This window comes from Muscardinus avellanarius, assembly GCF_963383645.1.
Source record: "Muscardinus avellanarius genome assembly, chromosome: 10".
In the NCBI taxonomy this organism is placed as follows: Eukaryota; Metazoa; Chordata; class Mammalia; order Rodentia; family Gliridae; genus Muscardinus; species Muscardinus avellanarius.
In genome coordinates, this window is record NC_137796.1 from 47,868,180 (window position 1) to 48,009,286 (window position 141,107).

Here is a 141,107-nt window from a genome sequence, read left to right on the forward strand (position 1 = left end):
ACCCCAGGTGCCAGCCCCACGCACCCACCCACTGAGCGTGTCTGCCTGCCTCCCAGCCCAGTGCCACTGGACCGCAGGTTAGAAGGTTAACCGTAGGAAGTTGGCCAAGGAGGACCTGCTATCTTCAATGATCATTTACTCACTTCAACTTTTAATTCCATTTATTTTGACAGTACAGTTCATGCACATGGTAAAAGGAAAGTGTCCAACAATATAAAAAGTCCATTTTTCACGGGAGAAGTAAAGCTCCCATTTAAAACAAATTCTCAGGTGAAAAAAGAAACAAGCAGTTTGCGGAACAGGGTATTATTTCAGCAAACTTTTTGTGTGTGTGTGGTACTGGGGGTTGGAACCCAGGGCATTCTACCTCCGAGCTAAACCCCCAGTTCCTATTTTACAGTATTTTGAAACAGGGCCTCACTAAGTAGCTGAGGCTCACTGCGAACTTGGATCCTTGTGTCTCAGCCTCCAAGTACTGGGATTACAATGTGCACCACCACGCCCAGCTTCAACTTTGAAAAGCACGCATCTACACGAGCTAGACGTTTAGTGCGGGGGTGGTGTGCACAAACATACCTAGTGGGTACCTGCAGGAGGTCTGGAATAGAAGCGGGACCAGGTGGAGGAGGAGAGGGCACGAAGCCGGGGAAAGAAAAGAAAGTCTCCCTCCCATCGCTGCCCCAGTCCCCTCCTGAGGACAACAGCTGTGGCCCATTCCTTACTGCCCTTCAGGAGGGCATCTGGATAGACCAGCCACCCAGCGCATAGTCCAACGTTAACAGGAAAATAATAGGCAGTTAGAAGCGTGGGTGTGGGGGGGTTGAGGCCAGCTCGGTGCCTAGAGCCTTGCTTGCCCTCCTTCTTCCAATCTGTTTTTGCCTCTGTAAAATGGGGCTTACAGCTGGGGATTACGAACTCCTGTGTGCAGCATTTAATGTATAAGATGTTTCATGTCTGACAGCTGTTGGGTGTTGCCACTGTCAACGTTAGTGCCAGGGTGCAGACCTGAGAGCCCTGCCACACACAAGGACCTCTCCTCCATAGGATCCATCCACACTGGCTGGTGTTAAGGACATTCAGCTCAATGGTGGGCAGCCTTGTTCCCCCCAAATGTACCTCTCCTGAAGAAAATTCCACTGCTTCCTGCACCATTATATGGCCATCTTATTCCCCTCCCCCATCACTTTTAGCAGACAGCTTTGGCTCAGGTGATGGCTGTTAGTCCATTTTACAGATCCAGGAGGGAACCCCAAGGGCTGCCACTAAGTTTGCATTAACCCACTGAAATGGACCACATGCTATCCTGAGAGCCTATCACCTGGCTGAGGCTTTTCCTGCTACTTCTGCTAACCTCTACCGCAGCCCCACCTGACCCATCGGGAAGCAGCAGCAGCTGTGCCTGCTAATTACATGGGGAACCACCTGAGCTAATGAAGGGGCTTCTCCCCGTGGGGCTGAGCATGCTGCTTCTGAGCCAAGCTGGAGGCACAAGGTGTCTCCCTGAACATGTGTAGTCTCAAGGAGGAAGTGACTTCCTGGGGCCCAGTAGACTGCTCCTGGATGGGCTGCCAGGACCCAGCTTCCTGCCAGGGGGAGGAAGCAAGCAAGGACTTGCCCTTGGGCTGTCTAACTCAGCCTGGCAGGCAGGGCACAAATGGGTGTGGCCAGAGTCGGAGGTATTTTGCTAGTTGGTCAAGGCCGACAGGCAAACTCCTGGGGCCCGGTGTGCCTCCCTCCGTGGCTACTGCCTCTACCCTGAAGATGACCCAGTGGGGAGCCCAGCGGCCGTGGAGGAAGTTCCGGCATGGGCTCCCCAGGATGACTCACTGTTTGAGAGCAGGGAGTTGGCTGCCCAAGGGGAAGCTTGTTTCCAGCTTATAGGGACGGTGGCAGGCCCAGCTCTAAGTCTTCATCTAAAGGGGTGGCTTTGCTCGCTGTCACCTGTAAGCACATAAGTAGATGTTCACATCTTTCAGTGAGGTGGCTGGAAAGTTGAAATCTCACATAAAACTTCTTGATTGTTAAATGTTGGCAACAGTTACATCAGATGAGAAATATTGGCCTGCCAAATTGGAGATGTGGGGTGCCAGTGTACAGTGTACTGCCTCCTTCCCCATTCTGAAAGCTCCATGAAGAATCACTAAGGAGATAGGAACTCAGCAACGCTGATGTCCACTAGTCTCGGGCACTGCAGAAATGGGACAGGGCGGTGGGGGGGGGGCATGTCTTTAGAACTCCATCACAGTATAAGGCAGCATGGGTTCTGGCCACTTTCTCATGCAAACTGTGCCCTCCCAGTGTACGCAGCCGGCAAAGCAGCGACCTCAGGCGTCCCAAGCATCTACGCCCCCAGCACCTACGCCCACCTCTCCCCTGCCAAGACTCCACCCCCACCACCAGCCATGATATCAATGGGCCCTGTGTACAATGGGTATCCTGGAGGGTACACTGGAGACTTCGAGAGGAATAGCTCAGGTGAGACCTGGAGGGAGCGGGCAGCAGTGGACACAAAGGAGGCTGGGGCTGGAAGAGTGGGTGGGGGTGCTGTAAATGCAAGGCTTCGCTCTGGGTGGGCAGCCACTGACAGCCAGTCTCCTCCAGTCGGTGGCCACAGTGCTCAGGTACCCCTGCTTCGAGACACGGACAGCAGCGTGACCTCTGGTAAGAACCCAAGTTGGACATATTTATAAAAGGGAGGGTTGGGCCACATTGGACCTCCCAAACCAGTCACCTTCACCTGTCCCTAGAAGTCCGCAGTGGCTACAGGATCCAGGCCAGCCAGCAGGATGACTCCATGCGGGTCCTGTACTACATGGAAAAGGAGCTGGCCAACTTTGACCCCTCTCGACCTGGACCCCCCAATGGCCGTGTGGAACGGGGTGAGCAGGAGCCCTGGGCCCTGAGGGCTCTGGAAGGGGAGAGGGAAGCATGTCTCCTCGATACCTACCCTGTTGGCCATAGTCCCTCCTTTACTACTGTGGCCCCTAGGGAGTGTACTAGCCAAGAGGTGATATTAATGACCCCTTATTCTGGGCGTTGAGTCCTGGCCGCCTCCCAGGATCAGTGACAACCCCCTTCCCCACAGCCATGAGTGAAGTCACCTCACTCCATGAAGATGACTGGCGAACCCGGCCTTCCAGGGCTCCTGCCCTCACCCCCATCCGTGATGGGGATGAGGAATGGGGCCGCCACTCCCCTCGGAGCCCCAGGAGATGGGAGCAGGAGCCCCCAGCAGAGCGGCGAGGAGGAGACTGGGGGGCCAGGCGGCCCCGGGCCCATTCCGTAGATGCTCTGGATGACCTGACCCGGCCGAGCTCTGCTGAATACAGGAGGTCTCCCCCAGGTGGTGGGCGGCGAGGGCTTGCCTATGCACCTCCTAGAAGCCGCAGCCGCGATGACCTCTATGACCAAGATTCCCGAGATCCTCACTACGATGACTTCAGGTCCAGGGACCACCCATCCGCTTACCCCAGATCCCGGAACCACCGGTCCCGCGATCCTCGAGATGATGGCTCCAGGTCAGGGGACCCCCAATATGATGGGCGTCTACTAGAAGAGGCCTTGAGGAAAAAGGATCCACGGGAGAGGAGAAAACCTTACAGAGAGGAAGAGGAAGAGGAGGAGGCCTCCTACCCTCCCCCGCCGCCCCCATACTCTGAGACTGACTCCCAGGCCTCCCGAGAGAGGAGGCTTAAGAAGGTGAGCTGCAGTTCTCCGGGGAGCAGACCCTGCAGGGCCCCCTCCTCCTCCGTCCCCACCCAGCTCACGCCCTCCTCTTTTTTCTTCTTTGCAGAACTTGGCCCTGAGTCGGGAAAGTTTAGTCGTCTGATCTCACGTTTTGTAGGTAGCTTTTGTACTTCACTTTTTTAACTTGGACTATTGATGGAGATCTTCCTCTTCTAAATTCAATAAAATTGGTAATCACAAGGTGAAGTCTTGAGAAGCAGTGGTTGAGCTGCACGAGCCCCTCGGGCAGCTGCGGCGTGCGTCTGAGAACCGCCGGGACTGGTTTTCTCCCGGAGCTGGAGTGCGGGGTCCGGAAGGGACGGGGTCCCTCGCCCGGGACGGGAGTACGTGCCCCGCCCGGCCTGCGTGCGCGCCCCGGCCCCGCCCCGGCTGCGCATGCGCCTCCACCCTCGCGCGCGGCCGCCGGGAGCGCGCGCCCCCTCCCTTCCCCCTCTCCCCGACCTACTTTGCCGTCTCGCAACCCCGGCGGCCTGCGCGGCCCCGCGCGGCGGAGCCCGCCTCGGCGTCCCGGGAGTTCCATCCGGGCCGCGTTCCATCCGGCGGCGCCGGCCTCGCCCTCCGGCCCGGGCCGCGCGCGCCCGCCGCCACCCAGACAGACAGCGCGCGCGCGCCCGGCCGCCCTCCCCCCGCGCGCGTCCGCCCCGGGCTCGCGCTGCCGCCGCCGCGCGCCGCAGCTCAAGTAAAGAAGGAAAAAAGGGGGAAAAATAGAAAGCGGCGGCGGCGGCTGCAGCGATCCGCCGCCGGACGGGCCCGGGCGGGCGCGCGAGCCGGCGAGCCGGGGCGGAGGCGGCGGCCCCCGGGCGGGCGGGCGGGCGGGGGGCCGGCCCCGAGCCGCGGCGGCGGCGGCGGCGGCGCTCGGAGGGAGGCAGGCGGGCCGCGTGCGGCGGGCAGGCGCCGGGCCGCGGCGGCGGAGGCGGAGGCGGCGGCGGCGGCTGCAGGAGCGGCGCGGCGGCGGCGGCTCCTCCTCACATGACCCCACTGTTTGTCCCCGTGATCAGCGCGAGCGGCTCCCGTGTCTCCTCCGTCCCCTCCTGCCGCGCGGCGTGAGCGCCGGGCCGGGCCCCCCCGGCCGCCCCCCCCTCCCCCGCCCCCGCCCCCCATGGACATGCTGGACCCGGGCCTGGATCCCGCTGCCTCGGCCACCGCCGCCGCCGCCGCCAGGTAAGCCCGCCGCCCGCGCCCGGCCCGGCCCTCCGGCCTGCCGGCCGGGCCGCCATGATCCCGAGCGCCGCGGCCCGGCGCAAAATGGAGGCCGCGAGGGAGGGGGCGCCCGCGCCCGGGACCCCGCCCCGGCGCGACCCCGGCCCGCGCTGCGGGGCGGCGCGGGCGGCCCCGGCCCTGACCCTCTCCTCCCGCCCCCGCCGCAGCCACGACAAGGGACCCGAGGCAGAGGAGGCCGTCGAGCTGCAGGAAGGTGAGTGCTGGCGGTCACGGGGCGGCGGCCCCCGCCCAGGGAGGGGCCGGGGCGCCGTGACCCCGACCGCCGACCCTTCCCCCCACCCTCCTCCGACCGCAGGCGGGGACGGCCCTGGGGCGGAGGAGCAGACGGCGGTGGCCATCGCCAGCGTCCAGCAGGCGGCGTTCGGCGACCACAACATCCAGTACCAGTTCCGCACAGAGAATAATGGAGGACAGGTGAGGCTGCGGGGCCGGAGCCCGCGGCCACGGAGGGCGGCGCGGGCGGGCTGAGAAAGGCTCGGACCTGGCCCCAGCGCCGGTCTCGTCGCTCTGCCGCCCCCTGCAGGTGACATACCGCGTAGTCCAGGTGACTGATGGTCAGCTGGACGGCCAGGGCGACACAGCTGGCGCCGTCAGCGTCGTGTCCACGGCTGCCTTCGCGGGGGGGCAGCAGGCTGTGACCCAGGTGGGTGTGGACGGGGCAGCCCAGCGCCCGGGCCCTGCCACAGCCTCTGTGCCCCCAGGTCCCGCAGCACCCTTCCCACTGGTAGGTGCCCAGCCACTCCTGGGGGTATAGAGAGGGAACACCTACTAGCTCTGGCCCTGGGGAGCCTCAGGGGGTGGGGCAGTGGCACACAGCTGTTATCTAACAGCCTGCAGGCTGCGGGGTCAGATTCTGTGTATAGAGAATCTTTAGGTCTCTCGGGATGCACTTTTCTTCTTCTTGCAAAATGGAGCTGCTGTCTAAAAGAGCAAAACCTTTTAGGTTAAAAAGTGGACAGGCTAAGCAAGTAAGTGCTGCCAAGATCCAGGGCTTGTCCCAAACACAGGACAGCATGGTACACACAGGGCTCCCCATCTCCACAGAGAATGCATGAAACGTCAAAGGTAGCATCAGGAGGATGGAATAGAGGGACAGGGGTGACTAAGGGTGGCCGCTGTCCTACTTTCCAGGCTGTTATCCAAAATCCCTTCAGCAATGGTGGCAGCCCTGCAGCGGAGGCTGTCAGTGGGGAGGCACGATTTGCCTATTTCCCGGCGTCCAGTGTGGGAGATACCACAGCTGTGTCTGTACAGACCACAGACCAGAGCTTGCAGGCTGGAGGTAAGCCGAGAAAGGGGCCCGAGTACAAGGCAGGGGAGGCAGCGGGCCTAGGCAGGGAAGCCCCCAACCAATTCCAGCTCTGCCCCATCTTGGCGCTAACCCCTGCTTTCCCTGCAGGCCAGTTCTATGTCATGATGACACCCCAGGACGTGCTTCAGACAGGAACACAGAGGACGATTGCACCCCGGACACACCCCTACTCTCCGTAGGTGCAGGAGTCTGTCCCAGGAGCAGGGGCCACTGGGAGGGCCTGGTATATAGACCAAAGGAAGGGAGGGAGGGTTTTCAGCTAGGAGCTGGAGATGGGTGAGTCCACACGTAGCAGGCGCCGGGTGCATTTTTTAGCTTGCTTTTTCTTCTGAAGTACAAGTAAAGAAAGGACCGGATTTTTTCCCCCCTCTCTGTGTACAGGTTTACCTTGCAAACACACTTATCAACTCTGGCTGCTTTATAAGTGTTTGGGCAAAAGGGCTTGAGATAATACATGCCCATTTTCCCCCCTTTCCTTTTCTAGAAAAATTGATGGAACTAGAACACCCCGGGATGAGAGAAGGAGAGCTCAGCACAATGAAGGTGAGGGCAGGTGGAGCTCCTGGGCCAGCCCAGCCTGCAGCCTCCCTAGCACCGTCAGCCCTGGCTTAGCATCGCAGACTGGGAGGCAGCTGGAGTCTCCTACTGGTTGCATTCCAAGTGCCGGACTGGGGCTTGTTGCACGTAGGACGGGTCAAGATAGAGTGGTGAAGGAAACAGGAACAGGTAGATGTTTTTGCCATGCCCACCTGGTGATTTAGCATTAACGCCAACAGCTAAAACAGCAGAGTTGACGTTCACCCACGTGGATTTCCTGTTTCTCTGGAGGAGTTAGGTTGATCTGGCTCTTCTGGGCCAAGCCTTCCACAGAGCAGCTGTTGGGTCCTCGCCCCTTATTCCTGTGTGTGCCTTCCCTGAGGCAGCAGCTCTAGTCCCCTGGGGTGCACGTGGGAGCTGGGAGCTACAGGAAGCTGCATCCCTGACTGGCCAAGGCCAGAGCATCCTGCTTTTCTCAGAGACCACATCCCACCCCGAGGTCTTTAGTTCCTCAGTGGTGTTCCCCTAGTCTTCCCACCTTAACTGTCGCCACTGTGGGGGACGTAGCAGCCTGTGGGTGACATCAAAAAGCCACCACTCAGCAAATATTTACTGACCCTGGGTCCAGGCTTGGAGTCTGGCCCAGAGTGTCGGATACTCAATGGAGGGAGGGCTGTGGCTGAGAAAACACTGGAGGGCAGTGAGGTGAGGCTTCCCTGAGAAGCCTTTGGGAGTGCCGATCCAGTGGGGGAGCACAAGGTAGAGGGGTTCTGGTCGCTTCCAGGCTGCTGGTGTGGTCGTGGCAGAGGTTCCACATGGCTGCCTTGGATCCAGGAGGGTCACGGAAGGCCTTGGATGCCAGGGCGAGGCCCCAAGTCCTGAAGGTGCTAGATGCAGGGTGGGGGTCGCTGGCCTGTGTAGTTCCATCCTGAACACTCACTGCATTCATGCTGTTAGCCAACACATGGCTACCCTGTGCCAGCCACATTTTAGGCCGTCAGGGATGGTGGGTAATAGACCAGACGAAATCTTGCCTCTCGTGATGGTCGTTAGTGGTAGAAACAGAAGCTACACAAAGCTATGACATGGCATCTGGTGGCACAATAGTGTACCTGCTGAAAGACAAAGCAGGGTGAGGAGATGGAGGAAAACGGTGGCTGTGTGCTGCAGTGGCCTCTCAAGAGGTGACATTTGAGCACTGGCCTGACGCGCCGTAGCGAGCAGACCACTCAGATTTGGGGATGCACAAAGACCCTGAGCTGCCGCATTCAGCCCAGCTCCCCGCTTCCCAGCTGCAGGGCCTCCCTCAGGCCGGTGTTGAACACTCACCTGTGTTGTCCTCTGGGGAGTAGCACTAACACTCCCTACGACTCCCAGCAAGGACACAGCGAGCCGAGATGAGGCAGGCCCAGAGCAAGTGGTGTGCCGCGTGGGGAGGCGGAAGCCCGTTTCTTGGGGTGACCTCCAGCCCCACTCTCATCGCGCTTGCTCGGCCTCCCTGGATCCGTCCACCTCCAACCAGTCTTGGGTAGTTCTCTTCCTTCAGAAAGCAGGCTTCTAAGCTGGCCCTCCCACTCCTAGCCTGCACAGCTGACCTCCACCTGCCTGTTCCCTCTGCTCCCTTGGCAGTCTGGCCCTACTAGTCTGGCTCCACTGAAGGTCACCCATGACGACCTCATTGCCAAATGTACTGGCTTCCTCACCTGTTAGCTCCAAGCATCGAACCATGCTTGTCCCCCTGCTTCTTGGTAATGTTCCTTCCGACTTTGTCCTCACGGATTGTCCTATGCCCTTTGCCTTTCCCAACTTTTCCTGGGAGGCATGTTAACGAGATGTCTGGGGCTCTCCCCAGAGGTTCCAAGTGACTCATCCGAGGGGAGGCTGCGGAGCGTGTGCTTCCAACCTGTCTTGGGTGCTTCTTCACATCAGGCAAGGCCTGGTGTTGCCTTCTGTCTCAGAAGTACAGCCCATGAGGCCAGGAATGGCCCTGCAGCTCTGTCCCTAGTTGTAGGTATTCATCATTCCTATTTTTCCAGAAGAGTCTTTGGCTATAGCAAGATGAGAACTGCTTCTCACATCTTCCTAGGGTTTTACCACCTGGATCCTGGTGATGCACAAGCTGTTTACTCCATTCTTTCTTCTATGACTCCAGACCCATGTTTGAAAGTGCCATTAAAAAAATCTTTATCGCTTGTAATCCCAAGACTTGGGAGGCTCCGGAGGAGGATTGCAGGTTCGTGGCCAGCCTTAGCTACTTAGGCCCTTTATAACTCAATGAGACCCTGTTTCAAAATAGAGAATAAAAACTAGGGCTGGAGGGTATAGCTCAGAGATAGAATGCCCCTGGGTTCCATCCCCAGTACTGAAAGAGAAAAAAAAATTCATCTCTGGCTGTCCTGGAGACACCTCAAAGTTTGTCTCCCTTCCCTTTCCAGAAGGTTCTCATGCAGTGTTACTCCTTCCAGAGCAGTCAGGACAGCCCTGCTGCTGGCACCCAAGCCAGAAAAAAAGACCAGGGCCACTTTCTACTCTGCTGTCTTTTTACCCCACGTCCACAGACTTCAAGATTCTATGCTAAAGTGGATTTCACATCAGCTTTTTCCCTGCATATGTGTGTGTCTGTGTGTATGTGCGTGATAGTTCCTAGGGATGGACCCGGGGTGTTCTACTTCTGAGCTATACCTGCAGCCTTCGCTCTCCCCCACCCCATCTCCATTTTTTATTTTGAAATGGTCTTGCTAAGTTGCAGAGACAGGTCTCAAACCTGCAATCCTGTCTCAGCCTCCCAAGTACTGGGATTATAGGCATGTGCCACCCAGCACCGTTTTTCCCACCTTCTTGATTCTGTAAGGAGCCTGTCCCAAAGATGCCTGCAGGAGCCTGAGGGAGTATAGGACCCTTGGTGTGTCACAGAGAAGGCATGGGGTGGGGGTGGTGTGGGGGGAGCTGAACTGGAACATTGCTGCCAGAAATTCAGTTATTCATAAGTTGCTTTTTCTATTTCATTGATTTTCACTTTTACTAACTCCTTCCTTCTTTCTTTCTATTTGTGGGATTATATTTTTTTGTTGTTTGTTTCTACCCCTCCTCACTTGTTAAGATGATTTCAAATCTTTGTCCCTAATCCGCCTTCATATAGTTGCAAATTTCTAACACTCTTGTTACCTGCATTCCACCTAGATATATTGCGTTTTCATTATAATTCATTGTAATGAATATAATTTCATTATATTCAGCTCAAAATATTTTCCAGCTTTCCTTGTGATTTCTTGGGTCAAAGAAGGGCATGTGTGCCGCCTCCCAGGTGTGTGTCTACTGTGGGTGGAAACTCCTGCTGTCAAGCAGGCCATGTTGGCACAATGTTCACATTTACTGACCTGATTTTTTGTCTGCTCCTCTCTCCAGTTGAGAGGAATGTTGATGCATCCAACTAGATTTGTGGATTTGTCTGTTTCTCTCTTCAGTTCTAGCAGATTTTGTTGCTAACGTGTTTTTAAGTGAATGTGGTGTAATTGGGGTTCTGTGGAGTGGCCATGATCTTGGGTTCCTCCATTTCAGATGTCTCGTAGTGGTCTTCCCAGGCTGTGGTCCTGCCCGAGTCACCACCTGCCAAGTGGCAGGCCCTGAACAAAAGGGGCTAGCCCTCAAGAGGAGGAGACGAGGTTCACCCTGCGAATGGGACAGGCAAGCCCTGGACCATTTGTACAGCCTCTTTCCTCCCACTCCACACACCCCATGTGTTGTCATGTCACCATTTCTGAGATGTCTGATGTCCCTTCTCTCAGGAACCAGCCCAAATGTTAAGTCTTCCTCAGAAGATTCATCCCACCCCCAGTTCCATGAAGGCAGTGTTGCGCCACCCAGGCTTTCCCGGGGCACTGTATGCAGTCCTCACTAACACGTGTGTTATGGGGTCAGTGTTAACCTGTGCTCATGCACTTTACAGCAGGGCAGAACCAGGGCTTGATTCCACCCTGGACTCCAGCCTTGTGGAGGGCCCTGTGAGCTACTGGACAGGCAGTAAGCTTTTCAGAAGTCAATTCAAACAGGAGATGTGCCACACACGCAGACCCATCCCTGCCCCGATGGCTCAGAATGAGGCCAGTGAGCCTGGCTGCAGCTAGCAAGCCTGGCTTGAGGCTAGAGAAAAGCCAGCTGCTGCCGAAACTGTGGCGACAGACAGTACTGCAGGAGACACGGTGGACAGTGCCACCAGGCCTGTGCGGGGCTCGGCTTTTCCTGCTGCATTGGCCACAGAGCCCCCGTGAGAGATGGCTGCCCTCGGTGACAGGATTCCTTAGTCTAGCAGCGATTCATCCTGGCCCCGACAGCACAAGAGTAGGCCCCGTTTTCAGAGGATACTGGTAGATTTCTGAGGAAGAGAGCAGAGGAGGAGGGGCTGGGGAAGAGTGGCCAGAGAGGGAGGAGAAGAGGCGCCTTAGAGCAGGGTATGGCCGGAGGGACAGCACATGCCATGACTGCAGCTGCCACTCAACTAACAGTGTGAGTGAGATCGTGCCGTGTATGAAGTAAAATCTAAGTCTGGGCTTTTCAAGTGATCTTAGTTTGCCATCCTTAGCCTTCAAGGTGTGGAGTTCATGTTCCTGGGGGAACCAATGCCCAAGGCCAGGTCAGCCACGGGTGCCAGTCTGGATTTTAAGCAGGAGCAAGACATGACTGGGTTTTATTTATTTATTTTGTGGTACTAGGGATTGAACCCAAGAGCATTTGTTTTACCTTAGAGCTATACCCTCAGCCCTATTTTGGTTTTTATTTTGAAACAAGGTCTCACTAAGTTGCAGAGGACTTGAGTTGTTGAGGCTGGCTGCAAGCCTGTGATCCTATCTGAGCCTCCCAAATACTGGAATTACAGGCATGTGCTAGCATGCTTGGCTGCTTTTTATTTAAAGTTGCGGGGAAAGCCCGGCGTGGTGGCGCACGCTTGTAATCCCAGCATTCGGGAGGCTGAGACCTGGAGGATCACGGTTCGCGGACAGCCTCAGCTACTTATTGAGGCACTCTGCAACTCAGTGAGACCCGGTTTCAAAATAAAGAATAAAAAATAGGGCAGCGGATGTAGCTTGGAGGTCAAATGCCCCTGGGTTCCATCCCCAGATCCACAAAAAAATAAATAAGTAAATAAATAAAGTTGCGGGGGAAAGCAATATCACGGGGCCCAAAGTTTCTGGGGAGATAGAATCAAATGTAGGGGTTGTAGGAGATGGCAGGTCACTGGGTCCTGTGTAAAGGGACTCTTGCCCCCAAGAATAAAAGACCCTGTGCTGAGAGTTCCTGTTTTTCAAAAGAAGTCAAAGATGCAGATTAGATGAGAGAGAGAGAGAGAGAGAGAGAGAGAGAGAGAGAGAGTGTGTGTGTGTGTGTGTGTGTGTGTGTGTGTGTGTGTGAGAGAGAGAGAGAGAGAGAGAGAGAGAGAGAGAGAGAGAGAGATGTGTGTGTGTGTGTGTGTGTGTGTGTGTGTTACTGGCTTTGGAACCCAGGGGCCTTCTATCTACAGGCTATTCCCCAGACCTGTTTTGTTATTTGGAAACAGGGTTTTGCTAATTTGCTGAGAACTACACTAAGTTTCTGAGGATGGCTTCTAGCCTGTGATCCTGTCTCAGCCTCCCAAGCACTGGAATTAGAAGTGTGTGCCACCATAGTGGCTGAAAGTTTCTAGATTTTAAATGTTGGCTGAAATTCTTACAAGTTTGCTGGATAGGCTGACAAACTCGGACACACAAACCCACCTTTGATTTCTGCCAGAGGGTAAAAGTGCCTTGCACTTATACCGGGTTAGGATTTAGCTCTTCCTCCTGAGAAGTGGTGTGGCTACACCGAGGCGGGCTGCCTTCTCGCCTCCACACTCACAGCCGGGATCTTAGGAGCGCTTGTGCTGTGCCTCTGTGGCGGGGTGACAGTGCCTGCCCTGCGCAGTGACCTGTGTTGGTATCCCCTGCGTCGCCACCATTATCACTGTGTTTCCTACAGTGGAGCGGAGGCGGAGGGACAAGATCAACAACTGGATCGTCCAACTTTCAAAAATCATTCCAGATTGTAACGCAGACAATAGCAAGACGGGAGCGGTGAGTGTTTCTACCCTCTGTGCAGGAAGCCACTCGACCTTCCTTTACTGCATGTGGGGAAGCCTGGCTGGCACCAGTGCAGGAGTCGTCCTGGGATGGGCCTGTGGGCAGTGCTTCCTCTGATGCTCTTGCTCACCCCCCGCCCCAGAGTAAAGGGGGGATCCTGTCGAAGGCCTGCGATTACATCCGGGAGCTGCGCCAGACCAACCAGCGCATGCAGGAGACCTTCAAAGAGGCCGAACGGCTGCAAATGGACAACGAGCTCCTCAGGCAACAGGTGGGGCTGGGGCCTAGAGCTGGGCGGGGGTCCCAGGAACCTCATAGTTCCGGGAGCCAGCCCCTGGCTCGCCTGTCCCCATTGCTCCTGCAGATCGAGGAGCTGAAGAATGAGAACGCCCTGCTTCGAGCCCAGCTGCAGCAGCACAACCTGGAGCTGGTGGGCGAGAGCACCCGGCAGTGACGCCTGCCCTGCAGCCTCTGGCCTCTGCTGCCCCCTCCCCCAGCCCTTAGCACAGAGAGGGACAGATGCCCCTCCCCCAGCTGCGTTTTTTATAGTAGATTTTTAACAAAAACGGGGAGAAATAATGCATTTCTGTGGATACATTGCCCACCGCCCTCAACTTGGAAACGATAGCCCTCCCCGTCTGTCTGTCAGCCTCCCTTCTGGCCCTCACCGAGCCCCCAGCACTTGTAGTGGTCTCACCTGGAGGCCCTGCCGTTTCCCGCTGCCTCCTCTGTCTCTGGATCTACTGAGACAGGGTGCTTATGGGAAGGAGGGAGCTTGGGGAGGGGGGCATTCCTGGGGCCTGGACCTAAGCAGGGAGGCCATGTCCTACCCCACCTCTTGTTTCTGGATCCCTGCCCCACTTTGGGTGTGTGTGTGTGTGTGTGTGTGTGTATGTATGCGTGCGTGTGAGTGTGCACGTGTGTGTATGCGTGTGTGTATGCGTGTGTGAATTTTCTTTATGGAAAAATGGACAAAAAAATAGAGAGAGAGAGGTATTTAACTGCAATAAACTGGCCCCATGTGGCCCCCGCCTTGTCTGTCTGTGTCTGTCCATCTCGGGCATCCGGTGGACCAGGATCTATGTAGAGCTCCCTAAGGCCAGAGCTTCAGCTGTGGCAGTGTGCCAGTCCCTGCTGTCCTCTGGTACCTGGTACCTGGTACCCAGTCCACTGATTGGATGGATGGGGGAATTAAGGACTGATATCCTCTTTGAGGCATGCCGGTGTGGGGCAGGGGTTGGGAGAACTTGGGTCAAGGACATGTCCCTTGTTTTTGAAGAGGCTGGGGTCTCCCAGGTCAATAGTTCTGAAAACAAGACTGGCTCCAGGCCCTGCTCTGGTCCGAAGCCCTCCCCTCTGCACCAGCCAATGATGGAGCCTGGCCTTGAGTCCCCCCACCCCCAGAGAGGGCAAATGGCCAGGAAGCCAGGCTTGGCCCGTCAACCTGTCGCCTCATGTTGTGGCTCTGGCGCCAGTGCTGTGACCCCTGCCCCTGGCCGATGATGAAACTTGGGCTGTGATGCGGTGATACCTGGTAGAGCCGGGGATGCCGCTGATCCCCCTGAGGGTCCCTCCTGCATGCAGGCTGCTCGCAGGACCTAGGCCTGCCAGTGGGCTGCTTGCTGAGCTGCCCCCCCCACACCCCGTCTACTCTTCCCTTCAAGAGCTCTGTCTCTGTTTCCCAGCCATTCTCTCGAAACCATCTTTGAGAGCAGCATGAGGAGCTACCAGATGGGGTGGGCAAGGAGGCCATGGCAGGGAGCAGCCCTCACTCCCCTAGTGCCTGTCTGCTTTGGTGGTCTCAAATGGGTGTTGGCAGTTCAATGGCCAGGAAGAAACATTCTCTCCTTTGCAGCATCCTTCCCCAGCCTCCAGTGGCTGGTTGACACGGGGTTTCCCTGGGTTGGGTCACAAAGTGGCCAAGGGCCCATCTCTGGAATTGAGATTTGTGGGCCACATGAACCGTGAAGTGTTCCAGGTGGTGGGTAGGATGAAGGCACCACCACTGGCTTCAGTTCACCCCTGTGCAGTGGTATTTGCGATTAGTGTGTATAAAGACTACCGTTGATGGTTTCCAGGTACCAACAGGATACCACCAAATGCAGACTTGGCATGAGTCCTCTGCTGAGCCAGGCCTAGCACACCACTGTGCCCTGCCATGTTGAGTACAGGCCCTGGGTCAGGAAGGTTAGGCACCTGGGCTCACTGGTGGAGAAGGCAGCCAAGACCCCAGATTCTGAACAGAGCCCAGGATGGGGCAGGCCAGGGCTGCTCAGGGGACAGGTGGCCCCAGTTGACACAAGTGACTTACTACATGCACTGGAATAGAAGATACAGTCAAACAATGCGGGCTACTGCCATCTTCCTTGGCCAAAAGTGCCCTCAAGAGCTGGATGTGATGGCACATGCCTATGATCCCAGTACTTGGGAGGCTGAGACAGGAGGGTTACAGGTTCAAGGTTAGCCTCAGCAATTCAGTAAAGCCCTGGGCAACTAGTGAGACCCTGTTTCAAAATAAGTGAATGCTAGCCAGGAGTGGTGGCGCATGCTTGCACTCCCAGCACTTGAGAGACTAAGACAAGATCGTGAAGGTTCGAAGCCAGCCTTAGCTACTTAGTGAGGCTCTCAACAACTTAGTGGGACCCTGTTTCCAAATAAAATAGAAAATAGGTCTGGGAGTGTAGCCCGGAGGTAGAAAGCCCCTGGGTTCCATCCCTAGTATCAAAAAAAAAAAAAAGTAAATACCAGGCATAGTGGCATATCCCTATAATCCCAGTAATTCAGTAATTGGGAAGCTGAGACAGGAGAATCACAGGTTTGGAGACAGCCTCAGCAAGTAGTGAACTCTCAGCCTAGCGAGATGGACCCTGTTTCAAAATAAAAATAAGGCTGGGAATGTACCCCAGGTAAAATGCTCTCAGGTTCAATCCCCAATAACATACAAATTTCCAATAACAAACACACATAGGGCTAGGGGTATCACCGGCCTCAATCCTCAGTACCAAAAATAATGCACTTGAACCTTTCCAGTCACTAAAGCCACATCAGAGGTTCTGAACAGCTGGAAAACACGTGTATTAGGGGGTCAGGGGCTCAGGCAGGAACTCCCCGGGCTGTGGCTATCTGGTATCCTTCCCAGAACCTGTGCACGTGTGAAGAAAATGGCATGTCCCCCAACCATGCTGGGCCCTTGTGAGAGGCCCAATAAGTGATGTCCATATTCCTATAAATGAGGGTGTCAGGGAGTAGCAGGGACTCTGCTTCCCACAAAACCTTAACTTCTGGAACCCACAAAACCTTAACTAATGGGACAAAAAGGGGGATTTTTTCTGAGTTCAACAGGGTGACATCACATTGAGGGAAAAGGTTCCCTAGGTGGCTAGCCAAAGGCAAGCATCTGTGGCCCTGTCTGCCCCACCCCCTGGACACACCTCTGCAGACTGAGGGTGACACAACCCTGTCCCTGTCACTCTGTTCCCGCTTATCTCTCCCGCCTTTTTGGCGCCACCACCTTCTTGGAAATGAGTGGCGGAAGGGGTGGGGGCGCAGGCTGCCGCCTCCAGCAGGCCCCATAAAAGCGACTGTCTTTGAGCCCCAGGCACCAGAGCAAGTTCTGGGCTCCACAGCAGCCAGCCGACAGCACCACCGCTCTGACCACTGACCATGCAGATCCGAGCTGCCTGCCTCCTGCTCCTCCTCCTCGCTGGCCTGACCAGCGCCTCCATCCTCTCGAAACAGGTGAGAGCCTCTGGGGTCTGGAGCCTAGCAAGATGGCTAGGACTGGAGATCAGTCACCACCCCACCATGGGGGGTTGCTGAGGGCTGCTGGAGACCCCCCATCATTGAGTAGAGTACAGGGCAACTTAGTGACCAGCAGCTGCTAAGAAAATAGGGATGGAGGACTTCGTAGTAGACACCGGGCCCCACAGGTACCACTGAGTGCCAACTCAGGCGGCTTGTAGATAGATAGTAGCGAGGAAGCACTGAACAGCCAGAGGACAGACACAATTTTTGCTATTCATAAATAACATGATGGTGATGGTGGTGAAAGGACCAGAGGTGGGTTCAGGCAGCTGTCCTGCAAGGAAGAGAGTTTGGAGAGCAAATGTTCATTGACCAGGAGGGGCAGCAGACACTCACTGAGGTGAGGGCAACAGCCCTATGCCTGTAGATTGGATAATTTGATACCTGAAGATGGTGCTGGGAGATGAGGTCAGGTTTAGGCAGGATACGGAGCATGCCACCTTCATAGGCAACGGTGCAGACAACGATTTATAATCAAGTGCCAGGAAAGCCTTGTGGACTAATATGAGCAAAGCCATTGCCTGGCACCTTTCAAAGTCACTTAGCGACACGGTGACTGGATCATAAGGGGCAGGGTGATAGCCCAAAGAATAGCGGCTGAGGAGAGAGAACAGGACATATCTGGGATCTTTTTAAAAAGGAGAGCTGATGGAGGTGGGGCGGGGTAGGGAGGAGGGTGAGAAAAGCCCAAAGGCAAGGTCCTTCCCCAGGAGTCTGGCCAAGCGGAGGGCAGGTTGGCATGCCCGAGAGCTCTGCTGGACCTCCGTCATCCTTGGTACCCCTTCTCTTTCAGAGAGAGCCGCTGGCAGACCCCCAGCTTCCAGACACAGCTGCAGCTGAGGCTGACTCCACAGTGAGTGTGACCACACCTTCCTCCTCCCTCCCCAGCCCCCATGCCCTTCCCATCCCAGACCCAGGCCCCAGCCCGCCACTAACTGTCCCTTCTTTCCTGCAGCGTGTGCTCCAGAGGCCTAGGCGGGACCACCACTTCCCCATCTGCCTTTTCTGCTGCAACTGTTGTACTGACAAGTGTGGGATCTGCTGCAAGACATAGTGCCTGTCTCCCCTGAGCACTAGGCCTCCCCACTCTCTTATTTATTCCTGTTCTGGACAAGGATCTTGGAATAAAATTGCTAGTTCTTTTATTTTCCAAACCAGAGTGTCTGTGTTCTTTCTTCCCGCCATGGGTCTATGCCTAGTTCTGGCTTCATATTGCAAGGGCCAGCGCTTGCTGGGCTGTGTCCCTGGAAAGCTTGGTGAAGCAAATTTATTTTCTGTTCTTCTTTCTGCACTTCAAAAGACCTGTAATTTATGTTACAACAGCAAGAAATCAAAGTTATAGTTGCCTCCCCTTGGATTTTTTTTTTTTTTTTTTTTTGTAGTACTAGAGACTGCACCTAGGGGCACTCTACCACTGAGCTAACCGCCCAATGCTTTTTTTTTCTTTATTTTAACTTATTTTTATTTTGAGGCAGGGTCTCACTAAATTGCCCAGGGTCATCTAGATTTGGGATCCTCTTTGCCTCAGCCTTCTGAGTGGCTGGGATTATAGGCCTATACCACCATGCCCAGGTCCTCAAAGTCTTCCTAAAAAATCAGGGATCACAAACTGATGCCTAAAAAAGTTTCTCAGAGCATGTTCTGTATGTTCTCAGAGTATGTCCTCAGTATGTTCTAGGCATTCTTTCTAGGGCTCCACAAGGTGGAAAGAACTAAGATGTTATTTGCCATTTTACTCTCATATGTGTACAGTGAAGTTTTTTCAAGGCTCTGTGACATGGTGATATCATTATTCTGATGGCTGATGGATTGTGTCCTTATGTATCTGATGCTTTAAAATTACCCAGTTTCGCTGGGTGTGGTGGCGCACGCTTGTAATCCCAGCATTCAGGAGCCTGAGACCTGGAGGATCGCGGTTCGCGGACAGCCTCAGCTACTTAGTGAGGCCCTTTGCAACTCAGTGAGACCTGGTTTCAAAATAAAGAATAAAAAATAGGGCAGGGGGTGTAGCTCAGAGGTCGAATGCCCCAGGTTCCATCCCCAGACCCGCAAAAAAATAAATAAATAAAATTACCCATTTTTATATCTAATACATTAAGCAACTATGGATGGAACCTACAAAAACTTAAAAACTCTTTGAAAAGACTGTAATACTAGCCACGCACAGTGGCACATGCCTGTAATCCCAGTACTTAGGAGAGTGAGACAAGAAGATTGCAGGTTTAAGGCCAGTCTCAGCAATTTAGCATGACCCTCAGCAACTTTGTGAGACCCTGTTTCAAAATAAAAAATAAAAAGGGTTGGGGAGTGTAGCTTAGAGGTTCAATCCACAGTTAAAAAAAAAAAAAGCAAGCTAAGTATGGTAGTGAATGCCTATAGTCCCAGTACTTGGGAGGCTGAAACAGGAGAATCACAGGTTTGAGGATAGCCTCAGCAAGTAGTGAGACTCTGTTTCTAAATAAACTAGTGGGGGTATAGTTTGGAGGCAGAATGCTCCTGAAGTAGAATTCCCAGTGCCAAAAAAAAAAAAAAAACCCACATACTTTTAATTATTATTATAATTTTTTGCGATACTGGGGATTGAACCTAGGGCATTCTACCTCTGAGCTACACCTCCAATCCTTTTTTTTTTTAATTCTTTATTTTGAAACAGGGTCTCACTAAATTGCAGAGGGCCTCAATAAGTAGCTAAGGCTGGCCATGGACCTATGATCCTCCTTTCTCAGCCTCCCAAGTATTGGAATTACAAACATGCACTACTGTGCCCAGCTTCCAACTATTTTTTAAAATCCACATTCTATGAACCAAATTAAAACCAAGTAGGAGCCAGGTTAGGCCTGTATACCACCAGCTTTTGCCTTCTGCCTTAGAAACCACGGGAGTCTCGTCTAAGAGGCGGTGAAGGGATAATGGACCCCCCTGAAAGCCTAAGGTCTTGTAATTTCCAGCCCCCAGCAGAAAATAGGACACTTCCAGAAAGTGTAAGAATGTACAATAACCTCCACCCCATGGCCTACTTCTTCCCCCTCCCCTCCAGAGTTCTCTTCTCCACCTTGTCAAGGCTGTGGCAGGATACCCCAGAAGGAGAGTAGAAATAGAAAAGAGCATCTTCCTCCCCTGGAGGGTCCAACGTCATAGCAGTCAACAACTCCATGTCCTTGGGGAGCGTGCGACCTTTTGGTCCCCATATCGCCTGGTTTCCTGATTTGCTCAACTCAGTAAAAGATCCTTTCTTTTTTACTCAAACCCCTCTCTGGGAGTTTCTATTGGCCTATGTTGGAGACAAAGACCCAGACCCCTGGGTCAAACAAAGAGAGGACCTTGCAGGGAGGGCTTGGCTGGCTGTTAGCTGCAGACACGGCCAACTTCACCCCTCGTAGACTCTGGTACATCTGGCTGTCGAGCTACTCAGCCAAGGCAAGGGGTGTGGAATTATTTTTAAACTGTCCACTCCTCCTAATGACAAGAGAGAGTAGGAAGCCTGACATTATTCATTCCATGGATTGACCTCATACGCTTTCATTTTACAACTTAATTCTCCGAGGCGCTCTTAGCGATGTGGAAGATGTGAAGCAGAGGCATTCAAGCTTCAGCATGCATCGAGGGATGTTCTGAATCAGCCCTGGAGTTCCTCATTCAGCAGCTGTGGGCTGGGTCCCCGCCCCTAGAACTTGCATTACTAACAAGCTCCCAGGCAAGCGATGGTGCTGGCCCAAGGTCATACCTTGGTGCAAAGTTTCCAGCCCTGACTGACAGCAGCAGGTGCCTCTGGGTTGGACGGAGCCCTGGCCCCCACTCATGAGAACATTAAGGGAAGGGGGTGCCTAAGAGCTTCGTTTTGTCTGAAAATAAATTTTCCTTAGTCTGCATTCTACTTTAGAAAAAACACTAGGTAATAACTAAAAATCAGGATATTTCACACACATAAATATAATCCTATTATGCACTGAACTGTGTTTCCTGCCAACATTTATATACTGAAGTCCTAACCTCTAGCACTTCAGAATATGACAAGGTGACCTTAGTTGAAATTAGGGTGTTTTTGTTTGTTGTGGTGGTGAGTTTTTTTTTGTTTTTGTTTTTGTTTTGTTTGTTTGGTTTTTTTTTTTTTTTTTTTTTTTTTTTTGGTGGTACTGGGGTTCCTGGAAGCCCTTCTATCTCCGGGCTACACTCCCAGACCTATTTTTACATTTTTATTTGGAAACAGGGTCTCCTAAGCCAGCGCACGCGGCTGGCTTCGAACCTGCGCGATCCTCCTGTCTCTGCCTCCCAAGCGCAGGGATTACAAGTGTGCGCCACCACGCCTGGCTTGTTTTGTTTTTTATATTGGGGATTGAACCAGAGGTATTCTACCTCCTAGTTTAACCTCCATTTCCTTTTATTTTTTGTTTTAAAGCAGGATCTCACTATGTTATTGTGAGTCTCACTACATTGCTGAAGCTGTCCTCAAATCTGTGATCCTCCTGTCTCAGACTCCCAAATACTGGTATTACAGGTATGCGCCGCCATGCCCAGCCTGAAGGTAGGGTCTCTGCTAGGGTAATCAAATTAAAGTGAGATTATGGTGGCTCCTAATACAATAGAACTGGTGTTCTTATAGAAAGGGGAAATTTTGACAAATACAAATAGGATGTCTAAGGACAGGGGCCCAGAACAGGTAGGTTCTTTCCTCCTAGCCCTCAAAAGGAGCCAACCGGCCAACATCTTGACTTTGGAATCTAAACCTCCAAAACTTAAAATCCAGAATATGAGACAATACATTCTGGGTTTTTTATTGTATTATTATTATTATTTTTATTTGTGTGTGTGTGTGTGTGTGTGTGTGTGTGTGTGTGTGTGTGTGGTGTACTGGGGGTAGAACCCAGAGGCCTTCTGCCTCCAGGCTATACTCCCATACCTATTTTTTTCTATTTTATTTGGAAACAGGGTCTCACTAAGTTGCTGAGAGCCTCACTAAGTAACTGAGGCTGGCTTCGAACCTGCGCGGTCCTCCTGTCTCAGCCTCCCAAGCGCAGGGATTATAAGCGTGCGCCATCACGCCCGGCCATTCTGGGTTTTTTTTAAACAACTCTGTGATAGTTTGTTACAGCAGCCCAAGCAAACTAATACACCTGCTTTCTCAAAATCTCAGCTGGCTTGGCAGCACTGGCAGTTGGAAGAACTTATTCTCTGGTTCCGGGCCCCCTCTCCCAGCCCCTCACTCTCAATGACTCCACCTGCATCCTCTGGATCTGCAGTGCAGTTAGCAGGCTGTTGGTGAGAAGCACAAGCCCCTGCATTCTTTCCCTAGGAACAATTCTCAGTGTCTGCTCAGAGAGGATATGGAGTTCCAGCCACACAGGCCCCAGCCCCAACCTGGCTACTGCTGATGGAAGGCAGGCAGTGACGGAGGAGTGCCCCAGGCTCTTAGTGTTCTCCCCCAAAGCCCAGGCACCAGGCCCTTCTCTTCTCCAGGACCCAGGAGTTCAAGCCCCACCTCACTTTCAATGGGCCATTGTCCCCAGCTGGGAAAGGCACGGGCAGAGTCTTACATCATGAAGCCCGAGGTGGGGGTGGGACTCCTCCAGCCTTCCCCAACTCCTCACTCTGCTCCCAGTCAGGGATTTCCCCTGGGAAAAAGGGAGAAAGGACCCTTCCCCACTCCCCAGTGCTTTGGCCACCACCGGGGAATAGAACTGCTGGAGTCCAGCCACCGCCACACTTAATCACACTACCTCCAGCATGGCTGCCCACCTATCCAAGAAGGTCATGACCAAAGGGAGGGACTGAGGATCCATGCCAGGATACTCATGAGCTCAGAGAGCCAGCACAGCCTCTGTGCACCGGACAGGCAGGTTCCCACCCAAACCCTTCCCTTTGAGAGCTCCGGGCTCAGTGGGTAGCCCAGAATGAGGCTGCACATCTGCATCCCCTGAAGGTGCTGAGCCCCACGGAAGGAAAGGACAGCAATTACTAGAGGGGAAAGCCAGGGGCGTGGCAGGCAGCTATAACCCCAATACTTGGGAGGCCGAAACGCGAGGATCCCAGATTCGAGACTAGCCTCGGCAACTTTGAAAGACTTCAGCAACGTAGTGAGACCCTGTTTCAAAACAAAAACTAAAGCTGGTGTGGTGGCACACACCTGTAATCCTAGTATTTGGGAAGGGGGAGATATGGAAACAGAAAGATCGCAGGTTCAAAGCCAGCCTCAGCAATTTAGTGAGACCCTATTTCAAACTAAAAAATAAAATAGGGCTGGGGGCGTAAACCAGAGGTAGAACGCCTCAAGTTCAATTCTCAGTAACACATGTGCACATGTGTGTGCACACACATACACACACACACACACACACACAGAAAAAGAGCTGGAGATGTAGTTTGGAGGTAGAATGCCCCTGGGTTAAATCCCCAGTACAAAAAAAAAAAAAAAAAAAAAAAAAAAAAAGGCAGGTAGGTGGATAGATGGGGACAGCTTTCCAGGAAGATGGAACAACAAACGGAAAGGCACTGAGGGCACAGGGGCCACGGCGTATTTGAGGAACACATTTGTCCACCCACTCTTTAATGGCAAGCAGGGACAGATTCAGAACAGTGCAGCACCCTTGTCCTGCAGCTCTCGATCCCATGAGAGGAGGCAGGTGATGCATAAGGCCATTTCCGACAGCAAGAGGAGCCGAGAAGCAGCGGGGCATGGTGGCACATGCCTGGAATCCCAGCACTTGGGAGGCTGAGGCGGGAGGAGCGCAGGTTCACTGCCGGCCTCAGCAACTTAGTGAAACTCTATTTCAAACTAAAAATAAAAAAGGCTGGGGATGTAACTCAGAAGTAGAATGCCCCTGGCTTCAGTTCTCTCTCTCTCTCTCTCTCTCTCTCTCTCTCTCTCTCTCTCTCTCTCTCACACACACACACACACACACACACACACGAGCACACGAGCACACACACATGAAGAAGAAATGGACCAAGAGAAATGAGGGAGGTGACCAGTCAAGCAAGGCCTCCTCTGCTGTCCAGGGTCACACCTACTGTTGCCATCAACTTGCAGAGGACAATGCTTTCTGCTCCTCAGCCTGTGACTTCCAGAGGTTAGCCCCCCCCCCAGAGACCCAGAATTGGGGTGCACAGTGATGGAGGGAGGAGGAGCAAGGCAGCCCCCATCCCCTTGGGGAAGGAGCTAGTAGAACCCAGGCGTCAGGCTGCCCAGTCCCAGCCCTGTGGTGACAAGGGCCCCTTTGTGCCCCTCCCCCGGGGGCAGGGAGGAGCTGGGCCCTGGAGGCAGGCGGCCCCTGGCACCCAGGGGGAGGGAGGGGCTGGCAAGTGGGGGCCTAGACCCTGGGAGGCCAGGGGCCTGCAGGAGCTGGGCCGGCGGAGCAGAGGGCGCAGGAGTCAGAGCATCCAAGTGAGTGCGGTGGTGGAGAGGCCGGGGCTGGGGAGGTGGAGAGGACCAGCCGGGAGGGCCTGAGCATGTGCAAGACGAGGGCCGTGCCAACTGCCACCATTAAGGACAGGGCCGGAGTTGCCTGCTTTGGGAATGGGGCTGGGGCCAGGGCTGTGGTAGGACAGTGACGGGCTCCTCAGCCTGCCTCCTGGCTGCAAGTTCTAGGGTAGCAACTTCCCTGGGGCTCCCAGGTTTGCAACAGATGAGGCTGCAGTGAGCTGGGGCTGACAAAGAACGGAAGGACGACACCTGCAAGTGGTAATAGTCTGGGCAGGGGTGAGGGCAGCGGGCTGGGAAAGAGCCGGGTCTCCTGCTCAGCTGCGCAGCAGGTGTGTGTGGTGTGTGGGTGAGGGCGCGTATGAACACCCTGTGTACCGGTTTATATCGGTGCTTCCCCAAGGTTTCCATTACACCCCCTCCCAAACTGCTTGTGTATTTTTTCCTGTGCCTACTCCTCCCTTGGAAATTTAGTACTAAGTATACGCTATCTATATGTTAATGTGATGTGGCTATTTATTTATTTATTTATTTTGTGGTACTTGGGGTTGAACCTAGGCGCATTCAACCTCTGAGCTACATCCCAGTCCCCCGTTTTAGCCTTTTGTTTTAAAACAAGGTCTCACTAGGTTGCTGACAGTCTCGCTGAATTGCTGACGCAATTCAAACCTGTGCTCCTCCTGTCTCAGCCTCCCAAGTACTGGAATCTGCAGGTGTCTCTCTACCACCAAGCCCGGATGCTGTCCTTTAGAGATCTAATATTGTTTGGGTTCCTACCACAAGATCAGTGCCTGCTCCCATTGTAAATGCACGGTGTACTTGCTAACCTGGCACGTCTGCCCTGGCTGTGTGGCTGGTCCTTACCCGGGCCTGTCTCCTGTACCTTCTTGTCACAGGTCCAAAGGCCACAGCTGCCACACGCCCTCTGGCATGTGTGTGGGTGCACCATCCATCCTTACACCTCGGTGTACATGTGCAGGTCCTGCAAGGTGTGTGTGTGTCTGAACGCCATGGCCACATCTGCCTGGGTGTGCAGGCAATGCGCGGAAGGCAGGTGGCCCAGGGAGCTGGGAGACGGTGTGAGCACCGCCACATCTGTGCGGACACGGAGGCTCTAAGCACTTCATGTCCTCCGGAGTCTCTATCGTCCGAGGCTGCTCCTTCCGCTGTCACATTTCAAACCAGCATTCACATGTGTCTGTGTCCGTGGGAAGAGGGCAGCACGGGCTAGGAAAAGCAGCCACTTAGAAATCCTGGCTCCCACCCCGAGGCGACCCACAGAGCAGCTGGGTGCCAGGGCCCACTTCTCCTGGGACCTCCGGGCCCTGCTTGGAGCCCAGTGAGGGCAGCGGGACTCCTCTGACTCCCCACCTACCCCAGGACACCCGGGAGGAGGCGACCGTATGCAGGGAACAGGGCTCTTTTGTACTGGGCCCTGGCCTCTGATGAGGGTGGGGACAGCAGGGCCCGCCACGGGGTGGGAGAGGGCGGCAGGAATTCACGTGGCATGTTGGGAATGCTGATGGTGTGAAACACGGTCATTGATGGGCTGGGTCACCGACTGCCACCCTCAGGCCTCAGCAGTGGGACATCTGCTCCTGTGCCCCACTCACACACCCCTGCCGCTCCCCACTCTCCCCACAGTTCTCCCACAGCCGGATGGGGGACGCCTGGGAGCAGCCTTGAGGCTGGTGGGACGGTCTGAGCGTTCACAGGCAGAAGAGATCACGTGAGTGACACGCTGCGGGGAGCGGCGGGTCCTCCGGCCCACCCCAGCACCTGTTGGTTCTCGTTCCAGGTTGCTGACTGGCAGATCCAAGTGGAACCAGGAGATATTCCCAACTCAGGGAGGCTGAGGTAAGGGCCCCTGGTCCTGCCCTGGCGCTGTGGTGGCTTCTGGGATGGTGCTGAAGATCACTGACAGCCCATCACTACCACTCAGAGACAGGGGCAGCTTGGCCACTAAGACTACAGACTAGTGTTGTGTCCGCAGGCCAGTTACTTACTATCTCTGGACTTCAGCTATAAAATGAGGATAACAATTCACCCATCCCAGTCAGGAGCTTATATAGAGGAAGGCACTGAGGCCTGCAGTGTGGCTGGTGTCATGCAAGTGTCTGTCATTACAAATAGCAGCAGCAGCTCCCCTCCGAAGGGCCTGAGGCTTTCTGGACCCTCCACCTTTCTCTGGCCTGTAACCTCCCCTCCCTCCGCAGCTCTGGCTGGCTCATTCACCTCACAAGATGATATTCCTCACGGCGCTGCCCCTGTTCTGGATTATGATTTCCGGTAAAGGTTGGGGAAGGGGTGCCAGGGATCCTGAGCCCGGATTCCGGGTCCTCCAGGCCGGTGGCAGGAGGCGGCAGCTGGCGGGGTTGGTGGGTGGGAGGTGTCCCTGAGTCTCGGTGCCCCCCACAGCCTCTCGCGGGGGTCACTGGAGCGCCTGGATGCCGTCTTCCATCTCTGCCTTCGAGGGCACATGCGTCTCCATCCCCTGCCGCTTCGACTTCCCGGATGAGCTGCGGCCCGCGGTGGTGCATGGCGTCTGGTACTTCAATAGCCCCTACCCCAAGAACTACCCGCCAGTGGTCTTCAAGTCCCGCACCCAGGTCGTCCACGAGAGCTTCCAGGGCCGCAGCCGCCTGCTGGGAGACCTGGGCCTGCGCAACTGCACGCTGCTGCTCAGCACCCTCAGCCCCGAGCTGGGCGGCAAGTACTACTTCCGCGGGGATCTGGGCGGCTACAACCAGTACACCTTCTCAGAGCACAGCGTGCTGGACGTTATCAGTGAGTCCCACCCCTTTCACCTCACCCCTCTCACCGGGTCTGGGTGGCAGATCCCGGGGAGGCCCCCTTAGCTGGGGGTGCAAGCCTCGGTGTCCACGCGGACTGCACAGGTGACAGAAATGAGAAAAGCAGGGCCCTGCATGGTCTGGCTGCTCTCAGAGGAAAATGATTGTTTTTACTCTTCTAGAAACATCTGGAGCTAAAGGCAGCGGTGTGTGTGTGGGGGGCAGGGACAAGGTGTCTGGGTCCTGGGCTTTTGCTGGGTGGTCTTGGGCGAGTTGTTTAACCTCCCTGGGCCTCTCCTTTTCTGTAAAATGGACACACAGAGGTGGTGGCAGCTCTTCCAACCGTCGAGTGAAGAGCTAGGGAGAGTTCCAAGCTCCACCTGGTACATGGCACCCAGCTCTAGCAAGGAGATGCAGGGCCATTGCTGCCAGACCTTTTGAATTTTCAAGAGAAATCAGAATTGTGGATTTGTCTCTGTAATCTCCAAATTCTTAAGTATTGGCTGCTGATTTGAATACTGGACTAGGGTTGCAGCTCAGTGGTAGAGCACTTGCCTAGCATGTGTGAGGCCCTAGGTTCAATCCTTAGAACCACAAAATATTAATAACAATGACAACAACAAAATGATAAGCTGAGCGTGGTGGTGCCCACTTGGAATCCCAGAACTTGGGAGGCTGAGACAGGAAGATCGCAGGAAGAACCTGCATCAGCTACTTAGGCCTTCAGCAACTTAGTGAGACCCTGTTTCAAAATAAGGAATAAAAAATAGGTTGGGAATGTACCTTAGAGGTAGAATGTCCCTGGATCAGTCCCCAGTACAACAACAACAATCCTAATTCTGAGCAGGGTGCACTGACACATACTTGTAATTTCAGTATTTGGAAGGCTGAGACAGGAAGATGGCAAGTTTGAAGCTAGCTTAGTGAGACCTCTAACTTAGTAAAACCTTGTCTCAAAATAAAAAATAAAAAGGGCTGAGGATATATCTCAGAAATAGAGCACCCAGAGTTCAATCTCCAGTAACAGCCAGGGGTGGTGGTGCACACTGTTAATCCCAGCATTCAGGAGGTGGAGACTGGAGGATTGCCAGTTCGCAGACAGTCTCAACTACTTAGTGAAGCCCTTTGCAACTCAGTGAGACCCTGTTTCAAAAATAAAAAGACAAAAAAATAGGGCTGGGGCTATCGCTTGGAGGTACAAGGCCCCTGGGTTCCATCCCCAGTTAGGTTTTAGAAAAAAGAAAAAAAAAAACCTCCAGTAACACACCCACCCACACCCCCCCCACACACACACACAGCACGCTCTATTTCTGAGATATAGCCTCAGCCCTTTTTATTTTTTATTGAGACAAGGTTTTACTAAGTTAGAGGTCTCACTAAGCTAGCTTCAAACTAACCCTAATTGTGTGTGTATGTGTGTGTGTGTGTGGTACTGGGGGTGGAACCCAGGGGCTTTTCTACCTCTGGGCTACACTCCCAGACCTATTTTATACTTTATTTGGAAACAGGGTCTCACTAAGTTGCTGAGAGCCTCACTAAGTAACTGAGGCTGGCTGTGAACCTGTGCCATCCTCCTGTCTCAGCCTCTCAAGAGCTGGGATTACAACTGCACCATCACGCCCGGCCACATACAATTTTTAAAAAATTCTATAGGTCAAATCAAATGCAGCTATGACCAGATTAGGATAGAGGTTAGGGTTAGGGTTGGGGTCAGGGTAGAGGTTAAGTTTAGGAATAAGATTGGGGTTGGGGTTAGGGTTAGAGTTAAGGTAGGGGTTAGTGTTAAGGTTAGGGTTAGAGGTGGGATTATGGTTAGAATTAAGAACAGGGCCAGGTGGGGTTAGGGTAGAGGTTAGAGTTAGCATAAGGGTTAGGTTTGGAATCAGGGTAGGTGTTAAGCTTGAGGTCTGGTTTAAGGTAGGGTGTAGGGTTAGGGTTGGTGTTCGGGTTAGGGTTAGGGTTGGGATCAGGGTAGGTGTTCGGGTTAGAGTTAAGTTTGGGGTTAGGTTTATGGTTATGGTGAGCATTAGGGTTATTTAGTGGTTCATGGTAGGGTTAAGGTTTGGGTTGGGGTTAGGATTAGGGTTAGTTTTAGTGTTGAGATTAGGACTGTGCTTAGTTTTAGGGTTAAGGTTGGGTAGCATTCATGTTAGTTTAGGGGTTATTGTTAGGATTACCATTAGGGTAGGGTTTATGATTAGTTTAGGGTTAGACTTGGGTTTAGGCTTAGGTTTATGGTGGAGGTTAGGGCTAAGGCTCGGGTTAGTTTCTACATTAGGGTTAGGATTAGGGTAGGGGTCACGATTGGTGTTGGGTTTGGGTAGGGTCACAGGATAGTGTTTAGCGTTAATATTAGGGTTATGTTTAGGGTTACATTAGGGGTTAGGGTTGAGGTTGCAGTTAGGGTAGGTATTAGGGTTAGGGTTGTGTTTATTGTTTGCCTTAGGGTTAAGGTTAGGGTAGAGATTTGGATTAGTTTAAGAGTTAGGTTTTAGATTAGGTTTAGGTTTAGGATAGGGGTTAGGGTTAACATTGGGTTGGGGTTAGGGTTAGGGATTCATTTGGGGTTAGTGTTAGGGTCAGGTTTGAGGTCTAGTTTAGTGTTGGCATTTGGGTTAGATTTAGGATTATGTTCTTGGTCATTTTTAGGTAAGATTTAGGGTTCGATTTAGGTTTAGTGTTATGGCTCTGGTTAGTTTCAGTTAGGGTTATGGTTGGGGTTAGTGTTAGGGTTAGTGTCAGGTTTAGGGTTCGGGTTATTGTTTCTCAAGGTTATTGTTATGGTATGGGTCAGGGTTAGGTTGGGTTTAGTGTTAGGGTTTGTGTAGGGGTTAGGCTTAGGGATAAGGTTATGTTTAGTGTTAGGGTTGGGTTAGGGTTAGGCTAGAGGTTTGGGTTAAGGTTGGAGTCAGGATTAGGTTTAGGGTTAGGGTAGGAGTAGGTTTGGGGTGGGAGTTATGATCAGGGTCAGGTTGGGGATCAGGGTTAGGGTTGAAGTGAGGGTTAGCATTAGGGTTAGCATTAGGGTTATGGTCAGAGTCTGGGTTAGAACTGGGATCAGAGTTAGGGTAGATGTTAGATTTAGGGTTAGGGGCTAGGGTAAGGTTAAGTTTGGGTAGGCAATACAGTTAGGGTTAGGGTAGTGGTTAGGATTAGGGTTAGAATTGGGGTTAGTGCCAGGTTAGGGTTATGGTTAGGATTGGTGGTTAGGTTTAAGGTTACTGCCATGGTTTTTGTTGTCGTCTGGTTTGGATTCAGCGGTAACATTAGAGTTAGGTTGGTTTTAGGATTATTGTTAGAGTTCAATTTGTGGTTAGAGATTTAGAGTTTTAGGTTTGTGATGGGGCTACAGTTAGAATATTGGTTAGGATTAGGTTGGGATTGAGGCTGAGGGAGTTATGTTTGTGGCAGGTTTAGGGTTAGGGTAGAGGTTAGGGTTTGGTTTAGGGTATGGGTTAGTCTAGGGGTAGGATTAGGAATATTAGAGTAGGGTTAGGGTTAGGGTGAGTTTTAGGATTAGAGTAGGGTTCAGGGTTGGGTTAGGGTTAATGTTTGCATTAAATTCTAGTGTGCCGGGCGTGGTGGCACATGCTTGTAATCCCTGTGCTTGGGAGGCAAAGACAGGAGGATCACACAGGTTCGAAGCCAGTCTCTCTGGCTTAAGAGACCCTGTTTCCAAATAAAAATTATAAAATATAGGTCTGGGAGTGTAGTCCGGAGGTAGAAGGGTTTCCAGGAACCCCAGTACCACCACCACACACCAAAAAAATCAAGTTTAGGGTTAGGGCATTGGTTAATGTTCAGGTTAGTGCAGAGGTAGGATTAGGATTAAGGTTGAGGTATGGTTATCATTAGAGTGGGTATTAGGTTTAGGGTTAGGTTATTGTTTAGGATTGAGTAGGGTTACTTTTTGGTTTAGGTCAGGGTTAGGTTTAGGATGTGGGTTATTGTTAAGGTTAGTGTAAGAGCAGGATTAAGATCAGGGTAGCAGTAATTTTGGAGTTGGATTGGTGTTAGGGTTATCTTAGAGGTTATTTTTGGATTAGGGTTAATGTTTGGGTAAGGGCAGGTTTAGGTTTAGGGTAGGTGTTAGGGTTAGTTTTAGGATAGGAGTAGGGTTAGGGTTAGGGTAGGGGTTAATGTTTGGGTTAGAGTAGATTTTAGGTTTAGGGTTAGGGTTTCAGTAGGATTTTGAATTAGAGACACTTGTGGGTAGGGGTTAGGTAGGGTTGAATGCTAAATTTGGGTAGGGTTAGGGATTGTGTTCAAGTAGGTTTTACATTTGGGTCCAGGGTTTGGGTAGGGATTGGATTGGGGTTAGTGTGTGGGTAGGGGTTAGGATTAGGAAAGGGTTTAAGGCTAGGTTTTGGGTAGGAGTTAGGGTTATGGTTATGGTTGGGTTGGGGTTAGATTCCGAGTAGACTTAGGGTTAGGGTTTAGGTAGGATTTAGCATTAGGGTTAGGGTTTTGTTTAGGTTAGGGTTAGGATAGTTATTAGTGTTGGGGTTAGGGTTAGAATTAGGGTTCCAGTATTGGTTAGGTTGAAGGTTATTTTGTTTCTTGTGGTTAGGTTTAGGGTTAGGGTTAGGTTAGGGTTCTGCTTAGTTTTATTATTAGGGTTAGAGTTAGTGTTAAGGTTGGATTTAGTTTCAGAGTTTGGGTAGGGTTTAGGGTTAGGTTTTGGTAGGGGCTAGGTTTAGGTTTTGTTTTAGGGTTGGGTTAGGTTTAGGGTAAAGGCTTAGGATTTAAGATTTATGTTTAGGATTTGAGTAAATGTTAAATTATGGTAGTAGTTAGGTTTAGAATTAAGGTCTAGGTTTTGGTTTAGGTTAGGGTTAGGGTTAGTGTGTGGGTAGGCATTAGGTTTGGGGTTAGGGTTAGGGTAGGAGTTAGGATTTGGTTTGGATTTAGATTGTGTTGAAGGTTTTAATTGGAGTTAAGGTTTAGAGTTTTGGCAATTACAATAGAGTCCACTGCCCACTTTAGCCATTCCCAGTGTCTGAGTTCTGAAAGGCCCTACTGCTTGGTATCTTAGATCAGTTTTCCCATTGGGATGAGTTTTATATTGGAGTCAGACTATATCCTTGGGGATAGAAAGAGGCCACACAGTCAACACACACACACACACACACACACACACACAAAAGATAGTACCGAATACACATACTATATGACATACATAATGCACACACACAAACTACAAACAACTCTCACAGCACACATGTACTCTTACACACACACACACACACACACACAGCCCAGACACACACCCACACAGAACTCACATATACAGATGGGGGTGGGGGGTAAACTAAAGCAAACCCAGGAGAGAAGAATGGTTCCTTAGGGAATATGCTGTAGTGTCAACAACATGGATTACAGGATGGCAGGGTTTAAAATCCAGTTTACCCTGTGCTAGCTGTGGCCTCAGTTTCCTCATGTGCAAAGTGAACAAAATAATAGCAGCCCTTCCATCACTGCTGGAGGATAGGGTGAGTGAGCACAGGGAACGCAGACCCTGGCTTTGTCACCTGAGTTATGAGTGCACCCCGAGGGGCAGGTGGAGGGCTCTGTGTGAAGGGTGCCAGAGCAGGGAAAGCTGTAAGTGTTTCCATATCCGGGGGGATGAAACACCCGGAAAGGAGGTGGACAGGGTGGGGTGCCCACAGGCCCGTGCTGCCTTCTCCACCCTCTTGTCCGCCTCACGCAGACTCCCCCAACATCGTGGTCCCCCCGGAGGTGGTGGCAGGCAGGGAAGTGGAGGTCAGCTGCATGGTGCCCGACAACTGCCCAGAGCTGCGCCCTGAGCTGAGCTGGCTGGGCCACGAGGAGCTGGGGGAGCCCACGGTGCTGGGTCGGCTGCGCGAGGACGAGGGCACCTGGGTGCAGGTGTCGCTGCTACACTTCGTGCCCACCAGGGAGGCCAACGGCCACAGGCTGGGCTGCCAGGCGGCCTTCCCCAACACCACCCTGCAGTTCGAGGGCTACGCCAGCCTGGATGTCAAGTGTGAGTCTGGGGGCGGGGCCTGTCCGGGGCGGGGCCTGACCAAGGTGGGGCTATCGGGGGCGGAGCCTGTGGGCGGGACCGTCAGGGTGGGGCCTGTCCGGGGGCGGGGCTTCTCGGGGTGGGTCCTAGGCAGGGCTGGGCTGTCCGGGGTGGGGTTGTCAAGAGCAGGTCTGGCGGGGCGGGGCGGGGCCTGGCCTGGGGCGGAGCCAGGTCTGCCATACCCAGCCCTGAGTAGCCACGGTGTCCTGGCCTCAGACCCCCCGGTGATTGTGGAGATGAACTCTTCGGTGGAGGCCATCGAAGGCTCTCATGTCAGCCTGCTCTGTGGGGCTGACAGCAACCCACCGCCGCTGCTGACCTGGATGCGGGACGGGACCGTGCTCCGGGAGGCAGTGGCCGAGAGCCTGTACCTGGAGCTGGAGGAGGTGACCCCGGGGGAAGACGGCGTGTACGCCTGCCTGGCAGAGAACCCGTTCGGACAGGACAACCGCACAGTGGATCTCAGTGTCATGTGTGAGTCCCTGTGCGCCAGCATACTTCTGCAGGGGAGGGATGAGGGGAAGTCGGCCCTCTCAGCAGTCATGCAGCTGCTGAGGCCACCATGGAGAGGAGGCTGCAGGTCACGGTGTTGTTCCTTCCACAAGTATCTGTTCTGCACTGCTGTCACTCCAAGGACAAGATCAGAAGAGCCTGCCACCCAGGAGAGCCTGTTAAGTAGTTTTCTGGGGGTCACCCTGTCCGGCCTGGAGAGGGTCTGGGCCTGGCCCAGGAATCTGTTCTGTGCCTGTGGTGCTTGGGATGGAAAGCTTGTGCTCTACCGTTGAGTTCCCTGAACTACACTCCCAGCCCAGGAATCTGCATTTAAAATGTGCTCAGTTGTAGTTCCAATGGGACGGTTGAGATGATGCCAGGCCTCACCCAGACCCATTGGGTGAACATGTGCATTATGGGGCTGGGGCTAGGGCTAGGGGAGCTACCGGGATAAGATACTTAGCTATGAACCAAGCAGAGGCCATTCATTCATTAATTCATTCATTCATAAATTTTTGAGGCAAAATGCCCAGGACTGGGGATGATAATAAGGCCACTGCCAAGGTTCACTCAGCACTTCCTAAATGGTTTATGTGTATACTGTTCCCCGAGGGCACTCCTGCCTGCCGCCTGCCAGTGTGCCCAGAGCTTTCACTTACCAGTTACCACCTGTTTCCCCCTCCCACTCTTTGTTTTCTTCAGTAGCACTTGTCCTCATTTTGCTAATGTATTTTGTTTACTCATAGAGCATCCTCCTGCATGGCGTTGTTAAGCTAGAGTAGTGCAGGTCACTCTGCAGGTCCTCAGTGGATGCTGGGTGGTCACTCCTATGAAGCTGGGATCATTAGTAAGCTCATTTTCCAGATGAGAGACATGAGCACCCAAAACACACGGAGCCAGGAAGAAGAAGGTAGCACCAGGGTCTAAGGCCAGGCATTCTGCCTGCAGAGTGGCCATGGTAAACAGGACAGCAGGACTGGGGTTCCTGTGCCGTTGTGTGTGGGTGTACCAGCTTTGGGGCGTCAGGAGTCACATCTGGAGGTGAGAGTTGGCTGGTAGAAACTGTGGCACAGCTTGGTCTCTAACCTTGACCCCTCCCCGTCCTGCCCTGCAGATGCACCCTGGAAGCCGACTGTGAATGGGACAGTGGTTGCTGTGGAGGGGGAGACAGTGTCCATTCTGTGCACCACACAGAGCAATCCAGACCCTATTCTCACCATCTTCAAGGAGAAGCAGATCCTGGCCACGGTCATCTATGAGAGCCAGCTGCAGCTGGAGCTGCCGGCGGTCACACCAGAGGACGACGGAGAGTACTGGTGTGTGGCTGAGAACCAGTATGGCCAGAGGGCCACTGCCTTCAACCTGTCTGTGGAGTGTGAGTACCCCCACGCTGCTGCCAGCCCTCTCTCCCCATCCTGGTGATGGTGTTCAATGCGGGACACCTGGGTGCCTGGGAGGTGGCCATGCATCCCAGCCAGGGATGGGGATAGCAGAGGAAACTGAAGTCACCATGAGAAAATACAAATCCCATCTCAGAACAGTGTGTTCCCCTATCCTGGGTGGGCTTTTGACCAAGGACCCCTGGGGATCCTGTGGCTACTGTCCCTCTACATTAACAAAAATGGTAACTGATAACTAATTTGTGGAGCACTGCTACCACCGCACACAGCTGTGCGGCCCTGGGACGCCCTCACTTCATATTCACAGCATCCTCATAATGGGGGTTTGATTACTGTCTGTAGTTTACAGAGAAGGAAACTGAGGCCCCAGGGAGGTTTTGCTACTTGTTGAAGATGACACAGCTAGGAAAATGGCAGGATTTGAGATCCAGATCCAGGCGATCTGGCCCCACTCCTCTCTGTATTGTCCAGGGTTGACCTCATCCTGCGTATTTTCATCACAATACATTGACTGAGCAGTTGTCATGTGGCAAGGGCTGCGGGAGGTGGGGGCTAGAGCCAAGAAGACAGGAAGCATACTAACACTGTGGTGCAGCTAGAGAGATGGATTTGCATAAAAAGCTACTGTCTTGGAAATCAAATGCATCATTCCACTGCAAACCAGCACCTCCTGACCTCTCAGCACCCCTCGGCCCCAGGCCTGGCCACGGCTCCAGGCTGTGCCAGCTGGAATCTCACCTCCTCCATGTTTCCGCCTCCCTGCTTCCTCCTTGACCTTGTGCAGTCTTCAGAGTTCGTCTCTCAGGTCTCAGTGGACCCGCCACACAAGTGTGCTGGGATAGTGAGAGTCAGCACACAAAGCATCTGTGCAGCATCTGCTCCAGTGCTCAGGCTCAGTGCCCCGCACACAGCGGTGACCAGGACACAGTGGGTATGGATTGGCCTTGGAGTGTCATCTTGCATGGCTAAGCCATCGCCACCCACTCCTCTGCTGACCTGTAGTCCTGGGCGCCTTCCCTACCAGCATCTGCCCCTGACAGCTTCCACGTGACCATGACAGGTGGCCGGACAGCACCTTACTTTCTCCATCCATGCCATTGTGGGCCCAGCATCCCCTCTTCTGTGGCACCCATCCCCTGTAATGCCTCAAACTGGTGGTTCTGCTGGTGTTTTTAAAGTTATGATTGGTATTAGAGTCTGAATCCAGGGGCAGTCGACCTCTGGGCTATAGCCCTTGCCCTATTTTATTTTTTATCTTGAAACAAGGTCTTGCTAAGTTGTTGAGAGTCTTGCCAAATAGCCTAGACTGGCCTTGAACCTGCGCTCCTCCAGTCTCAGCCTTCCAAGCAATGGGATTGTAGGTGTGCCCCATGGTGTCCACTTCATCTCTGCATTTATTCCTAAGCTTTCTATGTGCTATGTATATTAGTTGTCATCCTCTTTTCCATTGACCTTTCCTTGTGACCCCAGGTTGGATATTTGTAATGAGTTCCTGCAGTTAAGGCTTTGCTCATGTTCTGCCTCTGCTAGGATGCTGCTGTCTCTCTGACTTCAGTACTCATGGCATTCTGGAGTCCCTTGATTGGGAAGGAGCATGACTCTCATTTGTACCAGGAACTCCGTCAGGTCCAGAGAAGCTGAGCGGCCTCACACAGCCAGTAGATGGCAGAGCTGGAGCTCTAACCAAGCCTTGCCAGCCCCAACCCCCCCCCTTTTTTTTCTTTTTTTCTTTTTTTTTTTTTTTTTGTGGTACTAGGGGTGGAACCCAGGGGCTTTTCTACCTCTGGGGTATACCCCTAGACCTATTTTTTATACTTTATTTGGAAACAGGGCCTCACTAAGTAGCTGAGGCTGGCTTCGAACCTGCGCGATCCTCCTGTCTCAGCCTCCCAAGTGCTGGGATTACAAGTGTGCGCCGCCACGCCTGGCCCCAAACCATTCTTTGCATCAACTTAGCATTGAACTAGGGTTTCATGGGTCTCCCAAGTTGCCTGTGAAACTGCAGAGATACTGAGAACATGCACAGGCAGTTGCTGTGTGGGCCTGAGGGGAAGGGTTTCAGAAAAGTTCAACCTCTGATAGTGGGGATTTATTGTTATCATCTCTGGCTGTGTTAATTGGTCAACATCACAGCAAGCATAGCCATGTTTGTCTAAACAGCACTTGGGGCTCATCACTTTTTATTTAGTAGACTTGGAAATGTATGCATTGAGACTCCAATTGAAATTGCTCCTGGTGCCGTTTATCTGCTCGCGTGACTTCCTGGCCCTTCACTCTAGTTACTGGCATATTCTTTTTGTCTGGAATTTGAAAATAGGTGGAGATACCAGACAAGGGTCTTTTGCTTGTCTATAAGTGAATCTGGTCAGAACTGAGAATCAGTGCTCTGTCCAGAGCAAGCAGAGGAAGGTGTCAACTCACTAGGAGGGATAAAGAACAGAGTTTAAAAAGCAGCTTTCAATGTTCTAATATAATTTTATATCTTGGAAAGTGAAAAAAGAAAATCTTAACACCATATTTGCAATAAAACAGTAGCAAAGCAAGCTCAACAAAATGAGCTTGGCTAGAAGGTGATGCTTGGTGCTGTCAGCGATGGGGAGTCCCGTGGGGGAGGGCAGGATTCAAGGGGACCTGAAGGAGGACATGGATGGCATCTGCAGGGTGGCCTGAAAGGGGAGAGCAGGGGCTGGCAGCTGTCTTGGTTGTGTTCAAGATGCCAGAGAGGAGGGGACCCAATGACTCAGCCCTTCTAAGTGTGGGAGACAGAGCAGAGACAGGGCAAGACCAGGTCTGAAGAGAAATCAGGGACCAGCCGTATCTCTATGAACCTGGGTGAGCGTAAGTGCTTGGGAGAAAACCCGAGCCAGGCAAGGAACGAGTGATGAGTAAAAACAGGTGGTTTCCATGGTGTCTGAGAAAGGCTGTCTCCCAAGTAGAGAGTTTCATACAGAAAGGGAGAGTCTGGCTGGTACCGACAGAGTGTTCCAGGTTGGAGGAAGAATACAGACTCAGGGGTGAGAAGGAGGCCCATGGCTCTGAGAAACAGCGAGGAGGCTCATGTGACTAGAACAAGGGTCAGGGCAGAGAGGAAGGTGCCAGGCAAGTGGGGCCTTGTAGATGGCCACCTTTAGATTTTCTTCTGAGTGGCCCAGGGAGATGCTGGAGGAGGTCCTGAGCCAGGGATGCTCTGATTTGTGCTGTGCAAAGTTAGAGATGGTGCTGAGGAGGAAACGCTGCACATCTCTGTGACATAGAGTTACATTCTGGTCCATATTGAGGCTAGAGTTGTCCTCAAAACAACAGCGGGGGCACCCCAAACCTTCCCATGTTGGGGCCGGTTGGGATTCCAAGAAAGAAGCTCAGAAGACCAGGGCGGTCATTCCAGAGCATAGAGCAGGGCTGTGGCTTTCCTCCACAGGGACAGTGAGAGAGGGACATTCTTCCTGGGGCTGTCCACGAGGAGAGGCCAGGATTGTGGTGTTTATAAGAGCATTTAAAGACTTGAGCTCCGGGCCAGGCCTGGGTATTTTCGGTGTTTTGGGGAACAGTCTAAACATCGTTATCAGTAGCTGGGAATGTTCAAGGCCCTGGCTTAGGTTCAGTCCTACAGGGGAAGCCTGTAGCCAGTGGGTCACAGAGCGGTCAAAGGGCTTCATCAGGACAAAAGAAAGAATCGAGGTGGAGGCTGGGGATCCCGCACCTAACTACCACCCCACCAGGGGCCACCCGGTCTTGCCATCTGACAAGGAGCCCCCAGGCCCAGTCCTGGCCGGCTCCAGCCCACTTAGTCTCACCCCTGCAGTTGCTCCCATGATCCTCCTGGAGTCACACTGCGCGGCAGCCCGTGACATGGTGCAGTGCCTGTGCGTGGTGAAGTCCAACCCGGAACCATCGGTGGCCTTCGAGCTACCGTCGCGCAACGTGACCGTGAATGAGACGGAGCGGGAGTTTGTGTACTCGGAGCGCAGCGGCCTCCTGCTTACCAGCATCCTCACGCTGCGGGGACAGGCGCAGGCCCCACCGCGGGTCATCTGCACTGCCAGGAACCTCTACGGCACCAAGAGCCTGGAGCTGCCCTTCCAGGGAACCCGTGAGTGTGCAGCCTTGGGCGGGAGCTCAGGAAGGAGGGAGCCCTCTTGGATCCAGGTGCAGCCCCCACCAAGGCCACTGACATGGCCGTAGATCCCCCCTGCAGCTGGCGCGGAGAGGCTGCCCTGAGTTTGTGTGCTTTCTGCGAGCCCCTTCTTGGGCCTTCCAGGAGCTAAAGCGATCTTGCATGGAGCCAGGAGACTCCACGCCAGGCAGTCAGTGCCAGGATGTGCCAGCTGTGTACCTATTTTGGCCATCACCCTAGTCTGTCTCCTGGGAAATGTCCCCTAGGAACAAGGCCTTCTCACCACCAGCGGGAGCCCTGAGGGCGCCTGGGTCTTCTCTGTCCACAGACCGACTGATGTGGGCCAAAATCGGGCCCGTGGGAGCCGTGGTTGCCTTTGCCATCCTGATTGCCATTGTCTGCTATATTACTCAGACACGCAGAAAGTGCGTACCTGCCAGGGCCGATATGGGGATGGGGAGTCTCCGAGGGCGGATGGGGTGCGGGTGCAGTAGGAGGCTGGGTGGGGAGGAGGGGAGCCCTGGGTGTGTGTGAGGGTGCCTTCTTCCCTGAGAATGTTCAGCTGGATGGAGGAGAGAGGGCTCCTGCCCCTGCTGGTCGGGGCGTACCAGGACCTGGCTGAGGGTTTTACACAGATTGTTCATGACCCAACTGCCCACTTTCTTTGCCCCAGCCTCCCTGCCCACAGCAAATCTCGCCTGCCCATCCTCGACGAGGGCAGGAACCCCAGCAACAGAGAAGGATGGGTGTATGCTTTATGTTAGAGAAGGGTGAGAGTCACTCTGGGTCCCTGGGGCCAAAGCCCTAAGGCAGACACAGATGCAGAAAGGGCAGGGAGAGGGAGCCCTGCCTGGGAGTCCCACTGGTGTGGATGTGTCCTGCTCTGCAGAAAGAACGTGACAGAGAGCCCCAGCTTCTCGGCAGGGGACAACCCCCACGTCTTGTATAGCAGTGACTTCCGCATCTCTGGGGCACCAGACAAGCATGAGGTAAGGGCCAGAGCCCTGTGGCTCGGGCTAGCCAGGGATCCAGATGCCAGGGACGCTGAGGCCTGGCTGGGCCTATGAGGCCAAGGGGTAGAGGGAGCGAGGAAGGAACCGGGGAGGGCTGGAGGCTGGCAAGGAGATGCCAGGCTGGGGGACCTCGGGGCAGGTAGGGCCCATGACAGCCCTTGCCCTGCCTGCCTGTGTCTGTGACTGCGTTTCCTTCTCCAATAGTCCAGAGAGGTCTCTACCTTGGAAAGTCACTAGAGCCCCAGGAGGTAGGTTCCGGGGCCGCAGTGTGCCTGCCTCTGGGCCCTCCGGGGACCTTGAGGTTGGTGTACGTGTGTGTGTGTGTCCTCGTCAGGTGTCCAAGATGGTCTCTGGTTCAGTCTGGCCCTGCCTGGCAACTCCAGCCCGTCGATTCTGTCCCCCTGCCATTCCCTGCTATCTGTGGCCGCTGTCCTGTGTGTGTCTGGATACCTGCCTGGTGGGGCTGGGATGGGAAGCACGGTGGGAAGCTGGAGTGGGATCCACAGGACCTCCTGGACCCAGGAGGGAGACCACAGTGACCAGGATGGGGCACCGACTGACTGCGCCAGGACTTGGCAAACGTGGATCTGACCAAGCACATTTCACCTTGAAAGGGGTTCTGGGTTGCACAGTATGAAGAGTGCTTCCTGGAGGAATGGAATATGCAGGCACATTTCAGGATCAAGCTGGGCATAGCAGCACATGCCTGTGACCTCAGTACTTGGGAGGTTGAGACAGGAGGTCACAGGTTTGAGGCCAGCCTCAACAATTTAGCATGACCATGTTTCAGAACATAAGTAAATAAATAAATAAGGCTGGGGGTGTAGCTTGGCGGTGGAGTCACCCTGGGTTCAATCCCCAGTGCTACAAAACAAACAGAAAAATTCAGGATCAGCAATGACAAGGTTGTGGTGGTGTGAGGGACACTGGCAAAGGCCCAGAGTTGTGATGAACTACACTGTGGGGCAGCCGGGGGTAGGAGGCAAACACTCTAGCCTTTGCTTTAGGAAAGGACGGAGAGAGGACCCCGCTAATGGACTGTTCCCCCTAGAGCGAGAGGCGCCTGGGATCGGAGCGGAGGCTGCTGGGCCTTCGGGGGGAACCCCCAGAGCTGGACCTGAGCTATTCCCACTCGGACCTGGGGAAACGGCCCACCAAGGACAGCTACACCCTGACAGAGGAGCTGGCCGAGTATGCTGAGATCCGCGTCAAGTGAGGAAGCCGGGCAGCCGCATGGCCGCCCACTCGCGACCCTCGCAGCCCCTCTGGCTGCGGCCCTTCCTCCTGAAGGCCGCGGGGCTGGGCAGGACAGGGAGGGGGCAGGTGATGGCGAGGTCCCGGGGGCTCTGCCCTCCCCTCCCTCCTAGCTGCCCCCTCCTTGCCAGCACCCCTGCACTATGGCTCCCTCTATCCTCCCTTTAACCTCATCTGTCTGGAAGGGAGCTCTGTCTATCCGTGTTATTTATTGTGACCCCCTCCTGGTCTCCTCCCACACTGGTCCCAGGACCTGTGCAAAAGGGCCATGGAATAAAGGCCCCGTGCCAAACGCCGGTCTGGACCCCGATGATCACTCCCCCTCCAGTGGCTGTGGGCTTGGTCTGGTCTGACTCTGGGTGGTTTCAGATGCTGTCATTACCACTGCTTCTGCTGCCAGGCCAACTAACAGTGCTGGGCTCACACCCGCAGTAGCTCTGGAAGAGACAGAGGCTGCCCCCCTTTTTTTGTGTGGTACTGGGGTTCCTGGAAGCCCTTCTACCTCCGGGCTACACTCCCAGACCTATTTTTTACATTTTCATTTTGGAAACAGGGTCTCCTAAACCAGCGCGCGCGGCTGGCTTCGAACCTGCGCGATCCTCCTGTCTCTGCCTCCCAAGTGCGGGGATTACAAGCGTGCGCCACCACGCCCGGCGAGGCTGCCCCTTCTAAAGGGCACAGCTCCTGCTTTGCTGCAGCCCCCACCGCGCCCTGTTGCCCTCCCCCCCGGCCGGCTTCGCTCTGACATTCCCTTCTAGCCTGCACAGATCAGGTGGGAACCACACTCCAGCGTTCCAGTGGCCCGCGTGGGTGTTCTGCCACCCTTCGCGTTCATGCTGCACTCCGTGGCTTCAGCCTCTCAGACAAAGGCCAGGCACCACTGAATCTGACCCCCTTTAGGAAGCTCAGGATATCTTGAGAAGGGACCCCCGGACAAAGCTGGGAAAGGTGACTCCTGGAACCCAGAGAAGCGCGGGGATTTTACAGGGTCCTAGAGCTAGGAAATGTCGTGGCCATGTTTTGGATGCAGTTCTTCTAGTTAACAGCATGGTTAACAGCTGTCAGGATTTAAGTGGTCAGACTCCCTGGTATAAGTAGTGTAAATGGCTGATATCTATTGAGTATTTACTATGCGCCACACGGTTCTACACTATTTACGTGAATTAATCTCCCTCTGCTCTCTAACAACTATGACAATATTTCCCCAAGTGCAGTGGCTAGTCACAACATCAGCACCTCCCGGGAACTTGCTAGAAAAGCAAATCCACAGGGCTGGGGGTGTAGTTCAGTGGTACAACATGCCTGGCATGTGAAGCCCTGGGCTTGATCCCCCACGCCACACACACGGAGGCAGATCCGCAGCTCTGCCCCAAACTGCAGGAATCTAACATTCTGGGGAGGGACCCACTCGGGAGGGAGGTGCCGCTGATGCTGACTAATGTTTCAGCCTTTCTCACTGTGACCAAAATATCTACCATGAATACCTGAGAGTAGGAAAAGTTTATTTTGGCTCATGGTTTCAGGCCAACGTTGGCCAGCTTTAGGTAAGGCAGAACATCATGGCTGGAAGGTGTGGTGAAGGAGAGCTGCTTAGCTCACAGAAGCCAGGAAGGAAGGAAGGAAGGAAGGAAGGAAGGAAGGAAGGAAGGAAGGAAGGAGAGAGAGAAATAGAGGGAGAGGGAGGGAGAGGGAGGGAGGGAGAGAGAGAGAGAGAGAGAGAGAGAGAGAGAGAGAGAGAGAGAGAGAGAGAGATCCCTTCCAGGGCACACTCCTAGTGACCTACTTCCTTCCACTGGGTCCTACCTCCCAGTAGTCCATCCAACTACCAATGGACAATCCATTTGATAGATTAATTCATTGATGAGATCACAGTCCTCATGATCCAACCATTACCTAAAAGCCTTACCTCAGGACATTGCTTCACCAAGAACACATGAGACTTTGGGGGACATTTCAGATACAAACACAATAAATTGCTAATACATAGAGAGGTTAAGTCATTTCCTCTGGGTCCCTCTGCCAGCACCCAGATTTGAACTCCTGGCCATACTCTTACCATGGTGTATCCTGTCATTTTGGTGAGGACCAACAGCAGTTTGTAAGGCCCTGCTGTGCTGAAGGAACAGTAATAATAAAGCTGTAGGGCCGGGTACCATGGTACACACCTATAATCCCAGTATGTGGGAGGCTGAGAAAGGAGAACTGCAGGTTCAAGGCCAGCCTCAGCAACTTGACGAGGCCCTTAGGAACTTAGCAAGACCCTGTCCCCCAAAAATATACAGGGCTGAGGGTGTAGTCTGGAAGCAGAACACTCCTGGGTTCAATCTCAAGAAAAGAAAAGAAAAAGAAAGAAAAAAAGAGAAGAAAATTTAGGAAGGGAGTTAGGGAACTAAGATGGTGATTTGTCCCTGGTTTGTGAGGAAGACAGTATACAGGACCAGGGCGGGTGCTGGCTCTATTCTCTCAGAGTTAACCGGCATCCAAGAAGGACATGAACAGTTTCTGTCACGTAGAATACCAAACTGTAACTCATGGCAGCTACTCCAGGCAGAGCAAGGGGCTTTGAGAGCCTAGAATAAAAGTGTGAATTAGGGTGTCAAGGGTCAGGAGAGGCATCTCCATGGAAGGAAGTCACCCCTTGGGGGGCTTGGGGCGGGGGATGTGTTGAGCAGACTTACAGGAGTTGAAGCCAGGCTGGAGACTCATAAATGAGGCCAAGAGTAGGTCGGGGTCTCTTGGCAAGCCAGAATGGAAGTTTCCTCCAGTTTCCTGCACACATGCTCCCAGGCCCCGCCCTGACGCGCCTATCCCCTGACAACAGACCCTGGCTCCAGCAGGTCTAGCCTGGTAGGAATGTGCACCCAGGACTTCGCCCTGAAGAGCAGAGCAGTGTCAATAACCAGGGACATGGGAATAATGTCCGGCTGCCCAAAGTGCAGTCTGAGTGTCACGCCAGTGTGCCAATGCTCTGAAAGAGCCATGAGGGGTGTGGCCTGACTTTTCCGTTAGCATTTCTGCTTCACTTACTGTGTATGTGAACAAAAGGAAACCGGCATACCAAGCTGGCATTTTGCTTACCAAGAGGCTGAATTAAATATTTCTAAAAAAATCAGCTGGATGCAGTGGCACATGCCTGCAATCCCAGTACTTGGGAGGCAGGGACTGGTACAGGAGGATCGCAGGTTGAAGGCCATCTTCAGCAACTTAGCAAGTCCCTGTTTCAAAATATAAAATAAAAAGGGTTGGGAGTGTAATTCAGAGAATGCCCCTAGGTTCTTATATCCCCAGTGCCACAGAAAGAAAGAAAGAAAGAAAGAAAGAAAGAAAGAAAGAAAGAAAGAAAGAAAGAAAGAAAGCAGAGAAAAGAAAAAAGAAATAAATCAAGTGAGTGATTTAAAGAAATGTAGTCAATGAACATGTTTCCAGAGGATTTTAGACAGATCTTGAAGCTTGTAGGCAGATCTCTAAAGCTGGGACAGTAAAGTCCTCCAATGTAAAGACCATCTCTCAGGAAAGACTCAAAGTCCATAACCAGGCACAGCAGGACCCAAGGTTGGCTTGGTGTTCTTGGAATTTCTCCATTCAGCCCCTGAACCTCAGCAGAACTCAACGTGCTTAGTGAGTGTCTGTGTGCCCAGCCCGCGGGGAACACAAAAGAACCCCCACTGGCAGCTGGAGGGCAGTGAGCAGGAAGGGAGCAGGAAAAGGACTTTAAAGACCAGGGCTGCGGGAGCGAGGAAGAGGAGATGAGAGGGGTGTCGTCAGGACCCCGCAGGAGGAGCTGATGGGACTGGAGAACACAAAAGCAGGTGAAAGAAAGAGGGCAAAAGGCCCACTCAGATGCTAAAGAAAGCCAAAGGGCCAGGTTCGGCAGGGACATCAGAGTGGTCTGCTCTGGCCATAAGTGGGCCCAGGAGCCCCCCACCCCCAGGATAGGAAAGGCAATTTTTTTTTGGTACTAGGGATGGAACCCAGGGGCATTCTACCCCCGAGCTATACTCCCAGCCCTATTTTTTATTTTTTATTCTTTATTTTGAAACAGGGTCTCACTAAGTTGCAGAAGGCCTCACTAAGTAGCTGAAACAGTTCATAAACCATGAGCCTCCTGCCTCAGCCTCCCAAGTACTAGGGTTACAAGCATGCACCACCATGCCTGGCTGAAAGGCTTTTTTTTTTTTTTTTGAGAAACATCAAACTGAGGAAGTGTCAGAGCTCATGACACATTGGCTCAGAGTTGCTGAATCAGAGAAACGGGCGCACACTTGGGAGACAAGGTCTGGCAAAGCTGGAATAGACATGAGCAGGTCTCACAGTCTCAGTGCCAACAGGACAGACAGGATGCCACGGGGGAGGCCACCTATGGCTGGCCAGTCATGACCTGGGCTTCTTTGTCCCTCCCTCCTGTCCACCTCCAGAGTCTCTCCTGGCTGAGATGACTTGTCCACCCTGGGACCCACTCCTCGCCCTTCCCTAGGACTGTGCCTGGGACAGGCAGCTCCACCGACACCTTGTCGAAGGGCTCCAGGCTGGGTCCACGCCAAAGCCTCCTCCCTGCACGGTCCCAGCAGGGGCCTGGTGAGAACTGGCTGCACAGGAGTAGCCAAGCCACTTCTCCCCTACTCCCACTGCAGCCCATTCCCTAGACAGGAAGAAACAGCCTCCTCGCACAGGCAGGACAGGGATTTCCTCACTGGGATATGGGAGGGGAGTAAGTCTGGTCTCATAGTACCTATCTGTCAAACTCAGGGTAGGGCTGAGTGGCCAGAGGTGTGGGAAGCACTGTGAGCGCAGTCTTGGTCTTAGAGCAAGGGACAGTGTCTGTGATAATGACATCTCCCTAGGACAGAGCACCTGTTCCATGACAGCCGGTGTACAAAGCGCTTCACACACTTGGGATCATGCGAAGGGTGACTTCATGACATACCCATGAATCTGGTAACACCGTGTCGTTGTTTTAGTTGGTTTTTCATTGTTGTGAGAGCGCGCTAGAGGAGGAGAGGTTTACTTGGGCTCATGGTCTCAGAAGTCCATGGTTACCTGGCTTCGAGGCAGAAACGTGATGGCGGCAGGACACGGTGGAGGAAAACTGCAGGGACAGACATAGTCCCCAAGGCCACGCCCCCAGGAACCCACTTCCTCAGCCACGCCCACTGCCCACATTACCATCAAGGAAAGCCAGTCAAATTATTAATACATCAGTGGATCAAGTCACTGATAAGGTCAGAGGCCTGCTTCAAGTGTCTTACCTCTGAGCATTGGTACATTGCGAACACAGGAACTTTTCTGGGGGGACATTCCACGGCCAGACCATGGCAGGAGCCAAGAGGACATCCCAGCACAAATGGAGACCTGGACTTCAAACCCAGCTCCGGCTGTCACATGCTCGTCCTGGGCAGGTGGGAACATGCCACCCGTGCCACCGCTAAGCCTGTGAGGCAGGAGCTAACACTGCCGTGCCACAGGCCTGGGCAGGGAGTGGCCGCCCACTTGCCTGGCTCCACTGTTGGCAGGAGGTGACAGTCATGCTACCCCAAGTGGCGACCAACTATCTCACTGGACTGAGATGGAAGGAAGAGGGAAGGCTTCAAAGCCACCTTTCCCCAAGCCCCGCCCTGCCCTTGCCTTCTCCACGTGGCTCTCAGCCTTCAGAAACCAAGACCCCACTTGCCCCCAGCTCCCCCCGTTATAGGACCATGAGCAACGCCTCTCACCGGGGCTGGAAGAAGCCTCGCGCTCCTCCCAGGCGATCGGCAGGATTCAGGTCCCATATCACACTGAGACTGATGGGGGGTGGCGTGTTTTAAATTTCTTTCTTTCTTTCTTTCTTTCTTTCTTTTTTTTTTTTTTTGGTGGTACTGGGGTTCCTGTAAACCCTTCTACCTCTGGGCTAACTCCCAGACCTATTTTATCCTTTTTTTAAAATTTGGAAACAGGGTCTCTTAAGCCAGCGCAGCTGGCTTCAGACCTGCGTGATCCTCCTGTCTCCGCCTCCCGAGTGCAGGGATTACAAGCGTGCGCCACCACGCCCGGCTTAAATTTCTATTTTTAAATGATTATTGACTCACAAGAAGCTACAAAAATAGAACTGGTGTGCCCTTCACCCAGTTCTCCTCTGTGGTTACTTCTTAAATAAGTATAATATAATATCGAAGCCAGGAATCTGACACTGGTATAATAATGTGTGTGTTTAGTTCCATGTCATTTGATCATGTCTAGATCTATATAACCACAACTGCGATCAAGGTATGGAACTTCCCACAAAGCTCTCCTTGTGCTATTCCTTTAGAGTTATAACCACCCCCTCTCTCCACCCTCCCTAGATCCTGGCTGAACCAGTGATATCTTCTCCATCTCTATAATTTGTCCCTTCAAGAATGTTACGTAGGCTGGGCATGGTGGCGCACACTTGTAATACCTGCATTTGGAGGCTGAGACCGGAGGATCGCAGTTCGCGGACAGCCTCAGCTACTTAGTGAGGCCCTCTGTAACTTAGCAAGACCCTGTTTCAAAATAAAGAATAAAAAAATAGGCCGGGGGTATAGCTCGGAGGTTGAATTCCCCTGGGTTCAATCCTCAGTACTGTAAAAAAAAAAAAAAAAAAGAATGTTACATAGTGGGTGACCCTTTGGGAAGTGATCTTTTATACTCAGATAATGACCTTCAGAATCACCTAAGTTATTGATACTTCATTTCTTTCTTTTTTTTTAAATTGGTCCTGGAGATTCAACCTAGGGACATTCTACCTCTGAGTTATACCTCCAGCACTTTTATTTTTAATCTTTGTTTTGAAACAAGGTCTTGGTAAGTTGCTGAAAGTCTCACTAAGTTGCTGAGGCTGGCCTCGAACCTGCAGTCCTCCTGTCTCAGCCTCTCAAATACTGGAATTACTAGTGTATGCCACCACACGGGGCTATTCCTTTTTATTCTGTGTAGTCCGGTCGGCCCACCTTATCTGCTGGCTCCCTGTTCACTGATTCAACCAACTGTAGATCAAAACCATTTAAAATGATTGCAGCTGTCTTGAAAATATACAGACGTTTTTCTTGTCATTATTCCCTAAATGATACAATAACTATCTACCTAACGTTTTTATTTCATTAGGTATTATAAACAATCTAAAGATGAGTTCAAATATATGAGAGGAGCTGAGGATATAATTCAGTGGTAAAATGCTTACCTAGCATGTGCAAGGCCCTGAGTTTGATACCCAGCACAGCAAAATGAATGAATGAATGAATGAATAAATAAACAAATAAAGTCAGGCACAAGAGGATCATAAGTTCAAGGCCAGCCTCAGCAATTTAGCAAGATTCTGTTTCAAAATTTTAAAAAAAATTAAAAGGGCCAGGGGTGTAGCTAGGAAGGAGAATGCTTCTGGGGTCAATCTCCAGTACCAGAAGGAAGGAAGGAAGGAAGGAAGGAAGGAAGGAAAGAAGGAAGGAAAAGAGAGAAAGGAAAAGCAAGCAAGCAAGAAAAATAGGAGAACATACATAGGTTCTATATGGATATTACACCGTTTTATATGAGGGCCTTGAGCACCCACAGATTTTGGTCCCTGGGAATCCTGGACGATTGTTCACAAGTGATTCCAAGGGGCAGCTGCACTCCGTGGCACGGGTGTATCGCAGTTCTTTTCTTTTGTGTGTGCTTTTATTAGTACCTTATAGTCTCGCATAATAATGTGAATCATGTTCACCGTGGCATACACGCACACACCCTCGATGCCCCTCCCCTCTCCCTCTCTCCCAATGCAGAGTCCGCAGAATGACGCTGGTATATTCACATGTACTTCTTTGAATGAACTTGAGTCTTCCTGCACCCCTACCCTTACTTAGATCACGTCCCTGGCTCCCCTGAGGTTTCTTTTTTTTTTTTTCTTTTTTTTTTTTGGCAGTACTGGGGTTCCTGGAAGCCCTTCTACCTCTGGGCTACACTCCCAGACCTATTTTATATTTCTGAAACAGGGTCTTTTACGCCAGCGCGGCTGGCTTTGGACCTGCGCGATCCTCCTGTCTCTGCCTCCCAAGCGCGGGGATTACAAGCGTGCGCCACCACGCCCGGACTTATTTTTATATTTTTTTATTTGGACACAGGGTCTCCTAAGCCAGCGTGGCTGGCTTCGAACCTGCATGATCCTCCTCTCTCCACCTCCCAAGCACGGGGATTACAAGCATGCGCCACCATGCCCGGCAAGAGTCCCAATTCTTTTAACCACTGGCCTTGGAAGGACTTGCTGGTTGTTTCCAGTTTCTGGCTGCTGCAGATGAAGCTGTGATGAAAACTTGCTCAGGCGTCTGTGTGGACATAAGGTTTTCTTTCTTGGGGATGAAATGCCCCGGAGTGTAACTGCTGCATCCTATGATGGGTATATTTTATTTCGTTGTTAAAGAACCCAACTCACTTCTTTTCCAGAGTTGCTGTGGCCTTATACAGCCCCCTCCAGCAGTGTATGATGATCCGCGCCACGGTGTCCTCCCCGGAGTTCCCACGGCCACTGCTTCTCTTTGAGCTGTTTTGAATTTGCATTTCACTAATGCTAAGTGATGTGGAACATCTTTCCGTGTGCTTATTCGCCAACTGTATATCCTCTTTAGAAATATGTCTCTTTATACCTTTGCCCATGTTTAAATCGGGTTGGTTTTTATTATATATGTAACAGCTTTGTTGAGACATAATCCACACACTATACAACAGAGCCATTTCAAAGGTACAATTCGGTGGTTTTAAGTATCTTAACAAGTTTTGAAACCATCACCACAACCAAGTTTAGAACATTTTATCGCCCCCAAATAACAACACCCCCAGCCCTAGGCAACCACTAAATCTACTGACTGCCTCTTACAGATTTTATTTTCTGAACATTTCATTTAAATGGAACTATAAATATGTGGCACTTTGTGATTAGTTTCAAAATTTCCAAGGTTCATACACATTGTAGCATCTATTAGCAGAACTTCATCCCTTTTTATTGCCAAATAATATTTCATTGTATGGATATACCACATTTTATGATTTTATCCATCACATGACAGACATCTGGCTTGCTTCCACTTTTTAACTTTTATGAATAATGCTGCTATGAACACGTGTTCAACCTCCTGGGTGAACACGTTTTCACTTCTCTCAGCTATTCATAAACCTTAAGAATGTAGCAGGTGGCCAGGCTTAGCCTGTAATCCCAGTACTTGGGAGGCTGAGACAGGGGAATCGCAGGTTCGAGGCCAGCCTCAGCTACTTAGTGAGGGACTCCACAATTTAGTGAGACCATGTTTCAAAATAAAGAATTAAAAAAAAAAATTAGACTGTGGAGGTAGAATGCTCCTGCGTTCAATCCCCAGTACCAACTCCCCCCCCCAAAAAAAAAAAAAACAAAAACCCTAAACAAAACAACAACAAAAAAGAATGTAGCCAGTGTAGGGTCATAACAGTAATGCAGTGCTTAATTTTTTTTTTTTTTTTTAGACTGGGAATTGAACCCAGGGGAAATCTACCTTCGAGCTACACTGATAGCACTTTTTATTTTGAAATAGGATTTCACTAAGTTGCTGAGGCTGGCCTTCAATCTATGAACTCCCTGTCTCAGCCTCCCAAGTGCTGGGATTATAGGCGTGTTCCACCATGCCCAGTCACTTAAACTTATGAGGAACTCTTCTGAAACTTTCCCCCAAAGAGGTGGCACAATTTTACATCCCCATTAGCAATATATAAAAGATTCATTTTCTGCAGTACTCTTAAGCACTTGATATATTTGTTCTTCCCTAAAGGTTAACACAGCTAACCTTTTTTTGTGTGTCTGATTCTTTTCTTTTCTTTTTTTGTGGTACTGGAGATTGTACCCAGGGACATTCTGCCTCTGAGTTATACCCTCAGCCACCTCCTCCTCCTCCTCCTTCTTCCTATTATTATTATTATTATTATTATTATTAATTTTAAAACAGGATCTCACGAAGTTGCTGAGGCTCTCCTCAAATCTGCAATCCTCCTGTTTTGGCCTCCCAAGTACTGGGGTTATGGGTGCGTCTCCCCCCCCCCGCCCCCCCCCAACGGCTTGTGGCTATTTTTTATCTGTACATCCTTTTTGGTGGCATGTCTTTTCATGTCTTTTGTCCATATTCTATTTGGATTGTTTGATTTATGTTTACGTTGAGTTTTTAATGTTGACTTTTTAAAGTTCTGTATGTATTTATCCCAGCTATGAGTCCTTTCTCAGGGTTTAGTCTGCCCCGAGGCTCTGCTCATTTTTAAGTGTATTCTCCATTATTCAGAATGGTTCATTTCCATTGCTCTGTGTTCCATTTCACTGTTGTTTTCCTTTATACTCTCCACTCTGCTGTGAGCACATCGATTAGCATTTTTATTTCAGTCACTGTATCTTTAGTTCTAAAATTTTCATTCACCAAGCATGGCGGTGCACACTTGCGATCCCAGTACTTGGGAGGCTGAGACAGGAGGATCACAGGTCAGAAACTTAGTGAGACCTTGTTTCAAAATAAAAAAATTAAAATAGGGCTTGGGATGTATCTCAGAGATAGAATGTCCCTGGGTTCAACCCCCAGTACCACAAAAAATAAAATAAATAAAAAATCTTATTTAACTCTCTCTTATATTTTACATTTCTTCATCAAGACTATTTTTCATTTACTTCAAGTATGCTTGTAACGGATTACTGAAACATTTTTATGATGGCTGCATCTCTGCAGAATTATCTCTGATAATTCTAACATCTGCATCGTTGCGATATTTGTGTCTGCAGACTACCTTTTTTCCTTTGGCTTGAGACTACCTAGTTCTTAGGTGAGTGATTTTTTTATATATATAACTGGAACAGTTTTGAGATTATAAGAATCTGGATTTTATTTAAGTCTTGTACTTGAGCAGGCATCCCCTGCACTGCTCCATATGAGATGATGACAGCACTTCATTACTTCCAGATGCGACAGTAGGTCCAGGTTCCATGTTCCATGTTCTGTCTACCTTCCCGTCCTCCTTCTCCTCTTTCTATTATTTTTTTTATATATATAATGGGAATTGAACCAAGGGACATGTCTTAATGTACTTGTTAGCTTTTTTTTTCTTTCATCATTGGGGGTGGAGCCAGGGGCATTCTACCTCTGAGCTACACCCCCAGCCCAACTTTTTTTTATTATTTATTTTCAGTCAGGGTCTCATTAAGTTGCAGAGGGCCTCAGTAAGTAGCCGAGGCTGGCCGTGAACCCATGATCCTCCTGTTTCAGCCTCCCAAACTCTGGGAATTAGCCTTCTTTGTCATTTTATTTTTATTTTTGGTACTGGGGATCGACCCCAGGGACATTCTACCCCTGAGCTAAACCCCAGCCCCTTTTACTTTTGTGTTGAAACAGAGTCTTGCTAGGTTACTACAAGTCTTATTGCATTGCTGAGGCTGTCCTTGAACCTGTGATTTTCCTGGGATTACAGGCACGTGCTCCCACATCCAGCTTCTTTTAGTCTTCTTGTTTGTTTCATAATGTCCAGGTGTTTTAGTTGTACTTAGCCGAAAAAATAGGGGACACCACAGTCATCCTGCAGGAACCACAGGTTTGATATCTGTAGATTAAACTAACCATGGATCAAAAGTGTAGCTAGGCCTATGATGGTTGCATCTGTACTGAAAATGTATAGATGTGTGTGTGTGTGGGGGGGGGGGGTACTGGGAATTGAACCCAAGGGTATTCTACCTTCAAGCTACATGCCCAGCACTATTTTATTATTTATTTTGGGAACAGGGTCTCACTAAGTGGCAGAGGGCCTCACTAAAATGAACCTGTGATCCTTCTGTCTCAGCCTCCCAAGTAGTGGAATTACAAGCATGTGCCACCATACCTGTCTAAAAATGTATAGATATTTTTTCCTGTCATTATCCCCGGAACAATACATGAACTCTCTACATAGCATTTATATTGTATTAGGTATTATAAGTGATCCTGAGAGAATTTAAAATATGCGTGTGTGTGTGTGTGTGTGTGTGTGTGTGTGTGTGTGTGTGTTAGTTACTGGGGATGAAATTCAGGGGTGTTCTATCTCTGACATACACCCCCAGTCTCATCTTATTATTTTATTTTGAAACAGGGTCTCACTAAGTTGCTGAGGCTGGCCTTGAACCTGAACCCGCAACCCTCCTGTCTTAGCCTTTCAAATATTGGGATTACAAATGTGTGCCACGATGTCCAGCTCCGACTACAGAAATTGATGTGTTCCTTTCAAACCAACTCCAAGCCCATATCCCCACCATTGCTTCTCTTCCCCAGACCTAACCCACGCTGCCTCTTGGTCACCCTCACAGCCAGAGAGTCCAAGGGTGTGGCCGAGGAGCCTGAAAATCAGTCACTGGAGCCTCACACACTTCCTCTTTCACTCTCAGATGGTACCAGGGTCTCTGAAGAGGGAAGACACGAGAAAACAGGTAAAAGCTATTTTGTTTTTTCAGTGGGTTCAACAAACAGGTATGGGGGGCTGCTGTGTGCTGGGCATGGGTCCTGGAGCAGGGAGTGCACTGGGGCCCTCTCTCTCTCTCTCTCTCTCTCTCTCTCTCTCTCTCTCTCTCTCTATCTCTCTCTCTCTCTGGTTTGCATCACAACGGGTTGTAGACAGACCCTGGCTTTGCGCATCCCCCTGGCCACCAGGCTCCTCAAGTCTTCTGAGAGCTGGATGGGCCCTGGCTGCTCAGGAGGGATAACGAAGTCAGTCCCACAGGCCCCGAATAGGTGTGTACTGAGCAGGCCGCAGGTCCTTGTGTTGCTCTTTGTACCTAAGGACTATTGTCTCCACTCCACACAATATGAAAGAGAGATGCTGTCTCTTAGCGTCGTCCCCCTTTCTCATGCTCCAGAGCTTCTTTGGTGGATGCACAGCCCTGCCCTGGGATCTCAAGCCAGGCCCCGAGGAGGACAGGCCCTGGGTGCAGCCAGGGCACCATGGCCTAGCACCTGGGGGCCAGTCTTTGGCGCGGCCCTGGTGGCAACCCTAACGGCATCTCAAGCTGTGTCCCTTAGAACACTGATCCTGCAACTTTGCAAAGCTTTTGGTAGAAAGAGATCCTGTGTCCAAAGAATACGGGCAACACACTATACTCTTAGCCCCTTGTTTAGAGATTTCCCCAATATAGAGCTTATTAGAAGGCTTGAAATGTCCTGTAGTAAAGAATCTTATCTTACTTTATTTTGGTACTGGGTATTGAGCCCAGGGGTATTCTGCCCCAAACTATGTATGCCCTCAGTCCTTTTTATTTTGGAAAGGGTCTTGCTACATTGCTGAAGCTGCTCTGAACCTTTGATCCTCCTGTTTTAGCCTTCCAAGTGCATGCGCCTCTGTGCCTGGCCTCTTACTTAACTTTTTGTTTTGTTTTGTTTTGTTTTGGTGCTGGGGATGCTACACAGCCAGCCCTATTTTATTTTGAAATGGGGTTTCACTAAATTGCTGAGGGCCTCACTAAGTTTTTGAGGCTGGCCTCAACACTGTGATCCTCCTGTTTCAGCTTCCTAAGTACTGGGGTTACTGGCATGAGCCATCACACCTAGAGGCTTCTTTCTCACCCAGTTTTCCCCAAATGGTTGTGAAAGACCTTTCAGACTTTCTCTGTGCACCTACAGGGCTGAGATCAGTGCTGCCGGGGAGGATCTGACCTGGCTTCTGTCCCCTCACCCCAATCCATGCTCAGGCCAGGCCAGCCCCCACGCCTGAGGACAGAAAGCTTTCAGCAAGCAGTTTAGTGTTCTCCATTCTTGGTGGGGACACCCACCAGCCCTTGGCCTGTCCTTCAGCCATGGAGATGAACCATCAGAGAGGGGGGCACTGATGCAGTGCAGTGTGTGGGAAATGTTGGCGGGTGGGTGGAACAGCTCTCTGTGCTGACACCGGAGACACACTCTGTTGGCACATCCTGCTGGCTCCCTGGGGATCAGAACACAGGTCATCACCATATAAATAGGGACTTAAATTTAACTCTATGTAAATGTAACTATGTAAAAGTGTAGAATGTGGAGGGTAATCTCATTGCCGAGAGAGAGAGAGAGAGAGAGAGAGAGAGAGAGAGAGAGAGAGAGAGAGAAAGAAGAAGAAGAAGAAGGAGGAGGAGGAGGAGGAGGAGGAGGAGGAGGAGGAGAGGAGGAGGAGAAGGAGGAGGAGGAGGAGGGAGATAGAGGAGAGGAGAGAGGGAGGGAGAGAGGGAGGAGAGAGAGAGAAAAGGAGAGAGACAAGAGAGGAGAGAGAGCGAGGAGAGAGGAGAGAGGAGAGAGAGAGAGAGAGAGAGAGAGAGAGAGAGAGAAAGAAGAAGAAGAAGTAGAAGAAGAAGAAGAAGAAGAAGAAGGAGGAGGAGGAGGAGGAGGAGGAGGAGGGAGATAGAGGAGAGGAGAGAGGGAGGGAGAGAGGGAGGAGAGAGAGAGAAAAGGAGAGAGACAAGAGAGGAGAGAGAGCGAGGAGAGAGGAGAGAGGAGAGAGAGAGAGAGAGAGAGAGAGAGAGAGAGAGAGAGAGAGAGAGAGAGAGAGAGAGGAGAGAGAGGAGAGAGAGGAGAGAGGAGAGAGGAGAGAGAGAGAGAGAAGAAAGATTATTGGTTTATATTGGTAGCCCTTGTTCTGTCCCCAGCTCACAGATAAGTTCTATTTGACCAGCACTGTGTATTGTTCTGTTTTTGGTACTAAGAATTATTAACCCTGATTAGCAGGGACATCCTGCCTCTGAGCTGCACCGCCAGCCCTTTTGATGTTCACGTGGAAGCAGCGTCTCACTAAGTTGCTGAGAGTCTCACTAGGTGGCCGTGGCTGACCTAGAATCTGCAATCCTCCTGTCTCCGCCTCCCAAGTAGTGGGATCACAGATGTGTGGCACAACACTTAGCTACTATGTATTTATGTGTATGAGGGTATTGGGTATCCAAACCAGGGGCATTCTACCTCTGAGCTACACTTCCAGCCCTTTTAAAAAATCATTTTTCTTTCTTTTTTTTATTTTTTTTTTATTGGTGCACTGTATTCATACATCATAGTGGGATACAAACTTTTGTAGACATACATGCACACATCACCCAGTCAGCCCCCACCCGATCCCCACCCCATTCTCTCCCCATCCCTCCCTCCCATGCTTGGCTTAGTGGTTGACATCTAGTATTATAGCAATTTATCCAAAATTAAAAATGAAAATCTCACATAACAGTTTCATTTGTCTGATACCAAGCTTTTGATGACTTAAATATAACATTTCAATATTTCTTTTTACTTTCTTTCTTACCAGAGAATATTTTTTTCTATTTTTTTAGGTGAAACTATCATATATTTATATATTTATTTTTCAGAAAAAAATCTATCCCAATATAGAATATGGACTCTAGATACCCAAAACGATCTTGAAAAAGAGCAAAGCTAGAAGATATATATTTTCTGATTTCAAACCATATAAAGCTACAATAATTGAAACAGTGTAGTACTATTCTAAAGGCAGATATATAAACCATTGGAGTTAAATAAAAGCCTAGAGCTAAATTCTTCCCTATATTGTCAAGTTATTTTTGACAAGGCTTCCACGAACATTTGGTGGTGGAAATAATAATCTTTTAACTAAATATTGTTGAAAAATAATAATTACATGGAAAAGAATAAAATTGGACCCTTACCTAATCCCATATACAAATATTAACTCAAAATAGATAAAAGACCTAAATATAAATCTTAAGACTATAAACTTTTAGGAGAAAATCTGGGTCATAAAACCTCACAACATTGAAATTGGCAGTGATTTCTTGGATATGATTTCAATGGCACAGGCAACAGAAGAGTACACAAACGCCCTAAAAAATAAAAAAAAATATTGTATATCCAAAGACAATGTAAACAGAGTTAAAAGTTACTAATAGAATGGGATAAAATATTTCCAAATGCTATATCTGAAGGTATATTAATATTCCTGAAAATTAACAACAATAAAGGCAAACAATACCATTTAGAGATAGGTAAAAGACTAACATAAATAATGAATCTCCACAGATAACCAATCTTAGTTGTCTGTTGGATGGAAAATCTTGTTTCTCTGGTTCTGGTGTGTGTTACCTCTTTCTTCTTTGTAGTTAATCTCTTTGAGTATTTTCTCTAGCGCTGGTTTTGAAGACCTAAATTCCTTCAGTTTCTGTTTGTCATGGAAGCTTCTTATTTCTCCATCTAATTTGATAGAAAGTTTTGCTGGGTAGGAAATTTTTGGCTGGAACTTATTTTCTTTCAAAGTTTGGAATATGTTACTCCAAGCCCTTCTGGCTCTCATAACTTGGTTTGGGAAGTCTGGAGTGATTCTAATTGGTTTGCCTCTGAATGTCACTTGGCCCTTTGTTTTTGTTGCCTTTAAGATTCTCTGCTTGACTTCCACATTGGTCATTTTGACAATTATGTGGCGTGGGGATCCTCTTCTTTGATCCTGTCTAAAGGGAGTTCTATAAGTTTCCTGGACCTGTGTATCAACCTCTTGCTCTATGTTTGGAAAATTTTTTGCTATTACTTCCTTGAAGAGATTGTTGGTCCCTTTGGTTTCACTTTCTTTTCCCTCCTCTATTCCAATTATTCTTAGGTTAGCTCTCTTAAAATGGGCCCATATTTCTTCAATATCAGATTCCTGCTGTCGGATATTTTTTCCTAGATTAGAAACTATGCGTTCATTTTTGGATTGCTCATCTTCTAAGAGCGAGATTCTGTTCTCCATGTGGTCTAATTGGTTGTTTGTGCTTTGAATTGAGGCCTTTACTTCATTAATTGCATCCTTTATCTCTTTTTGGCTCTCTCTGAGTTCTTTTCGAAGCACCTCTATTATTTCTACAGTTATTTTCCTGATTTGATCTTCTAGAAATCTCTGATTTTCTGTTTTATCAGGTTCTGATGTTGTGGGGTTGTGGGCATTCATTGCTCCAGTATTATTCCTCTTTCCCATGATTTCGGAAGTTTGTGCCTTCTCTGGGTTCTTCTCTTGGGTCACTATGACTTCACTTAAGGTGTTCTGGATCTCGAGTCAGTAGTATCTCAGACTCCACTACTCCTTTACTGGGTTGTATCACAGAGTTTCCGACCCAGAGAGTCGATAGAGGCTGCTTTAAACTATGGGGGGTGCCAGGTTGCACGTTCTCCTATGGTGTGATATCTCTGCCACCGCCACTCCCCCACTGGGTCAAGTCCCAGGGAGTACAGTACTGGGATTTCTCCTCTGGGGCCCGCAGTTTGACTCACTGTTCTTGAGTACGCAGATGTAGCTGTACTGGACTCGGTGAATTTGCTGCTGCTGCCGCCGGTGGCAATATGGCGCCGCTGCTATGCCCTCGGCCGTGAGGTTGGCGTATTTCTTCTTGGTTTTGAGTTCCACTCTGAATCCCTGCAGCGTGTGCTGAGCTCAGCCACTGGGAGCTTTAGATGCTCCCTGTGCCGAGAAATCCCGCCTGGCTGTTCCACAGCGGCTCACCTCGGCTTGCTGTAGCCGTCTGGTGAATTCGCCGCTGCCGCTGGAAGTATGGCACTGCTGCCACGTCCTCGGGCGTGAGGCTGGTGTATCTCCTCTGTGCCTCTAGCTCTGTTCTCAGTCTGCTTTCTCTCTGGAGCCTGGTGATTTTTTTGTTTCTCTGGTGATGGTGTTTTCTGGCTATGAAAGGCGCTGATTTTGTGGTAATGGAGATTGGTTGTTAGCAGGGCTCTTAAGCCCCGCTTTTCTCGGTCGCCATCTTCCCGGAAGTCCCATCATTTTTCTTTTGAAACAGGGTCTCACTAGGTTGATGAGAGTCTCACTACTTGTTGAATCTGTCCTCGAGCCTGTGATCCTCCTGTCTCAGCCTCTCAAGTACTGAGATTTCAAGCATATGTCACCACGCCCAGCATTACGTTGTTTTTAAAGCAGGACTTTTCACGTGAAAATCTGGCTTTTTCCTTATCTTAAAACAGTGGGAGTGCCAGGCGTGGTGGTACATGCTTGTAATCTCAGTACTTGGGAGGCTGAGACCAGAGGCTCACAGGTTTGCAGCCAGCCTCAGCTACTTAGTAAGACCCTCCACAACTTAGTGAGACCGTGTTTCAAAAATAAAGAATAAAAAATAGGACTGGGTGTGTATCTTAGAAGTAGAATACACCTGGGTTCATTCCCCAGTACTGAAGAAGAAAAAAACAACAAAACAAAACAGTGGGAGCTGGGCATAGTGTCTCACGCTTATGATTCCAGTACTTGGGAGGCTGAGTCCCACTTCCCAGGGGTGGTCCCTGGGTCAGGAGGAAGGGGTCAGAGCTAGTGTGTGAACAAGAAGCAACCAGGTGGCTCAGAGACAAACTCTCCCCGGCTCAGGCTCCTGCACAGACACCATGCACCTCCTTGGCCCCTGGCTCCTCCTGCTCCTGGGTAAGGGCTGTGGACCTGGGTTCTGGGGCGTCGGTGGGCACTGGGGAGGGAGGGCAGAGCTGGGGCAGAGAGGAGGGTTGTGGGGTTTGAGGGCGGGCTTCTCTCCTGTGTCTGGCTCATCTGCCTGTCTCCCCAAACCCCCCTCTGGCTTCAGAACACCCTCTTTCTGCCTTTGAAAGTTCTCCATGCCCCTCAATGATACTTTCTGATCACTGCGATGGGTTTCAGAATACTTGGCCTTCTCTGACTCCATGCGCTGGATGGTCGACCTTCCCAACCCCCTCTATGCATGGGAGGGGGCCTGCGTCTGGATCCCCTGCTCCTACAAAGCTCCAGAGAATACAGCCCTGAAAAATTTCACCCTGTACCACAATTCTGTCTATAACAAAACCATCGAGGACTTCACAGGGACCATCCTCTATAGTATCACCAAGACTGAAGAGTTACCTTCCCAGCAAGGAAGGGTACAATTCCTGGGAGACACACGTGGTAACTGCACCCTGAGGATCCAGCCGGTGCACGTCACAGACAGCGGGAAGCTGGGGCTGAGGATGACCTCGAAGGACAGATGGATGGAGGAAATAGACTTCAATGTCTCTAGTAAGGCCTTGGGGGGAGGTGTCTGCTGCCTGGAGTGGGGGCCAAGGAGGGAGGTGGGAAGTAGCCACCTCCTAGGACAAGTCACAAAGCCAGATGTTGCAGAGGTCAGGAAGGGGGGACAGAGGCGGCAAGGGCAGCAGGAGACCAGGCTGTGGCCAGTAACAACAGGAGCACCTGTGCCTCCTCAGCTGCCCTCCCTCACCCAGCTCCTGCACACGCTGGAATCCAGGGGTCCAGGTTGACAGAACTGACCTTCAAGAGAACATCATGAAGATATGGATTTTTTTTTTTTTTGGTAGTACTGGGAATTGAATCCAGGGGGCATTCTACTTGTGAGTTATACTCCCAGCCCTATTTTATTTTTAAATCTGAAACAGGGTCTCACTAAATTGCTGAAGACCTTGCTAAATTGCTGAGGCTGGCCCCCAGTCTGTGATCCTCCTGTTTCATCCTCCCATGTATTGGGAGTACAGGTGTGCACTACCACACCCAGAAGAGACCTAGTTTTTCAAGTAAAATCTCCCAGCTGGCAACTTCAAGGCTAGATGGCATGCATGCAGGGTGTGGATATGGCCCACCTAACATGCCAGGGCCCTCTGCTGTGGGGAGTGTGGTCACTCCATTCCATGGCGATTTCTTCAGTGGTTGGTTCTGAGCAGCCCCATGTCTAGGGTGAGCGATTCCCCTTCCCATGCTGTGGTCTGAAGGGTGGTCTGGCCTGAGGAGAGCTGGGACTCCCTGCACACAGGCCTGCCCTACTAAAAGAGTGCAGCGTCTTGGTATCTCCAATGCTAGGCCATTAAACAAACACAAGTGTGTCAACAAAGCCAAGGAATACACATTGATTTAACCGGTAAAATTCACCTGGGGTGGTGGAGGAAGGCCTTGAAGCCATTTAGAAATCAAATATCAGGAAATTAAAATGAATTCAGTGTGAAATCCCTTTCCCAGGGAGGCTCAGTGACCCCAGCCTTTCGGGCTTTCTAGCTGAGCAAAGAAATGGGTGGCCTGGCAAGGGAGTCCTGGGGGCCTATTTGGGACAGGACATTTACTTACTTGTTAATTTCTTTACTTATTTATTGTGGTAGTGAGGATTAAACTCAGGGGCATTCTACCTCTGAGCCATACAACCAACCTTGTATTTATTTATTTATTTATTTGTTTGTTTGTTTGTTTGTTTATTATTTTGTGGTACTAGGGATTGAGCCCAGGGGCATTCTATCTCCAAGCTATACTCCCAGCCCTATTTTTTATTCTTTATTTTGAAACAGGGTTTCACTGAGTTGCAAAGGGCCTCACTAAGTAGCTGAGGCTGTCCATGAATCGCGATCCTTCTGTCTCGGTCTCCCAAGTACTGGGATTATAGGCATGCACCACCATGAACAGCTGAGACAGGACATTTCCTTTCTTTTCTCTTTTTCTTCTTTTTTCTTTTTTTTTCTTTTTTTCTTTTTGTGGTACTGGGGATTGAACCCACCGGCATTCTACCCCAACCTATACCACCAATGTGATTTTATTTCATATTTTGAAGCAGGGTCTCACTAAGTTGCTGAGGCTGGTTCAATCCTGCCTCTGCCTCCCAAGTGCTGGGATTATACACACATGCCATCGCGCTTAGCTGAGACAGGACATTTAAATACAGGTATGAAGGCCATGCAGGCACTGGCTCCCCAGGCTTCCAGCAGCACCTCTGCTCTTTTGCAGAAATGCCTTTTCCACCTCATATCCAGATTCCTCCAGAAATTCAGGAGATCAAGGAGGTCACTCTGACCTGCCTTCTGAACTATACCTGCTTCGGATATGACATCCAACTGCAGTGGTCCCTGGAGGACCACACCCCCGTGGACTTTTTCATCACCAACTCCACTTCCTACTCTATGAAGACTGTCCTCACCCGGAGCGACCTCACCTTCAAGCCTCAGTGGACTCACCACAGGAAGACCCTGACCTGCCAGGTCTGGCATTCTGGCCAAGTGCTCTCCAAGAGCATGGTGCAGCTGGATGTGAAGCGTAAGTCTCCCTCGCTGCTCCTACGGAGAGGACCCTGCCCTTGGCACGTCCTCCCTACCCCCCCCCCAGGGGTGAGAGGAGCCCACTAGAAGGATGCGCTATCCAGGAGCTGCCAGGCACCACAGGTTACAGTGGTCCAGGCTGACCCACCAGGCCCCTCAAAGCCCTGGAGTTTCAGGTTCATTTCAGCCTCTGCTTTGGCCTAACAGAATAAGGCAGCCTGTTCTCAAGCCATGGCATACTTGAGGGGGTCCTCTGCCCAGATTTCTCTGTTCTCTCTTGAGGACATTTTTTCCACATCATTATTTTGTGCCTCATTCATTCATCTGATAAATATTTGCTATGAATCTGCCACGTATCAGGCCTACGGTAGCTGCCAGACGGGGAGAGGAGGATATAGAAGTGAGCCCAGTTCTTGCCCACATGGAACTAGCATTTCAGAGGGATGAAGAAGAAATAGATCAACACAAAAATAAGAACAGAATTGTAGGTGTGATATGTGTATTGAGAGAGAAAAGAAAGAGCTAGACACAGCGGCCCGGGCACAGTGGCGCACACCTATAATCCTAGGACTTGGGAGGCTGAGAAAGGAAGACTATGGGTTCAAGGCCAGGCTCAGCGTGTAGTGAGATCTTAGTTGTTTTCAAAATAAAAAATAAAATAGGGCTCAGCATGTGGCTCAGAGATAGACTGCCCCTGGGTTCAATCTCTAGTACAAAAAACAAAAACAGGGTTGGGATAGGAGTGATGGATAGAGACTTCTCTGAAGGAGCCTATACTTCCGCTGACTTGAATGGAAGGAGGAAATAGGGTGGGCAAAGAGGATTCCAGAAAGAGGGAAAAGCAAGTACAAAGCCTTCAAGATAGGAGCGCAGCGTGTCTGCAACAGAGTCAAAGGGCAGGGGAGGTTGAGGTTTATGGTAATAGGAGAAGAAGAAGAAGGGACAGAACCCTAGGTTTCCTGAGCTGCCAGAAGTGTTTTGGATTTTACCCTAAGTGTGAAATCCACTGGATGTCTCCAAACAGAGACTGGCAAGTTCTGATTGACGGTCTCAGACTGTTGGTGGAGAACAGACAATACGGGAGGTGGAGAAGGGGCTGTGATGGTCACCTGGGCTAACCAGGGAAATCTGTAGGTACAGGTGCTGCCTCACTGGAATGAAAACGCTGCCACCTTCCACCCTCAGAAGATTCCCCGTCCCATCCCTGATGGCCCCTCTGTTCCTCTAGACCTCCCGAAGCTGAAGATCGAGGTCAGCCCCAAGAATACCACTGTAAAGGAGCAGGAGTCTGTGACCATGAGGTGTCAGGTCAACAGCAGCAACCCAGAATACAAGACTATATCCTGGCTCAAGGACGGGCTGCTCTGGGGGGAGCAGGAGACGCTCACACTGCCCTCCGTCACCAAGGACATGAGTGGGAAGTACTGCTGTCAGGTCTTCAATGACATGGGCCCAGGGAGGTCGGAAGAAGTGGCCCTCAATGTGCTGTGTGAGCCTCCCCAGAGCTGGAGCGGGAGGTGATGGCGGGGCTATCATGGCTGCTTACACGGGTCAGAGGACTCTCCTCATCTCCCTGCTTGCCTCTGCTCCTTTTTCCAGATGCTCCAGAACCTTCCAAGGTTCTGATCCACCATTCACCCGCTAAGGAGGGAACAGCGGTAGAGCTGGTTTGTGCATCGCGGGCCAATCCTCCTCCAACAAATTATACCTGGTATCACAATACAAAGGAGATGCTGGGATGGACAGAAGAGAAATTCCAGATCCCCCAGGTTTTCCTTTGGCATGCTGGAAATTACTCGTGCCTGGCAGAGAACAGTGTTGGTGTTGGATGGATTGGCCAGGAAGCCGAGCTGCATGTCCAGTGTGAGCGGTCCTAGAGCCTGTGGTTCTCAGGAGAGAACAGGGGTGTAGGGGGCTTCCGGATCCTAGCATGAAGAGCAAGCAGAAGCCAGGGTTTCCAAACAGGGCAGACCAGTCTCAGGGCATTGTTGTTCAGTTGTATTTGCAGCTTCTTGACCAGGCCTGGCTGGTGGCAGGTGCTCAGTAGATATTTGTCAAATGAATGAATGTGGATATCAGGGCTCCCTGGAGGGCATAGAGCTTGGCATCAGGCAGCAACCACGTCCCTAAAGAGGTCCTAAAAGTTTCAAGGAGGACTGGGGCAATATCTCATCTCTCCGCTGTTAGAACCTCTATAACACAGTGCAGTCTGTCACTAAGTTGAGCCCAGGACAGACAGAACCCATAGCCTTGATCCGCGGGCCTGAGATGTCATATGTGGGGAGAGGGATGCTCAGATCCCGATGTCCAGACAGCTGGACATACCTTGGCAGCCACAATATTTACTGAGTATTTACCATACACCATGTGCTGCTCTAAGGGCATCATCTTACTTCATCCTTGGGTGAATCCCACAAGGTCTGGTCCTCTCAGGACCCCATTTGAAAGAGGAATAAACTGAGTCCTGCCACCCATGCTACACTGCAGCCACAGATGCAGAGGGAAGTGGGTACTGTTGTTGGATTAATTTAGAAATTGTGTGAATGCTGGGGGGAGGAGGAGGGGAGGGGCAGGAAGGAAACGGCATTATGTCAGCAGACTTTAACTCACTTGCCTCTCTGATCTACCCCCAGATGCCCCCAAGGGAGTGACCACGGTGATTCAAAACCCCGCACCAATCACAGAAGGAGACAGCGTGATCCTGCGGTGTGCCTACAACTCCAGTAACCCGAGGGTTACCCGGTACGAGTGGAAACCCCGAGGCTCCTGGGCCGAGCCATCGCCCGGGGTGCTGACCATCCAGAAAGTTGCCTGGGACACCCCGCCCGTCGCCTGTGCAGCTTGCCACCAGTGGTGCTCCTGGGCTTCCCCCGTCAACCTGGACGTCCAGTGTGAGCAACGGGGCTGGGGGCCTGGCAGGTGTCTCCCGATGGTGTCTGGGGATTAGAGAGTGAGAGATGGGGGGCCGGGCCATAGTCTTCAACAGAGAATTGAGGGGTGAGAGCCGAGTCTCAGGGTCAAAGGGACAGGACGTCCTGGGGACTGGAAGAGGGGAAGCAATCAGAGAGGTCAGCCTGAGGGCCTGCCCCTCCTGCAGACGCCCCCAGAGACGTCAAGGTCCTGAGGATCAGCCCCCAGTCAGAGATTCACGCTGGACACCGGGTCCAACTCCGCTGCACCTTCTCAAAGAGCCACCCAGAAGAAGTCGACTTCTTCTGGATGAGAAACGGAAGTCTTTTGGAGGAAGGAAGAGAGCTGAACTTCCGCTCTGTCTCTCCAGAAGATGCTGGAAATTACAGCTGTGTGGTCTTCAACTCCGTAGGAAAGACAGCATCTAAGGCTTGGACGCTCCAAGTGCTGTGTGAGTGGTGGAGTCCAAGGCTAAGAGCGGAGGAGAGCAGGTGGCTAGCTGTCCAGGGCTCTGACTCGGTTTCCCCTTACAGATGCCCCTCGGAGGCTGCGTGTGTCCATTGCCCCTGGAGACAGAGTGATGGAGGGCAGAAAGGCTGCCCTGACCTGTGAGAGCGAGGCCAACCCTCCCATCTCCCACTACACCTGGTTGGACTGGAATAACCAAGACCTCCAGTACGCCGGCCAGACGCTGAGGCTGGAGCCCGTGAAGGTCCAGCACTCTGGCGCCTACCGGTGCCAGGGGGCCAACCGGCTGGGCGTGGGCGAGTCGCCCCCCAGGACCCTCACCATTTACTGTAAGCCCCCCCCCCTTTCCGGGCTCCTCTCCTGCTCTCCTGCCCCTCTACGTCCAGCCCCGTCCAGCCGGTCTACACCCCCTGCTCCGTAGCACTTCCTCTGAAAGGGCCACCCGGTCCCGCTCCTCAGGCCTCTCCTTTGTCTACCTCCCCATCAGTCTCTCCTGCATCTGTCTAGGTTTCCCCTGCAGCGGTACCCACCTTCCAGTCATCCCAAGCTCTTAATGGATCTTTCTCTAAGTCGCTGAGCCTTGCCTGGCACCTGAGATGCCCCTGTCTCTCAAGTACTGGGATGACAGGTGTGCACCACCACAACCAACAAAGTTAACCCTTATCTTTGTTGTTGTTGTTGCTAGGGATTGAACCCAGGGCTTTGCACATGCTAGGCAAGCACTCTACCGCTGGGCTACATCCCGGCTCTGGGTCCCTCTCTCTCGGGAAACATTACTGACACGTTGCATAACAACCTTTGGCCAGGGTCTCTGCTTCTCGGACAGCTTCAGATCTGCCTCGGGAACAAGTGCTACGGGTCCCACCTTGCCAGGGCCCTCCTCAAGGCGAGGGCAGGGGTGGGTGGTGCAGGCTCTTTCTTTGGCATGTCTGCGAGGATAGGTACAGAATAAATTCCCAGGTGGAATTGCTAGGTCTGATGACAGGTACATTTTAAGGTCGGACAGTCCAGCCAGTCTGCTCGTTTATGAGAGCGAGGGTGAGTGCCCACCGTGTGGGGCCAGGCCTGGGAGGACGCCTGCCTGGGAGGAGGACTTTCCTCCCAACAGGAGGTCCAGAGGGAGAAGGCACACAGCCAGAAAGGATGGGAGCTGGGCTAGCAGTCCAACGCCACGGGGCAGGGCACAGAAACCCTTTGTCTCCTTTCTCTGCCAGATAGCCCAGAGACCATCGGCAGGCAAGTGGCTGTGGGAATAGGGGTCTGCCTGGCCATCGTCATCCTGGCCATCTGGGGGATGAAGCTTCAGAAAAAGTGAGCTCTCCCTGCACCCCTTCCCCGTCCACCTTCCAGTGGACTCAATCCCAAAGCCTGCTCAACCCACAGGGTCCTTTCCCATTCCCTTGACCCTCACCAAGTATGGGTTTATTTCTTAGATGGAAGAGGATTACGAGCCAGCAGGGGCATCAGGAACATTCCAGTGGTCAGAGCTTCTTTGTCAGAAACAAAAAGGTAGGATGGAAGCCAGGTGTGGTGATGTGTACCTGTGATCCTAGAACTCGGGAGGCTAAGACAGGAGGATCACAGGTTTGAGACCAGCCTCAACAACGTAGTGAGATCTTGTTTCCAAATGAAAAATAGGAAGGTCTGGAGGGGTAGCTTAGAGGTAGGATACCTTTGGGTTTAACTTCTAGTACTCTCCCCCCTATAAAAGGTAGGTTGGGAGAAAGGTCAAACACAGAGCTGTTGAGTGAGAAGCCAAAGTAAAGAAGGGTGATAAAAAGTCCTCTCGGGGACCTGGGGGTCAGACACGGATGGGAGGGAGCCACAGGTGCACCCCTGTCTCTCTCAGGTCAGAAGGGCACCCCTCACGGAAGGTCCTCACTCCCTGGGATGCTACAATCCAGTGATGGAAGACGGCATCAGCTATGCTACCTTGCGCTTCCCTGAGACAGACTCACCAAGAACTGGGTACTGAGGACGCAACCCTGGGAGGACTGTGGGGGAGAGACCCAGAGGCCCACCCTCGGCCCCAGGCCCACCCTTGGCCCACTACCTCAGCCCACTCCATAGCAGCCCTGTCTCTGGGTGAGGAACAGTCCCTGGGAAGGGACCTGCTTCTACAGCACATGTGCCCAGGTTTGTCACACGGGCCAAGGGGCTGTGGTACATACATGCACATCCTCGCCTGCTTGGCACACTTTTCTTTTTAGCTCCTCTTAAGAGTGTTGAACACTCGAGAGACCGTGAGTTATTTTTTCCATAAGGAGCTAAGTCTGGAATTCTGGGGGGCCATCAGTAGAAGGAGGAGAGTTTGTAGGAGAGGATTCACTGGCGGTCATTCATTTGTTCTCCTCAGAGACATGGCGACCTCAGGAACACAAGGACCTCTCCCTAAAAGTGAAGACATGGTCACTTACTCTATGGTGCAGAAGCATCCCATGGTAATAGTGTGGGGCTCTGGATGGGTGAGGGCCCTGGGGCCTGGTCGTAGCTGGGAGCCCTGTCTGGGAAGAATTTGAGTAGATACCAGTAGGGCTAAGGTTTGGTGCTGGTTGGGGACAGTCACTGCCTTACTCTGTTTTCTGTTACTACAACTAAATACCTGAGCCTGGATAATTTATAAAGGAAAGAAGTTTATTATGGTTCTGGAAATGCAAGGTCAAAGGGCTGCAGCTGGTGAAAGCCTTTTTATTGCCTGGGACCCTTTGCAGAGTCCCACAATGGCACGAGGTACCAAGGTACCACTTGACAAGGGAGGGGGCGCATGCCAGAGACAGCTCAATTTTGTAACGAAACCTCTGCCTTGATAACTCAGTAACTCACGAATCCATTAGTCCATCAACCTAATTGCCTCCCAAAGATCCCACTCACTTCCAAATGTTATTAACATATGAATCTGGGAATTGTATTTTCCACACATACTGAAATCTAGAGGACACAGTCAAACCACAGCAGTTGCTCAAGTGAGCTGTGGCTCAGCTAGAATGGGTACCTCCATGTCCGAGGAGCCGGGTGTGCCAAATTCTGACAGGCAGATGCTGCTTGGGCTTTTGGAGCCCCTGGTGGGAGAAGGAGAGAGCCAGCAGGAAAGTGGACGCGGGAGACTGGCTGCTACAGGGCCAGGCTCACCATGATGTGGCTTTCCCAGGGTGACTACGAGAATGTGACTCTGGATTTTCCAGAAGACGAGGGGATTCATTACTCGGAGCTGGTTCAGTTTGGAGCTGGGGAGAGGCCTCAGGCACAGGAGGACGTGGAATACGTCACCCTCAAGCACTGACGGCGGAGGTGCCCCTGCGTCCCCAGCGCTGTCTCTCCCTCCTCACTCACTGGGAAGCCTGTGCCTGCTCCATAGCCAGTCTTCCTTCTCAGAGCCAGTAGCCCTGACCCTCCAGAAGGCCTGTCACTGCTCTGTTTCCACTCCTCTTCCTACCCAGAAACTCCCCATTGCACCTGTCCCATGCTGTAAACCCCCTGCCCCAACCCCAGCCATATGCCAACGCCCGTGCCCTCTGAGCCCCACCCCAGCTGCCTGTGCTCCTGCTGGGATTAGTCAATGCTGGTTTCCTTTGTCCTCCCCAGTCCCTTTGACCCTCCACAGGCCAGGCCTTTTGTGGGAGGATGACCCTGTGGTGGCCCTAGCCTCGGCAGACAAACAGATGTGCACAAAGATGTACAAAGAGCTGGACAATAAAAAATGGTGTGGATACCTCCTCCAGGACCCAGTGGGCTCTTTCCTGCCTGTGGAGGCAGGGCCAGGACAGGGAGATGGGGTTGGCATTGTGGGCTGGGTAGAAGGAAAAGGAGTAATCTTGTGATCCAGTCAGCAGATTGGAGGGTCTGTTGTCTTGGTGGGAAAAGTGTAGAGGCTTTGCAGCTGGGCAAGTATGAACTGGACTCTCAATTCTTCTACTTGGCCAGCTGACTGAGCTTGGGCAAAGTTCACCAACTTGCTTGAGCCCCTGTTTCTGCATCTGCCAAATGCGGATGTCCCTCCCTGCCACGCAGGAGCCGCAAGAGAAGTCAAGTCTAATTTTATGTGTGCTGGAGTCAGGTTATAGGAAGCCTCACACCGACGCCGAGAGTCCCTACAAAACCAAATTGCCATCTTTTATTTTCATTTCTTGAAAGATCCAAGAAAAGGGGAAGCCAATCCATCTCTCATCACTATTCCAAAAAGGGGACCTACCAAGTTCTTTCTACAACCTGCAGCTGCTGAAGAACTTCGGGAAGGCTGACTGCCTCGAGGAGCTGCAGGGCTCTCGTGTCGTTCACTGCCATCCCTGTCCGGTCTCTGTCATGTTCACAGATTCACACCTTGCAGCTGGGTCCTACTTCTCCCTCTGCTTCTCAGGCTGAGAGCCCCCACCCATTCACCTGCTCACAATTCCTGACACAGAGCGGGCTCCCCTAAGTGCCACCCTTCTTTCCTGCCTTCCCTCTCTGCCTCTGCTCAACACCAGGATGGCAATCCTCAGAAATCTGGCAGAGCCAGGCACTGATCCCCACAGCAGTCTACTTTGCCCCTGTTTCATTTGTGGTGAGCACCACTAACTTCTCTGAGGGAGGTGGGATTTCAAGAAGTGCTTAAATAAAAGAAAGGGGGTTTGGGGGCTTCTGTACCCCAAATGAGACCCAGTGCCGTCCAACCATTCATGCATGCATGCATGCATGCAACAAACATCTACCCAGCACCTATTCCATCCAGCACACAGCGGTTGCTGGGGTACAGAAAAGATAAGACGTGCGTCCAGCCCTGGAGATTTCAAGTCTGGGATCCCCATAGGTTTTTAGGGCAGAGACCCCTGGGTGGAGCTGAGGGCAGCCCTGAGCCCCTTGAAGCCTGGCTCAGGCTCCCTGGCAACCATCATCAGTGCCTTCCCATCCTGTCCCTGAGCCCCGCTGCTGACATAAACCTACTTCATGACCCATTGACCACGCGATGTGGCTGTCAACAGGCATTGTTGAGGCGTGAAGAGCAGGTGGCCAGGAAGCTCAGAGCCAAGGACTGCAGAACGCCGTGGCCCTCCGCCAGCCCAGGATCTCACCCATCTCCCAGGGACACAGATGAGTCTTTGCCCTCTTAAGGCCAGCATTCTAGCAGAGGAAGTAGCAAACATGATGTTGCCAGTGCTCGTGGTGTCAAGGGGTCTCGGAATTAACCCAGTGTGAGATGAACACAGAGGAGGGAGGCGTGGGTTCAGGAGAGGGACCAAGGAGGCCATCTGAGGAGTGACACTGGGCAGAGACCCCCAACTGCCAGGTGGGTGAAACCAAAGCAGAGGTCCAGAGACCCGCTGTCTCCTTAAAAGCGCCACTTCTCTCCCAAACACTTGTCGCAGGGAGTTTCATGGCACTCTTTGGTTCTCTTCTCAGTTCTGTCAATGTCTCAGTGTTTCCCAAAGACAAAACATCAAACACCAGGGAGCAAGATCTGCATGCAGAGTGAGCTGCCTTGCCGCCGATGGCGATGGCGGCTTGGGAAGGAGCATGCCAGAAGGCGTCTTGCCACTCTCGACATGTAAAGGAAATCTGGTCGTTTCTTTGGGGGGAGTTGTTGATCTGTTGAGAATCCCATCCCATTCCTCCTGCAGCTCAGTGAGAGAAGCTTATTTTGGGTGACCTGGATTTTGGGAGGGGTAGAGCGACACCCCCCCATCACACACACCTAAGAAAACCGAAGGTCAGAGATCATGTTGTCAGATGAGGCTGCAGAGACAAGAGATAGACCGCAAGACAGAGGCCCAGTCAGAGATGGAGAATAAGAGAGATGCAGAACTTTGATTTGCACTGACCAGATGCAGGTCACATCTAAGGGAGAACCAGGAGGGAGCAATGCTTAACCTTGCTTAGGCTGGGCATGGTGGCACACATTGGTAATCCTAGTATTTGGAAGTTCGAGGCCAACCTCAGCACCTTAGTGAGACCCTTAGCAACTTAGTGACTCTATTTTAAAATTTAAATAAATAAATAAATAAATAAATAAATAAATAAAGGACTGGGGGTTCAGCTCAGAGGTAGAATGCCCCTGGGTTCAAACCCCAGTACCAAAAAAGAAAAATCCCACTTAGGACAGCTTCCTAGAAGGTCAAAATCACCCCCATGGGGGAGTAAAGGGCCAGCAGGCTTCCTAGGGCAGAGAGAAGCAAGCTCGGCAGCCTTCTGGAGGCATCTCCGGACCCCAGTGAGTGCCACCCAATGGCCTTCCCCAAGTGCCCAGGTAGGAATCAGCTTGGACATCCACGGAGCCCAGAGAGGCTGAGGGAAGATCACAGCTGGTTACGGCAGCACCAGCCACACTTTGTTTTTCTCCTCCCCCTTTCTTCCCCCTTCTGCTGCAAAGGTCAGAAGTCACTGTCATGGAGCCAGAGGGGAAAAGAAAGGGTGAAGAACTGAGCCTCTCTGAGAGAAAGCATGCCCACAGCCTGTGTGAGCTGTATCTTGGAGCGATTCTTTCCTTGTCCCACAAATTGGTACACACAGAGCCAAAGTCGGTGGCCCGGGGCAGGGGCACTTTTTGCTTTTGTTATCTAGGTGTTAGTTAGAAGGCGTGGGGCCTGCCCAGGAGTTCTTCCAGCAGGAAAGGCTCAGGCCCCAGGCAGGTTTGAGCAGGTTGTGGGCCAGTGGAGAGCTCGTAAAGCTGTGCTCTGGCTGAAACCCCACAAACGCTACTGGCTGTAAACTGGGGCTTTGGCATATCGCCGTAATCCCATTACTTGAGAGGCTGAGACAGGAGGATCACAGGTTCAAGGCCAGCCTCAGCAACTTAATGAAACCCTGTTTCAAAATAAAAAAATATGCCGGGCTTGGTGGCACACGCTTGTAATCTCCGCGCTTGGGAGGCGGAGACAGGAGGATCCGGCAGGTTCAAAGCCAGCCTCTCTGGCTTAAGAGACCCTGTTTCCAAATAAAATATAAAATAGGTCTGGTAGTGTAGCCCGGAGGTAGAAGGCTTCCATCCCCAGTACCACCAAAATAAATAAATAAATAAATAAATAAATAAATAAATAAAATAAAGGTTGGGGTGTAGCTTAGCAGTAGATGTCCCTGGTTTCAGTCCCCAGTACACTCCCCCTCCTCAAATGGTACTGGCTATACATACCTCACTCTACCCAGACAAAGCCGAGCTCCTACACTCCCTCCTCCTGGCTTCCTTCATCTTTGACCCAGGCCTCCTGCAGCGGGGGGGCCTCTGTTCCAGCTTGGGATGCCCCATTAGCTGCTCACCCAAGCTGCCAGAGCCTCAGGCTAATGGCCCCGCCGCCCCGCCCTTCTCCTTTCCAGCTCACCGCCCATCCCAGCACCCTCCAGCAACCCAGCAAGGGGAAACTGGAGCTCAGAGACATCTGGCAGCACCACGAGGTGAGTCCCTCTCTCTGTGACTCCTCTCCCCACTGGCGATTATCCCTCAGACGCCCCGGTCCTCTGTTCAGGGTGTCCTCTGAGGTCCTCTGAAGTCATCCCCATGATACTTATGGGACCTGGCTCACCCTTGGGCTCTCCCCTAGGGCACCCCTTGGCCTGCGTCTGTCCCAAGTAGCTAGTATCCAAACCCCAAGTTGTCCTCTGGACCAGGAGCCCTCACCAGCCCTCCTCCGCACCTGCCCCGCAGATTTGCTTTTGGCATGGAGGCTCCTTTTGCCAGGAATCTGTGTGTGTGTGTGTGTGTGTGTGTGTGTGTGTGTGTGTGTGTGTGTTGGGGGGTGAATGCAAGATTCTAACTTCCTTTCCCAAGAAAACCGCCTATTGTAGTTCTCTGAACTGTCTCCCCTTCTCTCCCCAGAGCCTCAGGGATCAGAGGCCGCCCTCCCCTGGGACTGCACACCTGCCTTCTGCCTTCTGTCTTTACCGGTCACAGCGCCACCTTTCTCTCCGCTCTAAGAGGCGATGTTGGAAAGACGATGATGACTGAGGGCTAGAAGTCCTGCTTTGAACTAGGCTCCGCGGTGACCCACCCACCACCTCCTTCTGTGGGCCTCAGTTTCCTCGCCATCTGCCCCGCTGCTCTGATACCCCGGGGTTGCGGGAGTTTGGGTCCCATTGCAGGAGCTTCCCCGCTGACGGCCACTGAGTGGGCCAGCGCGCGCCCCATGGACCTGCCTCCGCAGCTGTCCTTCGCCCTCTACGTGGCGGCCTTCGCCCTGGGCTTCCCGCTCAACGTGCTGGCCATCCGCGGCGCGGCGGCGCACGCGCGGCTCCGCCTCACGCCCAGCCTGGTCTATGCCCTGCACCTGGGCTGCTCGGACCTCCTGCTGGCCATGTGCCTGCCGCTGAAGGCGGTGGAGGCCCTGGCCTTGGGCGCCTGGCCTCTGCCGGTGCAGCTGTGCCCCGCCTTTGCGCTGGCCCACTTCGCCCCTCTGTACGCGGGCGGCGGCTTCCTGGCTGCTCTGAGCGCCGGCCGCTACCTGGGAGCCGCCTTCCCCTTGGGCTACCAAGCTATCCGGAGGCCCCGCTACTCCTGGGGGGTGTGTGTGGCCATATGGGCCCTCGTCCTCTGCCTCCTGGGGCTGGTCTTTGGGCTGGAGGCCCCCGGAGGCTGGCGGAACAACACCACCAGCTCCCTGGGCATCAACACACCGGTCAATGGCTCCCCCGTTTGCCTGGAGGCCTGGGACCCGGCTTCGGCCGGCCCCGCCCGCTTCAGCCTCTCTCTCCTGCTCTTCTTCTTGCCCCTGCTCATCACGGCCTTCTCCTACGTGGGCTGCCTCCGGGCCCTGGCCCACTCAGGCCTGAGCCACAGGCGGAAGGTGAGGGCAGCCTGGGTGGCCGGCGGGGCCCTGCTCACCCTGCTGCTCTGCCTGGGGCCCTACAACGCGTCCAACGTGGCCGGCTTCCTGCAGCCCGAAATGGCGAGCCAGTGGCGGGAGCTGGGGCTCATCACAGGGGCCTGGAGCGTGGTGCTCAACCCACTGGTGACCGGCTACTTGGGAGCAGGCCCTGGCCGGGGGACAGTGTGTGTGGCAAGAATGCCAGGAGGAACCTTCCAGAAGTAGCAGCTGCGGCCTGCAGCGGGAGAGCCTGCTGCCTCTGCAGTCCAGCCGAGGGTGCTGCGCCATCCGAACTGCAGGACAGCCCACCCGGAGCTTTCCTGGAGCCACTCGTGGGAAGAGCTGAGCTGGCTAGGACGACATCCCTGTCAGAAGAGCAGAGTGGAAGCCAGGAGCGGGCACTGCCGGGGCCTCGTCCCTCACCTCCTTCCTGCCCGGGAGGGGGCTCTGCTCAGGCCTCATGCTCGTGGGAAGGAGGAACGTTTGCTTCTAGTGATTCCTTGTAGGAATGCCACCCCAAAGTGATTTCAGTGGAAAGAACACTTTAGTTTCTGAAGAGGCATGGTGCCGATCCTGTCGTGCCATGTTGCACTCACAAGGGGGCAGCATTCGAGCTGTGGTTGGAAAGCCGGCCGGAGATGATGCTGGGTGGATGCTGAGTGCTTCACCCCAGCGTCCGCTCATTCTATCCTCACACAACCCGCACTCGGGATCCCGCCGTGTTGCCCAACCTGGCCTCAAACGCGGGCAGCCTCGGCCTCCTGAGCAGCAGGGACTACTGGCACAGCACCACGCCCAGAGCACACAGGCTGTCCACCGCACATGGGTGCCAGGCAGAGGGGACCCACACTGACTAAATTCCTGCCTGTGCTTTGCTCCCGGAGCTGTGTGCCTGCCTTGCTGCCACTCAAGGGAAGGGGGTTCTCATTCTCTTTTTAACAAAGATGCCACTTGCTCCTCCAGCAGGGCCCTTGGTGCAAGGTGGCGCTCTGGGAAGGGGGTGCTTTGTCTTCATTTACCCCAAATCCCTGTACAGGGTCATTACGGTCCCCGGGCCCAGTTTGATTATCATCTTCATTTTGTGGGCTTACAAAACTTGCCCAAGGCTCCACAGCAAGAAAAGGAACATTTGGAAAACTTGGGATGTCAGGTGACACTTCATTGGTGGTCTGTTCTGGGAAGGTGAACCATGGCACCCCAGCCCGCTAGAGAGGGGACAGAGGGAAGTGAACGGAGACAAAAAGGTGGCCATCTGTGCTGATGAGGCGAGGCACAGGATCGCGCAGTCCGCAAAGACAACAAGGCCACTAACGCACAGGAGTGCGGGTGGAGCCTTGCGGCGGGCATGCACGAGCTGGATCATACAAATGAACGCTCTAAATGTCTACCAGTACAAGCGTTTATTAAATTAAAAAAAAAAACCCCTTCAGCGATAGATCCCAGCACCTGGAGAAGAGTCTGGCACATGGTAGGTGCTCAGGAAAATGTGCAGTGAGTGAATGAGCGTTCCTAATAGCCCTTGGAAAACAGCTGTTATCCCTGTTTGTTTTGTAAATATGGGAACAGGCCAGAGAGGTTAAATGACTTTGAGTGGAAGACAGGAACAAGCGTGGCCCCTGCACGGAGTGACACCAGAGAATTTTAGTAAGAGCCCAAACTCCAGCCCAGGCAGGCAGCCCCATACTCGGCCCATCGCGCCAGGGACCACCCTCTTTCCCCACTGTCAGGTGCTGGACTACCGATTCAGGTTACTTGAGCTTCCTCCCACGTAGGGGAGAATCTAGTTCCTTCCTGCTCACGAGGCCCTGCATGGTCTGCCCAGCCTCTTCCGCCTTCCTGAGCCCCAAACCTTCCGGTTTCCCCAGGAGGTCAAGCCGCACACCCACCATTCCTTCCTCCCGCCCCGTTTTCTCAGAGCCTCTGCCCCTTTAGTATCAGTATGCTCCCCCTCACTCCAGCCCCCCCGAAACGTAAGCACCAAGCTAGCAAAAACTTGGTGTCGTTCATTGCTGCACTTTTGACAATTGAAGATATCATTCACGTATCATAAAATGCACCCATGTTAAACATAGAAGTCAATAATGATGTTTAGAAACTTACTGAAATGTGCACCCATCACTAGAATCTAGGTTTAGAATATTTTCTGCCGGGCGTGGTGGCGCACGCTTGTAATCTCCGCGCTTGGGAGGCAGAGACAGGAGGATCGCGCAGGTTCGAAGCCAGCCGCGCTGCGTTGGCTTAGGAGACCCTGTTTCCAAATATAAAAATGTAAAAATAGGTCTGGGAGTGTAGCCCGGAGGTAGAAGGGCTTCCAGGAACCCCAGTACCACCAAAAAAAAAAAAAAAAGAATATTTTCATCCGGCCAGTAGCATCCCTCATGTGTATTTAATCTCCATTTTTACACCCCCCCAACCAACCATTAATCTACTGTCTGACTCTTAAAAACTTACCTATTATGAACATTTCACATAAATGGAATCGTACAGGCAAACTTTGTTTCGTTTCACTCGGCAGAATGTCTTTGACATGGACCACATTTGTTTATCCGTTCACTGGGGACAGACCACGGGTAATGTTTCCACTTTTCGGCTACTAATACTGTTGGAAGTATTTATGAGCAAGTCTTTGTGAGCATACTGGTCTTCGTGTCTCTTAAGTAAATATCTATAGTGAATTGTTGAGTCTCGTGGTAAATTTGTGCTTAACTTTTTTTTTTTTGGGGGGTGGTGGTACTGGGATTGAACCCAGGACATTCTACCTTCAAGCGATACCCCAGCCCTTCTTATGGTGTGTGTTACCTGAGATTGGACCCAGAGGCATTTTACCTTCAAGCTGCCCATTGAGCCCTTTTTATATTTTTTGTTTTTGAAACAAGGTCTCACTAAGTTGCAGAGGCTGGCCTCAAAGCTGCAATCTTCCCGTTTTAGCCTCCCAAGTACTGGGATTATAGGCATGCACCACTACATCTGGCTTATGCTTAACTTTTTACAAAAGCTGCCAAATTGCTTTCCAATGCGGCTGCACCACTATACCTTTCATCAGCGATGAATGAGGGCTCGGGTTTCTTCCTATCCTTGTCAACACTTGCAATTGTCTGGCTTTTGGAGGATAGCTGTTCTAGTAGGTGTCGAATGGTATTGCAAGGTGCTCTGTAAACATTTGGGTGCACAAATACATTATCTCTGGGGCTGGACAGAACTTGGGTTTGAACCCCGGTGGTGGAACTCAATAGGCGTATCATCTGGAGCAAGTTGCTTCCTGATGATGAGGCAGAAGGATTTCATAAAACAAGACAGTGATGCCCTAAAGAACAAAGTGCTCCGTGTGGATCGTGTACTCTCACCAATGCCGCCACCACCATCATCACCATCACCATCACTACCACTCCAGAGACAATACCTCACCGTGACAGGGGCTAGGCAGGGATGGTGCCAGGCTCCATTCTGGGCACTTCACCTGTATTCATGTTTTAATCCATAAAATTGCTACTATAAAGCTGGGCTTCGTGGCACAGTCTATAATCCCATTACTTGGGAGGCTAAGACAGAAGGATTGCAAGTTTGAGGCCAGGCTCAACAAGTTAGCAATACCCTCAGCAACCTAGAGAGATCCAGTTTCAAAAGTAAAAAAAGAGAGACGGGCGTGGCAGCGCACACTTGTAATCCCCGCGCCTGGGAGGCAGAGACAGGAGGATCGTGCAGGTTCAAAGCCAGCTTCACTGGCTTAAGAGACCCTGTTTCCAAATAAAAAACATAAAAAAAATAGGTCTGGGAGTGTGGCCCAGAGGTAGAAGGGTTTCCAGGAACCCCAGTACCACCAAAATAAATAAGTAAATAATGAAAAATAAATTTAAAAAAGAGCTGGGCATGGTGGTGCACACTTGTAATCCAGTACTTGGGAGGCTGAGACAGGAAGATTGCAGGTTTGCAGCAAGCCTCAGCTACTTAGTGAGGCTCTCTGCAACTTAGTGAGACCCTGTTTCAAAATAAAGAATAAAAAATAGGGCTGGATTGTAGCTCAGAGGTAGAATTTCCCTGTGTTCCATCCCCAGTACCAAAATAATAATAATAATAATAATAATAATAATAATAATAATAATAATATAAAAATAAAAGGGCTGGGGATGCACATTGCAGGTAGACTGCCCCTGGATTCAATTCCTGCTACACCCCCCTACACACAAAAAATATTGCTACTATAATTATCTCAGTTTTATAGATGGGAAAGGGGGACATGGAGAGTGGCAGTTACTTGCCCCAGAGAGCTGGCAGCACACAGCGCCGGCTTCAGAGCCCAGCCCTCAAGGCATGGCTGCATCGTGCTTCGGTCCTCCCAAGGCAAACTGGGTACGTGCCCTTCTGGAGCAGCAGACACAATCCAAGTGGAGGAGAGAGGAGGGGCGGGCGGAGTCCATGTGGGACACAGCCTTGGTGTTTGCTCCTCCCTTGCGTTCTGACACAGCCCCGGCCACAGGCTCAAGGCAGCCTTTGTGCTGCTGTCCCTCCGCGAGGACGCGGGGCACTCCCAGGTCTGCATCATTTGTGCCAGGTAAGTAGCTCACCGCCCTGTTCTGGAGGAGACGGAGAGGAGGCGGGCAGCAGAGTGCTTGGGTTCTCAGTTAAGGTGAGCGTGGGCTGGGGGGGCGCGTGGAGGGGTGCCTGGGTGCTTGCTGTGCTGGGGGAGCAGCAGGAGACAGGGCAGGACCAAGCCAGCAGGCCAGCTGACCCTCCTGGGGAAAGCACATGGGACGCACGGGGGTGGCGTTGGCGATGTTCCTGGCTGATGGGTGAGCTGCTTCTGCGAGGGACAGGAAAAAAGACCCCCACCCAGATGACCACCTCCATCGCTCTCTACCCCCAGTGACTGAGGCCACTGGTCCTTCTTCCCCGACAATCACTGGCTCTACTTCTCCACCCAGCCTTCCTGGCAGGGCTCCCCCTCAATCTGGTAACTGGTTGGTCTCCGGTGGCCGTGGATGTGTTCCCGCTCAGCCCCACACTCTCGGACCTGCTTCGGCTGCTCTTCCTGCACCTCAGGTCACGTGCTGGAGGCGGCCAGCAGCACACACCACCCCTGCCCTTTGTCCTCTGTCCGCTCTCGGGATTCCTCTTCTTCACCACCATCTCTCTCACGTCCCTCTTCCTGGCAGCCATGAACGTGAGCGCTTCCTGAGCGTGGTCTACCCGCTGTGGTACAAGACCCTGCCGCAGCTGGGCCAGGCTGTTCTGGTCAGCAGCCTCTGCTGGCTCCTGGCCACTGCTCACTGCAGCGTGGTCTATGTTGCCAAGTTCTTGGGCAGTTCCTCCTATAGCCAGGGTGCCAATGGCACCTGCTACCTGGAACTCCCAGAGGACCAGCTGGCCATTGTCCTCCCCGTCTGGCTAGAAATGGCTGTGGTCTTTTTTGGGGGTTCCCCTGCTCATCACCAGCTACTGCTACAACTGCCTGGTGTGGATCCCGCTGGCATGAGCACAGAGAGCACAGGAGCTCATGGCAGCTGCGCTGCTCAACTTCCTAGTCTGCTTCAGGCCCTACGATGTGTCCTAGGTGGTGGGCTACATGCAGGGTGAGAGCCCGGCCTGGAGGAGTTTTGTGCTGCTCCTTAGCACTCTGAACTCCTGTGTGGACCCCCTGGTCTTCTACTTCTCATTGTCCAGGTTCCAGGCAGATTTTCAGGAGCTGCTGGGGAGGCTGAGCAGGGGCTGGGACCATTGGAGGCAGGAGGCTGGCGTGGACCTGAAGGTACAGAGTGAGGACAGGGGCAGGCAAGGACGGCCCAACCCAGGGAGCAGGGAAGACTCAAGGAGGGCGGCAGAACAGGGGGCCCAGGCTGAGAGCGTGGTCTTCTGGAGCAGGCACGGACAGCGGAGGCACACGCTGGCTCAAGGCAGACAGCTCAGGGGAGCAGGAGCCCCCCAGCCCTCTCAGGGACGCGCTCACCCGGGCCAGCTCTTGATTCCGCCTCCTTTCCATCTTCCCTCCAGATTCTGCTGAGGAAACTGTCAGGGCGATACTGCTATGGAGGAAGCCCCCTTCTCCCAGCAGCAGGCCAACTCCTGGACTTGGCTGAGCAGAGGGAGGAGCTGAGAGCAGTGCCTCCAGTCAGCTGGGGCTGCCGGTGGCGTGGGACTGGAGCGGAGGCCTCTGCCCTGCACCTACCTGGCGTCTCAGGACTGGGAGCGGCAGGGCTCTGGGGCTGAGGGAGCAGCCTGCCCTCACGTGGGCTTTTGCAAAGTTTCCAGTGTTCAGTAATTCAAGCCTTCAGGGACACGTATAAACAACGACAAGAAACATGACCTAAATAATTTTGGTAGTAAGCGACGGCATGGTCTTTCCTTTTCCCCCTGGCTTTTCCGCATGGTGTATGTGGTAGATGCAAGCATAAACATCCTGACTGCGGAGGGAAAGGGCTGAAGGACAAGGTGCCCGGGAGCTGGCAGAGGGCCTGGGTTGGAGGGATTAAAAGATTTCTGACACTGTATCTTCTTCCATCCTCCCAAGAGCCATGTGGCAGGTACTTTTATCATCACCATTTTACAGATGTGGGAACGCACCCAGAGAGGCAGTCTCTTCCCTGAGATCCCAGAGCTAGTTGCCTCCAAAACCCAAGCCCCCAACCCACTCTGCCCGTGGAGCATCTGTGGTGACCTGGCCAGAGCCAGGGGACACAGAGGTAAGAGGCCGTGAGAATAAACAGAACCAGAGGCAAAGCAGAGAGACTGTCTGGTGGTCCATTCTCTTCCCAGGAAAGAGGCACTCTTAAAAAAAAAAAAAAAAAAAAAAAAAACAGTCAATTAAGGTCATGAGCACAGTTGACTTCCGGTTACTACAAAGAGATGGACATCCTTCTGAGCTATTTTCACTGAAATGTGGTCATCGAGTATGTTTTTATTTTCCATAGAGGGGTGGTGCATGAGAAACAGCTGGTCAGGGAAGCCGGAGAAATGGTAGTGATTGCAAAGCACTTTTGGTCACCTACTTCTCTGACTCCAGAAGTCAGCGACACTGCCCCAGGGTGGGGGAGGGCTAGAGTGATGCAGGGGGTGGTGGTAGTTTCACGTTTAACTGGGAAGCATCAGAAAATAAGGGAGCCGGGCATGGTGGCGCACACTTGTAATCCCAGCGTTCGGGAGGCTAAGACAGGAGGATCGCGCTTCAAGGACAGCCTCTGCTACTACTTAGTGAGGCCCTTTGCAACTCAGTGAGACCCTGTTTCAAAATAAAGAATAAAAAATAGGGCTGGGGGTGTAGCTTGGAGGTAGAATGCCCCTGGGTTCCATCCCCAGTACCCACCAAAAAGGGGGACAGTGGAAATGCCCAGGAATGGGCTGAATTGTATGGGGGGGGGGTTGTTTTTTGTTTTTTTGTTTATCTGAAAAGGAATGGCAAAGAAATAAATTTGGGAAACTCTGGAGATGGTTGGGCTCAGAACTATGAGTCTTCTCCTCTTCCTTCTTCTTCTTTCTTGCACTGGAGATTGAACCCAGGGGCATTTTACCACTGAGCTATACCCCCAGCCCTTTTATTTTATTATTATTATGTTTTGTTTTGAAAGACATTCTTGCTAAGTTGCTGAGAATCTTACTAAGTTGCTGAAACTCTGGGGTGTGTTTGTTACTGGGGATTGAACCCAGGGACATTCTACCTACGAATTACACCCCCAGCCCTATTTTATTTATTATTTTATAACAGGGTCTTGCTAGATTGCTGAGGGTTTAGCTAAACTACTGAGGCTGGCCTCCAGCCTACAATCTTCTTGTCTCTGCCTCCCAAGTACTGGGATTACAGGCGTGCGCCACCGCGCCCAGGGGAACTTTGAAAAACTTAACACTAATGTTGACTGTTCGCTGGGCGTGAGGTCTGACTTGGGGTGAAGTAGAGAAGCATCATCGTTGTGGTGACATGAAGACGTTCCCATCTCTCCGACCCACATTCATCTGTTCTGCGCAAGGCTGTTTGTTGCAGCTACCAAGTTGACACAGATGAGTCTACACAGTTCCGAGAGGAAACGAAGGTGCTGTGGAGCCCTGTGACCCCAGAATTGGGAATGCAGACCAAACGCAAAACAGGGAGTCAAAAGCATAAAGAAAGCCATGAAAAACAGGAGTGTGAGTCCTCCCCTGCTGCCTACAACCCAGGATTAGAGGCAGCAGCCTAACGGCCCTGCCGGCCCCCTCCCCAGCACCTCCTGCCCCAGTGTGTGGTGAAAGCCTGAGATGGTGGGGTGAGAGGGCACCACAGTTTGGAGAGATCATCCGGGTGGTGGTGAGGGGGTGGGTTCCAGCATTCCTTGACCCCCCAAAGCCAAGGGAAAGGACCTCTCTGGGAACCGGGATGGATTCCACGACTGCTGCCCTGTGTCACGTGAGCAGGGAAGGGAGGCGGCATCAAACCCTCTTACCATTTGCCGGGCACCGAGGTGCTTCTCCCCTGGGTGAGGAGAGTCACGAGCCGATATTCCGGGGCATGGGAAGGAATCAATCCAGACTGGGTCTCCCAAGACAGAGACCAGAAGGATCTATATTCTGACTACAAAGGAGCACCAACAATTTGGCCCCCAATTTGTTGAAGCCACCAAAAGCTACTTAATGTTAAAGCAGAGTCGCTGATGCGCTGTGAGTCATTCCTGCGGGAGCTGTTCCAAACTTATTTCTTGTTCCTTTCAGTGCAAGAGACAAATTGTACATCAATGTATGTGTCGTGGCTCTTTGGAAGAACACAGACCAGTCTGAGAAGTTTTTGCTTCCTAAGAACTAATTTTCACCTTTTGGGGTGAACATTGCCCCTGCTGAGAATGCAGGAGCTAGAGAAAAGGTGTTATCCAAAAAAGAGAGGGAGAGAGAGAGCCTGTGACAGGCAGCTGTCACCCAAAAAAGGAGAAGCTCCAGGCACCCGCAAAAGGAGAGCCAGGGTTTCTGTAGAATTTGAGTTGAGAATGACGTGAATGTAAGTGAAAGAGATATTTGCTTGGCTCAAACAACGCTGGGTAAATAGGTCAACACGGGGCTGAGCAGCCCTGGCTCAGGGTTGCATTTCTTTGAGAAACATAAAACAAGGATAAAGGCAGAATTGGGAGCGGGATGTGGTGGTGTGTGCCTGAAATCCCAGGACTTGAGAAGCTGAGACAGGAGGACTGTGGGTTTGAGGGCAGCCTCAGCAACTGAGACCCTGTTTCAAAATAAAACATAAAAAGGGCCGGGGATATAGCTCGGAGGTAGATGCCCCTGGGTTCAATCCAAGAGAGAGAGAGAGAGAGAGAGAGAGAGAGAGAGAGAGAGAGAGAGAGAGAAACAGTGATAGAAACCGAGACAGAGAGAGGAAAAAAGGTCTGGGATTTGCAAAAATATTGTAAAAATAATAAAAAGGAAGTATTATTGTTAATAGTAGGAAAGTACCCAAAAGTCAGGCCATAGATTCTGAGAAAGAATTAGAAGTGGGAGATTTGAGTCTGGTGTAGGGAACAAAGAGAATAATGAGAAAGCACTCAACTTTTGACCTCTCTGACAACATGACTCTTCTGTGTTTTTTTTTTTTAAGCCCCAAGAGATACAGGTAGTTGTGGTCTCTAACCCTTCTTAAAATCTGTGAGAAACCTGCTAACTTCCTTTTGAGGCCAGTTCTAAAAGACGACCCACATGAAGACAAGCCAGACATTAAGATGATGGCCTGGCCTTGGGGGAAGGAAAGGGTCTCATTCCAGGGAAGGAGCGGGCTGCACGGGATGCAAGCTCATCAACAGCGGTGGAAGTGGGGAAATGCAGAGTGGATCCAGGGGAGAGAAAAATGTTGCGAAAGAGAAGGTGGGACCCAGCAATATGTTGGGAAGGGGGTGATTTCCCTGCCTTTAGACTAGAAGGGTATAGTGAGACAACCTAATCCAACATTCCCGCCTGCAGACCCCCCAGCCTTGGAGAGCAAGGCATGATGGGCGCTAGTCATGACAATCTTGATCCTCTTTCTTGGTGACTGGTCTCAGGGTGGACATGTAACCCAATTCTAGTCCACAAAGGAGGCCAGGGGCATCCTGGGAAGGATTTTTCCATTTCATAAAGGAGAGAGGCCTGAGAGAAGCTATTCTCTCCCTTCCTGGTTTGGAAGCTTTCACGTAAGAATGTGATACTTGGAGCTCCAGCAGCCATGTTGGGGCTATAAGGCTACAAACTTGAAGAAACAAGTTAAGGGTGGCAGACTGGAAGAAGGGAAGGGCCAGGGCTCTTGACTCTGCTGAGCTGGGACCACCTACCTCCAAACTCACGGTTAATAAACATTCTCATGGCCAACTCCCTATTGCTACATAATCTCTAACTTGGATCTTATCTCTAATTAGACTAGCTTTATTTGATTATCTTGTGTCCTATCAAGACTAACCTAGCGGCATCTTCTGGACCCTAGAGTTTCTAAGCTCTTCCTATTTGCTTTGTACGAGCTGCATCAACTTAGCGTTTGCCATACCTGCTATGGCTGGACTCGGAGGAGATTTCTCATGGCTCCAGGAACCAGCTCTGCCCTCCTTCAGAGGGGACATTTGAAAGCTGACTGGCTGGGGCTGTGTGGACCTGGCACCTCAAGACCAAAACAAATATGTGGATGGGGCCCTTTCTTAGGTCAAACATCACCTGACGGACACCCTTGGTTGCAAGCGTGCAGTTTACTGGTAAATCTCCCTGTGCTTATTACAGGATCCTGAATGCCAAGTGAGTGGGGTGGGGATCGTGAGCCGTGTTCTGTGGAAGGGTCTCTGTCCCTCTTCAGAGTTCATAGGAACTGCAGTGCCAGCTAGCCCGCCCAGTCTTCTTGCCCATGGAGTGACCAAAACACACATGACTGTGCAGAAGAAGAGAAGATGAAGGTGTGTGCTCCATGCCTGACTTAGTATGTGTGACGACTGCACAGTCAGGGGCTTACCACTCAACCATTTTTTTTTTTTTTTGGTGGTACTGGGGTTCCTGGAAGCCCTTCTACCTCCGGGCTACATTCCCAGACCTATTATTTATATATATATATATATATATATATATATATATATATATATATATATATATTTTGGGGGGGGGTGGTACTGGGGTTCCTGGAAGCCCTTCTATCTCTGGACTACACTCCCAGACCTATTTTTACATTTTTATTTGGAAACAGGGTCTCCTAAACCAGCGCGCGCGCAGCTGGCTTCGAACCTGCGCGATCCTCCTGTCTCTGCCTCCCAAGCGCGGGGATTACAAGCGTGCGCCACCACGCCCGGCCTATTTTATATTTTTGAAACAGGGTCTCCTACGCCAGCGCGGGTGGCTTCGAACCTGCGCGATCCTCCTGTCTCCGCCTCCCAAGCGCGGGGATTACAAGCGTGCGCCACCACGCCGGGCCACCACTCAACCATTTGCTCGCTGCTGCCACTTCCGACAATTGTGTTCAAGTGGGTTTGCTTTGCTCGTAATGCGCTCTGTCTGTGCAACCCCTTAGCGGTCTCCTTGAAAGCCCCCATAAGAGAGCTTGTGGTCTTTTGAAAGATAATCAAATGGTGTGTAGGGGTGCTGCCAGGCCCCTCAACAGTGTGCTCTTGGGGTGTGTGCTGCCTCAGCCGGGCTGCCGGGCTGCGTGCTCAGGCCACGGTGCAGTGAACTCTTCCGCTCTGTCTTCCGGCTGACCTTTTGATTCACCGTGCAGCTCCTGACAGAAAGTAGATCAGTGGCAGCCAGGCGGGGGAGCTGGGAGAAGGGGAGGAGATGACCGGAAGATAGCCATGGAACATTTGAGGGAGATGGAAATGTTCTGTAACTCAATTGTGGTGGAGACCACACAATCAGCTAAAACTTATTGAACTATGCTTTTATAATGGGTATATTTTGGCTCTCACATTATGGAGACAGAAAGCCCTTGTCATATCATGGAGGCCAACGCTGTTCTCACAGCATGGAGGATGGAAGCTACTCCCACAGTGTGGACGATGAAAGCCAGTCTCACATCATGGAGGGCAGAATCTGTTCCTGTATCATGGAGGCTGGAAACTGCTCTCTGACCTGAGAGCAGGGCAGGCTTCTCCCGCCACGGAGGGTGGAAGTCACTCTCACATCATGGAGGCCAGAAGCTGCTCCCACATCATTGATGCAGGAAGTTGCTCTCACATCACGGAGGATCTATATTTTTAATTTTAATGACCTTGATAAAAATAAATTATTCATTAATAGAATCCATTTAACAATGCCTACAAAACAGAAATTCTCTTTAAAAATATTTCAATTTGACATTTCTTCTCAATACTTAGGATCATAATATAAGCTAAAAACTGAACTTACATCACAATGTATATTCAAAAAGTTTAAAAACTCATTCTAAATTTATCTTATAATTGTGACAGAATTTTTTAGCATGTCTTTATAACTATTATGAATTTGTCTCCTGTCCATCAATATTTATTTCAAATGACAATGCCTATGTGATTCCAGTTTTATTAATCTTGTGCTTTAAAGGATAACTTATAATGTAAGTTAACAACATGGGACATTTAAGGGAACTCCTTAATTTTGCTTTAATATATGCTTCTAAGACTGCCTGTAATGCACAACAATTTATTTAACATTATCTGTGTCTACTACAAAACTATGACCAATTTACTTAAAATTTTACTATCAGATATGTATAAAATATGTGTGAAGAGGTTTGTAACAAAACACCATAACTGATTCTCTTTTGAAAATGGAGAAAATAATTTATGCAAAGGCATATAGATTACTTTTTAATTTTTCTTCTTGATACAATTCACAAGAACCAAACTAGGGAACCAGTCTAGGTGTTCATCACCAGATGAGTGGATAAGGAACGGGTGATACATACAAGCAGTGGAATTTTACTCAGCCACGAAAAGCAAATTTATGTCATTTGCAGGAAAATGGATGAAACTGGAGAATATTATGCCAAGTGAGATTAGTCAGTCTCTGAGAGTTAAGGGTGGTACGTTCTTTTCATTTGTGGAAGCTAGAGAGAAAATAGGAAACATAGGGGACTATAATGCAAAGAATAGATCAACAGAGTAGTCGAAGGTGGTTAGAAGAGGGAAGAATACAGTCCAAATAGTACTAGGGCCGTATGTGCAGGTGTTCTTACCAGTCTCACTAACCCCGTGGAGAGGAAGGGGGGAGGAGTGTGGTGGGGTGTGGAGGGAAATAGACTAAGAGCTGTGTGCATGTACGTTTCATACACGTTGAATCTCTCTATGATATATCATTGTAATGCACCAATAACATAAAATGAGCATATTGTGTTTTATGGCCATTAAGCCCAAATAAGGTTGTGTTTTTTAAAAAAATAGTGTCAATTCAATTTCGTGCACATAGTAGACAAGTACATCACAGTCAGTCTTGCTGAGTCCCTTGAGCCTGTGCTGTTCTGCAGAGGTCCTGACCGCTCCATGATAATTCTATGTGCACAGAAGGGCAGAAACCATGGCTCCAACAGGTGAAGGATGCTGACCGGCTCCTCGCTTAGCTAGCCCTGGAGAGCCCTCGGGGTGGTGGGGACCAGCGGGAGAGTGCCTGCTCATCTGATGTAACTCTGTTCTGTCACCAAGGGGCTGGGGCCGGGGCTAGAAGGCTGCTGCACCTGCCAATCTTTCAAGCTGGAAATCCTGTGGCCATCTTATATTCTTTTAAGCTGGAAACAAATTCAGAATGTCAAAATATTGGGTGAGGTGAAGGTGAAACAGGCCAGCCAGCTGTTTCAGGCTCTGAGGATGCAGCCTCCGCAGCAGCAAGAGCTGGGATACTGCACATCAATGGGGCCAGAGGGCAAGGAAACGGGATTGTGCCATAAAGGCCGCTCAGAGACCTTTGCCCAGAACTGAGACGAATGCAGTTATGTGCCATTCAATGACATTTTGGTCAGCGATGGATGGCATATATCATGGCGGTCCCATAGGTTATAATGGATTCCTGTCACCTAGCAACATCAGGGCTGTGGCACAGTGGTAGCACAAGGTGTTACTCATGTTGGTGAAGACGCTGGCGTAAACAAGCCCACTGCACTGCTAGTCTTACGAAAGTACAGCACAGAAGTCACATACAGTCTATAATACTTGATAAGAGATGATTCTATTAGCTGAGTATGGTGGGGCTCGCCTGTAATTCCACTACTTGTGGGGCTGAAACAGGAGGATTCAGGTTCGAGATCAGTGAGACTCTCTGCAACTTAGCGAAACCCTGTTTCAAAATAAAATAGGTCTGGTGGGGTGTGGGTGGGATAGCTCGGAGGTAGAATGACCCTGGGTTCAATCCCCAGCACCAAAAAAAAAAAAGAGAGAGAGAGAGAGAGAAAGAAAGAAAGAAAGAAAGAAAGAAAGAAAGAAGAAAGAAAAGAAAAGAAAAGAAAAGAAAAGAGAAGGATGTACTGGAGGTTGAACTAAGAGGCATTCTACCTGAGCTACACCCCATAATAATTATTATTATTAATTATTATCAGCACTGGGGATTAAACCCAGGGGCATTCTACCTCCAAGCTATACCCTCAGCCCTTTTTATTTTTATTTTGTAACAGGTCTCACTAAGTGACTGAAGCTGGCCTCATGCCTGCTGTTATCAGGTTGTTAGTATGGGTCTGAGTAGAGCTGCCCTATGCATTTATGCCCAGGCTTTTGTGTGGACATAAGTTTTCATTTCTCCTGGTTAAGTACCCAGGAGAGGGATTGGCGAGTCCTATGGCGACTGCCTGTTTAACTTGTTAAGATCCATTTCAACTGCTTGGCAGAGTGGCCCTGCACTCGCATTCCTTCCAGCAATAGATAAGGGATCCAGTCATTCCACGTCCTCGTCGACACTTGGTGTTCTCAGCATTTTTATTTAGGTCATCCTGATAGGTGGGCAGAGCCTTCTCTGGCTGCTTCTCTCTCCAGAATATGTCTTGTGTAGTAAATCTGCTCTTCTCTAACTCGTGACCACTATTCTCTCTCACCTGGGCTACTGTGAAAGCTTCTAACCTGGCTTTCTTCTCGTCCCCATCTCCATTAGTTCTTATCACAGCCAGAGGGACCTTTGAGAAACATAAATTGGATCGTGTCACTACCTGCAATAAAGCCTTTCCAGAGCTTCCCATCCTGGACCCCTCTTTCTGGACCTCCAGGCCGTGCTCCATCTGGTCCCGCCTCTCTCGTCACTCCCTGGGACATCCCACTTCACTGAGGTGCCTCTGCAGGCCTGGCCCTCTCTCTCTCTGGTCCTCAGGCAGGCCAGACTCTCCATGTCTGTGCTTTACCTGGCCCACTCACCCCCTTCTTCCAGAGTTTCTCTCTAGTGGTATCTGCAATAGAGAGACTGCCCTCATCACCAGTCCCAGTGTCCCTCCCCTTTGATACTATCTTATGCCATGCTATGGCAGCTTGATTTGCGTCTTTGTGTGTGTTCATTTGTTTAATGTGACTCCTCCTACTAACCTAGCAAGGCCACAACAGCAGCCACCATGTCTGTTTCATTTATTACTACAATCTTCTCTTTGTACCCAAGGAGGACTGCTTCCAGGATCCTCCTCATACCAAATCTGCAGATGCTCAAGTCCCTTATATAAGATGGCATAGTGCCAGGCATGGTGGCGCACGCTTGTAATCCCCGCGCTTGGGAGGCCGAGACAGGAGGATCGCACAGGTTCTTGATCTTTAATTCAACTGGATTGTACATTTGTAATTTAGTGGTAATTCTTCTAAGTAGATAGTTAACTATCCTGACATTTGCTAAATAATACATCTTTCCTTATACTGATGTGAAATGAACTCAGGTGGCTTAAGTACAGAGAAATCCTCCAAATGTCATCTAAAGCAAGAAAATGTCATTATTACTCCTCCTAATTAGCAGGAAGTGTTAGAGATCCGAAGAGCCAGTGCTGGAAACGGTGCATGGAAACAGATGTTCTCACATACAGTTTGTAGGGGTAGGTGTACATTACTAAACACTTTCAAAGAGGTTACATGAAAATACCTATCAAAAAATTTAGAGTACATCTCTTAGACCTGGCAATAGCATCAATTATATATCCCAAAGTCCAGCTGACCAAATGTACTGAGAGAGAGAGAGAGAGAGAGAGAGAGAGAGAGAGAGAGAGAGAGAGAGAGATTCACTGAAGCTCTGTTCATTATAACAAAAGAACTGGAAACTAGGGAAATTGGTCCTAAGTGATAACATAAATTATAAGAAAGTCCTAAAATAACATGCCAAGTAGCTTTAGAAAGAATTTAGTGGATCTGTATGTATTGACATGAGATGATCACTAGAGCCATGGAATGAATGATTTTATTCGTGCATTTTAAACTGTGCATTTCTATATGCACATATGTTGATATAAACAAAACTAAAGTTACCCCTAGGAAGGGAGAAGTGAAACAGCATTTCATATTTTACTTCTGTATTATTTGATTTTTTTTATAATGAGGATATATTATGCAATTAAATTTTTTTTTTGGTCCTGGGGATTGAAATCAGGGATGTTCTACTGCCTCTGAGCCCCCCCCCAAAAATTTATTTTATTTTTTGCTTGAAAACAGGGTCTCACTAGGCTGTGGAGGGTTTCACTAGGTTGCTGGGGCTGGTCTTGAACCTGCGATCCTCCCGTCTCAGCCTCCCAAGTAATGGGATTATAGGCATGCACCAGCATGCCTGGCTGTTTTTTCAATTTTAAAGAAATGATAATGAAAGAACCTTCATTATCTTGACTCTGGCCATCCTAGAACAGATACTAGGACAGAGGGATAGACGTTGCCTGGAAACGCACAGGTGGCTGGAGGTTGGCTGGGTTGAGGGAGTAAATCATTTAACACACGCAGCCCTCCCAGGGCCCGGCCCTGGAGCTGGGGGAGGAAGTGCACCTGAGGTGCTGTAGCCCGAGTGTTTGCTCTAAGAAAAAATTAGGGTGGTGTGCAGTAATTTGCCTCTCTGTCACTCAGCATCTCTCAACATCTAGTGTAGCTCTTGGCAGCTAGCATGACCAGTCTGCCTGGATGGAGAGGCTGCTGCCCAAGGGCAGATCCCACACGTGGAGCAATGCCGAATGCTCCTGGACCATCCACCCACACCCAAGCATGGCTCCCTTCATTCTTGAAGCCTGGTTCCCCAGCCTTTGTGGCAAATATCCAAGCTACCCAATATCTTAGCACCAAACCCTACATGAGCCAGAACTGGCCCCTGTTGCTGAAATTAAGAGCCGTCACTCGTCCAGCCCAGTGACTATGAGCTATGAAAGCCTGAACTCTATTGAGAGACGCACGGCCCCTTAATAATTAGGAGAACAAAACTGCACTGAAAAAGCACAGAGACATCACTCCACATCCATCGCCTGGCCGTCTCTCACAAGCTGGGTGATAGCAAGTGTGGGTAAGGATGCGGCACACAGATCCGACTGCTGTGAGGCTTATGGCTATGCCCCTCCCTCCCTCCCTTCCTTCCATACTGGATACTGAACCCAGGGGCATTTTACCTCCAAGCTATATCCCCAGCCCTTTATATTTTTTATTTTGAAACAGGGTCTTGCTAAGTTGCTGAGGTTCTATTAAGTTGCTAAGTCTAGCCTCAAACCTACAATCTTCCTATCTCAGAAAGTACAGGCAAGTGCCCCTGCACTTGGCAGCGGTGAACATTTTTGCTTGCTTTTTATTTGGGGAATAAATTCTACATAAATGCAAATGCATATACATATCAGGTCCCCCCCCCAACACACCATAGTATAAAAGGATATATGAGGATCCACTCCCATGCCCAGATACTCCTCCAGAGATAGCCACTGAGCCCACTTTCTGGGTACCCTTCCCCCCAACCAGTCCTCACTCGGCCTCTGCCCTCCAGGGCTTCCCAGCCACTCCAGATATCATTCTACATCTTGATCACACCACAGGCCTCAGATGATTTACATCCTGATAATTGCCCTGACCGCATCCCACAGCTGTGCTCCTACTCAACCCCCTTGCAGCCGTCCTGGCTCCTCAGGAGCCTCAGACTGCAGCCCATCTCAGGGCTACTGTCCCTCTGGCTGGACTGTCCCCAGCCAGGCGCCGCCCCCCTGCTAGCAGGTGTCTCCTCCAGCACCACTTCCTCCGAGGCCTGGGCCTTTCCAGACTGTCTTCCCACTCAGCTTAGTCCTCAGCTTTGTGGTCTCCATCTGTGGCCTGTCTTGCTGCAATGGGACCTCAGCTATAGGAGTCTGCCCTGCTTGCTGTGGTCCCCAGGACCAGGGGCTGCTCGGGAGGTACTGCCTGTGTGGATGTGCAACTCACAGCTCTTGTATAATCCCTGCTTTCTTCACTGACCAACATATCTTAGAGTCTGATCGACACTGACATATATAAATAGACCTGCCTCATCCTTGTGGCAGGTGCGTTGGATTGCTACTACAGTCAGGCCCCATCGTCTTTGTTAAACTAGAACCTTTACTGATGGAGATAGGATGTTCCTAATCTTTTATCAACACAAAATAAAGACACAAACCTACGACGAAAAAAATATTTTTGTACTGGGGATTGAACTTAGGAGCATCCTACCTCTGAGCTACACCCTATCACTTTTTTAAATGTTTTAAAAGTATGAAACAGTGTCTCACTAAGTTGCTGAGGCTGGCCTCAAATCTGTAACCCTCCTGTTTCTGCATCCAAAATACTGGGATTACAGGGATGCACCACAACACTTGGCTATGAAAATATTTCTTCACACACATGGGAAAGTATATCCATATAATGAATCAGTAGCTGTCACCCTGTTGGGTCAAATGATACATGATTTTTTTTTTTCATTTTTAAAGATAGCATCGAAATGTACTGCTACCCCCCAAGATATGTTTCAAATAACAAGGAGAGAGGAGAAAGGAGTTGAAGATGAGATCAGAGAAGGCTTGGGACAGAAGTCCAGCTGTCGTGGTGAAATTTATATCCTACTATGCAGTGCGTGTGCGCACATCCTACGAGGTAGCACAATGTAAGGACTCCAGGTTTGATGACAGAGCCAGAGAGCCATTGTGGGATTGAAGGACTTGGCCTATATTTTAAAAGGGTCATTCCAGCTGTTGTGTGGAGAAAGAACTGAAGAGGGCAGCCTGGAGCAGGGCGACCAGATAGTTGAGAGGTAGGATGGCCTGAACTGGCACGATGGGTATGGGTACGGAAGAAGCTGCTCTCCTGTGAGCAGACACGGGCATGGCAGCACGCACCTGAAATTCCAGTGCTTTGAAGACTAAGGCAAGAAGATCTCAGGTTCAAGACCACCCTCAGGAACTCAGTGAAACTCTCAGCAACTTAGTGAGACCCGCAGCAATTTAGCAAGACCTTGTATCAAAATAAAAAGCTTTTAAAAAGGACTAGAGGTGTAGCTCAGAAATAGATTCCCCAGAACCCCACCCCACTCCCACACACGGGAGTGGACCAGGGCTGCGGATGGAGTCAATGTCAGACAGAGCTGGGAAGTGAGAGTTGCAGGTGCCTCTCGGGAGGTGGACCTGAGCGACTGCAGAGATGGGGTGGCAACGTCTGTGTCTTCGGGTCCCTGCTCCCAAGATGCTGGAAATGAGGGCCTCGACCAGCAGCCGCAGGTGGAGGAGAGGCAGCCAATAAATCTGCACTTCTCAGCAAATGAGGTTCCCTGGTCTCAGACCATCGCCGGCTTCTAAGGGGCTTGCCTGAGCAGCAGTGGGCTGAGCCGATCCGAAGGCCCGGTGCAAAGGCTGCTGGGAGCACGGCCAGCCCTGGTCCCTGCTGAGCCCACTGCCCTCTCTCTGTGCTTCTCCTGGTAGCACGTGCGGCTGTAGGTGTGGCCACAGACCTCAGGATGTCTTACAGTGTCCTCTGTCACTCTGCTTCATTGTCCCATGTCTGACCTTTGTCCAGTCTGTCAAGAGGACAGACAGCTTGGCTCTGCGTGGAAGGAGCAGATCTGGAAGGGGCTGTTAGATGCCGACTGGCTGCTGCAGCTTCTCAGGACACATCAAAGGCCAGGAGGGGACGATCCGATCAAGGGTGAGGCAGCCATCACTCCGTCCTGTGCACTCTTCCTCCGGCCCGGGCCTATGAGCGGCCTGACCTCGTCTCCTTCCTGTCCCTCCCCCAAGGCCAGCGCGGGCCCGCTGCCGATTGTTCTTCCCATGCCTGGTTCTCTCTCACGGTTCAAATATCCCTTCTCAGCCCAGGCCTGTCCCCTTAGCCTGGCCTTTGAAACGCACGCTACCATGGGGCCCTCTAGATTCCCTTCCTTCATGTAGACTGCCGGCCTGGTTGGCTGGTCCAGGTTTACCGTCCGGGCGATGGATAGAGTGATGCGACCGTGTGGCAGGTGCTGGGGGAGCTTCGTGCCAACCGATGGCTGTGACTTCCCGTGAGTTCTGTGCCACAACCTGCTGATTCTGCAGGACACGAAGTGTCCCCCGTCTTCCTCTGTGACCCCAGGACTCAGCACCAAGGTTGTCTCAATACCCATAACTTAAATGGCAAAATGAAAATAAGGTTCAGAAGACAAAAAGGGTGCTTCCAATGTGCTTTGTGTGTGGCGGCGGCGGTGGGGGGGGTAACTAGGAATTGAACTCAGCATCCTTCTACCTCTGAGCTACGGCCCCCAGCCCTTTACTTTTGAAGCAGTATCTTGCTGAGTTACCACAGCTGGCCTCGCACCTTCAGTCTTCTTTCCACCTCCCAAGGGATTGCAGGCCTGGGCCACCACACCTGGCTTCCAACATACTTCAGCTTGTATCCTGGGCATGCAGGCTCTTGCAAACTCATCCAGCATCCACCCTGCCCTCCACAGCACCTGAGCCCCTGTTAGAGGCAAGGGATAGGGATAGTGCTAGGATTTAGGGGTTTTGCAGCTCCACCCAGCAATTCTCACCTTTCCAGTAAGACTCTGTTGCTAAATCAAATGCAAATAGTAAAAGCATAAAGAGAAATTATGTTGCCTTCTTCTTGCCTGTATCAAGCTTTTAAAAACTATCTTTGTTTTTTTTTGTTTTTGTTTTTGTTTTTTTTTTTTTGGACTAGGGATTAAACTCCAGGGCACTCTACCACTGAGCAACATCCCCAGCCCTATTTTTATGACTTTATTTTATTTTTTTTGGTGGTACTGAGGTTCCTGAAAACCCTTTTACCTCCGGGCTACACTCCCAGACACCTATTTTTTATATTTTTACTTGGAAACAGGGTCTTCTTCCCTTCCTCCTCTTCTTCTTCTTCTTCTTCTTCTTCTTCTTCTTCTTCTTCTTCTTCTTCTTCTTCTTCTTTTTGTGGGTCTGGGAGTAGAACCCAGGGGCATTTTGACCTCCGAGCTACACCCCCTGCCCTATTTTTTATTCTTTATTTTGAAACCAGGTCTCACTGAGTTGCGGAGGGCCTCACTAAGTAGCTGAGTCTATCTGCGAACCGCGATCCTCTGGGCTCAGCCTCCCGAATGGAAACGGGGTCTCTTAAGCCAGCAAGGCGGGCTTCGAACCTGCGCAATCCTCCTGTCTCAGCCTCCCAAGCGCAGGGGTTACAAGCATGTGCCACCACACCTGGCTTCCTATTTTTATTTTTTATTTGTTATCTTATTATTATTATTATTTGGTGCTGGAGATTGAACCCAGTGACTTTCTACCTCTGAGCTATACCTCCTAGCCTATTTTATTTTATTTTACTTTATTTTTAAACAGAGTCTCATGAAATTGCTAAGATTCTTGCTAAATTTGTGAGGCTGGCCTCCAACCTGCAGTCCTCCAGTCTCAATCTCTTAGCATGCACCACCTTGTCCAGGTCAAAACTACCTTCTGAATGTCTATTTGGGGATAGGCGCTTTGTGGGCTGGGGGTGGGCCAAGAAGCAAGAAATATAGAGAGATCCCCTGAGTACCAGGATGAACTAAGTGATAAGAGATCGTTACCACTGGAAACACTCAGCAGGGTCAGGCAACTGGTGGCAAGACTGTGCACATCCCTAAGAGACACCAAGCAATGCGTGACGTCTGTGTCTTCAGTGAGAGGAGAGGTGGCTCAGGCTGGGAATGAATGGAAAGAAAGACCCGAGCCCAGCTCACCCTGCAGCAACGTGGAGTCAGCGTGGTCTCCATCCGTAGGAGCACCTCCTTCCTCTTGGTACTGGGGACCCTGGAGGCACTCTGAGCTAGACCTTTAGTCCTATATTTAATTTTTGTTTTGAATCAGGATAGTGCTAAGTTGTTGAGATTATTTATTTATTTATTTATATATTTGGTGGTACTGGGGTTCCTGGAGGCCCTTCTACCTCCGGGCTACACTCCCAGACCTATTTTTACATTTTTATTTGGAAACAGGGTCTCTTAAGCCAGTGCACGCGGCTGGCTTAGAACCTGCGCGATCCTCCTGTCTCTGCCTCCCAAGCGTGAGGATTACAAGTGTGCGCCACCACGCCTGGCTAAGTTGTTGAGATTCTTTTTAAACTGCTGAGACTGACCTCAAATCTGTGGTCCTCCTGTCTCAGCCTCCCAAGTATAGGGTTTACAGCCATGCAGGGATCACAGGGCTCAGGAACACCTTTCTTTCTTTCTTTCTTTCTTTCTTTCTTTCTTTCTTTCTTTCTTTCTCTTCCTTTCTTCTTTCTTCCTTTATTTGAGGTTCCTGGGATTGAACCCAGAGGCATATTCTACCTCTGAGCTACATCCCCAGCCCTCTTTTTTATTCTTTATTTTATAACAGGATCTCACTAAGTTGCAGAGGTCCTCACTAAGTAGCCGTCTCTGCCCCCAATTACTGGTGCGCACCACCTCACCCGGCTTCAGTAGAAGCATATCTAAGAAGCCAGAGGAAGTTGAGTAATGTCTTAATTGTAACCAGTGTCAACTGGGGCCTCCTGAAAGAAGAACTGGACTTTTTGGGGGGTAGGGGAGGTGTTGGGTTGAATCCAGGGCTCTTTACTTCTGCACCACACCTCCAGCCCATTTCCCATTTTTATTCTGAAACAGGGTCTTGAACTGGGTGCCAAGGCTCACACCTGCAATCCCAGTATTTGTGAGACTGAGACATGAGGATTGAAAGTTCGAGGCCAGTCTCAGCAACTTGGAAAGACCCTGTTTCAAAATAAAAAATAAAATAGGGCCAGTGAGTGGGTTCCAGCCCCAATTCTACAATTCAAACAAACGAGCCGGGTGTGGTGGCGTAGTCCTATAATCCCAGTGCTTGAGAAGGTGAGGCAGGTTCGAGGACAGCCTCGGCAAGTAGTGAGACTTATCAACCTAGCAAGCTCCTGTTTCCAAATAAGAAATAAATTGGGCTAGGGTGTAGTTCAATCCCCAGTTACGCATGCGCGCACACACACACACACACACATACACACAACAGCTTTCATTAAATAGTGAGACTAGTTAAGGCCTCATTAGACTGCTGAGGCTGGCCTCAAACCCGCAATATTCCTGTCTCAGCCTCCAAGGCGTGTGCCACCATACTTGGCTAGGATGAGACATTGACCAGGTCGGGGGCCTCAAAAGAAGAACCAGGGAGGAGCAGGTGAAGTAGGCATGAGAAGTAGCTGTGGGCGCAGGATCCTTTGGCATCGTTGTCCCTGGGAAAGGAAAGAGAACGCAGCCTCTGAGAACTCAGAGGGAGAAGGAAGCCCGGAAGGACGGTTGCAGTTTGGGTTCTGGGAGAAGTATGTTTTGGGGGGACGGGACCTGGCGAGAGACGGGGTCAAGCTGACTAGGAAAGAGCTCCACTAGTGACCTTCCTCTCTCTAGCCACATGACCCCTCCAGGTATAAAGGCTGCTGTGTGTAGAAGAGGAAAGAGTGGGAGAGTCGGACGGCTGCGCCGGAGACCCTGCGTATTTGAAAAGCCACCAGCTGCCTGCAGGAAAAGGCAAGGGGCCCGCCTTGCTGGCGCCCAGGGGACGGGCTGGGGGCCGCTCTGCTAGGGAGAGGTGCGCTAGAAGGAAGGCGTGTGGATGACAGCATGGACTCAGGGAGAAGTCACAAAATGGAAGAGGAGCCAGGGCAGTCTGTGGAGATGTGGTACAGGCACGGCCGGCCGGGGAAAGCAAGAAAGAGGGAATTCAAAGATGAACTCAGCCCCATACAGGCCAGGCATCTCCCATGCTCTGGCCCTCTACTTCCCAGATTCTCAAATGCTAAAAGAGCAGGGCATGGTAGAGCACACCTGTGATCCCAGTACTTGGGAGGCTGAGACAGGAGGATCACAGGTTCAAGGCCAGTCCTAGCAACTTAGTGAGGCCCTCTGCAACTTAGCAAGACGTTGCTTCAAATTTAAAATTAAAAGGGGCTGGAGGTATAGCTCAGAGGTAGAATGCCCTTGGATTCAATCCCCAGTCCAAAAAATAAAAAATAAAAATTAGCTGGCCATGGTACATCTCTGTAATCCCTATACTTGAGAGGCTGAGATGGGAGGACTGGAAGTTTGAGGCCAGCCTCCGCAATTTAGCCATACCCTTGGCAATTAGTGAGACTGTTTCAAAATAAAAAACAAAATAGGGCTGGGGGTGTAGCTCAGAGGTAGAATGTCCCTGGGTTCAATCCCCAGTACCATGAAAAAAAAAAATGCTGAACAAGACATGCAGATGAGCCAGCAAGAACGTGTTACTAGGACTAGGTTAAGAAGTCTGGCTTAATTCGATTTTTTTTTCTTTATTAATGCTGGGATTGAGCCTAGGAACACATGCTGCTAAGCACATGCTATACCCCTGAGATACACCTCCAGCCCTTTGCCTGTTATTGTAATTGCCTACCTTGAATGATACATCGAGGAGATTTAAGGTTACTCTTGACCTGCTCGCTTCTCCTGTCTTATGCTTCTTCTTGGAGGCAGGACAGAGTGCTCTGCGGTGGCGTCCGGGGAGTGTGGCAGTACTAAGGAGTCACTGGCTCAATGTGGTGCAGAGGGGGTGAAGGTGATGCCGAGAGTGGCCCATGATTTGCCCAGAGTCCACCACCGATGTGAGGTGTGGTCAGGCCCCTTCCATCTTCCACCCAAACCTACAAGTTTCCTTTGAAAAGCTCAGAGTCAGCCGGGTGTGGTGGCGCACGCTTGTAATCCCAGCATTCGGGAGGCTGAGACTCGAGGATCACGGTTCAAGGACAGCCTCAGCTACTTAGTGAGGCCCTTCGCAACTCAGTGAGACCCTGTTTCAAAATAAGGAATAAAAAGTTGGGCAGGGGTCATAGCTCAGAGGTCAAATGCCTCTGGGTTCCATCCCCAGACCCGCAAAAAAAAAAAAAAAAAAAGAAAGAAAGAAAGAAAGAAAGAAAGAAAGAAAGAAAGAAAAAGAGAGAAAAGCTCAGAGTGGAATTGAGAAGCTGGGCATGAAGGGCTCAACCTATTTTCCCCTTAGTCTTAACCAAATTCCCCTTTTCAGAGGTGCAGCTGAGGATCTTGTGTTCCTATGCAATGACTTGAAGAAAGAACGAGAGAGAGAGAGAGAGAGAGAGAGAGAGAGAGAGAGAGAGGAATTTGAAAACTCAGTCTTGTCTTACTTTTTGTGATGAAGTTTTTGCTTCCCCTCCAATCACAAACCCATTCATTTATCCACAGATATTTGTTGAGCACCTACTATGGGTTAGCACAGTTCTAAATACTAAAGACAGAGCCAGACCTGAGGCCACATGCTTGTAACCCCAGCACTTGGAGACTGAGTCGGGAGGATCGCACGTTTCCAGCCTCAGCAACTCCACAAGACTCTCAGGAACCTAGCAAGATCCTGTTTCCATAAAAAGTAGGGCAAGAGTTGTAGCCCAAAAGTAGACAGTCCCTGGGTTCAATCCCCAGGAGCCCATACACACAATATACATAAACACACACACACAAACATACATATACATGCATATATACATACACACTAGAGACACAATGGACCTCATAAATGCCCTTTCTGGTAGAGACCTGAACATCTCCGAACTTTTCCTGGGGGGGGGGGCTTCTGAAACAGAAAATTCCTAGGGAACTAATTGTTGTTATTTTTATTGGGCATGGTGGCACACACCTGTAGTCCCAGCAAATCAGGGGCCAAGACAGGAAGCTTGAAATTTTGAGGCCAGCCTGGGCAACATAGCAAGACCCTGTCTCAAAATAAAATTAAAGGGTCGGGGATGTAGCTCAGTGGTAGAGTGCTTGCCTAGCATGCAAAAGGCCCTAGGTTTGATCTCCAAAAGGGGGGGGGGAGGAGGAGAAGGAGGAAGAGGAGGAGAAAAGGAGGAGGAAGAGAAAAAAAATCTTAAGGAGCTCTCCTCCTCCTCCTCCTCCTCCTCCTCCTCCTCCTCCTCCTCTGCTTCTTTTTCTTTTTCTTCTTCTTCTTCTTCCAACCCTTCCTTTAAAGGAGGGTAGGGAGGATATGGAGAAAAGGATGCTGAAAATTTTGATGGGGAAGCAGGTGGCCTTCTTCCTCCATGACCCACAGGAAGCAGAAGGATGCCATTTGCAGGGTTAGCAATAATTACCCCGAAAACAGGAGAGAGGCGGCAGGGAGGTTGTGGTTGGGGCCTGGGAAATACTCAAAGCTCTGATTCGGTCTTTCGCTCGTCTCTTCAGGGAGGATGGCCCCAAGACCCCGCAGTGTAGGACTCCTCTTCATTTACATCCTATCTTTTCTGGTGGGCCTCCCCGCCAACCTCCTGGCCCTGCGGGCCTTCCTGGGCCGGGTCCGGCAGCCCCACCCGGCGCCCGTGCACATCCTGCTGCTCAGCCTGACCCTGGCCGACCTGCTGCTGCTGCTGCTGCTGCCCTTCAAGATGATCGAAGCCGCCTACGACCTGCGGTGGCCGCTGGGGGAAGCCCTCTGCGCCCTCACCGGCTTCGGCTTCTACAGCGGCATCTACTGCAGCACGTGGCTGCTGGCGGGCATCAGCTTCGAGCGCTACCGCAGCGTGGCCTTCCCGGTGTGGTACAAGCTGGCCCGCCGCCCGCTGTACGGCGCGGTGGCCGCCGTGGTCTCCTGCGTCCTGTCCTTCGGCCACTGCACCATCGTGATCATCGTCCAGTACTTGAACTCCACCCAGCAGGTCGGCCTCGGAGAGGAGATGGTCTGCTACGAGAACTTCTCCCCGGAGCAGCTGGCCGTGGTGCTGCCGGTGCGGCTGGAGCTGTGCCTGGTCCTCTTCTTCATCCCCATGGCCGTCACCATCTTCTGCTACTGGCGCTTCGTGCGCATCATGCTGTCCATGCCCCACGTGGGCGCCCGGAAGCGCCGGAGAGCCGTGGCGCTGGCCGCCGTGACCCTCTTCAACTTCCTGGTCTGTTTTGGACCCTACAACGTGTCCCACGTGGTGGGCTTCTTCCAGGAGCGCAGTCAAACTTGGCGGGTGTGCGCGGTGTTGTTCAGCGCCCTGAACGCTTGCATCGACCCCCTGATTTTCTACTTCTCCTCCTCCGCGGTGCGCAAAGCCTTTGCCAGAGAGCTGCAGAGGCTGCGGGACTGGGGGGCCTCGCCGTCAGGGGGCTGCAGGGGGGCCCGAGAGCCCTCCTCAGAGGAAGAAAATGGCACGGCCAGTATCAGCTTCCCAGGGGAGGAGATGGGCCGGCTGGGTGTCACCTGTGGGCGAGGGAATCTCTAAAAGGGGGGCAACTGAGTCAGAACAAGAGTGAGTTTTCCAGCACCCACCAAAGAGGCAAGGAGAATCATGGGCACCTCAACCCAACTCACCCCCAAGCGAGCGTTTCCATCTGCTCCTTGGGATTTTTGACGCTTGGTTATTAATGGCCAGTACTGCCTCCTGGTAAGCCACAGCCCCGGTGTCCTGGAATGTCAGCCTGAATTGCTTACCTTCCCCTCGGAGGGGCTGGAAGATCGCGTGCTCACTGACTGCAGAGCTCCTAGCTCTGCCTTTGGCCCTCATCCAAAAGGGGTTACAGCTGGACATGGTGGCACACGCATGTAATCCCAGTACTCGGGAGGCTGAGACAGGAGGATCTGGATTTTCGGCCGGCCACAGCTACTTAGTGAGGCCCTCTGCAACCTAGTGAGACCCTGTTTCAAAAAAAAAGAATAAAAAAAAAATAGGGCAGGGGGTGTAGGTAGAATGCCCCTGGGTTCCATCCCCCATACCACACACACACACACACACACACACACACACACACACACACAAAGAAGGGAATTTCACATGCCTGGTCTGCACGTCTCAGCCCAGGTAGGTTGGAATCTCAGGTGGGAGGACCGGCACCCAACCACAGCGACTGCTGGTACAAGTGCATAAAGTGGAGGCTGAAAGAGGCCTGCAGAGCAGTCTACACTGCTGTGAAGGCCTCGGGCCAGGACCCTCCACATATTTACATCCCATTGCATTTGTGACTTCCTCCTCCTCTCCTCCTCCTCCTCCTCCTCCTCCTCCTCCTCCTCCTCCTCCTCCTCCTCCTCCTCCTCCTTCTTCTTCTTCTTCTTCTTCTTCTTCTTCTTCTTCTTCTTCTTCTTTTGACCTTGCCAAATGCTATTTTAGTCATTCATCTTTTCAGAAAACCAAGACCCTTTCCAGCATTTATCTCTGTGTTTGTCATCAATTTTTAATCTTACTCTTATTATTATTATTTCAAAATAGGGTCTTGCTAAGTTGCTGAGGGCCCCACTCAGTTGCTGAGGCTGGCCTCAAACCTGCTATCCTCTTATGTCAGCCTGTACTGGGACTGCAGGTGTAGGCCACCATGCCAAGTTTGTCTTTATTTGTATTGATCTTCCTTGTTGTCCCATCCACAGTCCAGTTGTGCCAAGGCAGTGGGGTAGGTCGCAGACAGGTCAGATAAAGTGCCCCGTGACAGCATGGGAGATATGATTTGTTGGGAAGATCAGTGTCTGCTCAAAAGGTCAGTGGAGACAGTCGATAGACAGCACGTCCGTCCCTCGAGGTCCCTCACCAAGCAGCGCCTTTCTCCCTCACGGCATTTTGCCCAGTGGCAGCTGGCTGGACGAGTGGCTTCTTTCCACAGTGGCCCCAGTTCCTACCCATCCTCACTCAAGGGTGGCTTTACATGTGAGGCAGCACCCGCTTGCTTAGTCTGTGTGACCAACCTCCCAAGGAGCAACCACCCGAAGTGCAAGACAGTAGCACTACACACACGGCACTAACTTGCCCTGTCTCCCAAAGTGCACAAGAGAAAGCCAGGGGCTGTCGAGATGATGTGTGTCTGAGCCAGGCATCGATAATCTCCTTTTGGCCTAGAAGATAATCAATCAAGTTCCTAATGTTCCCAGGCATGAAAAGAAAAGTGTCTCTGCAGTTATTGGGTGGTGTCTTCCTTTTGTATTCCTTAGATCAAACTTGTTATTATTAATTTTTTTTTGCAGTACTAGGGATTGAACCTAGGGGCATTCTACCTCTGAGCTACACCCCCAGCGCTATTTTTTTTTATTTTGTTGTTGTTGTTGTTGTATTGGGGTTCCTGGAAGCCCTTCTACCTCCAGACTACACTCCCAGACCTATTTTATAGACTTTTTATTTGGAAACAGGGTCTCTTAAGCCAGTACGGCTGGCTTCGAACCTGTGCAATCCTCCTGTTTCTGCCTCCCAAGTGCAGGGATTACAAGCGTGTGCCACCACACCCGGCTTATTCTTTATTTTTTGAAACAAGATCTCACTAAGTTGCAGAGGACCTCACTAAGTAGCTGAGGCTGGCTGCGAACCTCGATCCTCCTGTCCCAGCCTCCCAAGCGCAGGGATTACAAGCGTGCGCCACCACACCCGGCTTCTTCTCACTCATTTCTAAAAATACTTTCTTTTTTATATCTCTACTTTTGCATTGCAATTGCACATCATAGCGAGGTTCAGAGTGATGCACGCACCTCTGCACACTCCTTGGTGTATTTCCCTCTGCGTCTTACCCACCCCGCGCCGCCCTCCCCGCCGCACACTCGTTAGCAAGCTCTGTCGTGACACCTCCGTATGTGGACATAGTGTCATCTGAACTACTTCCTTCCTTCAGCTCCCTTGTCTTCTCCCTTTCTCCCTTCCCCAATCCCTTCCCACTGTTCTATTGGTCTCTCTCCTCATTTATCTGAAGTCCCTTTTATTTCCTATTTTCTCTGTAGCTTTCATATATGAGAAAGAACATATGACTCTCGACTTTCTGAAGCTGGCTGATCTCACTCAGCCTAATATTCTCTAGTTCCACCAATTTTCCCGTAAGTGACATAATTTTGTACTTTTTTATGGCTGAGTAAAAGTACATTGTGTGTATGTACCACATTTTCTTTATCCACTTATCTGTTGAGGCACATCTATTTTTCATAAGAATATATTATCATATTAACATACACTTTTTATTATTTTTAAATAAATTAACACGTATTTAATTTTTGTTTTAATTTCTAATATGGTAACAGCCAATAGATATAAGCTACATTTAAAAAGTTTTTTGGGGGGTCTTCAATAATTTTTAAGAGTATAAAAGGGCCCTGAGAGCTGGAGTATAGCTCATTGGTGGAGCACTTGGCCAGCATGTATGTGCAAGACCCTGGGTTCAATCCCCAGGACTGCAAAGGTGAGATAAAAGAAACGGGAAGGCCCTGAGTGCGCACATTTGAGAATTGCTGATGTAGTGAGATCCTAGACAAGGCCCATTCTGCTACATGTGGCCGTGTGCACACTAAACATTTATGTTACCTGGTGTGCAAGCATTTAATGATCCAGAATCTCAGAAAGTTTAACTTCCAGAGACGTGAGTTTAAAGTCTACCTGGCCAAATTCAAAGCTTTTTACATATGAGACTTTAAAACTAGAATTATTTTGTCACGAGATGAAGAGTATGTAACAAAATTGCTTTAGGTGAATAGAATACAACTGCTGGGCACAAGTCAACATTTTCATCACCTGTGATGAATAGAGAATCTTAAAAATAAATCTCATAGAGAATAAGGAATCATTTTTGATAGAATAAAGACTCTTATTCTAAAGACTACTTATTTATTTATTTATTTATTTATTTATTTATTTATTTTTGGTGGTACTGGGGTTCCTGGAAGCCCTTCTACCTCCGGGCTATACTCCCAGACCTATTTTATATTTTGGAAACAGGGTCTCCTAAGCCAGCGAGGCTGGCTTCGAACCAGCGCGATCCTCCTGTCTCCGCCTCCCAAGCGTGGGGATTACAAGCGTGCGCCACCACGCCCAGCTCTCTAAAGACTTTTTAAACTGGAGCTCTTCTTTCTGTTTCACAAGGCAAAATTTCATCTGCATTTATGTAATACCATGTTGATCTAAACTATAGGTAGGATTTCTGATCTTAGAGGCCATGGGGGCGGGGCTGGGGAGAGGAAACCTCTAGATTAACTATGCCTGCCCTACAGCATTGTGAAAGAGATGTACATTTGATTCTTGTCAAGATTTAAAGAGCTAGTCAGGGAGAAAGTTACCAGGAGACTTCGTGTGCTTTTCTTTATAGGGGAATTCACAAAACTCCAGAAAAGGCCCTAGTGTTATGGTTCCATACTTGAGGGCGTAGCGTTCATAAGGTCTGGTTGAAGGCGTCATCTGCCGGTGAGCAGCGGTCCGGGAGTGCTCTGCAAAGGGAAGGGGACGGCTTGACGGTGACAGCAAGGCTCCGCTTGGCCTGTCTGTTTTTTAGGTCCGTACTGCACCAGAGGAGCTTCCATGGAAAGGGACATCAATGCCAAGTGAGGTCACTTGGTTTCTGTAAATCACGAAATCATTCTCCTAAAGCTAGGGTCAAGACGGCACATCCGCTGTCAACACTTCCCAACGTGTGTGTGTGTGAGGGGGTACTGAGAATTACTCACAAAAAGATAGAGCTTTATTTAGGAAAGCAGGGTATGTGTGGGGGTGTCAATGTTAAAAGGAGAGCATGCACCATCTCAAGAGGGAGAGAGCGCCGTTCGGGTCTCATATAGGTTCTTTTCTAGGAGACTCTGTGCGGGGATGGGTAGGTCTGGACTTTCTCCGAATCCTCAGGTTCCCAGCATTGATGGGTGGTGCTGGGTGGCACCTCGCCTTGCCCTTCTGCATGGAGTCTTTGTTTACTAAGCATCTCAGCAGTCTCAGGTTGGGAGAGGGGCCATTGTGGTGAAGGGCGTGCGCCTACTGAGGCTCTGACCCAAGATAAAACAGACCCTGTGGGGTGAAATTAAGGATTTTGAAATGTCTAGATTTTAAAAATATATTCTCTCTTTCCTTCCTGGTTCATCTCCTTTCTACCTAATATTTTTCCTATCCTACCTCATCTCTTCCCTCTGAGACTTGGGTCCCTTCCAAGAATAGCAAATTGAGACTATCTGGTTTGTATTCCATTAAAGGAGTGACTTTTGACAAAGGTAAAGTTATATTAAATCTGTATTTTCAGACTGACCACTGTATCCTACTCACCAAAGCCCCTGGGAGATTCTAACCTGTTCACCCACGGAGGTTACACCTCCCTACCCACCACTGCAGTGGAGAATTGATGGCGTAAGAGAAGTCTCCAAAAAGCTGAGGCTCTGGAGTTTACGATGTCATTACAATGGTGCGAGGAAAATCTCACTGCGAGGACAGAACACAGTGATCAGAGGGTGCAGGGCACTGAGTGATCAGAGGGCAGCAGGGAGATGGCTCGCACCTGCAGTCAGGACTTGGGAGGCTGACACAGGAGGATCACAGGTCTGAGTCCAACTTCAGTAACTTAGGGAGACCCTGTTTCAAAAAATAAGAAATGAAAAGGACAAAGGTAAATGCCTCTGGGTCCAATCCCTAGCAACACACACACACACACACACACACACACACACACACACACACACACGTATTAGGAAAAAGTGTACCAATGCGTGGACTTGAAGATTACAGTTTTACTATGCAGTACCCTGCAATCCCTTTACAAAACCTAGCCAGCCATGTGAGGTGGTCACTTGCTTGGCCTTCTTGGCAAAAGCGTCCCTCCCTTGCCCTGTGTAATGTGATTCAGGGGAGCCACCTTCCTTCTCCACCTAAGCTCCTCCTGAGGAAGGTGTGTGACCCAAGACCAGGGCATCAGCACCGGGCATCTCCAGACACGGTAATGCTCACACATCCAGGCCAGTGAAACTCAAGCCCACCTTGCCCTCTTAACCATTAGGAGAAAGAGCCTCTCTTCTACTGAACTTGAACTTGAGTGCTGGCCTATCTCTTCTGGGGGCCACTATGAGCCTAAGAGCCCATTTAAGCCTGAAGTCAACTCTAAGGCAGACAGAACAGGAAGGAAACATGTCTGGGTATTTGGTGTCCTAGAGAAGATCTACTCTGGAGCATCTCAGATCTGAGCACCAACAGTTCTGCCTCCTTAGCTTAATCTGGGGTTTTGGTCCTTTGCAACCAAAAGATATGTCAATAAACAAGCAAGTCGCAGTCACAAACAGCCTTTCTTCATTATTTTTAAAATGTGGATTGGGGTGACGTCTGAGTGTGGTGGGGCACATCTGTAATCCCAGCTACTTGTGAGACTGAGGCAGGAGGATCATGAGTTCAAGGCCAGCCTGGCCAACGCAGTGAGACCCTTCCAGAAACAAACGACAACAGCAAAACCTTAAAAATGTAAGTATCAAAACTTAAAAATAGCCAGGCGTGGTGGTGCACGCTTGTAATCCCCGCGCTTGGGAGGCGGAGACAGGACGATCACACTGGTTCGGAGCCAGCCTCGCTGGCTTAAGAGACCCTGTTTCCAAATAAAATATAAAATAGGTCTGGGAGTATAGCCCACACATAGAAGGGTTCCATCCCCAGTACCAAACACACACACACACACACAAAAAAAAAAACTTAAAAATATAACAAACAAACATACCCATCATGCAAAATGAATACAGGCTAACATTTAATCACATTCTTTCCAATCTTTTTTTTTTTTTTTGGTGGTACCAGGGATGGAACCCAGGGACTTTCTACCTCTGGGCTACACCCCCCAGACTTATTTTATATTTTATTTGGAAGCAGGGTCTCACTAAGTTGCTGAGAACCTCACTAAATAGCTGAGGCTGGATTTGAACCTGTGAGATCCTCCTGTCTCAGCCTCCCAAGCGCTGGGATTACAAGCGTGTGCCACCACACCCGGCTTCTTTTCACATTTTAAGGGTGTTATTCCCAGTATTGTCTCCCTCATTGAATTTCTTGCCTTCTTTGACAGAAACATTATTTTGGAATTTAAGTTCATCCTTCCTGTTCATGTTTTTGTTTTTATTTTATTTTTCGTAGTGCTGGGAATTGAACCCTGGGGCATTCTACCTCCTGGCACTGTCTCCAATGTTTCCATTCAGTAGGTCTAGGGAAGGGGGAAGGATTTGAGTTTTCAATAAGTTCCCAGGTAATGCTGTAGCTGCTGGTCCAGGAGACACACTTCAATAACCTCTGACAGAATTACATGAAACAAAATGGAAGATGTCATGTATATAAAAAGTCTGTTCGTGTTCTGTTTTTCGGTGATTTCATTCGAAGCACCCCCTCATATTACCCTTGGGTAACATGAGGCTGTAACTATCTTCTGTATTTCTATCTTTTTAATAAACTTTCTTAAATCTTAAAAAAAATAACCTCTGACTTATGCAATGATAAGCATCATCCCCCTCATAGAGGAGAGAAGGGTTATGGAACTTTGAAATCCGCCCAAGGGAAATTTGCCCAAGCAGAGTAGCAGAAAGGATGAGAAGGGGACTTCCAGGAAGATGGCAATGGAGGAAAGCAGCACTTACAAGTCCCGCTAACAATCGAACTCTATTACCACAAAACCAGTGCCTTTCAGAGCCAGAAAACACCACCAGCAAAGAAATAAAAACTGTAAATACAAGGGACAGAGAAAAAGAGGGCTGGAAAAACAAGACACCAGAAAGAAACCAGCCCGAAGTGCCATGGCCGCCGCGGCGTGGAGCAGCTGGAGCCGCGGCACGGAGCAGCTGGAGCGGCCGGAGCTGTGGCGCGGAGCAGCGCGGCCTACATCTTCCCTAGCAGCACCAGGCTCCAGAGAGAAGGGAAACTCAGAACGGAGCTCAAATCCAGAGAGGAGGTATGCCGGCCTCGCGGCCTAGGACGCAGCAGCAGCGCCTTACTGCTGGCGGCAGCGGCAAGTTCACCTGACGGCTCTAGACCAACGCACTCAACCAGCCACCAGGCGCCAGAGAGGAGGGGTGGACAGTGAGCCGAGGTGAGCTGCTGCTGAACAGCCGGGCAGCAGTCAGCATTTTTTCGGCGCAAGGAGCGTCTAAAGCTCCCAAGGGCCGGGATCAGCACACCCTGCAGGGACTCAGCGGAGCTCAAAACCAGAGAAGAACTACACCAACCTCACGGCCAAGGATGTGACAGCAGCACCTTACTGCCTGCAGCAGCGGCGAGTTCACCGGGCAGCTGAAGACCAACGCACTCAACCAGCTACCAGGCTCCAGAGAGGAGGGGTGGACAGCGAGCCAAGGTGAGCAGGTGCTGAACAGCCAGGCGGCAGTCAGCAGTTCTGTCGGTGCAGAGAACATCTAAAGCTCCCAAGGGCCGAGCACAGCACAACTGGCAGGGACTCAGAGCAGAGCTCAAAACCAGAGAAGAAATATGCCACATCACAGCCGAGGGCGTGGCAGTGGTGCCATATTGCCAGTGGCAGCAGCAGCAAATCCACTGAGTTCACTACAGCTCCATCAGCGCACTAAATAACCGTGAGTCAAATTGCAGCCCCTAGGGGAGAAATCCCAGTACTCCCAGGGACTTGCGCAGATAGTCTCCCTGGGTCGGACATTTTACCAGTACAACCCAGTGGGGGAGTGGCGGTGGCAGAGATATCACACCATAGTCACAACTCTCCGCTAGAGAACACCCAACTTGGCACCCCCCCCCAATGGTCTGAGCAGCTTTGATTGACTCCCTGGGTCTGAGACTTTGTGATACAACCCAGTAAAGGAGAAGTGGTGACTGAGATACCACAGACTCGAGATCCAGAGCATCTTAAGTGAACTCGTAGTGACCCAGGGAAGAACCCAGAGAAGGCACAAACTTCTGAAATCATGGGAAAGAGAAATAACAATGGAGCAGTGAATGCCCACAACCCCACAACATCAGAATCTGATAACACAGAAATCCAAAGATCTCTAGGAGATCAAATCAGGAAAATAACTTTAGAAATAATAGAGGACTTTTGAAAAGAATTCAGAGAGATCCAAAAAGAGATAAAGGATGCAATCATTGAAATAAAGGCCTCAATTCAAAGTATAAACAACAGATTAGACCACATGGAGAATAGAATCTCGCTTCTTGAAGATGATCATTCCAAAAATGAATGCATAGTTTATAATTTAGGAAAAAAAATCCGACAGCAGGAATCTGACATTGAAGAAATATGGGCCCATTTTAAGAGAGCTAACCTAAGAATAATTGGAATAGAGGAGGGAAAAGAAGGTGAAACCAAAGGGATCAACAATCTCTTCAAGGAAGTAATAGAAAATTTTCCAAACATAGAGCAAGAGGTCGATACACAGGTCCAGGAAACTTATAGAACTCCCTTTAGACAGGATCAGAGAAGAGGATCCCCACGCCACATAATTGTCAAAATGACTATTGTGGAAGCCAAGGAGAGAATCTTAAAGGCAACAAAAACAAAGGGCCATGTGACATTCAGAGGCAAACCAATTAGAATCACTCCAGACTTCCCAAACCAAGTTATGAAAGCCAGAAGGGCATGGAGTAACATATTCCAAACTCTGAAAGAAAACAACTTCCAGCAAAAAATTTCCTACCCAGCAAAACTATCCATCAATTTAGATGGGGAAATAAGAAGCTTCCATGACAAACAGGAACTGAAGGAATTTATGTCTTCAAAACCAGTGCTAGAGAAAATACTCAAGGAGATTAATTGCAAAGAGGAAATGGGTAATACACACCAGAACCAAAGAAACAAGAATTCCCATCTAGCAGACAACTAAGCAAAGAAGAATAAACAGTATCTCAAACAGAAATAAGATCTTAACATGTTGGGAATTAAAAATTATCTCTCTATAATCACACTAAATGTAAACGGCCTCAACTCCCCAATAAAAAGACATAAAGTGGCAAAATGGATTAAAAGCCAGAATCCATCCATCTGCTTCTTACAAGAAACATGCCTTTGCCGGGCGTGGTGGCACACGCTTGTAATCCCCACGCTTGGGAGGCAGAGACAGGAGGATTGAACAGGTTCGAAGCCATCCGTGGGTGCTGGCTTAGGAGACCCTGTTTCCAAATAAAAAATGTAAAATGGGTCTGGGAGTGTAGCCCAGAGGTAGAAGGGCTTCCAGGAACCCCAGTACCACAAAAAAAAGAAACACACCTTACAAGTAAAGATAGGAACAAACTCAAGGTAAAGGGCTGGAGCAAGATAATCCATGCTAATGGTACTCGAAGACAAGCAGGAGTAGCAACTATGATATCAGACAAGTTAGACTTCAAACCCAAACTTTTTAGAAGAGACAAAGAAGGTCACATTTTACTGGTAAAAGGAATAGTCCAGCAAGAGGAAATAACAATAATCAACATCTATGCCCCAAACATAGGAGCAGCTACCTTCATAAATCAAACTCTTTGTGACATGAAGTCACACATAAATCCCAACACAATAATACTGGGAGACTTCAACACACCTCTCACAATACTAGACCAATCTTCCAGACAAAGGGTGAGTAAAGATGTCTCAGAACTAAAGAACACCATTAACCAAATGGACCTGTTGGACACATATAGAATATTTCACCCGACTACAGCAGAGTTACATTTTTCTCAGCTGCTCAGGGAACCTTCTCCAAAATAGATCACATCCTGGGACACAAAATGAGCACTAGCAAATTTAAAAAATGTTACATACTTCCCTGTGTCATTTCAGACCATAATGGAATGAAACTAGAAATCAACTCTAAGAAGACCCAGAGAAACAACATAAACATGTGGAGACTAAACACCACACTTTTGAATAAAGAATGGGTCATAGAAGATGTAAGAGGTGAAACCAAGAAATTTCTAGAAACAAATGAAAATAAAGATACAACATATCAAAACCTCTGGGACACTTTGAAGGCAGTATTAAGAGGAAAATTTATAGCTCTGAGTACTCACATAAGAAAAACAGAAAATCTTCAAATAAATAGCCTAATGACACACCTCAAAGCTCTTGAAAAGCAGGAACAATTGAACCCCAAGGCCAGCAGAAGACTGGAAATTATTAAAATTAGAGCAGAAATTAATGAAATAGATAATAAAAAATAATACAGAAAATCAACAAAACCAAAAGCTGGTTTCTTGAAAAACTTAACAAGATTGATAAACCACTAGCCAACCTAACTAAAAAAAAAGAGAGAATCAACCCAAATTATGAAGATAAGGGATGAAAAAGGAGACATTACTACTGACAGCATAGAAATCCAGAGGATTATCAGAAACTACTTTGAAAAACTATACTCCAACAAAATGGAAAATCTGGAGGAAATCGACAACTTCCTAGATAAATACAACCTTCCTAAACTGAGTCAAGAAGATATAGAACACTTAAACCAACCAATAACAATCAAAGAGATTGAAACATCAATAAAAAGCTTGCCATCAAAGAAAAGCCCAGGACCAGATAGTTTCCCAAGTGAATTCTATAAAACCTTTATAGAAGAGCTAATCCCAATACTACTCAAATTATTTTGGGAAATAGAAAAAACCGGGACTCTCCCAAATACATTCTATGAAGCCAACATCACACTAATACCCAAACCGAATAAAGACAGTTCAAGTAAGGAAAACTACAGGCCTATATCTCTGATGAACCTGGATGCAAAACTATTAAACAAAATACTAGCAACACGCATTCAAAACCACATCAAGAAAATCATTCACCATGACCAGGTAGGGTTCATCCCAGGGATGCAAGGCTGGTTCAATATACGAAAATCAATCCATGTAATTCATCATATAAACAGAATCAAAGACAAAAACCACATGATCATCTCAATAGATGCTGGAAAAGCATTTGATAAAATTCAACATCCATTTATGATAAAAACACTGCAGAGAATTGGAATAGAAGGAACACATCTCAACATTATTAAGGCAATCTACAATAAGCCTACTGCCAACATCATATTAAGTGGGGAAAAACTTCAAGAATTCCCCCTAAAAACTGGAATGAGACAAGGGTGTCCACTATCACCACTTCTCTTCAGTATAGTACTAGAGACTCTAGCCAGAACAATAAGGCAAGAAAAGGAAATCAAAGGAGTACAAATAGGAAAAGAAGAACTTAAGCTTTCACTATTTGCAGATGACATGATACTATATTTAGAAAACCCAACAAACTCAACCAAAAGGCTTATAGAACTGATCAACAAATTCACCAAAGTATCTGGATACAAAACCAATCTTAAAAAATCAGAAGCTTTCCTATACACCAACCATAAATCCACTGAAAAAGAAATTCAGAAAACACTTCCACTCAGGATCTCCCACAAGAAAATAAAATACCTAGGAATAAACTTGACCAAGGAGGTAAAAGATCTCTACAAAGAAAATTATAAAACACTGAAAAAAGAAATCAAAGAAGATCTTAGAAGATGGAAAGACCTTCCATGTTCATGGATTGGCAGAGTAAATATAATTAAAATGGCCATCCTCCCAAAAGTGATCTACAGATTTAATGCAATGCCCATTAAACTACCAAGATCATTCCTCACAGACATAGAAAAATCAGTCCTTAAATTTACCTGGAATAACAAAAAGCCCAGAATAGCCAAGGTAGTTCTCAGCAACAAAAACCACACAGGAGGAATTACAATACCTGACTTTAAACTATACTACAAAGCCATTGTAATAAAAACAGCATGGTACTGGCAAAAGAACAGATATATAGACCAGTAGAGCAGAATAGAAGACCCAGAAACAAATCCACACACTTTCAGCCAATTGATTTTTGAAAAAGGGGCCAAAAACATACACTGGAAAAAAGATAGCCTCTTCAATAAATGGTGTTGACAAAACTGGTTAACCATATGCAGAAAATTGGATATTAATCCCACTTTTTCACCCTGTACAAAAGTCAACTCACAATGGATCAAAGACTTGGATATTAAACCAGAGACCTTGAATCTCCTTGAAGAGGGCATAAGTCCAACACTGCAACACATAGGCACAGACAAACATTTCCTCAACAAGACCCCAAAGGCACAACAAATTAAAAGGAGAATCAATACATGGGATTGCATGAAACTGAAGAGCTTCTGTTCAGCAAAGGAAACTATCAAGAACCTCAATCGAGAGCCAACAGAATGGGAGAAGACTTTTGCCACTTACACCACCGATAGAGGACTAATATCTAGAATATACACAGAACTCAAGAAACTCAACACTAAGAAAACAAAGCATCCAATAACAAAATGGGCAAGTGAACTAAATAGACACTTCACAAAAGAAGAAATTCAAATGGCCAATAAATGCATGAAAAAATGCTCAACATCACTGGCAATCAGAGAGGTGCAAATCAAAACTACCCTGAGATTCCACCTAACTCCAACTAGAATGGCCATCATTCAAAACACAAACAACAACAGATGCTGGCGAGGATGTGGAGAAGTGGAAACTCTAAGACATTGTTGGTGGGATTGCAAATTAGTGCAACCACTTTGGAAAACAGTATGGAGAATCCTCAGAAGAATGGGAACAAATCTTCCATTTGATCCAGCAATACCACTTCTGGGTATCTACCCAAAAGATAGGAAACCAAACTACCAAACTAATGCATGTGTATCTATGTTCATAGCTGCACAATTCACCATAGCCAAACTATGGAACCAGCCAAGATGTCCATCAACAGATGAATGGATTACAAAACTGTGGGATATGTACACAATCGAATTTTACTCAGCCATCAAAAAAAAAACTAAATGACATCATTTTCAGGGAAATGGATGGAACTGGAGGACATTATGGTAAGTGAGATTAGTCAGTCACAAAAAATAAGAAATCAGATGCTTTCTCTAATATGTGAGAGTTAGGGAGAAATGGGTCATAGGAGGAACTCTTGAAAGAGGAAATCCTATAGAGGAGCAAATAAGACAATCTAAAGGAGGAGAAAGGAGGGGGGAAAGAGGAAAATCTCTAAAACACACAATGTACTTAAACATATTGAAGTCAATCACTAAGCCAAGCAAGGGAGGGAGGGACGGGGAGGGAATGGGGTGGGAATTGGGTAGGGGTTAAATCAGCGATGAGTACATGTTTGTACACACAAGTTTTTTACCCCAATATGTTGTATGAATATAATGCACCAATAAAAAAAATTAAAAAAAAGAAAGGATGAGAAGGCTAGGAGATAAGTGTGTGTGTGTGTGTGTGTGTGTGTGTGTGTGTGTGTGTGTGTGTTACTGAGGTGGAACCCAGGGGCTTTTCTACCTCCGGGCTATACTTCCAGACCATTTTTAAACTTTATTTGGAAACAGGGTCTCACTAAGTTGCTGAGAGCCTCATTAAGTAATTGAGGCTGGCTTTGAACCTGTATGATCCTCCTGTCTCAGCCTCCCAAGCACTGGGATATCAAGTGTGCACCACCACGCCCAGCCTTAGGAAATGAATTTAACAGGGGCTTAAAGAGCTGATTTCCCATAAAGTGCCTGATAAAAAAAATCCAGTGAATAAGAAATGTATTGGGCTAGTGCTACAGCTCAGTGGTAGAGCACTCAGCTAGCATACACGAGGCCCTGGATTTAATCCCCAGTACTGCAAACAGACAAAAAAAAAAAATGATTTAGAGCCTGGGGGTGGGTAACTCAGTGGTAGAGCACTTGTGTACACCTGTAAGCCTACTACTTGGGAGACTGAGATAGGAGGATTGCAGGTTTAAGGCCAGTCTTAGGAACTTAGCAAAACCCTATTTCAAAACAAAAAATAAATATATGAAATTATCAATACCAATCTCAATAGGATGTGCAGGGAAGGGGAGGGAATGGGGTGGGTTCCAGAGAGAAACATACTGGTGCTGTGTGCGTGTATGTCCTTATCACTCTCAATCTTATTATGATGTATAACTACAACGCACCAATACAAGAATGTTTTAAAAGGGGGAGGGGGCAGGTGATATAGCTTGAAGGCAGAGGGCCATGGGTTCAATCCCAGTACCAAAAATAAATAAATAATAAATATTATCAAAGTAGTATTTAAAAAGTCAATATTAACCAGTGAGATATGAAGTGGAGGATAAGAGGCTATGTTCTACTCTAGAGTTTCACTTGTTTTTTCCACATAGAATTTTAGTTTAAACCTAAATGAAAATAGTACTGATAATAGTAACAGCCAGTGCTTGTGAGAACCGTCGGCCCTCTTGATCATGTGTTCCACATTCTCAACCAAGCACATAGCGGAAATGTTAGAAAGTTGTGTCTGTACTGAAAATTTTTGTCATTATTCCCTAAATGATACAGTATAACAAGTATTTTTGTAATTTATATTGTATTAGATATTATAAATAATCCAAAGATTATTTAAAGTATACAGGAGGAGGTATAGAGGAATAAGTTATATGAAAATACTGTATCATTTTATATAAGGGACTTGAGCACCTGTGAATTTTGGTACCTGCAGGGGAAAGGGGTCCTGAAATCAATCCCCCCTTGGAAAGATTGTACTTGCTATGTGCCAGGCATATACATATATCCATGCATTTATATTTATGTACATACATATGTCTGGTGTATGTGCACATAAATGCACAAACATATTCATTTAAATCCTACAGCAATTCTACAAAATAGGTGTATTATTATTATTATCATCTCTATTCTACAAATGAGAAATTGAGGCCCAGATAAGATAAGGAGTCTTGTCCAGGGCTACACAGCTAACAGAATCAACACCAGAATCCCGCCACTGCAGGAAAAGTGATTCTTGGAAGGATAAACAAGAAGAGATCAGAAAGCCGACTGCTCCTGCCACACATGCACAGGAATATTTAACAAAAACATACTCTAGGAGAGACCAAGAAGGCGGCGGCGGCCAGTATTCAGGAGAGGCAGACAGATCCAACCAAATCCACCTCGAATTTTTGAAGAAATCTCCACAAAAGTAGACTGTTTCTGCCCCACATGCTCAGGAACTCTGGACAACATATTATATAAGAAAAAGTTTTGCGGAGACAGGCCAAGATGGCAGCATGGCAGCGGCCAGTATTCGGGAAAGGCAGACAAATCTAACCAAATCCACCTTGAGTTTTTGAAGAAATCTCCCCAAAAGTAGACTGCTCCTGCCGCACATGTGCAAGGATTCTGGATAACATACTGTTATACTCAAAGTCCGGGACCCCAGGGTGAGAGAGACAACCACCACACACAATAATGCAAAAACAGAAAAGGGTTTATTGGGGAACTAGCTTGAGCTAGGGTACAAATCTCTCCAATGCAATGCAGTCTTGACAAGGACCCCGAGTCTTTGGTTTGTGCTTCCTGGGGTTGGTTGGGAGTTTTTCATCCTGACCCAGGTGCCAAAATTGGCACTTAACTGTTAGTTGTATTCCTGGGAAACTGAAACTTAGGCCTAGCGTGTTTACTGTATGGATGAAGCCTGTCATGGCTCCACTTTGGTCCTTCAATACTTTGTAAGAAAAATGTCTGAGGCAAGTCGGAGGGAGCCCCGCTCGTATGGGCTGGCTTGCTGCGTCGGGTGTCCCAGGAGACCTCATCTCATGGCTGCTCATCTGTGCTGTTCTGGGAGCCAGGGTGTGCTTGGAGCAGCAGATCCCAGTCTCTATGGTACATGAAGCCTCCACTTTCAGTGGGGAGATAAAATCCATTGCTGCTAGGGAATTGAGCTCCTAGCTTCTGCAAATGATACATGCTGTTTTCTCCTACTTAAAGACTATATATATATATATATATATATATATATATATATATATATATATATATGAAAATGGAAACCTCTGTAAATGTCCTGCCCACAGTGACAGGGACCGGAGTCCATCATGTGGCAAGGCCAGGTCTGGAGCCAGCGAGGCTGGGCCTGGAGCCTGCTGCATGGCAGGCCTGGAACTGGGCCTGCTCCACAGCAAAGGGCCAGCGGGTTTCTTCAACTGTGTGGCCAGGAAGCAACAGAAGCTGCCGCTGCCTCACCTAATCTCTCAGCAGATTTCCAGATCCAAGTGACCTCTATTAGAAAAAATTGGTTGTGTGTGGATCATCTTGTCAAAGTTACTCACCTTCTGGCTTTCAGGTTTTCAGTAAGTGGGAATAAGTGTGGAGAAACAGAAGCTCTAATACATTGTTGGTGGGATTGCAAGTTGGTGCAACCAATTTTGGAGGACAGTATAGAAGATCCTCAGAAAAAAGAAAACGAACTTAACATATGATCCAGCAATACCACCTCTGGGTGTCTACCAAAAGGAATGAAATCCAAAATACCAAACTAATGCATGACCAGCCATGTTCATAGCTGCACAGTTCACCATTGACAAACTGGAACCAGCCAAGATGTCCTTCAACAAATGAGTGGATTTGAAAACTATGAGATATGTACACAATGGAATTTTGCCCAGCCATAAGGGAGAACAAAAGTATGGCATTTACAGTGAAATGTCACAAAAAATAAGAAATCAGAAGCTTTTCTTAATGTTCAAAATATTAGGGAGAAATGGGTAACAGGAGGAACTCTAGATGAAGAAGGGACCCTATAGAGGGGCAATTAAGATGACATATCTGAGGGGATAAGAGGGAGGATAAGGGAAACTCTTTAAAGCACATGATGTACTTAAACATATCAAAGTCAATCAGGAAGCCAAGCATGGGTAGGAGGGAGGGGGAGGGAGGGGTTAGAGATTGGGGAGGGCTGATTGGGTGATGTGTGCATGTATATCTCCACAAGTTTTTTTTATCCCATTGAGATGTATGACTACAATGCACCAATAGAAATTTATATTAAAAAAGGGGTTGAGGGTGTAGCTCAGTGGTAGAGTTCCTCTTGGTTCAATCCCTAATTGCCACCACCACCCCAAAATGCCAAAGCTCATGTTCACTGGTTTGTATCACTAAGGAAACTGTTTCTGGTTTTGTTTTTCAAATATGCAATCATATTCGATGAGCTTTTTCAAAGTGCTTACTCCATCCTGTACCATAGTCTCTGTCTACAAATACCCCCAGGGAGTGGTCAGTCAGGGCTAGAAACCAAATGATGGACTATGTACAGGTTTCTTAATCCTCTGTGGGCCAGCACACAGTCTATCTTCAGTGTGATTTCCAGGAACAGCAGCAAAGACATGCACACTGTATGGGGCGGGGGTTGCATCATGGAAGTTCATCATAGAGGAGGGCTGTCAAAGGAACAGAGGTGATGCCCAGGCTGGGAAGCAGGAAGAACTCTGCTCTGCCCCGACTGGTCCTTCCTCATCTGCAACTCTCCTCTCTTTCTGCTTATCCAGGCTCATCCCTGGGCAAGAGTAGAAAGGAAACATGCCCCCAGGGGCCAGGGTGGGAAAGAGGAAATGGCAAGGCTATCGGGGCCTGGGAAACCTCTATAGCTAGACTTCTGCTTGAGAATCAAGGGTAGTATTCATGGCCTGCAAAAGCAGCACTTCTGTCCCCCAAATTTCCTTGACTAGAAGTTTGTGGTATTCACTCAAATCCAGAGTGTCATGAACATCCATAGAAATAATAAAAGAAGTCAGGTGCAGTGGCACACACCTGCAATCCTAGTACTTGGGAGGCTAAGACAGGAAGATTGAGGGTTTGAGGCCAGCCCCTGCAACTTAGTGAAACCTTGTTTCAAAATAAAGTCAAAAAGGGCTGGAGGTATAGGTCAGAGGTAGAATGCCCCTAGGTTCATTCCAAAGTAAAAGAGAAGAAGGAGGAGGAAGAAGAGAAAATAATAAAAGTAAAGTGATGCAAGCGTAATTACTCATGACCCAAAGAGCCCTTGGGTTAATCTAGAAAGTAGCCTGTGTGGGAGGACAGGAAGCCTGGAGAAACAGCGGATGGAGGGACAACCGACCAGACACTGGCTCTAGAAAAGTTCCCTGATACATTAGACTCCCCTGATGATGGAGATAGGGAGAGCTCTGACATGGAACAGGAGGACACTCTTGTGCCAGAGGAGTCCTTACATTAGCAAACATTATCAAAGTCACTAAGCCAAACATGAGAAGGGGGGAGGGGGGAGGAAACGGGGCAGGAATTGGGGAAGAGCCAATTGGGCGATGCGTGCATATATGCCTTCACCATCTTGTACTCCATTAAGATGTATGACTACAATGCACCAATAAAAAAATTTAAAAAACATCAATCAAGGTGATGCATGCCTACTTGAGATCACCAAGGTGATCTCAGCTATTTGAGAGGCTGAGGCAGTTCAAGTCCAAGCCTGGGCAATTTAGCAAGATCTTATCTCAAAAATTAAAATAAAAATTAAAGGGCTGTGGGTGTAGCTCAGTGGTAAAGTGCCCCTGGGTTCAGTCTCTAGTACTGGGGAGGGGCACGGCCACACAGGAGGATACAGCTTCATCAAAACAGAGATTGGAGAGAAGAGTCTGCAGGCCAAAGAACTCCAACATCGCTGGCAATACCCGAAGCTGGTCCGGGCGTGGTGGGAGGCGCAGACAGGAGGATCGCGCAGGTTCGAAGCCAGCCTCAGCTGGCTTAAGAGACCCTGTTTCCAAATAAAAATATAAAAATAGGTCTGGTGGTGTAGCCCGGAGGTAGAAGGGTTTCCAGGAACCCCAGTACCACCAAAAAAAAAAGAAAAAATCACATTTTGCGGGGCATGGTGGCGCACGCTTGTAATCCCCGCGCTTGGGAGGCGGAGACAGGAGGATCGCGCAGGTTCGAAGCAAGCCGCATGCGCTGGCTTAAGAGACCCTGTTTCCAAATAAAAAAGTATAAAAATAGGTCTGGGAGTGTAGCCCAGAGGTAGAAGGGTTTCCAGGAACCCCAGTACCACCAAAAAAAAAAAAAAAAAAAAAAATACCCGAAGCTGGGAGAGCTTAATTCTCAGAGTTTCCAGAAGAAAATAAAGGTGCCAACACCTGAGTTTTTTATTTCTAGCTTCCAGGATTGTGGGATAATACATTGTGTTGCTTAAGGCCACCTGGCTTGCAGTCATTTCTTACAGCAGCCACAGGAAATGCATCAGACAACCTAGGCTTGAATCCTGGCCTGGCCGCTAATTTTTGTGAACATGGTGAAGTAGCAACTTCTCTGGGTCCCAGCTTCCTCATCTGTAAAATGGAGATAATTGTGCATGTCTCCTAGCATTACTAGGAAGATCAAAATGGGGTACAAATGTAAACTCTTTGCATCCTGCTTGGTATGTAGTAATTGCTCAATAAATAAGAAACCCACAAAACCCATAAACAGATTATTTCACCCTCAACCTAAAGCCTTCCTATATGTTTCCTATTTATCCGAGAATAAAACCCAAATCCTACTTTGGTCAGGGAGCCCGACAAAATGTGCCCTCAACGCCAGTCGCCACCACCTGTCGCAACTCTGGCCTCATTTCCCATCACTCTCTCTCGGGCCTCTCCCACCCCGGCCACATCGGCCTCCTTTCAGTTTCCATCACACCAGCTTCATCCTGCCTCAGGGTTTTTGCACGAACACTCTACCAGAGTGTTCCTCCCCCCGCTCTTCATATAGAGAGCACCTGCAGGCCTCAGCTCAAAGGTCACCCACCCAGGGAGCATTTCCCTGTCACTCAGTTAAACCTGCCACGCCCAGCCCACATCACTCTATTATAGCATTCTATTTTAATTATTTCACAGATCATGCCAGAACCATGATTGCCTTCTAGGTTGATATAGATATGGCTATATGTTCTCATCCCTCCCCCTAATTAGAATGTAAATTCCATGAAGGCCCCAGCAAAGTCTGTCCTGACGGATGTTCTATCCCATTTATTTAGGAAAAGATGAGTCTGTGTGATCTGGCTGGCCCCTTGCCCTCGGCTGCCTAATCTAAGGAACTGTGGGAGAACCTGGGAAGGTTAGGGCTGTCCTGGGTCCCCAAAGCTCAGGTAGAAGACGCTGGGGAGATGAGGTGGCGCAGGAAAGGTGATTCATGGGAGGAGTGTCAGCCAGTTTCCCCACACGGCGTGGGTGACGTGGCGCCACTGGTCCAGGCCACTCTTCTGGGCTGGTTGGAGCCCCTGCTCATGAAGACAAGAGCCCCAATTTTTATTAACTGTGTTCTGCTGTCCAAGAAATAGCATGTGATGCGGAACCGGAAACTTGAACATGTCTGACTGGGTATGCCGGAGAAGGCACAGGAGCTGGTGTCCTCCGCCATGGGGCTGGGAAGGGAGGTGGAGAAAGAACAGAAGGCAGGGTTCATGGCCTGGGGAGTCCATGAAGATGACCTAAAAGAATCCTCCAAAGAAGGCATGGTTTGCATGGGTTACAGGTGCGACAAGAAGCTTGGAGATGGATCCTAGCTCAGATTTTGCAGAACTGGGTAGATGTGTAGGGACAGAGCTCTGGGGAGGGCAGAGAGTGTCAGACTGCCTCCATGACATCAGAAACCTAAAGATCTTCCTCGAAGTGGACTGTGGAAACCCTCTGTGGCCTGAGCGCCCTGACCCAGAGAAGAACCAAGCGGAGGGTGCCTCTTGGAGACAATCTAACCAGTAGCAGAGGTGAAAAAGAGTGGGGTGTGGGCATGGATGTGACACATGCCCAGACAGTACAGACCAAAGCAGCATGACATGGACAGGCCCATCCCTACCCAGGCCGGCAACAGGTCTCTGAGCAGCACCCCTTGCACTCAGTGGTCCTCAACGATGATCAATACCCACTGGTGTGAGGCCACCAGAGGCAAGCAATGCGAGTGTGGGATTCCCGGTGATATCAAAAGGACCAGGCTTGTGTGTTTAAGTGAACAAAGAAACAAGTGCATACAAGTGTCATTAAGAATGTCCCCACCAGGCGTGGTGGCACACACTTGTAATCCCAACATTCGGGAGGCTGAGACCGGAGGATCGCGGTTCACGGACAGCCTCAGCTACTTAGTGAGGCCCTCTGCAACTCAGTGAGACCCTGTTTCAAAATAAAGAATAAAAAATAGGGCAGAGGGTGTAGCTCAGAGGTCAAATGCCCCTGGATTCCACCCCCAGACCCGCAAAAAAAAAAAATGTCCCCACTTGGTGTCTGCAGGGAGCAAGTCACAGTGCCCGCTGGGAACCTCACAGCGTGCTGTGCCGTGGAACTCCCTCTTCCCATGCTTAGGAGCTTGGCCTTGCCCTCTCTGCTCTGTGGCTCAAGCAGGGTGATCCCGGCCCTCAGCCACACTGTAGGCACGTGGCCACGAAGCTGCTCAGAGCCAGTGGGCCATGCCAGGGCCTGGGCTGCGACCTTACAACAGCGGACAGTCTCTCTGCACGTGGGAACCCGACACCACCAAAGGCCACTGTGTTGGACCACATTCACCCTTCTCAGAGGAGCCCAAGAGGTCTCTGAGAATGACACAAGATCATCCCTGGGTAGCAGCAGACAGTCCATCCTGTGTCTGGAGGCCACTTCTGAAGCTTCAACATCCAATGAGAACTCTGATACAGGGAGAGTAGGAATGGAAAGAAGAGGTGGCCAGAAGAGGAACTGGGGGAAGTAGGGAGTCATAGCGGGTGTCAGAGAGACACAGGATAGGAAATCTGGCAAGTGGAATCCACCCTAGTCAAGAAATTCCACTGACCTTCCAATTGGAGAGTGAGCAAGGCACACGGGGTTTTTCAAGGAAGCAAATGCTAGAGTCTCAGGAGGTTAAACCTGGAGAGAAAGCAGATAAAATCAGGAAGGTAACTTACTGAGAGAGCCTTCTCAGAGAGCCTTCAGTTCCACGTTTTTCTTCCTCTCTGATGAGTCCAGCAGCCTCGATTGCATCCTTGGCCAAAGGTGGCCAGTCCTCCCTGTTTCACCCTGTCAAGGCACCCGAGGCCCTGGCCCATTTCTGATGCTCTACGCCAGGGCTCTGCCCCTGCCTGGTCTTGCTTCTGCTCCCACAGAGGCATCATCTGTGGTCCACGCTCTTAACCGGAACAGCAGCGAGGGACACAGCAGTGTGGCTCTCCTGGTCATAGCGGGCCTGGACCCCGCCGCCGCCGTGAGGTGGCTGCTGCTTTATCAGCCAGGTTCCTGGCTCCTGTCCCACAGTGCTGTGGTTGTTTGGAGTTTTGTTTTATTTTGTCTTTCATTTGTTTGTCTGTTTACAGTAGGGATGGAACCCAGGGGCATTCTACCTCACAGCTACATTCCAGCCTCCCCTCCCCCCTTTTTTGGAAACAGGATTTCACTAAGTTGCTGAGGCTGGCCTCATACCAGTGATCCTCCTGTCTCAGCCTCCCAAGTACTGGGATTATAGTCATGTGCCACCATGCCCAGTTCAAATAGGTTTTATTTTGTTTTGTTTGTGGTTGTTTTGTTTTGTTTGTTTGTTTGTTGTGGTGCTAGGGATTGAATCCAGGGGCATTCTACCTCTGGGCTATACCCCCAGCCCTATTTTATTTTTATTTTGAGACAGGGTCTAGCTAGGCTGATAAGAATCTCACTGCTTGCTGAGGCTGTCCTCAAACCTGTGATTCTCCCATCTCAGCCTCTCAAGTTCTGGGATTATAAATGTGCACCACCACACCCATCTCGATGAAGTTCTTACATCGGAAAATAAATGGTGCCTGTGGCAAAGAAAATACAGATAAAAATAATCTAAATTCTGCCTAATTATAGCCATTTCGGGCGCTGCCTAACAGAATGCTCACATCTAATTTTGTGTCTCTCTGACAAAACTGACTCTGCTGCTGAAGGTTGGCTTGAATCATGTCGTCCAAGCCAGGAGGAGAGTGGCACAGGGCCTGGAACCAGATGGAGTCTGGCTGGCTCGTCTGCTCTGTGCGGCACACCCTTGCCCATCTGCTGAGCTTCCCAGAGGGGGCAGGCTGCGTGGTACGAGGGGGACACATTTTCCTCGGGTGTGCAGTAGGACTTTCTCGTTGCAATGCAAAAGCAGTAGGGTTGCGGGAGGAAGGCTTAACTGCAAACATTGCAGAAGTGTTACTTGGAAGAGAAGGACAGAAGTTATTTTGAACAGCACATTGCACCCACCTTCTAGGCAGTCAAGTGTCGTAGCCTTTTGAACGTGTTCTTGCAGTGAGCTATTAGCAGAAGCAGAACTTCTGAGAAGTCTCCTAAGTTGAGTCAGCCTCAGCTACTTAGTGAGACTCTCGGCAACTTAGTGAGACCCTGTTTCCAAATAAATTATTTAAAAATTGGGCTGGGGGTGTAGCCTAGAGGTAGAAGACCCCTTGGGTTCCATCCTCAGTACCGAAAAAAGAAAAGAAGAAAAAAAAGATAATAGCAGCCTCTCTCAATCAAGCAGCCCTCTTCTTTCTTCTCTCTTTCTTTTTCTTTTTCTTTTTTAGAAAGAAGGGAAGCAGGAGTACTCTGGATATTACAATTCTATCATCACCAATTCAGGAGGCTGGATCTACAGAGTACTGACTAGCAGGGTGACTATGGCAACCATTCAAAGTAGATTTACTTGGTTACTCCCAATAATCCCAGGGTTGGGATCATGGAAATATGGCTTTAAATTTCACTAAGTGATTAGTGTTATTTGTGAAATCTGACCTAGTATTTTCCAAGTTTAAAAATATTTTTGCTTTCTTTTTTTTTTTGCGGGTCTGGGGATGGAACCCAGGGGCATTCGACCTCCGAGCTACACCCCCTGCCCTATTTTATTATTCTTTATTTTGAAACCAGGTCTCACTGAGTTGCAGAGAGCCTAAGTAGCTGAGGCTGTCCGCGAACCGCGATCCTCCAGGTCTCAGCCTCCCGAATGCTGGGATTACAAGCGTGTGCCACCACGCCCGGCTTTAAAAATATATTTTCCACTCTGATTCTTTTATAGTTTCTATTTAATGTTTAATTATTTAAATTTTACAGCTTTCATTTTTTATGAAAAAATAAAAAAAGAAAGCAGAGAGATCAGTTTTGTCCACCATTCAGCTCACCTTTTGCCTGATAGCAAGCCCGAGTGGCTCTACTCAGGAACTCCGTGCCACATCCAGAAACTCTCCCAATTGTCTTCCTATGTCTGAGCTGATGCTGAAAAGTGGCCCAGGAAAACAGCCAGCTGCCTCCTGCCCTCTGGCAAGCATGATGTGAGCCCGAGGGCACTGCCTGAAGGACTGGCCTGGAATCCGGTGTGAGGGTGGCGATTTTCAGTCCAGTTCCTGGTCTGAAGGGCAACTCTGCACAGACAGGAGATGGAGAAGGGGACGAGGGAGAAAGGAAAAGATCAGACAGCCTCTCCTGGAGCCTAGGAATAGAGCCACAGCCCTGCTTCCAGTGTCTGTTTCACAATCAAGTCCAGACCCTTATAAACCTTCGCGGAAACCATAAAAGCTAAATGACACCGTAAATTGGGTAGTGAGAAACAGTTAACGTTGTCCTCTGTTTCCTGTGTTCTAAAATGTTTAGTGACAAGGAGGGAAAAAAGGAAGGAGAAAGTCAAGATGACTGAATCTGAGGTCTGGTGGTAGAGGGGAAAGGCTAAGCGCTGCCTGGATCCTGGGGGGTGGGGGGATTGTGCCTTTGTGCTTGCGGCTCACGTGGAGGGTCCCTAGCTAGAAGCCTGGGGACATATTTTATCTGTCTCGCTGCCCCCCCCCCTTAGGATTGAACCCAGTGCTAAGTTGCTGAGGCTGAGGCTGACCTGGAACCTAACTCAGCCTCCCATGTACCGGGATAACAGGCGTGCTCCACCAGCCTAGCTGCACACAGATGTCCCTGTGTCCTGCCTCTTAGGCCCAGGGGCTGCTAGCCTGGACCCTTGTAGGACAGCAGGAAGCACAGTGTTCCACCACCAGCTCTCTAGATCGAGTTTAGAATTCAGCCCTCCCTTTACCAGATGTATGACTTCACACATCTCTAAGGGAAATTACTTAACCTCTCTGAACCTCAGTTTCCTCATCTATGATGAGTGTGCCAATCTCACAAGAATATTCAAACAGTTAGCCAAGTTCATCTCAGTAAAGCTCTAAGCACAGTACCCCACACGCAGCGTCACAGAGCGGGAGGCATGTGTGGGCTGACATTTGTTTCCTATATCTGCTGTAACAAATTGCCACATGCTTGGTGACTTAAAAATCACAGAAATTTATTATCTCACAGTTCTGGAGACCAGAAATCCAAAATCAGTACCACTAGCCTGCCCTATGGAGAGCCACCACCATGCATGGTGGTAGAGTACCTAGTAGTACTTGGGAGGCTGAGATAGGAGGATGGTGTGTTTGAGACCAGACTCAGCAATTTAGCAAAGCCCTTGGCAACCCAGAAGACCTTGTTTCAAAATAAGAAGTACAAAATAGAGCTAAGGGTGTAGCTCAGAGGCAGAATGCGCTTGGGCTCCATCCCCAGTGACAACAACAGGGAAAGAAGGTGTAGGGTCAAGCTGGGCTGGTGCACACTGCGATCCTAGTACTGGGAGACTGAGACAGGAGGATCTTGGGTTCGAGACCAGCCTCAGCAATTTAGGGAGAACCTGTTTCAAATTAAAAAATAAAATAGGGTTGGGTTATGTGGCTTGGAAGTAGAATTCTTTGGGATAAAATCCTCAGTGTCTCTCTCACACACACACACACACACACACACACACACACACACACACACGTCTCCCTGTCTACTTTTTAATATTTTTTTCTGAGTTCTGCCCCAGCAATGCAGAACAACTTGGCCACCCTGTGACCCAGGCAATTGCAGGTTTTCCTTGCAGAATTGAACCCAAGCCAGAGCCTTGAGCATTCCCAGGCACCAATAAAGGTACTGGGGATGTACCCCAAAACACTGAAGAAAATGGCCTCATCCCTGAGGCAGATTTCTTTTTTTTTTTTTTTTTTTTTTTTTTTTGGTGGTACCGGGGTTCCTGGAAGCTCTTCTACCTCCGGGATACACTCCCAGACCTATTTTTATATTTTTATTTGGAAACAGGGCCTCTTAAGCCAATATGGCTGGCTTAGAACCTGCGCGATCCTCCCGTCTCTGCCTCCCAAGTACAGGGGTTACAAGCGTGCGCCACCACGCCCGGCCCTGAGGCAGATTTCTTAAACTTTCCTATAAACCCCACACCCCAATTTCCTCGTGGTGGACAGATTTGGGTAGAGCATCATCTCCTCTTGCTGCCATCAGAAGGACGGTGCAGCCCCCTCTATTAGGTGGTTCCCCCGATTAATGCCTTGAGTGGATCACACCCATATTTAGTATTAGTCTTTATTTGAAATCTCAGCTGGCCCCAGGTCAAGACAGTTCAGAGAGTCCCTTGTGTGTGGGGGTTCCCTTGCTGTCACTTTTGGGGCAGTTCCAGGCCACGGCTCAGCTGGCGTGGAGCACGAGGTGGCAGCCTGCCCGCCAGACACTGCGTCTGGGAGGCTCTCCAGGAATCCATCCCTGCCTCTTCCAGCTCCTGGTCGCTGCTGGCACTCCTCCGCTCATAGCTCCCTCACGCCATCTCTGCCTCCACTATCACATCGCCTTCTCGTTTTCTGTCTGTCTGTCTGTCTGTCTGAAACCCTCCTCTATCTTCATGTGTGTTGGGAGGGGAGTACTGAGGGTGGAATCCAGGGGCGCTCTGCCCCCCAGCCCTGTGTGTGTGTGTGTGCGTGTGTGCGTGTGCGTGTGTGCATGTGTGTCGTGCGTGTGTGTGCATGTGTGTGTGCGTGCGCGTGTGTGTACTTGACCATGGTCCCGCCAGAGATTCACATAGTCCCTGTCAGAATTGGGCTCAATGGTAACTTCAGAGGTGGCTGCTCTGCCCCTCGCTCCCTGCGCAGCACCCTGCTCATTTCCCCCAAGCTTACCACCACAGAACTGCGCCTGTGTTTCTACTTCCCCTTGCTGGACTATCCCCTTCCACCAGAATGTATCCTCTCAGTGAAAACCAGCTCTGCATGTTCTGACCATGATATCTCCAGGGCATGGCACAGTCCAGGCACACCCTAGCGGGTAGATATGGATTTGTTGAATAAGTGAATGAATGAATGAATGAATGAACGGGTGAATGAGTGAAGCAATAGTTCCACTACTGATGAAATTCTTTTTTTTTTTTTTTTTTGGTGGTACTAGGGGTGGAACCCAGAGGCTTTCTACCTCCGGGCTATACTCCCAGACATATTTTATATTTTCTTTGGAAACAGGGTCTCACTAAGTTGCTGAAGCCTCAGTAAGTAGCTGAGGCTGGCTTCGAACCTGCGCGATCCTCCTGTCTCAGCCTCCCAAGCGCGGGGATGACAAGCGTGCGCCACCACGCCCACCCTGATGTAATTCAATATTTCTTAAGGAGAATTTTATATTATAATAATAGTACATTCACCTGAATTATATACGAGCCACAAGGAACTAAATACTAACCAATAATGTCAATGAGGAAAGGTTTCTATGGCTTTTCCCCACAGTGTCTTAGTTCTTATGTGATTATTGGCTGGGATTTCTTATCAGTTCCTGAAGAAGAGGAAAGAGGTATTTGAGGATAAATATGTCTGAGCTTTTGAAAACACGCTTCTCTTCATCTATGTTTTTTCTGTTTATCCATGGAGGAAATGTTTATTGAGTCCCTTATATGAGCCAGGCTCCAGACCTGGCCCAGGGCTACATGGAGAGCAAGATGGCCATGTTCCCTGTCTTAGGACAACATTCTAAGGGGGCGGACTTCATGTCCATCTAACGCAAATCCTCACACTAATAAATATTATAATGCCAGGTGTTTGGGTGCATGACTATAATCCCAGTACTTGAGAGGCGGAGACAGGAGGACCATAGTTCATGGCCAGCCTCAGCGATTTAGCAAGGCCCTCAGCAACTTAGAGAGACCCTGTTTCAAAATAAATAATAAAATAGGGCTGGGGGGGTTCAACCTCCAGTATAAAAGTAAAACTGTACTATAATAAACTGAGATATATGCTAGGAAGAAACCATATAATGTTATGAGAACTATGGGAAAATAAAAATTTTAAAACAATTACATTTCCAGTTGCTTCCAAAATATTTCAGAATTAACTTAAGAAAATAGCTGGGCATGGTGACGCACACTTGTAATCCCAGCATTTGGGAGGCTGAGATTGGAGGATTACAGTTCTCGGACAGCCTCAGCTATTTACTGAGGCCCTCCACAACTCAGTGAGACCCTGTTTCTAATTAAAGAATAAAAACTAGGGCAGGGAGTGTAGCTCAGAGGTCAAATGCCCCTGGGTTCTATCCCCAGAACCACAAAAAAAAAAAAAAGAAAAGAAAATATACACAAGCCTGGCGTGGTGGCGCACGCTTGTAATCCCAGCATTTTGGAGGCTGAGACAGGAGGATCGTAGTTCACGGCCAGCCTCAGCTACTTAGTGAGGCCCTTTTCAACTCAGTGAGACCCTGTTTCAAAATAAAGAATAAAAATTAGGGCTAGGTGTGTATCTCAGAGGTAGAATGCCCCTGGGTTCCATCCCCAGTACAGCAAAAAAAGAAAATATACTCAAAATCTCTGTGCTATATACTAAAAAGCATTGCTGAAAGAAATTAAAGACCTAAATAAGTAAAGAGATGTAACATGATCATAGACTAGAAGGTTCCATGTTCCAACGTCAATGGTCCTAAGCTGATCTACAGATTGAATGTGATCCCAATAAAAACTCCAGCAAGCTTTCTGTAGATAATGATTTTAATGTTCATATGGAAAAGCAGACAGCCAGAGGACAAACGAGTAATATCCAGGCTAAGGAAGTGTCCTCAGACCTCAGTAATGAGAGTGGATATGGAGCAGCCGGTGCCCGCGTACTGACATGGCAGGAATGCAAAAGGGTACCGCTGCTTCGGAAAGCCGGCCATTTCTTAAACACTTAAAACGTGGTGTAGGACACAGCCCAGCCCATGTACTTCTAAGTATTTGTCCAAAAGAACTGAAAACATTCCCATCAAGACCTCAACAAAAATGCTCATGGCGGCTTTACTCAGACTAGTTTATCCCAAAACAAGGAGGGGGGGAGACCCCAAACATTCATCATCAAGTGAATGGATAAATAAAATATGAAATGTCCATAAAAGAGAATACTGTTCAGCAATAGAAACGATGCTATGAGAACATATAAGAGGGGGCTGGGGAACCTGGCTAAATCTAGGAGGGTAAGGAGGGCTTTCTTTCTTTCTTCCATTCTTTTCTTTTCTTTTTTTTTTTTTTTTCAGTACTGGGGATGGAACCCAGGCCCAGGGGCATTCTACCTCGGAGCTACACCCTCAGCCTTATTTTTTATTCTTTATTTTGAAACAGGGTCTCACTGAGTTTTGAAGGTCCTCATTAAGCAGCTGAGGCTGTCTGCAAACTGCGATCCTCCCGTCTCAGCCTCCTGAATGCTGGGCTTACAAGCGTGCGCCACCACGCCTAGCTAGGAAGGGCTTCTTAATGAGGTGAGTAGAAATCTGAAAGACTAGGCATTAACTGGAAAGGTTGGAGTGAGTCATGAGAAATGAAGACTTCAGGCAGAGGCCCGTCCCGCGGCCCTGTGGCACATTCACAGAAGTGGAGCCTGGTCTTGCTTAGACAGCAGGGAGAATGAAGAGTGATATAAACTAAGGTTGCATGGTGGCAAGGGCCATGCCAGGCAAGCCTTTGAGGCCTGTTAGGGATTTTGTTACTTATGCTAAAAGCAATGGGAAATTCTGGAAACAAGAGAGTGGTATAATTGGATTGAATTTTTTTTTTTTTTTTTTTTTGGTGGTACTAGGGGTGGAACCCAGAGGCCTTCTACCTCTGGGCTATACTCCCAGACCTATTTTATACTTTATTTGGAAACAGGGTCTCACTAAGTTGCTGAGAGCCTCACTAAGTAGCTGAGGCTGGCTTCGAACCTGTGCGATCCTCCTGTCTTAGCCTCCCAAGCACGGGGATTACAAGTGTGCGCCACCATGTCCGGCTCTGGATTGAAATTTTTTAAAGACCCCACTCACTATAGTATGAAGAATTGATTTCAGGGCAGTGGGTGGCTGTGAGGGAGCTAGTTATGGCTCCAGCCAAAATCCTGTTAGCAGGTGATGGTAGCTGGCACTGAAATGACATGAGCAAAATGGATGGATTCAAACCATATGTGGTGGCCACATCTATAATACCAGTGCTTGGAAGACTGAGACAGTAGGACCATAGGTTCAAGGTCAGCACATGGAAACAGGACGATCCAGGTTAAAATAAAAAGTGTTGGAGGGGGCTCAGAGGTAGAGAGCCCCAAAATTCAAGCCCCTGCACTCAACTCAAGAAAGAAGGAAGGAAGGAGCTGGGCGTGGTGGTGCACACTTGTAATCCCAGCATTTGGGAGGCTAAGACAGGAGGACCACGGTTCGAGGATAGCCTCAGCTACTTAGTTAGGCCCTCTGCAACTCAATGAGACCATTTCTTTCTTTCTTTCAAAATAAAGAATAAAAAATAAGTCTGGGAGTGTAGCTCGGAGGTAGAATGCCCCTGGGTTTCATTCCCAGTACCAAAAAAAAAAAAAAAGAAGGAAAGAGAGAAGGGAAGGAGGGAAGGAGGGAAGGAGGGAAGGAGGGAGGAGGAAGAGAAAGAAGGGAAAGAAGGAAGGGATGGATACCATAGGTCTTTGGGAAATATTTTTGGCTATATTCCAAGGCTAAGGAAGACTAAGATATTAAGATTGACTTTCAGATTAAAGATTATGGCTAAGGGGATAGGATGAGAAGACATGCCATGTCCCAAGACAGAAATGCTGGGAGAAGGTAGAGTTTATTGGGAAAGCTCTAAGGTCACCTCTCAGTACATGGAGTTTGGAAATCCCATCACATGTCCAAATGGCAAGCCTACCAAGCAGTTGGACATGTGGATGTGAATTTCACAAATGCCCAAGATAGAGATTCGAAAGCTGGCGTTACAAGTTGGGCACAGTAGCGCACACCTGTAATCATAGTGCCTTAGAGGCTGAGACAGGAGAGTCACAGGTTCAAGGCCAGCTTTAGAAATTTAGCAAGAACTGCCGGGCGCGGTGGCGCACGCTCGTAATCCCCGCTCTTGGGAGGCTGAGACAGGAGGATCGCGCAGGTTCGAAGCCAGCCTCAGCTACTTAGTGAGGCTCTCAGCAACTTAGTGAGACCCTATTTCCAAATAAAATATAAAATAGGTCTGGGAGTTTAGCCCGGAGGTAGAAAGCCTCTGGGTTCCACCCCCAGTACCACCAAAAAAAAAAAAAAAAAATGATTTAGCAAGAACCTTAGCAACTTATTTTTCTAATTATTTTGGGGCTTTTATTGGTGCATTATAGTCTCACATCATAATGTAAGTCATGTTGACAGTGACATACATGCACAGGGCACTGGGTGCCCCCTCCCTACTTCCATTCCTCCCAGAGTACCCAGATTGATGTTGGTATATATGCACATGTATACACATAGTCTATGGTAATATTTTCATTAACGAACCTTAGTCTTCCTCCACCCCTACCCTTAGATCTCCTCCCTGGCTCCACTGAGGTTTATCCTTCATTATCTGGAATCTTTCTTGTATCCCAGTTACTCCCTGTCCTGCACATATTAAAGAAAACATATGACCCTTCACTTTCTGTGACTGGCTAATCTCACTTCACATAACGTTCTCCAAGTCCATCCATTTTTCTGCAAATGACATAATTTTGTTTTTCTTTATTGCTGAGTAGAATTCCACTGTGTGTATTTCCCATAATTTCATAATCCATTCATCTGTTAATGGACACCTAGGTTGGTTCCATAGTTTTGCTATTGTGAATTGTAATGCTATGAACATGAGTATGCATATATTACTGTAGTTCTCTGGGTTCTGCCCCTTTGGAAAGATACCCAGTAGTGGTATAGCCAGATTGTATGGTGGAACTATTTCCAGTTTTCTAAGGAATCTCCATACTGATCTCCATAACGGCTGAACTAGTCTACACTCCTACCAACAGCGTGGAAGAGTCCCTATTTCTCCACATCCTCGCCAACATTTATTGTCATTTGACTTCTTTATAATGGCCATTCTGATTGGGATTAGATGGAATCTCAGTGTAGTTTTGATTTGCATCTCTCTGATTGCTAATGATGTTGAACATTTTTTTCATGTATCTATTGGCCATTGGTATCTCTTCTTTGGTGAAGTGTCTGTTCAATTTAGTTGCCATTGATTGGGTTATTTGTTTTTCTGGTGTAAAGTCTTTTAAGTTCTTTGTATATTCTAGATATTAGCCCTCTATCAGAGGGTAGCTGGTAGGGGTCTTCTCCCATTGTGTAGATTTTCTCTTTAGACTTTGGATGATTTCCTTTCATGAGCAGAAACTTCCTTTTTTTGTGTGTGGTACTGTGGTTGGAACCCAGGGGCTTTCTACCTCCAGTCTATACTCCCAGATATATTTTATATTTAATTTAAAACAAGGTCTCACTAAGTTGCTGAGAGCCTCACTAAGTAGCTGAGGCTGGCTTCAAACCTGCGCAATCCTCCTGTCTCAGCCTCCCCAGCACTGAGATTATGAGTGTGCGCCACCAGGCCCAGCTGAGCAGAAACATTTTAATTTGATGCCATCCCACTGAACCTATAGCCAAATCTTGTTTCAAAAATTAATTAATAATTGTTTTTAAAAAGCAAGTGTTAATGTTCAAGCCGTAATCTCAAATATCTCAGAACATAGCTGTAGTGTGAGATTGGGCCTTTAAAGAGGCAGTTAAATTAAAATGAGAACATCAAGATGAATCCTAATCCGGTCTGACTGGAGTCCTTATGAAAAGTGAAGATTACCAGAGAAACAGCAGAAAAGTCATGCACATAAGAAAGATCAAGGGGAAAGAGACCAAACCTGCGGCAATTAGACCTGCAACGCCTTCTTCCAGACTGTGAGAACATAGATTTCTGTTTGTTAGGCCACCCAGTATGTGGTATTATTTTGTTAAATACAAAAGGAAAGGGGGGATTCATTTTGAAAATCAGAACAAGTCTGTTTGGTCTTCAGAAAAACGACTAGCAAATATGATCCATTCTCAGTTATTAAAGAGCTAGTGAATCAAAAAACAGAAGTGAGTGTTATGGAGATAGTAACTGAAGCTGTGGGAAGAGAAAGCAGCCTGGGAAAAGCACAGAGGATAAGAACAGCAAAGAACCTAGGACTGAGTTTTAAGGAGCCCCAACATTTAGGGAGAGGTGAGCCAGAGAAGAAAATTAAGAAGTGATCAAAGGAAAGGGAAGGAAACCAGAAGGGTATAATGTATCAGAATTCATGGGAAGAGAGTGTTTTAAGAAGGGTATGGGGCTGGGCATGGTGGTGCATTCCTGTAATCCCAGTACTTGAAAGCCTGAGACAGGAGGATCACAGGTTCAGAGCTAGCCTCCACAACTTAGCGCAGCTCTCAGCAATTTATGAGACCCTATTTCTGAATAAGAAATAAAATCTGGCTGGGTGTGTAGCTTGGAGGTAAAATGCATCTGGGTTCAATCCCCAGTTGCCCTTCCCCAAGATAAGAAGGGTGTGGAAACTGTATTGAATACTAACCCAATAAGAAAGACTGTCCACTGGATTTAGTCACATGGCAACCATTACTGACAATAGGAAGAGAAATCTACGGAAAAATAGGGCCAAGAACCTGAAACGGAGGGACACCTGAGAGACCAGGAAGGGCATCGTAATACAGAATATTCAATACTAGGTCCAACTTCCAGTGATAACTAACAAGTCAGCTTACAGTAAAGCTGAGAGAAAAACTGAACTTGGAAGACATTGTGAAAGGTAGGGCTTTTGTGAAAGCCAGCCCTCTGAATTCAGCCTAAGAGGTTGCATTTCCCCTTCCTGTGAGGTAGGCAGGCATCATGAATCATGAATTCAAAAGTTTCCTTTGTTATGCTGCCTTCGAAACTGCTGTGAGCACGGATGACAGGTGTCTTCCATGTAGGTGACCCGCTGATGCGACAGAAACAGGAACGAGGAGAGGGAGAAAAACAGGCAGAAACCAGGAAGCAGCCCTGTGTCTCCACACAATTAAATCTAGAGCCTCATGAATATAGAATGTGGCGGTATACACCTGTAATCCCAGCATTCGGGAGGCAGAGACAGGATTGTAGGTAAGAGTCCAGCCTCAGCAACTTAGCAAGACCTGATTTAAAATAAAAACTAAAAAGTGCTAAGGGTATAGCTCAGGGAGAAACAAGGATATCTGGACTCTAGGGTCCTAGGCTACAGAAATGATGAGTGGATGAGCAATCGATAGGGAATACGTGTGACCCAGGGAAAGAGGAGATTCTGTGAGCAGAGGTCCGATGTCATATGGCAAAACAAAGACCCATTCCCTAAGTCAAGAGGAAAGCATGGAGGCTGGTATGTAGCTCAATGGTAGAACATTTATGTAGTATGTGTGAGGTCCTGTGTTCCATTCTCAGTGGAAGGAAAGAAGGAAGGAAAGGAGGAAGGGAGGGAGGGAATGTTCTAACCAGCCTTTATTTGTGTGTGTGGTACTGAAAATGGAACCCAGGGGTGTTCTCTGAGCTATACTTCCAGGCTTATTTTATTCTTTATTTTGAAACAGGGTCTCTAAGTTGCAGAGGACCTCACGAGTTGTTGAGGCTGGCCACAAACCTGCGATCCTCCTGTGTCAGCTTCCCAAGTACTGGGACTACAAAGTGTGCACCACCACATCTACTTTATCCTTTAATTTTTCTTTTCTTTTTGGTACTGGGGATTGAACCCAGAGGCATTCTACCTCTGAGATACACCCTCCTAGTCTTTTTTATTTTTTATTTTGAATCAGGGTCTCACTAAATTGCTGGGGCTGGCCTTGAACCTGTGATCCTTCTGTCTTAGCTTCCCAAGTACTGGGATTACAGTTGTGCACCACCATGCCCAGTTTATCCTTATTTCTTCAGGTATGTATTTCAAAAGGACTTGAGGAGCTTCTAACCTAGAGCTACACCAGTTAGAAAGGGAAGAAAGAGAAAGACAAGGGTGGCCTAGCCCCAATTCGTGGGACGGAATGGAGGTAAGAGACACTGTCCTATGAAACACCACTCAGGCACTGAACTTGGGCCTCCTAGATTTCTAACACTTTCTCATATAAGATAGCACCTGTGTGCCCTGAGCCTCTGGATATTTTACCCAGTGGTTCCCTGTCCACGAGGCTTCCCTTCAGGCTTGAGAAGAAGGTGCTTAGGAAAATCTATCAAATGCTAAGCCCTGGCCCATCACTGAGACCCCACAGAAATCTTGTGATTTCCCTTGCTCACTTAACAGAAAAGGAAACCAAAGTTCAGAATATTGATTTGCCCTAAGGACCCATCGAAGGGAGATGGATCTGAGCACGCAACTGCAGGACTCTGAATCCCATACTATTTCCACCATCAAAGACAGCCACTCTGTTTCAGCTGAGGGGGCACAAAAAAATGTTAGGGCAGAGGGCACGAGATCGCACAGAAGGTAGTAGAGCCAGGAGTCGTGACGCTCGCCGACCATCCCAGTACCTGAGAGGCCGAGGCAGGAGGGTCATCGCAGGTTCATGGCAGCCTCAGCAGCCTAGTGAGACCTTGTTTTAAAACAACAAAAATGGAGCTGAGAGTGTAGCTCAAAGCTAGAAGGTCCCTGGATTCAATCCCTGTACCACAAGAAGAAAAGAAAGCATAAAAGATGGAAGAATAAAAGGAAGGAAGCAACCTCTTTTCTCAGAATGAAATATGCATTCTAGGCATTGACAGAGAGATCGCCTAGAAAAGAGATGATGATCAATTAATCAATTCAAGAAGTGGAAGAGAGAGAGAGGGAGAGAGGGCGTCAGACAGACAGCTTGGGGTTAAAGAAAAAATCAGGAAGCAGAGACAGAAAAAAAAAAAAATCTGTGTTGGAAGTCAGAGCAAGTATCTCCGGGGAGAGGCTAGAGACGCAGGGTCCCCTTACTTTGGGTTTGAGAGGAAACCGTGCTCAGTTGCTGACCTTCCTCTCTGGTCACGTGACCTAGGCTGGTATAAAAGCTTCCCACCAGCCGGGTCCCTGACAACTTTATCCTGTGTGAAATGGGCGGCCGCAGTGGTTGAAGCTCTGTAACGCCTTCCCAAGAGCATCCAGACTTTCCTTCAGGACTAACCCCAAGAAGCCATCTGTCGGAAACTGAGGCAAGGCAAGCAGCTGGCCCGGTGCTGATGCTCGGGGATGAGATACCAGGCTCAGAACTGGAGGGGAAGGTGTTGTTGGGATGGGGGCTGAAAGAAGTCTATCAGAAACGGAAATGGGAGGAACCTACCCAGAGAGGGAGCTAGAATGTGGGCCAGGAACCAGGGGCCAGGGCATCAAGCCTGGAGGGAGGACGGAGGGCAAAGCTATGGACAGGCAGCACACTGAGTCTCCCCAGCCAGTTACAGCTTGTGGGCTTTTTCTAATGTGTCTCCCATGTCTCCAGGGGATGCGCCCACAGCATGGCACTGGCTCATCCTTCCTTGCCACGCTAGCCCTTGTCTATGCGGCTCAGCTTCCCCATTTCAGTAGCGTCTCAGAGTTAGAAGACAAGGGTGTAGGGAGATGGACTCAGCTGAGGAAGAATGCTGGGCACCTGGCTCACAGTGCCTAGGTTCTGGAACTTCATTCTGCTGAGACACGCTTTCCAGCTCTCTACTGGCAGTAATCCCTTCCTCTCCCACAGGTCTCTAACTGGAAAAAGGCCTCAGTCACGTTGGAAACTGATAACAGTCACTTCCTGGATCTGCAGGGCTAGGAGCAAACGCTGCAGGAGGTGGGGGCAAGGGGGAATTCCCTTGGGAAGCTAAGCGTTGGTCTCTTCCAGAGACACAGGATGGCGAGCGTAATAACCACTGCTTAATATCCCGCCCAAGGCAAAGTCAATAATTGTTCTGGGCAGTTCTGGCAGGTGGTGTGAGCTAGCAGTGGTAGCAGCAGAAAGCTTTGGCCGGGAAGGGAGAGCCACTCTGCTGAACCCCAGGAGAAGGGCCTGGGGCTGTGAGCGGGCTGTGACCCTGTGCTTTCCATCCTCGGCCAGGACGATGCTGGACTGGCACAGCTCCTTGATCCTCACAGCCTACATCCTCATCTTCCTCACTGGCCTCCCCGCCAACCTCCTGGCCCTGCGGGCCTTCCTGAGGCGGGTCCGGCAGCCCCATCCGGCGCCCGTGCACATCCTCCTGCTCAGCCTGACCCTGGCCGACCTGCTGCTGCTGCTGCTGCTGCCCTTCAAGATGATCGAAGCCGCGTCCAACTTCCGCTGGTACCTGCCTCAGATCCTCTGCGCCCTCACCGGCTTCGGCTTCTACAGTAGCATCTACTGCAGCACGTGGCTGCTGGCGGGCATCAGCATTGAGCGCTATTTGGGAGTGGCCTTCCCAGTGCGGTACAAGCTCGCCCGCCGCCCGCTGTACGGAGTGATCGCTGCCCTAATCGCCTGGATCATGTCTTTCGGCCACTGCACCATCGTGATCATCGCTCAGTACTTGAACTCCACCCAGCAGGCTGAAAATCAACACGAATTCACCTGCTATGAGAACTTCACTGATCAGCAGCTGGCCGTGGTGCTGCCGGTGCGGCTGGAGCTGTGCCTGGTCCTCTTCCTCATCCCCATGGCCGTCACCGTCTTCTGCTACTGGCGCTTCGTGTGGATCATGCTCACCCAACCCCACGTGGGCGCCCAGAGGCGGCGCCGAGCTGTGGGGCTGGCGGTCGTGACACTTCTCAACTTCCTGGTCTGTTTCGGACCCTACAATGTGTCCCACCTGGTAGGGTATTACTCAAAGAAAAGCCCCCCGTGGCGGGTGGAGGCTGTGGTGTTCAGTTCTCTCAACGCCAGTCTGGACCCGATGCTGTTTTATTTCTCCTCCTCGGTGGTGCGCAGAGCCGTTGGAAGGGGACTGCAGCTGCTGCGCCATCAGGGGTCCTCCCTGTTGAGACACAGAGGCAAGGAGACAGCAGAGGTGACGGGCGGGGACAGGGGTGTGAGCCAAGCCGAGGGGACGCCAAGTTCAGACTTCACCACAGACTAGCCATCTCCCTAGACCGGGGGCGTACTCTGGGCTGCATGGGGCTCGGGCACCTGGGAGAGAGGGGGCTCCCAGGAATCCGCAGGCCCAATCCACAACTGGGACTTGGTTGGCACCTCTCTCGCTAGCCTGGCATCCCTGCCTGACCAAATGTTCGTTTCCAAACGAGCATGGCTCAGCGACACAAGAAGAAACTGCGGGGACGGGAGCACTGTCAGGCCAGGGTCTGGGGAGCAAGGTAGCCCGTGTGAATTCAGTCTCTGCGAGGTGGCTGCTGGCTGGGGATGGGCTCCACAAAGCAGAGAGACTTAGAGGAGGCTTGCTATAAGCCGAGGAACACCTGGACACTGGTCTAAATGCTGGTGCTGTGAAGGCACCAACGGAAAAGAGATGGAAGAGAAATGAGTGCAAGGAAACCACAGAAAGGTTCTGAGCCACTGGGACCAAAAGGGAGGGCTCGGGGCTCAGATATCTAAGGATCTGGCCTCCCTCTGCCTGTCTGGTGTTGCTCTGTGAGTGCGCTCCGTTCATTTCCTTACGTTCTCTTGTCTCTCCGATTAAACTGGGAGCTACATGAGGCCTGGGTCTCCCCTGCACCCTCCACGGCACCCCACGCGGTGTGGCGTGGTGCCCATCCACCTGAGATGGGCACTGACTAGCACAGGGAAAAACGATATGATCTGGAAGAGTGAAAATAAAGATGATAAAACTCCCAATGAGTGGCCCCAGTGTTTGTCATGCTTGTGCGAGCCTGGGGAGGGCAAGTGTGGGCTGGAGAGCCAGAGGCGGTGGCCAAGAGAGAAGACAGTGCTGTGCAAACCAGAGAAACCTCTGCAGAAGATGTGGATGTGCTGCGGCTGGAGCAGATGGGGGCCCTGACTGAGGACTCGGGAGGCCGGGCTTAGCAGGAGAATGTGGGGGAGTCCCGCC

The 141,107-nt window shown here is 49.9% G+C and overlaps 7 protein-coding genes and 1 pseudogene across 14 annotated transcripts in view; all 8 read left to right on the top strand.

The window, feature by feature from the left end:
• The window catches only part of LSR (lipolysis stimulated lipoprotein receptor), a gene marked incomplete at both ends in the record, with an annotated part of 14,658 nt that extends 10,829 nt beyond the window's left edge, over positions 1–3,829 (top strand). Inside the window, 5 exons of the mRNA XM_080703556.1 lie at positions 2,299–2,475; positions 2,602–2,661; positions 2,748–2,879; positions 3,086–3,699; positions 3,794–3,829. Coding sequence (XP_080559682.1) covers positions 2,299–2,475; positions 2,602–2,661; positions 2,748–2,879; positions 3,086–3,699; positions 3,794–3,829 — 1,019 coding nt within the window. The remainder of the gene's footprint in view (positions 1–2,298; positions 2,476–2,601; positions 2,662–2,747; positions 2,880–3,085; positions 3,700–3,793) is intronic.
• Positions 3,830–4,846: 1,017 nt separating this feature from the next.
• USF2 (upstream transcription factor 2, c-fos interacting) lies at positions 4,847–13,417 on the top strand (the record flags this gene model as incomplete). Of its 5 annotated transcripts, none has more annotated exons than XM_080703064.1 (10): positions 4,847–4,908; positions 5,115–5,161; positions 5,264–5,382; positions 5,492–5,692; positions 6,100–6,250; positions 6,368–6,455; positions 6,765–6,823; positions 12,806–12,900; positions 13,049–13,177; positions 13,271–13,417. In XM_080703064.1, the coding sequence occupies 10 exons, from the start codon at positions 4,847–4,849 to the stop codon at positions 13,358–13,360; spliced, it is 1,041 nt and encodes a 346-aa protein (XP_080559190.1). In that variant the 3' UTR covers positions 13,361–13,417. The 5 variants fall into 5 exon arrangements, with proteins under 5 accessions (XP_080559190.1, XP_080559191.1, XP_080559192.1 ...); XM_080703065.1 differs by having other exon boundaries at positions 5,492–5,611; XM_080703066.1 differs by lacking the exon at positions 5,492–5,692.
• A 12,950-nt stretch (positions 13,418–26,367) lies between these two features.
• Positions 26,368–41,197, top strand: MAG (myelin associated glycoprotein; the record flags this gene model as incomplete). 3 transcript variants are annotated; one of them, XM_080703056.1, is made up of 10 exons in its annotated part: positions 26,368–26,413; positions 26,543–26,911; positions 32,627–32,679; positions 32,806–32,923; positions 33,179–33,436; positions 34,569–34,829; positions 38,657–38,944; positions 39,297–39,393; positions 39,858–39,957; positions 41,033–41,197. In XM_080703056.1, 10 exons carry the CDS (start codon positions 26,368–26,370, stop codon positions 41,195–41,197), a joined length of 1,755 nt encoding a protein of 584 aa, XP_080559182.1. The 3 variants fall into 3 exon arrangements, with proteins under 3 accessions (XP_080559182.1, XP_080559180.1, XP_080559181.1); XM_080703054.1 differs by having other exon boundaries at positions 32,627–32,923; XM_080703055.1 differs by lacking the exon at positions 41,033–41,197 and adding an exon at positions 40,186–40,218 and having other exon boundaries at positions 32,627–32,923.
• Positions 41,198–59,561: 18,364 nt separating this feature from the next.
• On the top strand, positions 59,562–68,868 carry CD22 (CD22 molecule; the record flags this gene model as incomplete). Its single annotated transcript, XM_080703557.1, has 13 exons — positions 59,562–59,598; positions 59,827–60,198; positions 61,903–62,208; positions 63,439–63,699; positions 63,810–64,073; positions 64,844–65,101; positions 65,308–65,571; positions 65,654–65,917; positions 66,803–66,899; positions 67,022–67,097; positions 67,438–67,556; positions 67,945–68,053; positions 68,737–68,868. 13 exons carry the CDS (start codon positions 59,562–59,564, stop codon positions 68,866–68,868), a joined length of 2,559 nt encoding a protein of 852 aa, XP_080559683.1.
• A 4,810-nt stretch (positions 68,869–73,678) lies between these two features.
• FFAR1 (free fatty acid receptor 1) lies at positions 73,679–74,581 on the top strand (the record flags this gene model as incomplete). The annotated part of the gene is made up of 1 exon (XM_080703063.1): positions 73,679–74,581. One exon carries the CDS (start codon positions 73,679–73,681, stop codon positions 74,579–74,581), a length of 903 nt encoding a protein of 300 aa, XP_080559189.1.
• Positions 74,582–78,590: 4,009 nt separating this feature from the next.
• LOC308268427 (free fatty acid receptor 3-like) lies at positions 78,591–82,515 on the top strand (annotated as a pseudogene). Its single transcript has 5 exons — positions 78,591–78,703; positions 78,819–78,898; positions 79,226–80,099; positions 80,342–80,475; positions 82,323–82,515. The product of its transcript is annotated as a free fatty acid receptor 3-like (transcript).
• Positions 82,516–100,833: 18,318 nt separating this feature from the next.
• LOC308268428 (free fatty acid receptor 2-like) lies at positions 100,834–101,850 on the top strand (the record flags this gene model as incomplete). Its single annotated transcript, XM_080703558.1, has 1 exon — positions 100,834–101,850. One exon carries the CDS (start codon positions 100,834–100,836, stop codon positions 101,848–101,850), a length of 1,017 nt encoding a protein of 338 aa, XP_080559684.1.
• Positions 101,851–139,190: 37,340 nt separating this feature from the next.
• LOC308268047 (free fatty acid receptor 2-like) lies at positions 139,191–140,180 on the top strand (the record flags this gene model as incomplete). Its single annotated transcript, XM_080703062.1, has 1 exon — positions 139,191–140,180. One exon carries the CDS (start codon positions 139,191–139,193, stop codon positions 140,178–140,180), a length of 990 nt encoding a protein of 329 aa, XP_080559188.1.
• Between the last annotated feature and the right edge of the window lie 927 nt (positions 140,181–141,107).